This window comes from Panthera uncia (assembly GCF_023721935.1).
Source record: "Panthera uncia isolate 11264 chromosome A1 unlocalized genomic scaffold, Puncia_PCG_1.0 HiC_scaffold_16, whole genome shotgun sequence".
Classification (NCBI taxonomy): domain Eukaryota; kingdom Metazoa; phylum Chordata; class Mammalia; order Carnivora; family Felidae; genus Panthera; species Panthera uncia.
In genome coordinates this window covers 3,545,299-3,687,079 of record NW_026057576.1, presented here as the reverse complement: position 1 = coordinate 3,687,079, position 141,781 = coordinate 3,545,299, and the positions used below count along the sequence as shown (strand labels likewise).

Sequence of the window (141,781 nt, the reverse complement as noted above, 5' to 3'; positions counted from 1 at the left end):
GGCTCCCTCCGCCGCGCCCCCTGCCGGCCCCAGCGCCGCGCGCCCCTCACGACCGCGCCCCCCGCGTGCCGCCCGTCCCGCCGCCGCGAGCCCCGACAGCACCCCGGCGCCCCCTCCCGCCCTCCGCTCGCCCCCCACGGGCGCGCACGCGCGCGTGTCGCTGAGCAGGGCGCTCGCAGACCCCCCGCTCCCAGCCGGCTCCTCCAGGCTGCCCGCGAGGGCCGCCCTCCTGCTCCCCTCCGGCCCCCGGGCGCCCGCCTCGGGCATCCCGGGCCTGGGGCTCGCGCAACCACCCCTCTGCCCACCTGGGCTCCGGGCAGCCCGCTGCAACAGCCAGCGCATTTCCTAATTTAGGGCGTCCCCGCCGGGGGCATGGTCCCTTGCAGGGGGCTCGAGAGCCTTGCCGACCACCACTGGGGCTCCGGAAGCGGCGCCCTTTCCTCGTCGACACTCCTGCAAAGCAAGGGCCGGCCCCCGCCGCGAGGAGGCACCCCGCGGGAAGGGCGGAAGCCCGGTGCCGGCAGAAATGCCGCCGCGCACCGCCAGCTCCCTGCGTAGGGCGCCTTCGCAGCGAGCGCTGATCCATGACTTTTACGAAGCCGCTTTTACTCTGGTTTTCTCAGGCCTGGAGAGGTGCGCCCCACTGTGTTTCCATGGCCTCTAGGTATCCTGTGAGTGCTGATGTACCTCAATCGTGGATTTTCTGGTTGCGTCCACACAGACAGTTGCGCCCCTTTGTCTACACAGGAGAGTGAACTTGGTTTTAGCATTTTTGTGTCTGGAGAATGGTTTGGGTATCTGAAGACGTTAGGTGAATGTGCTCGGGAGGTAAATTCTCTCCTTCCTGCAAGGATCATTTTGGTGTGTTTTCTGATTTATTACTGTTTATTTATTTAGAGAGAAAGCGTGAGCAGCAGAGGGGTGGAGGGAGAAGGAAAGAGAAGCCCGAGCAGGCTCCTTGCCCAACGCGGAGCCCTTAGCCAGGCTGGATCTCAGGACTGGGAGATCAGGACCTGAGCCGAAATCGAGAGTCAGGTTTAACCAACTGAGCCACCCCGGTTGCCCCTAGTTTCTGATTTTTTTAAACGGCGTTATGCTGCCGTATTGGGAACCAGATGGAAACATAAAGATCCTGGAGAATTTAAGCATGTCTTTCATGTAACAAAATGAATAGTCCCGAGGCGGAAATGTTTCTAATGCTCAGATTACATTAAAGCAAACTTTTTCAAAAGTAGAAATGGAAGGGATAAGTCAGTGTCCAATAAGAGAAGTCCAACGAAAGGTTTCGTATCACCTCATAGGTGATAGTGACAACCATTTCTTTCAAAAACTTCACTCTCACAAGGATAAATAAGATTGATATAGGTTGCGCTATATTATTAAGGACATATGAATCATTTTCTATCTGTTTTGCAGGCAGCATAGTGAAAAGAATTGCGAACTGTTGCTCTAAAAATGTCCTTACTATCCAGCAAAGGTTGCAGGGTGTACGTCTGTGTCAAAGAATTCAAAAGTTATTAATTCATTTTCACTGCCCAAACTAATACGATCTCAGAGTCAGGACTTCTTTTCTGTTGCCTTAGAAAGAAATAACTGGCAACAGTTTGATGCTGTGGAGGGTGAGAACACAGAGGATTCGGAGCACTTGCCATAATTGTCCTGGCAGGAAAGCTAAATACGGCCAAAGCAGTGTATGGAAAAACCCCAGTCGTGTGTACAAGGGCATGACGGCTCCAGTTTGAGCACCGTATCAGTAAAAAATATTTTGAGCGACCCGGTACATGTATATTTATTTGTAAATTATATGCATTTGTGAAGATACAGTATGTTACATGCCTGAAGTTAACATACTACATTGGAAAACAAATAGAAATTTAAAAAGGAAAGATAAATGTACACAGGAGAAAAGTATCGGAATGAAGGAGGATCTCTGCACACCGGCTCCCCAATGGAACAACCATAGTGGTGCAAAGTTTTAAAAACAATCATTTAAAGTGTCTGGAAATTGTCCCAAGGGCATACAGGCAATGAAGGAGCATTTGTTCATGAAAATCTACTAAATCTTGGTAAGAAGAGCAAGAATGTGAGCATCTGGTCGACGCCATGGAAACTCTGCTCTGGAGGAATGTGGACAGAGAAGATGGCCTCTCTCCCCCAGTTCCTGGTCTAGGATATCGGCTTCTCCCTGGGAGGGGCAGGCCTCCACCCTTCTCAGCCCCAGTCCCCAAGCTGTGTGCAGACGTGGCTGAGGGGTGTGGGGCTTTCTACCTATCCAGCCACCACTGGGGGTTGGGGGGGGGGGAGGTGTGGAAGCTCTACGCCAGGTATAGCGGGGTAAGAATATTGGGCTTCTAATGACCCCACCATAGCTTACTCATAGGGTGGAGGTTCCTCCTTGGGAGAGGAAAACTGAAAATAAATAGCAAGGGCTACAGACCCCAATCAGTGCCCTGCCCATAGAGCACAAGGGTCACTGTGAAGGAAAAGGCTGCTGCCTGCCTCCAGCTCTGGGGCAGCGGGGCAGAGGTTCTGGGCAGTGGGAAACACAGGCTGTAACATGGCCCCACAGCTCTCCCTGAGAAGACAGATTTTATTTCGAAGAGGGTGTGGGGAAGCTCATACCTAAGGACCCAGTGGAGATCTTGGTAATGAGTATTTAAGAGGACGTTGGAAGCTCCGTGATAGCCAAAAGCTAAATGGTGGACCCGCTAGGAATTTAACAGAGAAACCCAGGAAAAAGAAAAGAGCTCCCCCCGCCGCCCCACCACCAGGGTGGAGGAAACCTCAGAGACTGGCCTCAAAGATTACTCCTGCAAAGGGACTGGGCTGTAATTGGATCCAACTGAGGAACAGTTTATGTCTAGGTGTTGTTGAAAATAACAGGGAAACCAGCCAGCAATTAGTGGCGGCTCAGAACTGAGTGTGATATGCACAGAGGCAAACAGCCGGAAGCTCAACAGGGACTTTGGGGACAGGAGTCTCAGAGGCTAAACTGACCAAGAAAGAAAAGAGGAAAGACTCAAATTCTTCAAGCCAGGAGTGAAAGAGGGACCATCAATATCAACCTTAGAGAAAAGGATTTTCAAGGAATACTGTGAACAACCCTGTACTGACAAATTATGTAATTTACATGATATATGCAAACAAATGCAAAAGAAGGAAACGTGTTCCCTTCCTTCAACCACGCACAAAAGTTAACTTAAAATGGGTCACAGGCCTCCTGCAGGAGCTTAAAGAAAAGACTCCTAGAAGAAAATATCAGAGTCAATCCTTGTAACTAACCTTGGGTGGGGCAGTCATAAGCAACAAATGAAAAAACCGGACAAATGTGTCTTATTTCATTTCAGATTTTCTTTATTTGATGCTTTCACTTCTAAAATTATCTTCTCTTTTTTCTCGTTCCTTAATTATTCACTATTATACCACAAAGTGATTCATTAAAATCTCTGTTGTGTCACCTAGCATGAGGGATTTTTTGAAAATTAACGGGTCTCTATTATGCCTCTCTGATAAAAATAAGATTTAACAGACCAAAAGAGAGCCTAAAGTCTTTGAAAGGTGATGAGTCCAAGTATTACCAGCACTTAAGTAAAAAAAGAAAAAAAAAATCTATGTAAGACTGAGTAAGAGAAAAATTCTTCTCCTAACGTGCAAGTAAAGGAAACAAATGGTAATTAGGGGAGAAAAGACAAACTACCTGGGCGATAGATTGTGAAGATACAATTAGTACATAATGGGAGTTAAGAGGGAGAAGAAGAATGGACCTAATGCAGGAGGAGACGTGGCAGTGGGGGAAAAAAATGAGAAAATTTCTCTTAAAATGAAGATATGGATATTTACTTAAAATTTCACCATGTTTAAGCAGAATTAAAGAGATGGTAATTTAAAAACTTGAATAGCAAAAACAAGCTTCTGATTATAAACTAAGTAAGCCACGTGGGTGTGAAGTATAGGATACAGAATACAGTCAATAGTATTGTAATAATGCTGGTTGGCAACAGATGGTAACTACGTTTATTGTGGTGAGCATTTCATAATGTATATAAATGACAAATCAATGTGTTGTGCGCCTGAAACTAATATAATACTGTATGTCAACTATACTTCAATAAAAAAAGAGAATTTACTGGGGCTCCTGGGTGGTCAGTTGGTTGGGCGTCAGACTCATGATCTCACTGTTTATGGGATCAAGTCCAACGGGGGGCAGAGAGAGAGAATCCCAAGCAGGCTCCCGGCTGTCAGCATGAAACCCACCAGGGTTCGATCTCATGACTGTGAGATAATGACCTGTTTAGAAATCAAGACTCAAATGCTTAATGGACCGAGCCACCCAACAGCCCCATTAAAAAAAAAAAAAAAATTACTGACAATATCTAGAAAGAAAAAATAAATGGTTAGTAAGGAGATGGAATCAGCTTTACTTTAGAATTTTTGTGTTAATATTAAATATTGGAAGATGAACACATTTTCAGTTTATGACTTAGTAGGATTTGACTTCGGCTAATACAACATTTATGCCAAACAGCAAAAGGGATATTTTCAAATGCGTGAAGACTCCCAAACTATACCACCATGTATTATCTCTAGAAATATTATTGACTTTTTAAGAAACCTATTATACATTGAGAGCGAGTAGTGAAAGGAATAAAAATATGATAAGGTTCTGTTTCTTATGGGAGAGCCTACAAAGACTGACTTGGTCCTTATGTTGACAGAAGAATGTAAGTTTTAAATATTTTATAGTGACAGAGTCATAGAATAAAGTTAGCTGTATAACTTCAAAATCCTAAATTGCCCAAAGTAAATTAGTCTTGGCTGTTTGAAGGACAAAATGAAGGAAATAAAGGAACAAAGAAAACATGAGACGTGTTTTGAATTTTAGAAGAGAAAGAAAATTTAAGAGAACCACACAAAGTATAATGACGATACGATGGACCCTGGATTTGCAAACTCACATTTTTTTCCCATCCTCTTCTCTCATAGAGACTCCGGGAAGCAGCAAACTGTGCTGGAGCTGGTGTCTCAATGCGGGTAGGTTGCTCTAATCACGTGTGTGCAGACATCCACGGAATCCGTGGTGTGGGGCTGAGTCAGCCACTTGAGGAAGGAATCCGGACTCAGGCTGCTTGTTCTGTCGTCGTGGATCATGACGGGGGATCTGAGTAATGGTGAAGTGATGCGTGATGGTATTCCATGATACTCACATGCTTTTGAATGCTCGTGGATCCTAAAAAGGGGGGGGATTTCTTTTCTTGGGGAAATTTGGAATGACCGGATCGTATGGTACTTCTTGTCTTTGGATCATCTGGCGTTTCTATTTTTAATTTTTTGAGGAAACTCTATACCGTTTTCCACAGTAGTTGCACCAGTCTACATTCCCATCAACAGTGCGCCAGGATTTCTCTTTCTCCAAGGCCTCGCCAACATTTACTATTTCTTGGCTTGTTCATTTCAGCCATCCTAACATGTGTAAAGTGATAGCCCATTGCCGTTTTGATTTGCGTTTCCCTGATGATTAGTGATGTTGAGCATGTTTTCATGTGTCTGTTGGTCTTTGGAAGAATGTTCAGTTCCACTGCCCATTTTTTAAGCAGATTGATTTCTTTTTTGTTTTTTGGTGTTGTGTTTTTAAAGCTCTTTATATATTTTGGATCTTAACCCCTTACTGGATAGATCATTTGCCAATATCTTCTCCCCTTCAGTAGGTTGCTATTTTGTTTTGTTGATGGTTTCCTTTGCTGTGCAAAAGCTCCTTATGTTGATGCAATTCCAATAGTTGAGTTTTTGCTTTTGTTTCCCTTGCCTCAGGAGACGTATCTGGAAACAGTTACTATGGCCAATGTCAGAGTAATTGCTGCCTGTGCTGTCTCCTAGGAGGTTTATGGATTTAGGTCTCACATTTAGGTCTTTAATGTAATTTGAGTTTATTTTTGTACTGAGCCATAAGGTGAAATTTGATAATGTACCCAAATGTTCACAGGCAGCTAAAAGGTAATGATAAGAATACTGTTTACAATGGTCAGTACACCTGGGATGATACTAGAAATTAGGAGTAAAAGGAAAGCAGAGATATCCAGTTAAATAATTTTCAACCAAAGGGGCAGTACTGTTGCTTTCTTGGGGGAGTATCTGGAAATAAGTGGGGACGTTTTGGTTGTTAGGCAGCCTGGAGCACTGGTGGCATTTAGGGTCCTTGTGCAATTAATATCCTGAAGTATATAGATGATTCTTCTGAATGAAGACTTGTCTTTTTCTGAATGCCAGTGGTGCCTCACTGAGAAACACTGTCCTATGAACTTGGGATTTTTAAAGAATGAAGCTAATAATGGAAATTAAATTAAATTAAATTAAATTAAATTAAATTAAATTGTAGGCTATTCATATAACAGTAAAGGACACAAATAGGCAATACATACACAGAGAAACATAAATGGTCGACAGCTGTAAGGAAAATATTCCATCATTTAATAAATAACAAAGTGATGATAAAAACAAGATATCTATTCTTCAGGTTGGCAAATATTTAAAAAAACATATAGCATTCAACGTTATAAAGGTTTTTGATAAATGACAATCTCATAAACTGCTAATGAGAGTTTTCTTTTGGCACAAGATTTTTGGAAGACAAATTAAACTATCCATCAGAAACTTTTAAGCACTATAGGCTCATTTGGAACAATGATTCTGCTACTACAAATTTTTCTTAAAATAACATTTAGACAGTGTTGCACAGAAGAACTTCGAGATTGTCATAATGTTGTGAGTTGTAGTGAAAATTAGTAAAGGACTGTAATTTCTAATCAATAAGGCATTGGTTAAATAAATTATTCTATAACTGTTCAGTGGAACATGAGTCAGTCATTAAAACTATGAGGTCAGTTTATGTTGACTTAAAAATGTGTCCATGATGTATTGTTGATAAAAAAGACAAAGGGGTACCAGGGTGGCTCCGTTGGTTAAGCATCCAACTCTTGGTTTTGGCTCAGGACATGATCCCAAGGTTCGTGAGTTTGAGCCTTGCATTGGGCTCTGTGCTGCCAGTGCAGAATCTGCTTGGGATTCTCTCTCTCTCTGCCCCTCCCCTGCTTTTCTCTCTCTCTTCCTCTCTCTCTCTCTCTCTCTCAATAAATAAATAAACTTAAAAAAAAAAGACAAATATTAAGCAGTCTTGTAGAATAATAACTTTTACGTAAAAAATAGGTATGCCTCTCTCAGTGAGTGCAAAGGTTGGAAGTTTGAAGAATATGCGACTAAATATTACCTTGGGTGTGTGAAGTCAAGCATTTCTCTTTTTTAGTCTCTGCTTTGCTTCCTGAATGTTAAATAAGGGGATAGGTTTCCAGTACTTTTGAAAAAGCAAATTACTAGTTAACAACTTCCTACTATTAAACCATTGTGTGAGATATAATTTGAATTTTTGGAATTCGATCTATACATTATTGGGAAATAAATCACTCTACTACATATTTTTAAACAATGTAAAACTTAAAAATGCAACTAAATTCAATAAAATTCACCAGACATAACATGAAGCACCAATATAATGTTAGCAGATATCCATCCCTCGAAGATGGATATGTGAAGCAATTATATTCATATAAATAATTGAACAAAATTGAATAATAATTGAAACAAAAGCTAAAATGACTCTCAGAAAGATATCATTAAAATTAAGATACTAATTCTATTTGTTCATGTATAAAAGGTTGCCTGCTTTTCTACCATTCAGGTGAAAAGATCATAACCTACTAATTATCTAACTATATATTTTTATATTTACATATGTGGGTGTATAGATATACGTGTCATTTTGATTCCATTATTCTTAGAATATATTTTTATATATAATACCTACTAACATATTTACTTTTTAAATCATTAAAATAAGTTAATCTTATAACGCATTTGGAAAATACAGACATAGAAACAAATTTCAATATCCACTAACCTAATACAACCACTGTTAGCATTTTCAGAGTTTCATTCTAGTCAGTTCATCTGCATAGACTTCTCCAGAGTACTAATGTTAGTGTGCATGTCTATTATTATGAAACCAATTTTCCAACCATTCAAGATAATTTAAAACAAAGAAATGTCTTTCCTTTTCCCACACTGATTAACACTGTATTATGTCAAGGTGTGAGTACCCTTCACCTTGGTATCCTGTGCCACCATTCATCTCAGAAAGCAATTCTACCAGAGCCTTGGATCAGCCAGGAAAAAAAGAAATGCATTGGCAGGGTTTAGGCAATAATTCCACCCTTCATTTGCATTGAAATTTCCATAACTACAAAGATCACAATTATAGGTAATTTCATCAGTAGCATTTCTTAACAATGCAAAGAGAAAACAATTGCTGAAGTGCCCACTACTGTCTGCATATGGGGTGGTGTGTGTTTCGTAGTCCATCATTGAGCTGACAATGAGCTTGACCTTACTCCCTCAACTTGGGATTCCCTGGGTAATTGTCACTGTGAGTAGGAACCGTGTTCGTCTATGATGGAAGAAGAGCTACCACATGAACCCATGTAAGAAATACTTGGTGGTCAACCAGGTCATGAACAACTGGCCAAATACCGTGTTTTGTTTCCGTGGGTCCCTTAGAGCAACAGCAAGATGATAAGGCCTTGTCAATACACATTCTCCGCTGTGTGAGTTTTGGTCAAGGCTCGGTTTGTTGTGGTCATGGCTGACTGGGGGCATCTGCACTGTGGCTCAGCACACCTTCTCCTGACGGTCACTGCCCAGGTGCCAGGAGCCATGTTTGGAATAGAGGTGGCAGCACAGATGCGAGGGACTGGACATCTGGGAGAGGTGGGATGTTGCTGGAATGGCGAAACTTCATTCTGAGCTGTACCGTGATCCTTTCAACGTGGGTTTTCTGCACTATTCAGGAAGAACTGATGGCCGCTGTCTACGTGACATTTACCTTCTAGGGTAAATAAAGTTTTCCGTTTCTTGAACCAAACCTAAAGTCAGAAAGGTGGCATTTTCATCAAGGGAAAAATGGGAGACCCGGTGCCTCAGAGTCTCTGAGCAGCGTCTTTGCTCCGTTTAATGGTCACTTGGAAAGTCCTTTCTCTGGGGCGCCTGGGTGGCGCAGTCGGTTAAGCGTCTGACTTCAGCCAGGTCACGATCTCGCGGTCCGTGAGTTCGAGCCCCGCGTCAGGCTCTGGGCTGATGGCTCGGAGCCTGGAGCCTGTTTCCGATTCTGTGTCTCCCTCTCTCTCTGCCCCTCCCCCGTTCATGCTCTGTCTTTCTCTGTCCCAAAAATAAATTAAAAACGTTGAAAAAAAAAAAAAGAAAGTCCTTTCTCTTAACATTCTTAGTATTTTATTCGTTTACTTTCCTAGGAATAAAGGGTAAAATTGCCAAGATATGTCTACTAGTTACAGGCCCAGGGTAGAACATCCTTTAAGTGAACCAGACTCCTACAGCTTACTTTTCCAACAGTAAACTCAGCCAAAGTTCATTCTTCCTATTTTATTGTTTGCTATCTCTTTCATTTTTCTATTCTGTATTGGCTGTAAGCTATGGCAAATTTTGCACATTACTGTTATTATCAAGTTATTAAATTAAATAATCATATTATCTAAGTAGACATCCAGAAGTGTAACACAGTGCATTGTGAAGCTGGGGCACGGATTGATAATATTGTGGATTTTGTCTTAAAATCTCGAATAATTTGGTTTTAAAATCAAACGTCTCTTTTAAATAAAATTTTAAATCAAACTTGAACGTTTTCAAGTGTAAATGAATGCAGCCATTTCCTTAAAAGGAATTTCAAATAAAACAAAATACAGAAAAGAGCACAGGGCATAAATGTAAAAACTCAGTGAGTTGTCACTTTGTGAATGTCCACATACCCAACATTCAGACCAAAAAAACAGAAATTTATCAGCACTCAAGTGAACTCATTCGTGCTCCCTCTCGGTCTGGCTCCCTCCTTCTTACTCAGTGCCAACCCCTGTCTTGATTTCTAACAAGAAAAAAAGTTTAGGTTCGCCTGTCTTGGGGACTTTAAATGAAATCCTGTGATGGACAAATGATAGATAGATAGGTGGATAGATAGATAGATAGCTGCTTAGAGATATAGATACAGAGATACACAGATTTGTGTGTGGCTTCCCCTGAACATTATTGTTTACGAACCTCATTTCTGTTGTTGCATTCAGCAGCAGTTCATTTTTGTTGCTTTGGGTCACAATTGAAGAGTTAGAACACAGTTTGTTTTACCGCTGATGGACTTTTGTCTTGTTTCCCCCTTTCGACTCCGTGAGTAGTCTGGTACACGACTGGTGGTACACCGTGGAAGCGTTCCTGTTGGATGTGTACTGAAGACTGGCATCGTCGGCTCACACAGGACGATGGCAGTTCCCGGGTGCTACACCAACTGTGTTATCAGCACCATGGTTACTGAGAACAAGTGAAGGTTGCTTGGCAGGTTCTTTTTTTGTGTTTTTTTACCGAATATGTCAGTCAGTGTCACAATTTCAGTGTCAGGCCTATAAATCAAGGGGTAATTAGAGAAGTCTGGCTCTTTCCCCCGGTCCCCTACACTGTGTTCCTTCCCTCCCTGAAGCACCACGTTTGAGAAGTAGCTACCGTAGGGCTTCCACTGTCTCCACATGCAGCCAGTAAGTGAGCATCACGGGTGTTAGAAATGGGTTTCGTTGATGAAAAGTGTGGCTTGTTGGTAAGCAGAATGGTTACGGAAATCGCGTTGACCAGTGAACTTCACAACGTTTAAGGTCTATAAATTGGCTAGGAACATGTTGAGCACACTTGCGTAAGCACACGAGGACACTAGAATGGTGAGAGTCAGATAGCCTAGAAGTGGAGCTTTGGATAGGGTGGCTAAGTGGTCTCATGTTCAGTCACTGATTTGGAAGATAATCCATGAGCTATGTGATGAGCACAGTTCTACAAAGGGAATATTGTCATATTTGTTTTGGGTGGAACTTTGTGGAAGGTGCTGTGGACTTGAGGTAACTTGCAGAACTGGCCATGGAACTGTTCCGTGTCTATTTTGTAACGAATGTATGTGTGACAGATTTCGATCTGAGATTTAGGTTTTAAATGAAGTCTGTGATACTTACCAGCCCTAACTATTGCTGGCGACTGATAACTTACCAAAAAGACTCTTGCTACGATCACTACTGAGGGTGGCCTTCACTACCTTCTTGATCTGGGAAAATGCTACTTCAAGCTACCCAAAAGACATATTATGAAAGAAGACTTGTAACAAAAACAACAAAGACCACTAATCAATGTTTCCAATGAAGATATTGGTAACGATGTCGTAAAGATTAGATAGTAAAATATACATTCCAAATTTATATGCAGTCAATCTAACCTAATCAGCATCACGCTAAACAAACTACGTAAAGAATCGATGTTTACAAAACCTTACCAGAAAGGTGAAGTTGCTTAGCATCACCTTATAGGTATCGGGTATTGGTTTCTGAGAATAAAAATCTAGACACATTATAGGAGTCATTTTTAGAATGTGACTTCAGCAAGTTTCATTCCGTGAAAATGAATTGTTTTTCAGATCATTATTTCCATAGAGGTTTCAGTTAAGTTCCAGCATCATCAGACTGTTTTGGTGTCTGTGACATTCTGAGATACAGCTGTGGGGAGCCAGGGGGGAATGTGCTGGGTTTTGGTAGAGTTATTTATAGATTAGAAATTAATTTATCTCCCAGTTAATCCTCCTGACAGCTGATTGACAAGGGAAGACAAGTTAGACACCGAGGAATGGAAGAGGGCCTTCTGAACAGGAAAGCTGTGGGCGCCGGGAAGGTGCACAGGGAGGGGAGAGACGGGAGAAAAGGCTAACAAGTGATTTTTTAAATCAACCCCAAGCACTACCTCTATTCTGGAACAATATTCTTTGGTGGTAGGAGTTGAACTGTTGCATTACAATTGTTGAGACATTGCACTAACATGACTGCACCAAGCCTTCAAGTTCTTTGTCGAGTTTCCCGCCCAAACTTGACTGACCCACTTGAACAGCTCACTAGAAAATACCAATTTCCCCTTTTTGTTTTACAAAATTTTAACTTATATAATGACGCTTTTAGTTTTAAGGTTGTAATCTCTCCTTATAAGTGTTACAGCCAATCATTTATTTATATTCTATACATTTAGCCCAGGTTTTGATTTAAGTTGATTTCCTATTGCGATTGCCATCTTAGTCTTTCATGGTTTAATTAACTGAGTAGATTTCAATATAATATATTTTAGTCTATCATTTCTAAAAATTAACTTTCATGATGTGTTAAGAATTAAATACTGTCAAGTTGCTGCAAAATTGTTACCATTTTAATAGAACTACACAAAACAGGAAGAAATTACCGAGATTTAATGTGCTTTTTGAAAATTTTAGTTATGAGATCCGTCAATGCTGACATCTTAATTTTGTTCTACTCTTCAAGTGATGCATTTATTTTTATGTAATTATGAGCTGTCAAAGGTCCCTTTCATAACAACAGATTTTATTTGCTTCACTGAACTTAATGAAATCCTTGTGCATGAGTGAATTTCACAGATATATTTAAATCCGGTACCTGAAAGTCTTGTTTCTAATGGTGTTTATTATTTTAAAACATGAAGGCTATTGAAGAAAAAACAAATAAAATCCTATGAACCACAGGTTAAAAGATATTGAAGAAGATATTTAGCAGATTTTGATGGCTTCGGTCGGTTGTATTCCTACATCGTTTCAATCTCTTGGATGGCTAATTTAATCTTAACGTTGCCAGACACGATTCTGTAACTTTCTTCGGAAACCCACTTGTCTCCCTTTCTCTGTGGTTTTGCTTTCCACGGTTTCAGTTACCCCCAGTCAAACTTGGTCCGGGAGCAGACAGTCCTCCTTCTGACTTATCATCACAAGGTCAATAGTAGTGTCACGATGCCTACATTATTCACCTCACTTCATCTCATCGCACGGGCATTTTATCATCTCACATCGTCACAAGAAGAAGAGTGAGTATGGTACAACAAGACATTTTGAGAAGGAGAGAGAGAGAGAGACCAGGTCCATGTTACTTTTACTACAGTGTATTGTTATAATTGCTCTATTGTATTATTATTGCTATTAATCTTTTACAATCCTCAATTTAAAAATTAAACTTCATCGTAGGCATGTACTGGAATAAACATAGTATATGTAGGGTTGGGTACTCTCCATGGTTTCAGGCATCCATTGGATGTCTTGGAGCGTATCCTCACGGATAAGGGGGGACTACACGATGTGCTGTCGTCAGAAAGGGTTTCCTTAGAACTAACAGCTTTGTTTTGATGACTACATCATTCCAAAAAAGGTATTTAGTCCATTCAATGGTTTCCCTAAATCAATCAGCCACATTAAACATTCTATGAGTTTTAGACCCATCTCCGGATTTGGAGGTTCTGAGGAAGAAAGAACTACCAGAAGCCTAGTCCTTATGCCACCTCCCTGGCACCCCATGTACTCTTCCTCTTTTTCTCTATTTCTGCCCTCCCTCTCTCTCCCCTCCTCTTCCTTCCCACCCACTCCCCTCTCCTTCTCTTCTCTTCCCTCCTCTTTCTTAACCTACCCTTTTCCTTCCTCCCTCCCATCAGTCATCACCCTATACTGATGACCCCTGCTCAGTTGATGAGACTTGTTTTGGCCACTCATGGTTAGGATATCACTTTTGATTGTTTTGGTCATCTTCCATTTCTAAATATATGCTATAATTATTATACCTATAGGTTTTTTTTAAGTTTATATACTTACTTTGAGGAGGTCAGAGAGAGAGAGAGAGAGAGAGAGAGAGAGAGAGAGAATCCCAAGCAAGTTGCTGACAGCACAGAGCCTACCTAACACAGGGCTCGATCTCATGAACTGTGAGATCGTGGCCTGAGCTGATATTGAGTCAGACACTCTCAGGTGCCCCTATACTTCTTATCTTGTTCAGAGTTCGTTTCATATCTAATGATACCTTTAAATTCTAATCCTGTGACTTGCTTCTGGTCACCTCCTTTAAGTCTGAGTGCAGCGCAGAAAAAAAGAGTATTGACTTTGGGCAGCGAAGCTGGATTTCAGTCCAGCTCCGCCACTAAAGTGTTGGGTCCTGTCCCTCTCTGGGCTTTGGTTCCCAATAAGGGGGTTGGACGAAGTTAACGTTCTTAACCTGGATGCTAAGAATTAGACCTCAGTATTCTCTGAAATTCTTAAATTTATAAAGAAAATTTCGTGTAAGTGTGCATTCGTTTGGACAGTGTCTAAACCTTTATAAGATTCTCAAAAAGTTTCCTTGATTACAGTAACTTCATATCTGTGGTGTCAGCTTATGTTTCAGACACATCATTCTAATAATCACTTATAAAAAGTATATTAAAGTCTTTGGAGACTCTGGACTGTGCTAGAAATTTAAGAAGCCGTGGCTTGGTACCCCGGGACAAACATACAAGAGGCCCTAAACTATCTTGTGAATGTATAAAAAACGTGATTAAATGTTCTCGGCCAGAAACGGCACCAAACATGTAGAAAACAAACAGTTGTCACTCCTATTATAAATTTACATATCTCGAAATTCATGACATAAATTAACTTGAATTAGAAGTCACAAGGTTTCTTAGCTCTGGGGTTTCAAGCTGTGACTTTCTGCAACATGTAAATTCAGTGAACCTAAAACTTCTTCACCATGAATAGTCATGAACAGATTTCAAGAATAGTGTCATAAGTTCCTATTGAAACTACAGTCTGAAAGGTTCATTAACTTTAGTGAAGAAATAAAATCTGAATTGGCTCAAACCCCTTATCTATATTTAAAATTTTTACCCTTGTGCTCTTTGCTGGTTTTTCAAATAATTCGAAATGCTTTGCAATAATCTGTAACAATAATTAGGACGTTTTTAGACGGGATAAAATAGATGTCTTATAGTCTTCACTCTCACTTCATTGGCTTCAACTTTAGTGATGAAAAAAGTCCTTCATAAACTTTCGTTACCATTTTCACCTTGGTTTTGTCCCTTTAATTAAGTACAGGTAAGCAAACAGTCAAGTTGTGCCGACTTTATGTCAGGAAATGTGCCACCTGGGAGAAGACAAACAAAGAGAAAGACATTCTGCCCAAGGGACTTCTTAAACCGAATTTAACAGCTCACTTTGGAGCATGAGGAAATGAGAAGTGGTGTCAGGTTTCCTACAAGGAGTTTTTAAGAGAATATCGGTGGGATTCTACGCGCTGAGAAAAAGTAGAGTAAGAAGCATATCGAGTATGATTAGGTTTAGTTACTGGATGGGTCAGATTTGGAGCAGATCACAGATTAAAGGTAAATGCGTGTTGTTCACTGGGACGTGGTCCTGAAACGGTTTGGTGTCACTCAGCTTGCTCTAGAAGACGCTGCGAGAATTGCACAAGCGTTTTGAGACCGAACTTGGACGCGCTTACTTTCTCTTTAAGAAAGATAGTTAGGGGCGCCTGGGTGGCTCGGTCGGTTAAGCGTCCGACTTCGGCTCAGGTCATGATCTCGCGGTCCGTGAGTTCGAGCCCCACGTCAGGCTCTGTACTGACAGCTCAGAGCCTGGAGCCTGTTTCAGATTCTGTGTCTCCCTCTCTCTGACCCTCCCCCGTTCATGCTCTGTCTCTCCCTGTCTCAAAAATAAATAAAAACGTTAAAAAAAAAATTAAAAAAAAAAAAAAAAAGAAAGATAGTTAAAAGATGGTGCGCTGGCAGTGACCCTGAAAACTTCTGAGTCAAAAAGACGCTGGAAAGTGTGGCGGGAACAGCCACACAGAGGGAAGTGATATTTGTGACGCACAACCTACGGAGAATGGTTATTTGCAAGAGACGGGATGACTCCTATAAAATGAGCTCAAAAACTTACAAGAGGCAAAACAGTACAACTGACAAAGGCCCATACAGACTGTGACAGATGGTTTTCAAAGGTGGCTGTCGTCCATCCCGTCCTTCCCTCTGTGTGTGTGTGTGTGTGTGTGGCTCTTTACCCATTTAGAGATGTTTTCTCGGTTTTTCCTGAATCCAGGCTGGTTCAATGAATTTCCTTGACCAATAAGATGCAACCGAAATCATGGTGAATAAGCAATTGGGAGAAAAGGAAATCCGAACATCCGAGACAATGAGACATGTTTAACCTTGCTTATTATAATCACAGATATGAAAAGACAATGTCATTTCACACACACCAGAGAGGCATGTTTAGAAAGCCTGACAATAGCAGACGACGGTGCAGGTGTCACTGTTGGGGTCAATAAAGCTTGGTACAGACACATTAGAGACCCCTTGCTGGAGCACCCAGACGCGTTGCATGTGAACATCTCCCAGACAGCTGACTCTGTTCTACGTGTACACTCTAGCCTAGTTTCCACGTAAGTCGGTGGAAACGTGTGAGAATGTGTAGCCTGGCAAAAGCTTATTAAAGCAAAAGATTGGAAATCAGCTAAATGTTTGCCGTCAGGAGAAAGAAAAATTTGTGATGAGTTTGTGTGAAGGAGCAAAGCAAGTTGCAGCATACTAGCTTATTATTTGTGGGAGGCTCTCACAGGTCGTGGGTTTGGTGCTAAGTGTTTCCACGAACCGTTTCATTTCAGGCGTCCCAACACCACCGTGAGCACGATCGTCCCCATCGTCCCCATCCTTCCTGTTTTCCGGAGAAGGGGAGTCGTTTCCCAAGACGTACAGCTGGTGAATGGGAGAGAGGAGATTTGAACTCAGCAGTCCATATTCTTAACGACTCCTTTAGGCTGCGTTTTGAAAATTGTTGAAGACCCCCAAGGAATTCTCCACTTGCAGACATCTGCCCCCAGAGGTGGGTGGATGAGGGCATGTGCCTGTCCTTCCCTTCGTGAGCTCCGGCTGGTGGGGAGCCTCTAGATTCAGGTGTCTTTGGGTGTCCATGCGTGAGAATAGAGGGGTGTCCAGGCAGGAGAACATTAGCTTGCTTGAGAAGAGAAAACACAGAGTTGTCGTATCAATTTTTCAAGGCTTGTAAATAAATTTTGCACACTCGGAAGAAAACATGGAGATGTTCTTATGTTAAAGGAATAGCACAGGATATTGTGTTGGAAAGGAGACAATCAGTGAAAGTGTGTATTTATTAAAGGTCTGGTGCATGATGGGGAGGCGCTCAATGAATAAATGTTCTCTTCTTTAATCTAAAATCTCTGTTCGCAGTATTATTGTTTATGTTAACACCTCAATAAAACCATGGGCTTTCATAGGAAAGCCCTTGAGGTCTGAATTTATGAATTTGTATGTGCTGATTTCAGCGCGTTCTAAGTATACAAGCAAAGACACAAGAAATAATAATGGATTTTGAGTAGCTGTGCAAAGTCAGCAGCCAGAAAGATGTCCAAGAGCCAGTAAAAGTTTATTAATAAGTAGGGGAAAGCGGAGGTCATTTGTTGGCTGAGACCAAGTCTGGTCTAGAAATAGTTTATAACTCCCCATCAGTAGTATACCCTTGAAAACGGTCATGAATTTCTGTCACCTTGATCGGGGAATACTTGTTCCTGTTCAAGATGATGGAGGACAGCATTGAATAAAACAAAGACCTCAGCCACCATGAAGCATAGTGACAGACAATAAACACATAAATATATAAAATATATGTCACGTCAATACTGGGAGAGACGGTGATAAGTGCCTTGATATGTAAAGCAGGAAAGGGGGTTATGATATGCAGATGGGCACCTAGGGTCGAGACCATAAATTCGGTAGGGAGGTCTCTTGGAGAAGCGGCCTTTTAGTAAAGACCTGCAGGAAAGATTATTGTGAAGAGAAAGACGAGCAAGAACAAGAGGGTGCCTGTTAGTTCTAGAAAGATCCAAGAGGCCAATTTACTTGAGCAAATCTAGGGAGGGTGTGGAAATGAAGGTGGCCACATCAAGTACCATTTGCTGGCCACCAAGAAGACATTGGCTTGTTCTCTATGTGTGATGACAAAACCATTGAGTGATACTGTGATGGACTGAATTGTGTCCCCCCCCAACACCCCCCACCACATTCGCATGTTGAAACCCTAACCTCCAAGGTGACCGTATTTGGAGATTTGGCCTTTAAGGAGGCAATTGTCTTAAGGGTGGAGCCCTAATCCAATCTAGCGGGTGTCCTCCTAAAATGAAGAGATGAGGACATATGACAGCCACGAGGCATGTGAGGAAAAGAGGAAAAGCCATGTGAGGACACAGGGAGCAGGAGGCCATCTGCAAGCTAACAAGGGAGGCCTCAGGAGATACCAAACGTGCCGACCACTTGTTCCTAGACTTCCAGCCTCCAGGACCGTGAGAATAAATTTCTGTTGTTCCCTCCACCCATTGAATAGATCGCAGTAACAGGGGCAATGTGGCAGATAGTCCAGGTGAAAAAAGAAAATAGTCCAGGTGAGAGGTGACAGTGGCTTGAGCCCTAAAGGGTCAGATTAACCCATCATGGAAGAAGCTGTATCCTGGAGTTTCCTGACTGGCTAGTTGTGGGACGATTTTATTTACTGGGATTGAAATCTGTGGATCTGAAAGATAGATGCCAGTTTCTTTGAAGAGCTTTTTCAGAAAAGCAAACTTTGAGGGTCAGGGTCAGGAATTTAGGTCTTTTTTTTTTTTTCTTAATGTTTATTTTTGAGAGAGAGACAGAGCACAAGTGGGGAGGGACAGACAGAGAGGGAGACACAGAATCCGAAGCAGGCTCCAGGCTCCGAGTGGTCAGCACAGAGCCTGGTGTGGGGCCCGAACTCACGGACCGTGAGGTCATGACCTGTGCCGAAGTAGGACACTTAACTGACTGAGCCACCCAGGCAACCCAGGAATTTAGGTCTTAGGGCAGTCTCTGTTCATAGATAGGACTTGGGTCTCCTTGATATGATACACTATATTATATATGCTACAATATATATTCCTCAGATATGATTATAGCCATCTAATATTTTTGTATATCTTTATATACTTTATATATGCACATATATATATATGTATGTATGTCTATATATAGGTCTCCCTAGAACTCCATTTTTGCATAGAATAGCTCCCAATGTTTAGTCTGATTAGACAGAGCTGGAAGGGGCAATAAGAGTTTCCTGAGAAATTCCCATCCACCATGCTGCAATGACTTTGAAGATTGTCCACACAAAATCCCTCCCCTTCAAGCTCTTCTCAGATCTAACCGCCTCTATGACATCATTTTGGATTCCTCTAGCCCTTCCTGAGGGCCTTCTGTCTGAGCTATTTATTAATTATTTGCATCGTATGATTTTGTTATTATATACCTTAATGTATATTTCACTAAGGGTTCGTCACTTTTGGTGTATTGTTTCTTTTGATGTGTTTACCTGGCTATGTTGTGAATTCACTGAGAGCAGTAACCATGCCCTTATTTTTCGTTCTTAAAAACATTGAGACCAGAAATGGTCAGAGCTTTGGTTGGATATTTTGGTTACGTGAAATAGACAAACACCTCTAAAATAAACCGTACAGATCATTCTTTGCTCTGAGGAATAATTTGTTTCAGCACTTTTCAGAAGCAATCTTTTAAAGAGAAACGATAAACATTAAACTAGAGATGTGTTTTACTGGAAAAGTTTTGTTGCTTTACAAAAGAAAATTACCCTTGAGAGAGGAAGAACTGTCCTGACCAACGTGAGCACAACATTCCTAGTAATTAGAGTATCCTCTTATTCTGGAAATAGGTTACAGAGTCAAACGAAAGATGACATGGCAAAATGGAGTGGTGGCTGGGGTCGTGGGGTCTGGGTCCGCACGCCCGGTGATGTTTACAGGAGTTGTAATTTCAATGACTTAGATTGTTCAATGACATCTTGCAATGATTTTTGTGTGATTCCAAACTGCACAATTCATGGTCATTTCCAAGACAAATTTTAGACATTTTTTGTCGCTCCCCGAGCATACGGAAATTTTGTCGTGCCTCTCTTAAAGAGAAACAGTGAATTAAGTTACTGAATGGTTAATTCCTTCACTTGGCAATTATTTATTGCATGTTGAAGTGGGCCAGATAGAGCGACGAACAGGCTGGAGAAGGTTCAGGCCTCAATGTCAACTCAATCATTTAGTAAAACTTACGTGGACACCCCTCTGCTTGATTGCTGATGTAGTGGAGACTGCACAGTGGAGTGATTTTATTGATGGGGGCTGCATTCTGGGTTATTAGCGGCTCAGTTGCAGGTGAAGTCTAAAATTAGACATTACTCACAGCCTGATCTCTCTCTCTCTCTCTCCCTCTAGGGGCTTCTCTTCCGCTTATGTGTGCTGTCTGCCACCCATTTGACTCAAAGCTCTGTGCTTGTCGGAGTCAGGCCTGGACCACCCACCAGTGCCCCATCAGAAGCTGGCACGTTAACGTGTGTACAGAATTTTAACTAATGAATGGGATGCAACGTATGATCCGGCGTGCCCCGTAATTTACAATTTGCTTTTTAGAGTGTACTTAGACATTTATTTTTCTCTCTTTCGTTTTAAAGTTCGGTCGTTTTCCTGAAGCAAAGTATGCCTTGAATCGTGCGTGCCATTTTCAACATGTATCCGTGGTCTGACCCATACGTGATTTAACTCGAGTATTAACACGCGCTTTTCTGTAGGTGCTGTTGCGGCTCCTTGCATGCGTTTTGCTATTTGGAAAGCTTTTTTAAAATCATGATTCGCACGAATAGGAGGAGGTCCTCAATTATACCTGGATTTGCATTACTTGTTTAATAGGATAAGCCCAGATGTGCTGAGATGGTTTAAACACTATGTATCCCAGATGTGCCTCTGTTAAATCACAAATTCAAGGTAATAAATATGCTGCTGTTGTATGTTCAGTTTCATTAAAATCTATCTCTAGGCAATTTATCTTTATTAATTTGTGATGTTTTTCATTGAAAATAGCCAGAATATTTTGGCCGGGAGATTCAGACTCCCTGCCGACTGCAGAATTGTACATCTGGAAACTCTTTTGAAAGCAGTCCTCATTCACCTTGCCACGGAAGAGCATGCCTCTTTCTTTGTATTTCTATCATTATTTATGACTGTCATTCTAATTCACATACATTATAAAAATTGTGAAAAACACAGTATACAGAAAACTTAACATCAGCTACAACCTCAGCATCACCAACGTTTTCATGTACTTATGGGGCCCCCCGGGGTGGCTCAGTCGGTTGAGCATCTGACTTCAGCTCAGGTCGTGATCTCATGGTTCATGAGTTCGGGCCCCACGTCGGGCTCTGTGCTGACAGCTCGGAGCCTGGAGCCTGCTTCGGATTCTGTGTCTCCCTCTCTCTCTGCCCCTCCCTGACTCACACTCTGTCTCTCTCTGTCTCTCAAAAATGAATACATGTTAAAAAAAATTAAATTATCTCTCTTAAAATTTTCCATTCAGCATTCCATCTAATCAAATGACCAATGTCATTGTGGAGACTGTTAAAAAGCATGTATTAAAGTGAAATCCGGGTACAGTAAAATCCTTTTATTCCCCACGTGTCTTGAGACATTTCTTTTTCCCTTAGTGCTCAGTGCTTGTGTATGTTATTTCCCTTTGCACTTGTCAAGGTTAAAATTATTGGACTCACACAGGGAATAATAACTTTGAGGTTCTCACTCTATAGTCTGTGCCTTAGAAAAGATGCAAAGTAATTGTCTTCATACAATTTTGGCTTGATCTTTGGGCAAGTTACTGTGTCCTAATAGAATCTTTGCCTTTCACAAAAGGTGGCCAACCCAACCACAGTTCTGTTGTCTCTTAAGACATACGTGTCTTCATTCAACTGTCAACACTGAATGGTATTGTGTGATTGAAATTTGCTAAGAGAGTAGAGCTCAAATGTTCTCTCTCACACACCCATAAAAGTGAGGTGATGGATGTGTTAATTAAATAGATTGAAGGAATCTTTTCACAATGTAGCTATACATCAAAATCACCACTATGTATACTTTAAATATTGTATAATTTTCTATGTCAATTATACCTCAAAGCTGAATTTAAGAAAAAAAAAAAAACTACAAAGTAGGCACCTTCCAAATATTTATTGGAAGACTGTTTTCTTTTTAAAAAATATTTTAAATTTTATTTTTGAGAGAGAGAGAGAGAGCGAGAGAGAGAGCACACAAGCAGGAGAGAGGGGCAGAGGAAGAGAGAGAATCCCAAGCAAACTCCACACTCAGGGGCTGGATCCCATCATGACCTGAGCCGAAATCAAGAGTCAGACGCTCAATAGACTGAGCCACCCAGGCGCTCCTTGGAAGAATGTTTTCTAACTGTATTTCTAATATTCAACAAATCTTGATTGCAAAAATGATACAGCCCATCTTAAGTGATAGATATGAGTCTTCAACTGGGAAAATGTCCCTCTTTGTGTTGGCTGCTAAAAGCTTAGCCCAGTATAACTTTCGGATCTCCATTGTCTGCTTGTATATTAGGAAAGAGGCTAAGCAAATGTCTTCAAAGTTTACCCCACCTTTGGGCCTCATTCTGTTGCATTTCCCATTCCTACGCTTATATTTCTTTCCTTTGGTTCATCATTTTGTGGTATTTTAAGCCTTTCATTGTAAACTCCTTGTAACCCATCTGCAATGAGATTTTTTTTTTTTCCAACGTTTTTTATTTATTTTTGGGACAGAGAGAGACAGAGCATGAACGGGGGAGGGGCAGAGAGAGAGGGAGACACAGAATCGGAAACAGGCTCCAGGCTCCGAGCCATCAGCCCAGAGCCCGATGCGGGGCTCGAACTCACGGACCGCGAGATCGTGACCTGGCTGAAGTCGGATGTTTAACCGACTGAGCCACCCAGGCGCCCCGTGCAATGAGATTTTTAAGAGAATAAATAAAATTAAGTAGTTTAAGTGCCGACCTCATGATTAAATTTTCTTTCTTTAAAAAAATTTTTGTCCTCTGAAATCTAATAACTCCATGGAATTTTGTGGGGAGTGCTCACTTTCTGTATTTGTATTTTCCGCATTTGTTTGGCAAGTATAGGATGTACTTGTTGAATGCTAGGAATTAAAGAAGGCTACGTGTATAATGGGTTTCAGTTTTGTAATTCCAATGACTATAACTTGAAATTTATAGTCCCGGCAGCCGTTTCACACACGACCACCACGACCGCCCACAGACAATAGAATCCGAGAGTTGGACCGGAGTTGTCTGATAGCAGAAGGGAAATCTGAATTGCAGAGCCTAAGTGACTCGACTAGGGTACATTGGTTGCCAGCAGGGTGAAAATGGAACTTAGGTCATTCGACTGAACTCACCTCCCCTTTATCTGTGCCCCTTACCATAACAATCAGTCGCCCCAGACATATTTTGTTAGCATGTATACGTGAATATGAAGGAACCCAGAATTCCCCATCCCCGATAGCTTGCAGTCTGCTATTAGAGAAGACAACAATCAGGTTAGCTGAAAAACAAAGCGTGGAATATTCACTGTATAGAAATGGTACTGAGTGCTACAGGTTCTCAAGAGGGTAGACCACATCCTGTTTGAGGGGTGGGAAAGGCCACCCCTCAAAGGTCAGGGGGGGTGGGCTAGGGCTACGGTGCTTTAAGTCTGTGCTTCTCAAACTTTAATGTGCATATGAGTTACTACCAAGAGTACTGCTTCCGGCTCCAGGGTAGGTCTGAAATTCAGCATTTCTCCCGTGCTCCCGGGTGATAGGATGCTGTGGTCCATGGCAAGACTCCAACTTCTAATCAGTAGTCAGGATGCCTGCTTCTTGATCTTTTAAGTGTTCTTAAACTAGGTTTCCCAGATCCTTGAGGCGCCCTGGGGTTGGGAGTAATTCTTATGCAAATAAATTACATTTTAATCTGCCTTAGTTCCTGGGGTTCTAAGGTTAAGATTTTACTTGAAAAAAAAAATGGGGTGGATTGCAAAAATCTCGCCTCTTGAGACCCCGTAGCTCGTGTGTAGCTCCTTAGCTCCGTGTCACTCCCATACAATGAGTATTCTATGTTCTGTTATTCAGCTAATTTGCTTTTTGTTTTCTTTCCGACCAGATTGAAAGCTTTCAGGGATCAGGGACTCCGGATTCCTTACTATTTATGAATAAATGTTTAGAAAATATTTCTGGGCTGGAGCGATTGCTATGGCATGGGAAATAGATAAAGGGGAGTGATTTCGGTCGGGTGACCTAAGTTCCATTTTGGAAACCAATTATTTTGATCACAGGAAGCCATCAAAAAGTTTTGAGAATATCATGGCCAGGTAGATATTCTAAAAAGAGCTCCACTAGTTAGGAGTAGGGTTTAAGACGGGAAGCCAGGAGACCAGGTAAGTTTCTTCCCTTGCAATGCGTTATTAAGGTCGTGGTGGCTTTGCTAGGAAGGTGAAAATGAGAATTGAAACAGAAGGTGGGATTGGAGGAATGTGGGTAGGACTGGGTACCTTATTGGATGTGAGTAGTCAAATGAAGATCAGGGGACTGAGCTCTCTCCAGGATTTGAGGTGAAAAGAAAAGTTTCAATTTTGTCGCACACTTGACCATAGTGGACACTTCTTTCCCTGTCTGCCTGCTTCCTCCATAAATCTTCTGGGAGCAGCCTGGTCCCGGACCCCCTCCTCTGCCCTCCACCTTGTTATCATGGCACAGATTTCCTTCCTTCCACTCTCCTTTTCCACCTTCCTTTTTAAAAATTTTATTTTACTTATTTATTCATTTATTTTTTTTTTTTAATTAGAGAGAGAGAGAGCGCATGGGGGAGGGGCAGAGAGAGAAGGAGAGACAGAGAGAGAGCATCTTAAGCCCCTACTCAGGGCTCAACCTCATGACCTTGAGATCACCTAAACTGAAATCAAGAGTCGGTCACTTAACCAGAGCCACCCAGGCACCCTGCTCCCACTTCCTTTTTCACAGCAATTAACATAATAGTGGTGTGTTTTCCTTTCTTTCTTCAACGCATGAGACTTCCTGGTGTTTTTTCCTGTTCTTTCTTCAACGCATGAGATTTCCTCCCTAATTAGGCTAAGCATTTCTCTGTCCGAGAACAGTTTTTCAGTTATTTTTGCAAACAGAAGGCCCGGCACCAGGTGCCTGAAAAAGGTTTTTGAATGAATAACCATAAAGAGGTACAGTATTTAATTCCTCATCTGCCTGAGTGCCGGTGCTCAGGAAACACACGTTGAAACATCAGTTGCTTCACACTTGCATGAAGACAGACCCTGAGACATCAGCAGAGTCTGATTTGGAGTCTGGAAGAACTGCCACTCACGAGTTATGTGACCTCAGATAAATTATTTAACTTCTCTAGGCTTCTGGGCTGCATAAAAGCTCCATAACTGTCCTTTTAAATGGAGGTAAATATTGCCATCTTCCTTTAAAGATGGCCTTCATCTTGCTGTGTGATGTTTTATGTGTTTCCAAACTGCAATACCAGGGGTAAAATGTGAGTAGATTTAGGTACTTAAGTGGACCTTGAAAACAACCACAGCACAGCAGCTATTTCAGAAGGGATATAATCATCCCCAACTGTTGACACTGGAGAGGAAAAATAAAGACCATTTATTTTTCAGCAGGACACTAAGGGTCCATCGAAACGTGTGCAAATCTTCTTGAGGAAAAGGGGAGACACATTTAATGCCACGACCATCCGAGTCCCTGAATTTGAACGTCATAGAGAGAATCTGGAATGAACTCAAGAGTAGGTGTCGTGAAAATCTGTAATAATAAAGATCTATTGAAACAACTCCCTATTAATATCTAGATACAGCTCTTTCCCAAATGTAGGACATAGAGTTGCATTATTCCAAGAAGACTTCCTCCCATAATAAAATATAATAATGGATATAGAAAGTATAAAATGCTTGCCTCTGAAACATAACTTTTGGACTCGGAGGATAGGACACATAGGATAGAATCATTTTGAAGCCCATAGTATTTGAAATCCCATTTATATTCATAATAGTCCGTACTTTTAAACTTTTAATAGGTCCTTTCATTTCTAAAGAGAAGGGTTCACACATGAACACCATCACACATTTTGTCAGTAGAGCTTCCGGAGAGCACTGAAAGAAAGAAATCAGGAGAATTTTTCCTATTTCTAGTTAATTGCCTTGGAGTTTGCTCCATTTTCCTCTTGCCTCTGCGTGTGCAATTATGGGATGAAACATTAAAATAGAAGAAGATCGGGATTAATCTCAGCTTTGTATAGAACACATGCCAAAACAGCATTGTTTGATGACCTTGGTCAGGGGCAGTGAGCCAGATTCCTTCCAATGCCTTAATTAATCCCTGATACTAAATTAAGTTCTTTTTTTTTTTTTTTTAATTTTTTTTTCAACGTTTTTTATTTATTTTTGGGACAGAGAGAGACAGAGCATGAACGGGGGAGAGGCAGAGAGAGAGGGAGACACAGAATCGGAAACAGGCTCCAGGCTCCGAGCCATCAGCCCAGAGCCCGACGCGGGGCTCGAACTCACGGACCGCGAGATCGTGACCTGGCTGAAGTCGGATGCTTAACCGACTGCGCCACCCAGGCGCCCCTAAATTAAGTTCTTAATATTCACCGGAGTGCAACTGATAACATTACAGCTTCTCCAAGTGCCTCCCAGGGAGTGACAGAGGCAGGGCTGCTGAAACATTTCAGACCTCTACCTTCTATATTTTTTTCAACGGTTCAGTTCTCATAAGGTTTCCAAAGTACAGTGTTTAATAAAAAGCTATTTTAAAACATCATATTGCAGGGACGCCTGGTCCGACTCTTGATTTCAGCTCAGGTCATGAGCCCAGGGTTGTGGGACGGGGCTCCAAGCTGAGTGCGGAGCCTGCTTAAGATTCGCAATCTCTCTCTCTCTCTCTCTCTCTCTCTCTCTCCCTCTGCCCTTCCCCCACTTGCGTGCACGTGAGCACGCACTCCCTCTCTCTAGAAATAAAATAAAATAAGATAAGGGTGCCTGGGTGACTCTGTCGGTTGAGCGTCTGACTCTTGTTTTTGGCTCAGGTCATGATCTCGCACTTGGTGAGTTGGAGCCCTGCGTCGGGTTCCGCACTAACGGCACGGAGCCTGCCTGAAATTCTCTCTCTCTCTCCATCTCTCTGCCCGCCCCCCTCTCAAAATAAAGAAACTTAAAAAAATACGAATAAGTAAATAAAATAAAGTATCTTATATTTTAGGCTATGGCATACTTCAAAATTTTGATGGTTCTACATCACCTACAAGAAAAATTCTAACGCACGGGGCCGTTCACAGTCTAACATCGCTATCTTCCTCATCTTACCCGAGGCCATCGCCCTGTGTGTTCTAAACTGGAATTTATACAATGAGTCCACTGTATACACACTGCTTCCAGGGTTTTTTTTTAACATCTGTTTTCTCTGCTTGGAAAACCACTCCTCCCCTGCTCTTCAAAGCTCTAGGAAAACCTTATGTTCTCTAGAGGGAGTTAGAGCCTAGAAGTCAATAGTAAAGTAGTTCATCCTCCTCTGTCCCCATCATGCTTTGAAAGCACCTCCACTCTGCCTCCTCCCGTGTTGCCATTTAATTATTTATAATTACCTCACCACTACATTTGGAGGCAGAAACCATGTTTCATTCATCTCTCGATTTCCAGTATTTTATACAGAGTGGGCACGTCGCAGGTGATTGATAAATGTTTCTTTAATCCATTACGGTTTCAAACGGGTACTTCTCAAGGTTTGCTGAATTTAAGTGCTTATACTATTCTCTTTACTATTACTATCACTCAACATATCCAAAACACCTACTGGGACTCAGTGACTATTTTAAGGTTTTACAACTCTCAAAACACCATATGACATGAGGTACTCTGATTTTCTGTAACACAGTTCTATCCATTTTATAATTACAGGTTCTTTTGTGAATCTCTCTTAAATGGCATCTCAAAATATTTTACTCCACTGTCAGAGAAGTTTAGATTTCACCACATTATTCTCTGATATGTATGTATGAGAGTAATTATCGGCCAAAGAACTTTCTCAGAAGTTCTGAGAATTTCCTCTACCCAAGACTGTTATGCCTTCGATCTCTCTCGCTTCATTCATACATCAGGTGGTCATTCTTTAACTTGTTTGAAAATCCTTTCCGCTATAGATTATTCAATTATCATACTGAAAATAATGACTTGGTTAGTTCCTTTATTCATCTGCAAACATTTGTTACAGATCTATGTATTATCCACTAGGATACAAAAATGAATCATTATGGTTCTCACCCTCTTGAACTTTGCCCTTGAGGACAGGGAGCAGCTTCTAGGTTTTGAATAGATTCAAGAGAAGGGAACACGTTTTTGCTTGAAGCTTTGCCTCCGTCCGAGAGTGATGCTTTCTGTTTCTAGCAGGGTCAGATGCAAACGTCAAGTTGAGGGAGGGCATTTATACTGTTTCATACGTTCCTCGATGCTCACTTTTTCTTTATTTGCTTATTTAAAACCATTTCATAAACATATAGCCACATCCGTTGCAAAACCATGGTGGGGTAGGTACAGTTAAAGAATATCTGTTCTAGGATATAAGTAGCCCCCCTCAAAGTAGAGCCCCCTCTACTCTTCGGTAGAATCAATTCCTCTCTTTTCCTTATACTTTCAGTAGAATGAGGGGCTTGGATTTTCTTAGTCCAAAAACTGTGCATCAACTGAAATTAGCCACACTCATTTTCACAGGAGCGCAAGAGGAATGTTAGCATAAAAAGGAAGTGGACCGGAAACGGGCTATCGGCTTGTAAATTTGCTCTTACCACAGGTTTGCTCTTACAATTTGTTTCTAATTATTCCCTAGAAATGAAACATGGTCAGCTCAAGCCAGGGAAGCTTTAGGAAACCCGATTCAAGATAATTATACCATGAACAACTAAAGATTTTTTCAAAATAGAATAATTATTTAATGCTAGGTAACATTATAGAATGACAACAGTAAGTTTAATTATTATTATTATTTTTAAGTTTATTTATTTATTTTTGAGAGAGACAGAGAGAGTGTGAGTAGGGGAGGGGCAGAGAGAGAGAGAAGACAGAGAATCCCAAGCAGGCTCCACGCAGCCAGAGCAGAGCCCAGCTTGGGGCCGGAACTCACGACACCGCGAGATCATGACCTGAGCCCAAACCAAGAGTTGGACGCTTAACCAACTGATCCACCCAGGCGCCCCGTAATTATTGCTTTTATCTGCTCTTTTATTTATCAGAGGTGTTTTAAATATAATGTTACTTCCAGACTAATCCTATTGCAACGTTTGGCGTGCATGTAGCTTATTGTCTTTGTCCTCAAAAACCCCTTAACTCTGGCCCCCTTCCCCTGCCTCCTTCCCTTTTAGTCTGCCATATCTTGGTAGGACACACACCTCAGAATTTGTTTCCCCTGAGTCTCTCTTCCTTTAATGTCCTGCAACTTATAAGTTTTTTTCCATCAAGCTGTTTAGAGACAGAGAGTGACTTTCAGAAGCATATTCTCAAATATGTCTGAGTTATTGGGAGGCTGGTTGTCCGGTGGTATGGGACACTGATCCCACACGCTCTGTGCAGCCAGATTTCCTCCAGTCTCCCTAGTGAGTCTCCCGGGTTGGAACACAACCTCTTGACTCCCACTACTAGAGTTCAGGAATTCCTGAACATTTTTGCCAAAATGGCGGCACAATCGTCTCTGGGAGAAGACTCTGTGGAAGCCCCGAGGAGCCACCTGAGAAAGAATTCAAGCCATGTCCATTGCTGAGGGTCATTGAGTTTGTGGGGGGTTGCCTGCCAAGAATCTGTTTGTGGGCCGGGAGGGTATGGCTGTAGGACCTTCCAGGAGAGAACCCAGCCAAGAATGACCCAGGCTTGTGAGACTGATGCCGTCCAGCTTCACTGGTGGGAGGAGTATGAAGTCTGACAGTGGTGGTGGTTGCTTGAACATGTCCCCGGGCCAGCTGAATGCGGGTCTGGGATTAGGGGGACGGTGAGGGCTGTTAAAAAATGGAAAGGACTGAAGTACTGACCTCAGGAGCTCGGAGGCACAGGATGCCTGCTCTGGGATGTGCGAGTGAGAAGGGGACAGGGCACTAGCCGCGGTCTGGCAGTCGCACACTGGCCATCCCACGGTTCCAGCCAAGGCAGGGTGCAGGCGGGGGAGCACCCGGAGCAGTAGCGGGAGGAGGATCCCAAGGACAAGTTCCAGGGCGGGTCGCCAAGGGGTGTCTGCGCCCACTCCCGTACATCTAGTGGTCATCTATATGTCCGGTGGCCACAGAGCCAGTCAGAGCCACGGTGGCCTCTGGCAAAGAATGTCAGGGTCCAAGGCAGGTGGGTGTGGGGGGCAGGCTGCTGCCACGGGGGCCACCACCCCCGCCGCGCCGGGTCACGGCAACTCCGGCAGGTGCGGCGCCCGGCCGGGCAGAACAGCAGAAGATGGTTTTGGTGGCCGCCCAGTTCTGAGAGAAGGCGGAACATCCCAGTAATTCCCAGAAATACTTCTGGAGGAGGGCGAGGGGTCAGACAATATCTGAAATCCTGAGCCGGCACATGCGCTGAAGCCAGGATGAATTGGCCTCTACTTAGATAAATAGCAATCAAGGAAGGGACGTCGTGGGATTCTTCACCGTGTTCATGTCTCCGTGTAGGGTCTGTGAGTTGTGCCCACGTGTCTAGTGCTCCATGAGCCATCTGGGCCTTCAGAGCTGACTTTCTGACCCTATACACCTTCACACCGCAAGAAACCCAGAGATCAAGAGAGGAGAGCCCTCACCAAGACAACTAGGAACGCCCATTTCTCCTTCCCTCCTAGTTTACCCCCCCCCGCCATTGTTATGGGATATGGTTACTATAGTGATGTGAGAGAGAAAAATGAGAGAGAACCGTGAGTGATGTTTCAATAAGATAGGGTTCGGCTGCGTTGATCCTGCGAGCTGAACTTGAGACATCATCTCACCTAATGCCTGTGATTCTGACGTGTGTCACGAATCAATAGCGCATCCCGAGCGTCTGCAGGTCAATCGGTCTCTGTCTTTGCTGTGGTTTCTCATCACCACTAAGGGAGGAGTGTCTGTAAGTGTCACACTGCAGGTGATGGCACTGATAGTGGCATGATGCCCATCTCGCGTCAGGTTCTAGAAATCCGGTGGTTCGCTAGACAGTAAAGCCCCCGTTCTCCTAGAGTTACATGCTAGTGGGTAGGAGACAGACAACTGAACGGGCGAGACCGTAATTTCAAAGCATGACAAATGCTAGGATGAAAACTAAACTGAGTGCAGGGATTGAGTGAACTTGGATTTCTGCCGAGAGCAGTGCCTTCTGGATAGAGACTGAGATTTCCGGATCTATGGTGAGGCAACGGAGTGAGTATGAATACGGTGGCCTCCAGACAGGGACACCTCCAGACAGGGACACCTGTCATTTAGAACATAGATTTACTATTCTACTCACATTTGTATGTGAAAGAAAAATCACGTAGTAGGCGGAAGTAATTAGTGAACCACTGACTGTTCTCTTAAGCGTCTGGATTTAAAGAGTGCTTTTGCATCTGGAAAATAGAAAGGAGGAAGGCAGAGTCCTTGACAAACATGAAATCTCTCTCGTTCCTCTAGAATTACTTAGCCCCCCAAAACCACATTCCTCACTTAACAGTTTTCTTGACCAGAGGCTGCCATGATTGTGCCAACGTTTATACCAAAATGTTGACAATAACTACCGATCGCTGTGTCTGTATTTCTAGGGTCTTTATAACCATTACCTTCAATACAGCAATCCATTTCATTATCTGTAAGGTTAAGGCTCAGAAAGCTTACGGAAGTTCCTTAAATTTACACTGCTAGGTAATAATGCAAATGGATTACAACTCAGATCACGTTGCAATCTGTCTATCCTTCCTGCCACCCTCATGGTACCTTTGCACCTCGGAACTTCACTAGCATCCTCAACATTTTTTCCCTATCAAGCTTTCTTCCTTTACCACAGGTAGGCAGGACTCGGTAAATTCCAGTTTGATTTGTGTGCCTGGGGACTGCATCAGGAACTCGTGTAGTTTAAAAAATCTGTAATTGCGCAATTCTTTCAGCTTTCCACCTGCTAAGCCATTTTGCTGAGAACATTTATAAGTTGAATTTGATCCTGTTCTCTATAGTGTGCATGTAGAGATATCACAAATTTTAGAACCGACCAAATTTAGCAACAGGAGGAAATCAAAGATGCAAAGTATTTGCATAATCCACACAAAACCACTCAGCTCGGATTGAAGATGAGTAAACTGAAGTCTATATACACTGGAAAGAAAAGTTTTATATTTCTGAAAACTGTGGGTAAAGCTTAGAATGTCTACACTGTATGACATTATATGTACCACTTTAAAAAGATGCCACACAGAGATGATTCGAAATTCAGTATGTGATCATACTTCTCATGTTCTCCTTGAATCTAAATTCTTAACATTTTAGGGAAAGATTCCAAAACCAACAGTGCATCCAGAGTGATGATAAGGTATTTGAGTTTTATGGTCAACACTTTTCCTCCAGTTTGCCGAACCACCGTGTTCAAGAGAACATGTCCATTTATTCTAAATTGATTTACTGCTAGATCTTTTGCCTGCCTGGGTTCTCGCAGTGAGTTGATGCTTCAAGACAAAGGAGAATTTTGAACAAATAACGATAGAATTATTCTGTCAACCCAGCTCTCTTCACGAACGTTCATCTGCTTACCTGCTTTGGGGTGGAGGTGATGTGACCACACTGACCCAAACTTAGAATTTAGCTTCAGGACCTGCTCAGGATGATGACATTTTAGATTTTTCACTTACTATTATAGAACCTTGTTACATTACTTCGTCCTAGTAAGTGGGGACAGGGGGATGATTTTGTTTAGTCATAGTCTGTGGGGTAATAAATTCACTTCTCTTCTTGGTAACAGATTTCCTCCTGCTGATAGAGGATAAATTATTTGAAACACACTCTTACATGTCCAGTCTTCCATTAGATCATGAATTCCTCAAGGAAAAGGACAGCATGTATTTCTTGTTTTTCCCTGTAGAGCATAGGATAATTGGTAACATTTTTATTGGTTGAGTTAATGAAATGGAATAGGACTACATCAACACATTTAGCAATGTATTTTTCCTTCTGAATACTTTGCCATTTTCAATGAATTATAACGCCATCCCTCCAGCCATTCAAACAGGACAAACAAGCAAGTCAACGGACAAAAAGCCAGTGTCACCAGCAAAACGCTGGAGTCATCCCAAGCCTTCATTTTTAGCTCATGCTTCACATCCAACCCAATGGTTATTAGGTGCAAATCGAATTGGTTCTACCCTCAGCATATATCGCAGAATTCCATCCCTTCCCTTCTTCCCTCCTGCTACTGTAAAGTTCCTTTCCCTCCTTTGCCAGGATTATTAAAATTGCTTCCTCACCAGTCGGTTCTGTTCTCGTCTCCTTGTGGTCTGCTCGTAACACAGTAGCCTGTGTGATCCTTGAAAATCGTAAGTCACATCACTGCCATCTTTGTATTTAAATCAGGACATTGGCTTCCCACCGTGTTCAGAGTGAAGCCGGGTCATTCCAATCGGGCTATAAGGCCCTGCATCAACCTTATGTCATATGGCCTCTCCAACCCCATGCCTGCCTTGCTTCCCTTGTTTATTGTGCCGTGGCCACACTGGCCGGCTTGCTGTTCCTTGATCATACCAGGCTCCCTCCCTCCCAGGGCCTTTGCACTTGCATTTCTTCTCCCTGAAAAGTGAGGGATATCCACGCAAGTCATCCCTCACTTCACTGAGGTCTTTCTCAAATGCAGTTTCCCAGGGAATTCTATCAAATATCCACGCTGCTCTCACCCAACTCTTCCCTGCTTGTGTTTTTTCTTTACCACTTAGTGCTATATATGCCCTTAGAGATTTACTTGTCTTTATTTTATGTTTCACTAGGAGCTTCCCTAGAAGTTCCATAAGGGAAAGGATTTTTACTGGTGTCTCCATCTGCTTGGTTTGTTTCCTTGTATAGGTTTTATCTGTTAGGAAAGATATAATACAGGCGTCTTCCTATTCTGGGCAGGATCTACATTATCCTAATTAACAACTCCAGGAAGGAGGAAGACAGTTTCCCCCAACTCTTCTGGTAGAAAGTATGAAGATTATTTTCTAGTGGCAATGTTCTGTGCCATGTGCCAATTGCAGGGGAAACTGGAGGAAAAATTAGCCATGTTTAAAGACAACATACATTCTCATATTGACATATTGTGTAAGGACAGAGTAGCTGGACACACAGTATTCCTTTAAGAATTTGTGAGCACAAGAGAATCTCAGTGCCTGGGCTGAATTGCTTGGAGACCTTACCATATAACTACACAAATAGGAGTGGCTGGCAAGGGAGGAATGCACCAAAAAGCAAAAGCCAGTCTAGGCACAACCAGAATATAAGACAATCCAAAAGAGTTCATTGCGTGGAGATCTCGACCCCAATGGTAAATATTTTTGCCTTGCTTTTTACAAGTAAAATAGGGTATTTCAAAGCTCCCGGTGGGTAGTATAATTTTTGTCCCAGCTGAGATTTTGTTTTTCAGTTTTTAAATGTGAACGTAGTTGGCACGTGTGACATTGGTTTCAGGTATGTAACAGTGATTCAACTTCTCTACACATTATGTTACGCTCACCATAAGTTTAGCTGCCATCTGTTCCCATACAACATTATTAAAATATCATTGGCTATATTCCCTAATGCTGTAACTTGTATTCCCAGGACTCCTTCATGCCGATAAGAGGTTTGTATCCAAAATATATAAAGAACTTGTACCACTCAACACCAAAACACAAACGATCTGATTTTAAAATTCAGGGCAGAAGACCTGAATAGACATTTTTCCAAAGAGGACATCTAGATGGCCAACGGACACATGAGAAGATGTTCAACCTCGCTAATCATCAAAGAAATGCAAATCCAAACCACAGTGAGATATCACTTTGCCCCTGTCAGAATGTCTAAACTTTAAAAGGCAAGAAATAACAATTGTTGCTGAGAATGAGGAGAAAAAGAAACTCTCACGTACTGTTGTTGGGAACTGTAAGTTGGTGCAGCCACTGTGGAAAACGGTGCGGAGGTTCCTCGAAAAAATTGAAAGAAGAAATGCCATGTGACCCAACAATTCTACGACTGGGTAGTTACCCAAGTGCAATTCGATTGCAGAATGTATATATACCCTCCTCTGTCTCCAGATGTAAAAACACAACGGCCTCTGTGGGGGAAGAGGGTTGGCAGAATTTAACATGATCATGGTTTTCAGATTGAATGTATGCAACATGTTGAGCGTCTTTGAGAGGGGTTTTAAAGCAAGAATCTCTTATGGTGCATAGGTTCTTGGGTTAGTAGATTTTAGATTGAGCTTTTCACAAAGGCATAAAAGGAAATCGGGATCTATGACTGGACGGAGTTATAAAATATATTCTATGTGGAAAGATTTCGTGTTTATGTTCATAGCCACTACACGTGATGCTGAGGCTTTTCCTGGGGACATAGAATCCTCCAGAATCCTGCTGTTGGCTAACTTCTAAGGCAGGTCCAGAGGCCAAGTAGATTGAGATCACGAGAGACCCATTGCACTTGGGCTACATGGAGACTATAGATAAGTGAGTCTGAGAAGCTGCAAGGTGATAAGCCAGACTAGAGTGAATGAAAGAGGGGAAACTGAGGTGTTCAATATAGACAACTCACAACTCACTGGAGAATTTGATATAGGAAAGGACAGAAGCTTGGGATGGTATCGCCAGAGGGGAATAAGAGGCCAAGGAAGATTTCTGCAAAGTTGGGAGGTAAGAGAGCAGGTCTGTATGCTGATGGGAATGATCCAGTAAAAACGGGTGCAGAAAAGATGGGGCACCTGGGTGGCTCAGTCAGTTGAGTGTCTGACTCTTGCCTTCAGATCAGGTCATGATCCCAGGGTCATGGGATCGAGCCCTGCATTGGGATCTGTGCTGAGTGTGGGGCCTGCTGAAGATTCTCTCTCTCAATCTCCCTCTGCCCCTCTCCCCTGCTCATGTGCATTGCATGTTCTCTCTCTCTAAAATAAAATAAAATAAAATAAAATAATGCAGAAGAGAATTTAATGGCTGCATATATTTCTTGAGAAAGTGAGAGGGCTAAGGATCCAGGGCTTAAGTGGAAAGACTGGGTTTCAAAAGGATCAGAGAAACTTCTCTCTTTGTATCCAGAGAAGGACTGAGCATATGTGTGCAGATATCGGGTGGAATGAGAACGGACCTTATGGTTTGGTTGGTTCGTTGGTTTCATTTCTTCAGTGGGGTCATCAGGTATGAGAGAGGATACAGCCTCTGTAGGAGTGTCTCTCAAGAAGCAGGTAACTAACCCAAGTCTCGATTTCCTAATCTGTGAAATGGAGATTCTACTAATGGTTGTCGTCAGGACTGCTAATCTGTGTAAAAAAGTTAGCTCAGTTCTTAGCACAGAATCATGCAACAAATGCTGATAATTTTTGTCTCTTATAAACAGGCAGCCTCATCTTCACCATCATTGAGGAGGAAGCTCTGTAACTTCACATCACAGTATAAACCAGGCCTGAGGAAGGGGCATGAGCATCGGTGTTGATCGTAGTGAAGCGAGTAACTGGGGAGGTTTGGCGGAAATCGGATCTGTTCAAACATATATGGTGTGAGGGTTGATAAAGCTAATAGTTATTAGGACACTATAATTTCAAGGACTCTTGGAATAGCATGTGCATAAAAACTGCAAAAAAACAACTGAAAAGGGACAGTATTATTCATTAAAACTTGAACTTAGAGGCGTAAAAAATTTAACATCTATTTTAAGCTATGAATGTATGTCGGCTTTGGTTGAGTCGGCATCTTTGAAAACTTTTTATAATCTGGAAAGTTACTCAGCAGAAAAGGAGCGTGTGTCATGAGCAAGACTTCATTCAAGTCAAACAGAGATTTATTTATTGCCTCTCACTTAGAAGGACTTCGTTGTGAGTATTTTGAAATGAACGTGTCAGAGCTGCAGTTACGATTGATTTGTTCGCATGATTAAGATTTCTCTGTTTGATGATCCTGAAACCTAAGATTTTTGGAGTTACTCTCATCAAAGCAGCTGTTCCGGCTTTGGATACAGGCTCAGTGTGAGAGTTGAAAACGAAAACTGTCTTATAGCCTCAATCAGTACGCGCTTCACCATTAAATTCCGTTGCTTCTGATGTTTGAAAAAAACACAGTCAGCCCTTTAAAAATGTTATTTTCATCTGTCAGATGGATGTCAAAAGTTTTGAATGCCACAATGAGGCAAAAATATTAATATCAAATATATTGATATTGATATATTGATATCAAATATCACAAACATCCTATAAACGTCTATGTTTATTTTTTTAAGGAACGCTGCTTTTCAGTTTCTCCCTCCCTCCCTCCCTCCCTCCCTTCCTTCCTTATTTCCTTCGTTTTTGTTTCTTTGTAAATGTTTATATTCTTTTATCTGTGCATGCCTTTCAACTCAGATCACCAGACTGCAGGACGTAGGAACCGAAGGAATATCTCTTTTTTCATCTGAATTTGGCAAAATAATTTAAATGGCAAAAATAATTTATAGATGGTAGCAATGATCTGACATGGCTATTCAGATAGGTGCAGAATGTGAAGCAACTCAGTGATTTTACGTTGAGATTTTCAAATTGTGTTTCTCTTAACAAAGTATTGAACATAAATGATCTTAAATGGCGCCATTTTACTGGTCTTTTCTGTCCCTTCCTGTCCTGGACAACGTCTTGGCCAACTTTGTCTCCCCCGTACTTATTTCAGGATACCTCATTTGAAATTCAAAATAGTATTTCAGCCTCCAATGAATACCATTGAAATCAGTGAGTACTGCCTGAGCCCTGCAGACGTCGCAGGGAAAATAAAAGCTGTGGGTGGACAATACCTCGGCCTCTTACCCATGTTATCCCTGGCCAACCCCTTCTCGTCAGTGTCAGTGGGGGAAATGGCTTCTCCCTGTGCCATCCATGTGCCCTTGATTCCTTGAGCTTCGGCCCTCTTTATTATTTCATCTTCTCCTTCTTTACAGCCTTTGTCACGCTATTTATATTCAAGAATTGAAAAACAGCTGTTGCTAATCTAATTCCTCACTTAGCTCTTAAAGTTAGCTAAGAGCTATTTTTCTCCCTGTCCTATAAATGGGAGTCTAAGAGTGTTCTTTTCGCGAGTCCACTGACACCCGCTTCAACCTTTGCTCATTCGCTGCAACCATCCCCATTCATGACCTTCTTCTAGCTGTTGAATTCAATGAGTTTTTCAGCCTTTCTCTGACACCCGTGGGAATAACCCCGTCAAAAACTGCTGACCTGAAGGTAAGAGAAGCTGATGAGACCGAGAAGAAAGGACTTCCAATTAAGATCCATCTTTTTCCTCTGAGAAATGGCCATCTACAAAAAACACGTGTGGGTTTGGTCCTGTCCGTCATCTCTGGGGTTATGTGTGCTATTTAAATGTTTGTACAACATCTCAACAGTCTGCTTTTCCTTCTGGGTCTTTTCTCCTTCTCCCAAGGTATGATTTACTTACCCCATTTCTGCCTTCTGCTCATGTGTGTGACTGTCATCAGGCTGCTGCACCAAGCATGGTCAAGTGCGGGCAGGTTACCTACAGTCTGTGCAAGAAAGAACAAGTTCCATGGACGCTGTCCATTTGTAGCTGGGGAAGGGTCTCCAAATTCCCCTTTTAACCTGGACGTGACCTGAATATCCGCATGAGCCCCTGGATGGAGCAGTAGCGTTTAAGGGTTCAAAAGCCAGACTCCAGGCTCTGGAACCAGACTGCCTGGGTGGATGGAACAGTTCTGCCCCTTGGAAACGTTACTTAACACTCTGTCCCTCAGTTTCCTAATCTGTAAAATGGAAATAGTTATAGTTATTATTTGTGTTAAAAGAGATAATCCATGTAAAGCATTTAGGAAGGAGCTTGATATTTCGTGAGCACTCAACAAGCTTTAGCTGATATTAGTATCAGAATTAAAATTGGATGGGGAGCCTGGGTGGCTCTGTCAGTCAAGCTTCCGACTCTTGATTTCAGCTCAGGTCAAGAATGGCCGGTCTGTGTTGACAGTGTGGAGTCTGCTTGGGAGTTTCTCTCTCCCTCTCTCTCTACTCCTCTCTCTCTCTCTCTCTCTCTCTCTCAAAATAAATAAATAAATGTTTAAAAAATTTTTTTAATGTTTATTGTTGAGAGACAAGGTGAGACAGAGCACGAGTCTGGGAGGGGCAGCAAGGGGGGGTGGGTAGTCACAGAATCTGAAGCAAGCTCCAGACTCTGAGCTGTCAACACAGAGCCCGACGCGGGGCTCAAACCCACAGACCGCGAGATCATGACCTGAGCGGAAGTTGGCTGCCCAACCAAATGAGCCACCCAGATGCCCCATAAATAAATAAATTTTTAAAAAATAAAATGAAATAAGAAAACTAGAATTGGGATGAGGATAATAATAGCATGAGAATTTGTATTAGAACTGTCACTGGGCTGCCTGTAAGCCCACCAGTGACACCCCATGTGTACATTTTGAAGATGAAGAAAGAAAGAAGAGACCAGAAATTACAGCAAAACTGGGTGAGGCCACAGTAAATGACAATTGTTCATGTGGAGGCTGCATTAATAGACATACTAAGTCAGGATATATCTGCCTTTAAATGATAAGTGGATGTTTTACAAATATCACATGTCTTCATAGTCAAGAAATTCCAATTAGCTTAAAAGGCAAAATCTCAGCCATAAACCTAATATCTTTTGGGTGCGATTCATGCTCTCCTCTGTTGAGTAACTTACCTGCTGACATTTAGAATAGTAAATTAATAGCTGTTTTTAAAAGCTGACAAAAAGATATTTCTATTCTACCTAGTTTGGAAAGGACCTGAGGTTATGTGTAGCCCCTTTAAAAATTCTATTTCCATAAACTATGCTAAGTTGTTAGTTTTCTATTAGGTAAGACATTGCTCTTTGTGTAAATGTGAAGGCATATTTTGCACTAAATCGTGGTGTGCAAAGTCTTAGCCATGACTCATTTTCCTCATTTACAAAGCAAGGGGGTATACTAATTACAAGATCTCTCACATCTCTTGCAGTGTTATTATCGGCTATGTGACTCTTGAGTATAAAGCAATTACACAGATATATCCTCAAGTTACTGTTGAGTTATTGTTGCCAGAGGGTGCTATAATCACATTGTGTAGGAAAAAAAATCATGGCTCAATCAAATGGAGATTTGCTGTTGGTTTTCAACTTCAATTCTAAGCAGATAGTGACTTCAAAAGGAATTTAAAGTGTCCCCGACATCGACATTGTTCTAGTCACAAAAACACTGATTGTGTTGGAGAGAACAAAAATCATACAGTGGTTTACAGTGGAAGGAAAGAGAGCTGTAGCAACTCAACTATTATCTGTGATTGGCTTCTGGGCCAGGTTATACAGTCTGGGCACACACCTAATTATTTCCAGATTCCTACTGAAGCGATGAAAGAAGTTTGGAGAGTAAAGAAACCCCCACAGTAGTGCTGGAAACTAGAGAGAGGGGGAAACTGGACGTTGGATTTGATCAAGTTTCTTCAACTTAAGATCTGGGTGGGGTCAGCGTGGAATAAAGGCAACCCAATTAACAATGCTATAGGAAGGGAAACTAACCAAGTAATCACGGGACCGCAAGTGAATTTCACAAATCCTCCTTCTGTGCATTGCTACTGCAACAAAAATATAAGCACTTGAAAATGAAAATAACATTCTCTAAAATAACAATTCGGTAGAGAGGAAGTTACTATAGTCATTGGTAATTTATAAGATCAAAGGAGAATAGTGCACGTAAAATTTTATAGGATAGAGCAAAATTGAAAATGAAGAAATGAAAAACCGTAATGAAAATGTATGGCTTAAACGGTTTTCACTATTTAGTAAGAAAAAGGAAAAAGGAAAAAACGCAAGAATTTAGCTTTTGTTTTCTCCTGCTGTCTTATCAGTAGCATTCGGAATAGTGAACGTTCTAGAAACAACTTTTCCTTAGTAAACAGGACACGGCACTCACCTGGTTATCTGCCTGGGTCCCCACCGTGCCTCCCATGCCCCTCTGCCATTCTTAATAGTGGAGGCTTGTCCTGAGCTCCAACCCGTTCTACACATCACACAATCTTGACGGTTTCATCTATTCCTATGGCTTTAGTGACCTCTGACATGTGAGTGGTGCTCACGGTTACATTCCAAAACACAGTCCTTTCGCTGAATATTTAAATGCTTATTTCTGTCACCTGCACTGTTAACCACCTTAACCCAAGTTTTTATCGTTTTTTGTTTAAAAAACCTCGGAAGAATTCTCTGGCATTTATTCCTGTCACCCTCTGATCGACTCTCCAAGATTAGTCAGAAGGAACTTTTAAAATATGCAAATATAATACGCCACTCCTCTGCTCAAAGCTCTTCAATATGTTCCCGTTGCTTTTCTGATAGAGATAAACATTTTAAGCATGGCCTATAATATCCTTTCTAATCTGGCCCCTGCTTATCTCCCCAAGCTTGTTATTGAGACCTTCTTCCCCTTGCCAGAACATCTCTTGGGGAATGTGCTCGTTGCTGGACTTAAACATTTTTGCAGCATATTCCTTCCTCTTTCAGTAAAGACACAGCAAAAAAGCTTATTAAAACCGATCCAGGGGCGCTGGATTGCTCAGTCGGATAAACGTCCCACTCTTGGTTTTGGCTCAGGTCACAGTCTCACTGGTTTTGTGAGTTTGAGCCCCACGTCGGGCTCTGCACTGACAGTGAGGAGGCTGCTTGGGATTCTCTGGCTTCCCCTCTCTCTGCCCCTCCCCCACCTGGGTTGTCTCTGTCTCTCTCAAAACAAATAAATGAACTTAAAAAAAATTATTTTGAAAACCTATCTAAAGTCTAAGGTGTTTGACAGACTTTTGTCCTATTTTTATGTGTCGTTCTATTTAATTTCTTATTCCGTGACTCCCAAAGCCAATCCTAGAGTTTGTACTCATGTACGTTTATATCTGCTGAATACTATGTTTCTCACCATACCTCTTGTTTTGCAAACAGTGTGTTACTTTAGCTACACATTACATCATATTGCTTGGGACCTTTATGTAGAGGACACTGTTGTTTCCCTGTGCCTCTCCTGTGCACCTTCTTGTGGCCACCCCTGACTCATCATCTAATGAGACGCTACATAATGCCATGGCCCTTACAGCATCCACGCTAAGTCAGTTTTTCTAAGTCCTTTCTATGACTTTTTATGGAGAAAAATTCAGCTAAGACAAATGAAATACTAAGGGATAAGATTTGTTGGATAGGTTTGAGCTTTGCAGAAGCACAAACATTGTAAAGTCTAAGGTTTGTTTTACTCCATCCCTGCAAGAACCGATTTTTGCCTCTTTGAAGATGATGTCGCACCATTAAAAATGCACATTCAGATTGAGCACGTCAGCCTTGAGAAATTGTCCTTCTGACGGGGAGGGCGGCCAGAGGGTATTTTAGGGACTTGTTCCTGGAAACTCACCCTGGAGTCTTTTTCTACAGTCCTCTCAACAGCTCCATGGGGCACTTATAGCTACAAATAACTTCTCTTCTTGACAAACCAAAAATGGAGTCTTCAACCACGTATCCTGTATATTGCATCGTGTGACTGAGTCCTAAGCCGTGTACGTGTAGGGTGAAGTTCCAAGAACGACTGGGGAGTTGTAAGCTGAATAATTACCAGAGTTAACATAAGGTGGGAATACCTTTAATTTCTAAAAGGTCAGAGTGAACACCTGGGATACTCAGGGGAGATATTAGAGTAATATTCTAAATCCGCCTGTATTTTTTTAATTTTAGAGATAAAGAGAGAAAGCAGGAGTGGGGGAGAGGGGTGAAGAGAGACAGAATTTTAAGCAGGCTCTGTGCTCAGCACAGAATCTGATGCAGGGCTTGATTCCATTACCCCGGGATCATGACCTGAGCTGAAGTCAAGAGTTAGACGCTCAACCAACGGAGCCACCCAAGAGCCTTCTAAACCTGCCTTTAAAAGCTTGATCAATGTCAAGCGATTAACTGGTGTAAATAATATCATTGCTTGCCACAATGAAGTCCAACATTCTGTAAAGAAATAAAGAATTTTGGGGCGCCTGGGTGGCGCAGTCGGTTAAGCGTCCGACTTCAGCCAGGTCACGATCTCGCGGTCCGTGAGTTCGAGCCCCGCGTCAGGCTCTGGGCTGATGGCTCGGAGCCTGGAGCCTGTTTCTGATTCTGTGTCTCCCTCTCTCTCTGCCCCTCCCCCGTTCATGCTCTGTCTCTCTCTGTCCCAAAAATAAATAAAAAACGTTGAAAAAAAAAATTAAAAAAAAAAAAAAAAGAATTTAGCATTTGTTAAGCAATAAACAAAATGTCTACTTTCCAAAAAGATTTAGACATTGCAAGAACAGGAACATGTCACCTATAAACAGGAAAGAAATAGTAGAAACAAATCCAGAAATAAAACATGTAACAATGTTGGCTACAAGGTCTTTAAATTAGTTCTTAAAATATGCTTTAGATTAAATGAAAACATGAATATAATACCCAGAGAAATAAAATATATAAAAAGAACCAAATGGAAATTCTAGAACTAAGAAACAATCTGAAATAAAAAAAAAAATTCACTGGATGCTATAAACGCCAGACTAGATTGCTATGGAAGAAACACTCATAAACTCAAAAATGATAGAAACTGTCCAAACTGAAACAATGAAAAGAGACAGGAAAATGAAACAAAATAAACAAGTAAAACTAGAGCCTCAGTGACCAGTGACCTGTGGGACAACGCAAAGCAATCTAACATGCATTTACTTAGAGACCTCAAGAGAGGAGTGGCCAAAGAAAGAGATGGAAGAAATAATGGCCAAAGTATTTTCCAAATTTGTAAAATAACAGAAGTCTGTAGATCCAGGAACCTCAATACGCACCAAGCAAAAAGAAGGCCACACCGTCATTGGCGCAAGTAGGTTGTTGTAAAATAGGCATGAAGGGAAAAATTTTCAGAGTTACAGTAAAAAAAGACCGTACCCCACACAGAGGCGTGAAACTAAGAGTGACGAGAAACTCCAGTCAGACACCACGCCCGGCAGGAGATAATACAGCGTCTGTCACGTGCTGAAAGGAAGAAGAAAGCCACATTCTGATTTTATACCCCATGAAAATATTTTTCTAAGCACGAAGGCAACAATACAAAAGAAGGAAATCTTGCCACTTGCAGCAATGTGGATAGAGCTAGAGGGTGTTAAGGTAAACAAAACGTGGCAGTGAGAGAAAGACAAATGCCATATGATCTCACTCGTATGTGGAATTTAAGAAACACAGCAAATGAACAAGGGGTAAAAATAGAAGGAGGCAAACCACGAACCAGATGAACTATGGGGAACAAACTGATGGTTTCCAGAGGGGAGGTGGGTGGGGGGATGGGTTACACAGGTGATGGGGATTAAGGAGTCCCTTGCTCTGCTGAGCACCCAGTGATGTATGGAGGTGTTGAATCGCTATGTTCTACTACATACTAACACTACAAACTAACTTCGACTTCAAACTACAAACTACAAACAAACTACAACTTCAGACTAACACTACATTGTATGTTAACTAACTGGAATTAAAAAAAAAAACACAAAAAGAATGAAGGCAACATAAGGATTTTCTCAATCAAAAACAGAATTATTAGCTGCCGATCTGTATTGCAAGAAATGTGAAAGAAACTTCTTTCGTTTTAAAGGAAATAATACAGTACGGTAACCTGGATGTACACAAAGAAATGGAAGAGTACAGGAAATGACTAAGTATGTAGGGAAATGTAAAAGACATTTTTCTCTCATTAAAAATGTCTTCAGAACATAGTTGATTTCTTTTTAAGTTTATTTATTAGTTTTGAGAGAGAGAGAGAGAGAGAGAGCACGAGCCGGGGCAAAGAGAGACAGGGAGAAGAGAACCCTACGCAGGCTCTGCACTGTCACCCCAGAGCCTGATGTGGGGCTCGAACACACAAACTGTGAGATCACGACCTGAGCGGAAACCGAGAGTCTGACACTTAACCGACGGAGCCACCCCCAAGTCCCAAGGTAGCTGATTGTTAATAAAAATGATAACACTACGTAGTGGAGTTTATAACGTGTGGAAACGAAAAGGGTGAGAACAGCGCAAAGGACAGGATGTGGGAAGAAGCATACTGCGGTCTGGTTCTTACCTTACGCAGTGATACAATACTATTGATAGACGGCGATAAGTTAGAGATCCATACTGTTATCTTTACAGCAACCAATGGAAAATAAAAATAAGAGGTATACTAAGCCAATAGTAGAAATCAAGTGAAATTATAAAAATATTCAATCCAAAAAAAAAAAAAAAAAAAAAGGGCAAGAAAAGGGGCACCTGGGTGGCCCAGTCGTTGAAGTGTCCAACTTCGGCTCAGGTCTAATCTCTCCGGTCATGGGTTCGACCCCGCGTCGGGCTGTGTCCTGACAACTCAGAGACGAGCCTGTTTCAGATTCTGTGTCTCCCCCCCTTTCTCTGCGCCTCCCCCAACTCTCTCTCTCTCTTTCACTCAAATAAACCTTAAAAAAAATTAGTAAAATAAGTCAAGAAAAAAGGAACAACAACAAAAAAGATAAGGCAAATGGAAAACAAAAAATAAGGCAGATTTAAACCCAAGTGTTTGCGTGTGTGTGTTTAAATATTCCAACATATCTATGTTTTTAAAAACCTTGTTTTTCTAAAGAAACAGATGGGTGAAAGCCAAGAACACTGATTAATATATATCATGCAAAGACAAATCATAAGAAAACTGGAGTGGCTATATTAAAATTTGAAAAAGTAGCATTCACAGCAAGGAAGACTGCCAGGCATAAAGAAAAACATTTGAAAAAGACAAAAAGGTCAATCCAAAAAGAAGACATAACTATTTAAAATGTGTATATAACTAATATAGAAAATAAAAAAATACTTGAAGAGCAAACATATGTAACTATAGAGAGGAATAAATACTTCTATCTCAGAAATTAATAAAACAAGAACACATATAATTAATAAACCATAAATTAATTGAACAAAGCTATCAACCAAGTTGATCAAATTGACATTTATGGATCACTGTATTCAAGAGAACCATAGTATACATTTTTTATAAATGCACATGGTTATGGACAATAGGCCATGAAACGAGTCTCAATAGTTAAAAGAAATTGAAATTATAGAGTATAATCTCTGATCACAATGGAATTATATTAAAAACAGAAAAGTACAGGATATCTAAAATGTCCAAATGTTTGAAAATTAAACAGCACCATTTAAAATAACATGTGGGTCAAAGCAGATATCAAAAGGGAAATGATAAAATATTTTGAACTGAATGATAATGAAAAAAGATAACTGGGGAAAACAATAAATTCCAATGTGTGTGATTCATGTAAAGCTTTACTTAGAAAGCAATTTATAGCTTTAAACTTGGAGGCGAATATTTTACAATATGACCCTAATGCACAAACCATAAAGGAAAAGTAATAAATCAGACTTTATCAAAATTATCAAAAGTAATCAAAATGTTTCTTCTTCTAAATGCACACTTAAGAAAATAAAAAGGGAAGGGGCGCCTGGGTAGCTCAGTAGGTTAAGCATCCAACTCTTGTTTTGGCTCATGTCATGATCTCCTAGTTCGTGAGTTCGAGCCCCATGTTGGGCTCTGCACTGACACCACTGGGACTAGGATGGGCCTGCTTGGGATTCTCTCTCTCTCCCTTTCTCTCTGCTCCTCCCCCACTTGAGCTCATGCTCTCTTTCTCAAAAAACAAGTAGATATAAAAATTTTTAGTATATGTGCTGCCGAAGCAAGCACTATAAACATTTTTGAAAAATTACAAGGAAAAGGGAAGCCATTGCTGGGAGAAAATATTTGTGATATAATATGGTAGGCTGAATCTTGGCCCCAAAGGATGTCCATGTCCTAATCCCCAGAACCTGTGTTCCCTTCAGTGGTTAAGAGGGCTTTGTGACGTAACTAAGTTAAAGATCTTGAGATGGGGAAGTTATCTCCGACTGAGTAAACTTGATGTGAACGCAAAAGTCCTCATGTGAGGGTAGGTGATGAGACGCTAGGAGAGATGTAAAGATGCTACACTGCTGGCTGTGAAGATCGAAGGAGGGTCCATGGCCAGGGGTGCAGGTACAGGTGGTCTCTAGATAACGGAAGAAGGCAAGGAGATGGCGTCCCTCCTAGAGCCTCTGGAAACGAACGGAGCCTTGCCAACACCTTGGTTTCAGCCTTGTAAGAAATTTCGGAATTCTGACTTTCGGGACTTTGTGTTGCCTCTGGGTTTTTGGTAATTTGTTACAGCAGCAATTGTAAATATTATATTTAATCTGACAAACACTTATATTCAGAATATAAAAAGTAGTTTCGCAGCTCAATTATAAGAAAACAAGCTAATTTAAAAATTGCCAAAAGAGTTGAGCAGACCTTACACGAAGGAGACATATGAAAGATATTCAACATCATTAGTCACCAATGAAATATCTAAAATGCCACCACACATCTACTAGGATGGGTACAATTTAAAATGCCGGCGCTAACACGTTTTGAATTGCACGTGGGACAACTGGGATACTTGTAAATTGCTGAGAAACGTATAAGGTATAACTGATTTGGAAAATGTATTAGAAGTTTCTTATAAAGTTAAACATACACTTACCATGTGACCCAACAATTCCACTCTTAGGTATTTACTAAATAAAAATAAAAATAGATGGCATACAAAGGCTGGCACATGAATATTCGTAGAAACTTTATTCATAACAGTCAAAATCTAGGAACAAGTCAAAATGTATATCAGATAGTAAACGGATTTTGAAAAATGTGGTTCATCTGGGCAGAGAAAAAGAACTCAGTGATAAAAGGAGCAAAGTGAGTGAAGGAGGAATCACGACATTAGACTGAGCGAAAGTGGGCACGATAGGGTGCATATCGCAGCATTTCATTCATATGAGATTCTAGAAAGACCAGTGGTTCCTGGGGCCAAGGATAAGGGGGGGAGGAAACTAATGCTAATCTGTCTGAAGAAGCTTTTGGGGGTGATGGAAATGTTCTGTATCTTGAGTGTGTTCGTGGTTACATAGATGCATACATTTGTCTAATCTCATCAAATTGTTCACTTGAAATGGGTCAGTTATATACGTATCATAGTTAATAAAGTTTATTAAAAGAAAAGAAAATCTAAATGGCTACAAGAAAAAAACCCACAAATCTCCCTCTCTCTCTTTCACCTTTCCAATTAGTTCTACTTGACAGTGCTTTAAATTTTTTTTTTTTACATTTATTTATTTTTGAGAGACAGAGTGAGACAGAGCACTAGCAGAGAAGGGGCAGAGAGAGAAGGACACAGAACCCGAAGCAGGCCCCAGGCTCTGGGCAAGTGTTCAGCACAGAGCCCGATGCGGGGCTCGAACTCAGGAACTGTGAGATCATGACCTGAGCCGAAGTCGGACACCCAACCGACTGAGCCACCCAGGCACCCCTATTTGACAGTGTTTTAGAACATTCCAGTCTTCCGCCCACTGTTCTGTGCTCACATATAGGTTGACCCTAAATTTCCTCTTTTGTTTTCATCCAAACTGCAGAATTTGGCAAATGTTCTCTGATTTTGCACCGTGGAGTTACGATCGTATCCTATTTTCAGTATGGATGGTGTTTTCTTCCCCATTTGACTCCTTTGTAATTTTTTTTTTATGTTTATTATTTTTGAGAGAGAGAGAGAGAGAGAGAGAGACCCACAGAGTGCGAGCAGGGGAGGGGCAGAGAGAGAGGAGGACACAGAATCTGAAGCAGGCTCCAGGCTCCGAGCCGTCAGCACAGAGCCTGACACGGGGCTCGAACTCACAGATCGCGAGATCATGACCTGAGCTGAGGTCAGACGCTTAACCCACTGAGCCACCCAGGTGTCCCTTGACTCCTTTTTGAGTCAAAAAGTGGTTTAGTGGTTTGTTCAGGTGGAAGATAAAGCAAATGAGTACCACGTTCCCATTTTCCCAGACAGTCCCAACAAAAATGAAAATTTTCCTCTTAAATCTTAGAATAACAGGTTTTGTTTAATTGTCCCTAACATTTAGCAAGATAATAATTTGATTTCATTGCATTTTATAATACCTTAGGCATTATATATGGATCCAAGCATAGCATGCATTGAAAACAAAATTATTATGTAAAATTATTATGTAAAACGACTGTGCCAAAGGAAGAAGAGATTACCTGAATTTAAATCTACCTTCATGTTCTTATGTGGATTCGGATTTCTCCTGTCATTTAATTCTTGTCTCTTTTCACACCATCGTAGCCACTTGGTGTTGGTCTTGCGCCTTGTCCGCTGTCCATCTGAATGTTGACGAAACTTTCCCGAAAAGGTTCTAAGAGTGTGACCTTTTAAGCACCTGTAAAGCCATATTTCTTGAATTTTAGGTTATTGACAAATATTTTTAAGATCACCCTAACTATCAAATCACCGGGCAATTATTTAGATTAATACATTAAAAAAGAATTTTTGTGTGTTTCTTGGATTCAAATCTACGGGCAGAACACACGGAAGAGTTACGCTGATGTATTAACCCTCTTGAAATAAAATGCTCAGGAAAATAATTCGCCATCTGGTTATCTCCTTCACTAAATTGGCAATGCTGATATTATTTTTAAAATCAGGAGAACAGCGTCACTGACTTATTTCACTCGAGAAGCTTTCAATACTCGAAATCTGGGATAAAATTGAACCCTTTCTTGATAGAAACGTTTACATTATTCACTACATTAACCACAGGCCTGTGAAGCTATAGGATGTCAACCATATGTTGAGGGGGCACGATGATGCCGTCGCGGCAGATTTGGGAAAGTACCTTCATTAAGATGTCCGACTCGTCCAGATGTAAGGTACAATTTTCACCTATTACCAGTTGACAGTCTTCCCGATTGGATTCGTTGGAACATTTTCTCCTGTCTAATTTCACCTGACACAAGATTCCGACAGTCTTAATTTAGGGCCCATTAGAACCACAGCAAGTGTTTCTGTTCCTATCAGCCCTAACAATTTCCCACACCAGCCAAAATGGCTCTTGATGTGTTTACGCAAAGGTGGCTTGGAGTAATGTATCACAGCACAGTGGAAGGGGGAGAGGAATTTGTTCTGAGAGAACATCAGTCAAACTAAATCAGGGGAGATATTATCTTGAAGAGGAGAATTGTCCTTAACTTCTATCGTGCTAAAGAATGATTCGTACACGGTAGCTTCTTTTACAAGTGTATTTCTTTAAAGATCTGGATGCACAACATGTTGTGCTTTGATTATGAGTTTTCAGGATTTGGAATCAAGAAGATTGTGGTTTAGTCTGTGCTCTGCCCATAATGGGTTGCACATTCTTTTTTTTTCTTTTTAATTATTTTAACGTTTATTTATTATTGAGACAGAGAGAGAGAGAGAATGAGGGGGGGGGGGGGGGCAGAGAGAGAGAGGGAGACACAGAATCCGAAGCCGGCTCCAGGCTCTGAGCTGTCAGCACAGAGCCCAATGCGGGGCTCAAACTCACAAACCACAAGATCATGACCTGAGCCAAAATCGGACGTTTAACCGATTGAGCCACCCAGGCGCCCCAGTGGGTGGCACATTCTTGGGAAATTTGTGTCACTCATATAAGTCTCAGTTTCCATATTATTAAAATATAACTTAGTGAAATCTTTTCTAAATGTCCAATAGAGTTTCTTGTGTTTTTTAAGCAAGATGGAAAGTCCTTTAGTAAAAGGTAGAAAACTAATATATAAAAATGAAAGGAATTGTAACAGCTGTATTTTTACTTTCTCAGCACAGGGCATTGATAAGGGCAATTCGATATACATAGTTTAATTATTTTATATTTTTAGCAGTAAAGTACACCTAATATTTTCAAGTTTTTCTTATTGGGGTAAAAGACACACAAGATCTACCCTCGTAGCAAAAATTCAAACGTACAGTATTGTTAACTGCAAGCACTGTGTTGAACAGATCTCTAGAATTTTTTCATCTTGTGCAATGGAAACTCTTTACCCATTGAACACGAATTCCCTATTTCTCCCTCTCCTCCCAGCTCCTGGCAACAGCCATTCTATTTTCTGTTTCTATGAGTTTGACCACTTTAGAGGCCAAACATGGGTGAAATCATACAGCATTTCTCTTTTGGTGATTGTCTTATTTCACTTAACATAATGCCTTCAAGGTTTATCCATGTTGTGGCATATGACAGGATTTCCTCATTTTTTCTTTTGTGGCTCAATACTATTCCGCCACAAGCATATATCACATTTTCTTTATCCATTCATCCATCAATGGACATTTAGGTTTTTTCCACCTCTTGACTGCAGAGAGAGGTGAACACCGGAGTGCAAATTGCTCTTCAAGATCAAACTTTTATTTCTTTGGAGTGTATACCCAGAAATGGAATTGCTGGATCACATGGTAGTTCTGTTTTAATTTTTTTGAGGAACGTCCATACTGTTTTCTAAACTATCTATACCATTTCATATTCCCACTAACAGCATATAAGTGTTCCCATTTCTTCATATCCACACTAAAACTTGTTATCTCTTGTCTTTTTCATAATAGGCATCTTAAAAGGTTTGAGGTGATGGGTGACCGGGTGGCTCAGTCGGTTAAGCATCTGGCTCTGGCTCAGATCACGATCTCACGGTTTGTGATTTGGAGTCCCTCATGGGGTGGGCTCGAACTCACGAACTGTGAGATCATGACCTGAGCTGGCACTTAGCCAACTGAGCCCCGCATCAGGCAGAAAGCTGTCAGTGCAGAGCTTGCTTGAGATCCTCTGTCTCCCTCTCTCTCTGCCTCTCTCTCTGTGAAATAAATAAAAATTTAAAAATAAAATAAAATAAAATAGGTAAATGAGTTGATTAAACATTTGTCCAGAGAAGACATATGAATGGCTCACAAGTATATGAAAAGATGCTCAACATCACCAATCATCAGGGACATGCAAATCAAAAATTTGCTATTAAATTGTAGGAGTTTTAAAAATACATATTAGGACATGAATTCCCTTTTCAGATATGTGGTTTACGGATATTTCCCCTCATTTCATAGGTTGCCCTTTCACATTGTTGATTGTTTTCTTTGCCGTGCAGAAGCTTTTTAGTTTGATGTCGTCCCATTTGTCTATTGTTGCTTTTATTGCCCTTGCTTTTGGTATCACAGCCAAGAAATCACTACCAGACCAATATTATGAAGATTTTCCTCTATGATTTCTTCTGGGAGTTTTATATTTTCAGGTCTCTAATCCATTTTGAGTTCATTTTCGTGTACAGTATAAGAAACATGTTTAATTTTATTCTTTTGCATGTGGGTATCCAGTTTTCCCAACATCATTTGTTTTTGTCATTGTGTAGCCTTGGCATCCTTGTCAAAGATAATTTGACCATACATGCGTAAGTTTTCTTCATTCTCTATTCTGTTTAATTGTTTTATATGTCTGTTTTTATGTCAGTATCATAATGTTTTGAGTACTGTAGCTTTGTAATATATTTTAAAACCAGGAAGTATGAAGCCCCCAGCTTTTTCTTATTCAATGTTGGTTTTGGTATATTCAGAGTCCTCTGTACTTCCATATAATTTGTAGAATTATTTTTCTATTTCTGTAAAAATTTCTATTGTGAATTGGATAAAAATTGCATTGACTCTATAGATTACTTTAGATGGTATGGACATTTTATTTTATTTTTATTTTATTAGTTTTTTTTAATGTTTATTTTTATTCTTGAGAGACAGAGAGAGAGAGAGAGAGAGAGTGAGAGAGACAGCAGAGCATGAACAGGGGAAGGGCAGAGAGAGAGGGAGACACAGAATCTGAAGCAGGCTCCAGGCTCCGAGCTGTCAGCACAGAGCCCGACATGGGGCTCAAACCCACGAACTGCAAGATCATGACCTGAGTCGAAGTCAGACGCTCAACCCACTGAGCCACCCAGGAACCCTGGGCCATTTTAAAAATATAAAGTACAGGGGCGCCTGGGTGGCTCAGTTGGTTGGGCGGCCGACTTCGGCTCGGGTCATGATCTCGCGGTCCATGAGTTCAAGCCCCGCGTCGGGCTCTGTGCTGACAGCTCAGAGCCTGAAGCCTGTTTCGGGTTCTGTGTCTCCCTCTCTCTGACCCTCCCCCGTTCACGCTCTGTCTCTCTCTGTCTCAAAAATAAATAAACGTTAAAAAAAAAGAAAAAAATTAAAAAAAACATATAAAGTATTCCAATCCATGAACATAGGATATCTTTCATTTATTTGTATTGTATTTAATTTCTTTCAGTAATGTTGTAGTTTCAGTGCACAAGTCCTTCATCTCCACTGTTGAACTCAGACCTGAGCATTTTATTCATTTTCTTTTGTAAATGGGACTGCTCTCTTCATTTCCTTGTTAGATTATTAGTTATTTTGTGTATACTATTACAGCTGATTTCTGCAGGTTGATTTTGTATTCTGTAACTTTACAATTTTTTTTGTTTTTGTTTTTAGTTCTAACCTTTTATTTTCTTGCTGAAATCTTTAGGGTTTTCTGCATATAAGATCATGCCATCTGCAAACAGATTTTTTTTTTTTTTTTTACTTACTTGAACCATCTTTGCATCCCAGAGATAATTCCCATCAGTCATGGTGTATGATTCATTTAATGGGCTGTTGAATTTGGTTTGCCAATATTTTGCGGGAATTTTTGCATTTACATTGAGGGATATTTGCCTGTAGTTTTCTTTTCTTGTTTTCCTTTGCTATCTCTGCTATCAAATTAAAGCTTGCCTCATAAAATGAATTTGGAAGTATTCCCTTCTCTTCAATTTTTTTGGAAGAGTTTGACAAGGACTAGTGTTAATTCTTCCTCAAATGTTTGACTGTATTCACCAGTGAAGCGATCTGGTCCTGAGCTTTTCCTCATTGAGAGATTTTTTTATTATTAATTAAATCTCTTTATTAGTTACAGGTCTATTTACATTTTTATTTCTAATGATTCAGTCTTGGTAGATTGTAGCTTTCCAGAAACTTGTCCATTTCTTCTAGGTTATCCAGTTCATTGGCATGTAATTGCCAATTAGTAGTCTATTAGTCTACTGTAATCTTTGAATTTCTGTGGTATCAGTTGTAATGTCTTCTCTTTAATTTCTGATTTTTTTAGTCTACCCTCTTTTTTCCTAAGGTCTGTCAAATTTGTTGATCTTTGCAGAAAGCCAACTCTTCATTTATTATTGTTTTTTTCTATTGTTTTTCTGTTTTTATTTCACTTATTTCTGCTCTAAGTTATGCCCTTTTTTGCCAACTTTGGCCTTCTTTTGTTGCTGTTCTTACTTCTTTGGGATATATAGTTGGGCTATTCAGTTGAGATCTTATTTTTTGAATGTGTACTTTATTGCTGTAAACTTCCCTCTTCCTATAATTTTTGATGCATCCTGTAGTTTTAGTGCACTTTGTTTTTATTTTCATGTGTCTCAAGATGTTTTCTAATTTCTCTTTTGGTTTATTCTTTGATTCATTGTTCAAGAAGGTATTATTTAATTTCCACATGTCTGTGAATTTTCCAGCTTTCTTTCAGCCAGTGATTTCTAGTTTCATTGTAGTCAGAAAGGATATTCAGTATGATTTTAACTTTCTTAAATTTGTTAGACTTGATTTGAGGCCTATTTGGTCGAGTTTGGAGAATGCACCGTGTGCATTTGAGAGGAGTGTACATTTTAGTATAGTTGGGTAGAATGTCCTGGTATTTCTACCGGGTATAGATTTCTACCAGGTATAGATTCCTTTGGTCTATAGTGTTTAGTCTTCTGTTTTCTTATTGATATTCTGTCTGGATCTTGTATCTATTATTGAAAATGGGGTATTCAACTTTCCCACTATTATGGTGTTGCTGTCTCTTCCTTCAGTTCTGTCAAAGTCTGCTTCATGTGTGTGTGCTCTGATGTTAGGTCAGTATATAATTGTTTTATCTTCTTAATGTACTGACCTTTTGGCCATTTTATATTCTCCTTCTTTGTGTCCTGTGACAGTTTTTAACTTAAATTCTATTTTGTCTGGGATAAGTATGGACACCCCTATTTTCTTTTGATTAACATTTGCATGGAATATAATTGTCTTTAAAAAAACATTTTTTTAATCTTTATTTATTTTTGAGAGAGAGACAGAGTGTGAGCAGGGGTGGAGCAGAGAGAGGGGGAGACACAGAATCCAAAGCAGGCTCCAGGTCCCGAGCTGTCAGCACACAGTACAGAGTCCAAGCCCGACGCAGGGCTTGAACTCACAAACCGTGAGATCATGACCTGAGCCAAAGTCAGATGCTCAGCTGACTGAGCCACCAGGTGTCCCATGGAATATAATTTTCTATCCTTTCACTGTTAAGCTGGGTGTGTCCTTGAATCTAAAATCTGTCTTTTACAGCTAGCTTATAGTTGGATCATTTTTTTAATCCATTCATCTACTCTTCTGATTTGGGAGTTTAATCTATTTACATTTAGAGTAATAACTGATAGGAAGGACTTACTATTACCATTTTCTTCATTGCTTTTTTTCTATCTTATAGCTTTTTTGTCCATCCTTTCCCCTCCTCCTGTCTTCCCGTGTGATTCTTTGATTTTTTTCGTAGTGACATGCTTTGATTACTTATTATTTCCTTTATTTGTATCTTCTACAGATATTTTCTTTGTGGTTACCTGGGGCCTTATGTATCTTGCACATATAACAATCTAGTCGAAGCTGATGACAACTTAACTTCAACCATGTACAAATAGTCCACACGTCGCTTCTCCTTCTCTCCACACTTTGTAACTGATGTCACAAATTACATCTTTTTGTTTTGCATATCCATTAGAATATTTTTATAGTTAAAGTTATTTTTTATACTTTTATCTTTTAACTTACATACCAGAATAAAAAAAAAAAAGGATGCATGCACCACCGTTACAGTATTTTGGTGCTCTATATTTGTCTATATATTTACCTTTAACTCCTTTTGTCATTTCTTGTAAGGCAGGTCTACTGGTGATGAGCTTTCTTAGCCTTTCTTTTTTTTTTTTCCCCCCAATCTGGGAAAACCTTTAATTATCCTTCATTTTGAAGGACATTATAGTATTGCTCAGCTCCAGAATCTCTGTTTGTTTCTTTTTTTATATTTTCTATCTCTTTGTTGATCTTTTTGTTTTATTAATGTATTATTTTCTTGAGCTCACAGAGTGCCTTTATGACAATTCTTTTGAGTTCTTTAGGTAATTTATATATCTCGCATTCTTTAGGATTAATTTCTGGAGTTTTATTTTGTTCTTTTTATGGGGGCTCCTTTCTTTGTTTCTTTATTGTTTTATAACTCGGTGTTGGAATATGCCCATTTGTAAAACCATCCAGCTCTCCCAGTCCTTAGGGATTGATTGCATACAGAGGAAGATGCTCATTAAACAGCCCCACTAGAGATTTTAGGGGCACCTAAAAACTTTTGGGGGAAGATGTGACTTCTCTAGGCCTGTACGAGGAATTTATCAAGTAGAGAGGCACAGCCAGTTTCTTCCTCAGGAGCCTATGATCTCTAGCTCTACCTGGTGTCTCTGGGTGACCCTGAAAGTTTCTGGTTCTACAGCAGTAAGGCCTAATTCTCTCTTGTTCTCACCAGCTGCCAGGCATCGAATGTGTGCTGACTTCCCATCAGTGCCCTAAGACAGGCAAACAGGTGCCAGTCCTTCAGGCAGCCATCAGAAAAACTGGAACACTGAACACACGTCCCACTTCTCGTCCCCCTTCCTGGGGGAGAAGATTTGAGTCGTGCCTCTTTTCCCACTCACGCCAAGCCGTGCCAGCTACAGCCAGCCACTCCGCATCCTTCTTTGTTTACAGCGGCCCCTCGTAGGCATACAAACTGAGCTAGATCCATCGGGGCTCCGAATGAAATAAGACAAATTAGACCCTCGGGTAGCCCTCTGGAGAACCAGAATGTTGGGTGCATGAATGCCCTACTCTTCTCCTGCTCCCCGAGGGAGAAGTAGCTAGTAGGGTTGTCCTCTCCCAGTGCTGTCCTCCGCTAGCTTGGGAGAGGAGCTGAAACAGGAAAAGGGAAATTGATCTTCTGATGCATTTCAGTGCAGCTCTTCTCAGCTTTGGGCTCCCTTGGTTTACTGCAACCGCTTACCTGGATTTGGGGATTATCTAAATGCCAACAGTTGGGTCCACATGTCTAGTTAAATCATTGTTTTTGTGGGGAAACCAGGGCTGGGACTTCCTATTCCATCGTGATGACCCCAATGTCTATTGTTAAGTTATTTCATTGCTAGGAAATTCTTCTATTAGTGTCATAAACTGTTATACCTCTCACCTGTGTTAGTAGAGTAGCTGTCCATGATTCGAACCGACCCAAATCAGGCTTCTATGAATATGACCTGTCTCTACCCATCTTTTGTTCTCAGGAGCTTCCATTTTTTAATACGATCACAATTGGTTGAGCCAGATGTGGCTCTCACTCCAAAATGCATCACTGAGCCAATTTCCTGGCCAACTTTCCTACTTGAGACCGGAGACGGTGTGAAGGAAATGTCTCTCAGGTGACTGAGGTCCTAAGACAAAACTTTGTAGTTATTAGAGTTTGTGTTTTCATCATGTGTAAAAAACCATCCTCAAGGAAGAAACAATGAAGTCAATCCACTGAGGGAAGCAGACATGAGGGACACAAACACAGTTTTTTTGTTTGTTTGTTTGTTTTTGAGAGAGAGAGAGTGCGAGTAGGGGAGGTGCAGAGAGAGAAGGGGACAGAGGATCCAAAGTAGGCTCCGCACTGACAGTGGAGAGCCTGATGTGGGGCTTGAACTCATGAACTGTGACATCATGACCTGAGCTGAAGTACAATGTTTAACCGACTGAGTCACCCAGGTACCTCCAAACCCAGTCTTAATGGTGCTTGGTGCCCCTTGAGCTATTTATCTGTGCCCCATATGCATTTTTACTCCTGGCGTTCAAGAAAAGTTTCATAGTCAAATTAGTTAAATCCGGGCTTTTACTTGCATCCCAAAGAGGCTTAACTAATGCAGTTTTCATTGAACTTAAAAAATATCCCATACCCCAATAGCAACTTGAACCTCATGTTTTTAACTATTATATTGCATTGTTATGTGGTCTTCATCTACATTGTTTATTTTCTTCTCTTCTTAAAAGAAGTACAGTCGAATAAAACATTTAATGCTTTTATTTGTTTGTTTGTGTCTACTCTAATCCACTGTAAACATTAAACCATTCTAACTATTCTATAACATGCCATCAAAAGGTTGCCTGGGGTTGTGTTGTTAAAATAGCTATTTGATAGGACTGTACAAACACAGCAAAGAAACAGTCTATGGCATTGTGTCTATAATTCCACACCCTTCATGTTCTTCTGTCTTCCTCTCAGCCTGTATTTTTGCCAGATAAATATCAATGTTTACAAGGATCGTGCCTACAATCCTTTCTTTTCCTCCTTAGTAATTTTCTCTATGAAAAAGTTAACAGATCATTCTAAAACTGTTCTTGATGGGTAAGCTGTCCTTACTGAAGATGCATTAGTCTAACTATGGCTCCGAAAGTAACCATAATAACTTTTAATCTTTATCATTTTGTCTCTTTGATGGTTCCCAAATGGTTCTAGAATATGTGAGACAACACATCTATTATGGTGGAATAATGGTGGCCCTAATAGTGCTGAGGCAAGGGCTCTTTGGCTGTGTCACTTTCTTATGAGAACATTAGTCGAGTCTATTTGGGTCCGGAAAAATGAGACAACATTTCAGCTTGAGGAAGTGACATGTTGTTGTTGCCAGACAGGCAGTTTATTATTCTTCTCTGAGCAGAATACCCAAAAGATGCTTTTATTTGTATTTCCAGATGTCTAATCATATCATCATAATGATGGACTATTTTAGAATACAATTACATAGGCAGCATCCTCAAGAATAAATAAAATGATAAGCTCCAGTGAATTATCAGAGTTTATGGGAAAAAAGTTTTTAAAGATACAAAGCAATCTATTTCCAACTTCTTATGAGAAACTGCTCTAAACTTGGGGAAATCATAGTCATTTTTAGAGTTTGCAGGGACATTGAGATCACTTGATCATAAGCCTACACAGAGATAGTTTAGAAAGGAAATTACAAGTACACAGCAGGGGGACCTAATATCCTCCAGAAGTTCAGGGAAGGCATTTTGGAGAAATAAACTGTAACCTGAGTCCTGCAGGATAAGAGAGGAGCAGGGGTGAGAGCAGATGGCTGAGGTTTCCTGGGCAAGGTGAATATTCTGGCAGGTGCGAGAGAAGGCGTTTGTTCGAGAAACAGAAAGACGTCAGGGTGGGCTAATCCTCCACAACTGTGTAGCCCTGGGGAAATTATTTAGCTTCAGTAAGCCTCAGGGCCTTCCATTTACAAATTAGCATAATGACAGCAGTGCCTGGCTGGCTCAGTCCTTAAAGCAAGTGACTCCTGATCGCTGAGCTCAGTTTGTGAATTTGAGCCCCACCATGAGCATGGAGCCTACTTTTAAAAACAAAAGACACCTTAAGAAAATTTAAGATACTAATAGTGCCTATATCCTGAAACTGTCGGGATTAATTGGAATTCTATTCGAAAGGTTTTCATCCCAGGGCCTTGCACGTACGGTTTCACTGAAGAGTAGCTTTGATGTGAAGAAATTGAAAGTTTTGTTTTTGTTTTTAACGTTTTATTTATTTTTGAGACAGAGAGAGACAGAGCATGAATGGGGGAGGGTCAGAGAGAGGGAGACACAGAATCCGAAACAGGCTCCAGGCTCTGAGCTGTCAGCACAGAGCCCGACACGGGGCTCGAACTCACGGACAGTGAGATCATGACCTGAGCTGAAGTCAGATGCTTAACCGACTGAGCCACCCAGGCGCCCCGAAATTGAAAGATTTTAAGTGAAGAATGAAATGATCAGAGTTTCAAAATCAGTCATTCTTCAGGATAGAAATGGATTTCTAGAGAACAGATTAAAAGTGACGAGATCAATTAGAATAACCTCAGAGCGATCCAGGTGAGAGGTGGTGATGGTGTGGGCCAAGGTAAGAACAACAGGGATAGAGAAGTGGATTAATGAAATCTGAGATATTAGATGTTAGTGCAACATAGGTGGAGTTTGGGGGTAAAGAGAGAGAGCAGTACGGGGTATCTCCCAGTCTTCTAGTTTCCTATGATTGCATGAGAAATGAACATAAATGGCAACTTGAAATAACATCTATGTATTATGTCACAGTTTCTGAATCAGGAGTCGTCAGAGCTTAGCTGGGTCCTCTGCTCAGAGTCTCCCAAGGCTGAGATCAAGTTGGCAGTTGGGGGGCACCTGGGTGGCTCTGTCGGTTGAGCGTCAGACTTCTGCTCGGGTCACGATCTTGCGGTTCTTGAGTTGGAGCCCCATGTCGAGCTTACAGTTGTCAGCACGGAGCCCGCTTGGGATCCTCTGTCTCCCCTCTCTGTCTCTCCCCTGCTTGCACTCTCTCAACAGTTAAACAAACAAACCAACACACAAAAGATGGCGGCTGTGACTGCCGTCTCCTTTAAAGGCTCTAACTGAAAAAGACTTCCCTTCCAAACCCTTTGGAACCTGTCTCTGGTGAGCCGATACTACAGTTCCCTAACTCCATTCATTTAATGTTGGCCGCACCTTTATCATGATCTGCACCATCCGTGGTGCTGCCTCCATGAACTTTGAACTCCAGCCAGCCTCTCAAAGGTGTTCTGTGCTTCAGCGTGCTAACACAAACCTGTCTCGGAGTATCAAGGAAACTGTAATTGATAATCGCATTTTCTTGCCACTTAAATCTACTATTGGGAGTTTTAGAGTCTGCCCCTGGAACAACACATCCTCCAACTATGTCTCCTTTTGAACACTTTAGGCAATTATCACTCCATTTCTGGAATGTGATCTCTTTGTGGTTGGTAACACCCCTGCTTTCCACACACTGCCGTGAGTGGGAAGGATGGTCAAGGGACCCCTGGGCGGAGTGAAAAGAGGAGTAGATTCGCCTATGGGAAGAATGTTTGTTCCTCGTCTGGGCAAGCCTGAAGAGCAACCTGGGAAAGTGTGATGTCAGGACGCTAGTTGCATTTTATTCAAAATCAACTGCGAATATTTATTCATAATACTGAAACACCGTGCGTGTGTAAGCCCGTTGTGCTTACTAAAATCAAAGCTCACACGTTGCATTTTATACATAAAAAAAGAAAGGAGGAAAATGAATAAGTTAAATGAAGCGTCTTTAAAAGTGACAAAAAATATAATTGTAGAATTCTGCAGTGGCATTTTAGAATTTTTCTCCTCGAGCGAAGAATGTTCTGTTGGAACTCTTGTTCTAATTGGATAAATTGCGTTCCTTGCTGGAATGGAAGGAAGTGGCGACAACCCTAAGCATGACCTCATGAGCCCTCAAATTATAGATGCCAGAGCCCCTCCCTGAAAGGAGTCTGCATGTATGGATTTCCTTGCAGTGCACGCCAACCAGAAAAACTCAGTATTGTTACCTAAGCGAGAAGCAATGTCATAGGTTTAACTCGCTCAGATTTTGGAGTTCTTTATGGCAGCTAGTATTAAGTGAACCTAAACGGAAGTGGGTACCTTCTGGAAATTATCACGAGGGTCATAGCCCACGTCCGTGTAAAGGACACAGTTGACATGATGGCACCGGAGCCGGTGATGTTCACACCGTTGCCCTGGATGCTGTCCACCCGTCCCTGGTCACAGATGGTGGGGGATCTTTGTTTGAGCTTATGTTGGAGGTGACAATCATGGCCATGGGCATGGTGCTTGTCTTGTGTGTCTCACAGGATGGTTGAGACATACCCTCTGTGTCCAGAAAGGAGCTGGCAGTGAAACACTGGCCTGGGGGTGACAATAAGTCGTGCTGCCACCTTCACTGGACTTGAGGGTCCTGTGGGAGAGGAGAGTATCAGGGAGCAGGGCACCAGGGCCGACTGATATGGTGGTACCAATGGAAGTGGTCTGGTGCATCTCACAGGGGTGGTGGGCAGGAAGCTAGCTGCTACCTACCCTTAGGCTTGCCCACAACCCCCAGTGGTGAGGGGGGTGTAGGTGGTGCCTGTCTCATGGGTCTCACAGGGTGGGTTGTAGCCCACCGGCATCTCAGTACCAGGCTACGTGACACCATCCCGGGCTACATGTTACCCTGCACCAAGTCAGCCGTGGTGACCTGCCATGGGCTGTTGTGTTGTAGGTGAGGCTAGATCGGACACAGGAAGGTCATGCACAGGCTGGACTTGACCTCCCTGGGCACTGTGATTGGAGGCACCTGGGTAGGCTGGGAGATAGGCTGCATGGTGATGGTGGGAATGGTGCGCCCACCAAGCCTCATCACCGTGGTCTGTGCAACCAGCACGGTGACAGCAGTGGGGGCTGATCCCCTGGCTTGAAGGGATGGCAATGGTGCCCAAGGTAGTGATGGGCCAGGGAGGCTCTGGTGCGGTGGCCCGCAGCTCTGCAAGGCTGGTGGGAATGCTGCCTGTCCCTCTGCCGAGGGTTGTGACATCTGGGACGCTTTTTGTGATCAACACGGTGACGGCTGGCTTGATGGTGGAGACAGTGACAGTCGTGACCAGGTGATCATCCCTCAACGGGCACGGAGCAGAGGATAGTGCCTGCCTGGCTGTCCAGGGACCCTCTTTAGCACCACCTGGGTCACTCCGTGCTTCTCATGGCCAGGGCATTTTGAACAGCAGCAGTGATTTCGGTGGGTGCTCCTGTTCCTGAAGTCATCACCTTGATGATGATGGTGGTGAAAAGGGACTTGATGTCAAGACTGCTGGTCCCGCCTGTGGCTGGTATGGGGATGGTCTCGATGATGGTGTTGTGTTGGGCTTGGCCTGCCGGGATGGCCAGGATGATGGGCTTAGTCCCAGCCCCACTGGCTCGCATGCCACTGATGATGGTGGTGGGCTTGCCATCTGCCGAGGTCCCCAGCTTCAGGACGGTCCCAGCTGACGGGGACCCTTTGATCCGGACTACCAACGTCACTTTGCCCAGATTGCAAGTCAGAGCGCCGCCTCCCGGGATAGAGATGGGGCTTTTCACCAGGGCGGTGGCGTTGATGACCCCACCCACCAGCGTGGTCGCTACCTGGCTTTGCCGGGCCATTATCATAGTCCCTCATGTGTGCACCTAAATGACAGGACGGGTGGACATGTGGACAGCAGAAGAGATGGACATCCTCACCTGGGCAGCTGCAGGTGTTTGAGTGGCTGGGTTGCTCACCATGACTGGTGAAGAGGCCACTTCAGTAGCCCAGAGAGTGGCGGGGCCAGGTGCCAGGTGTCAGAGCCATGGTTTTGATGATGGTGATGCTTGTGGGGACACTTGGCACTGTGAGTGCCAAGGAAGGAAGGCTTGCTGGCGGCAGCTGTGGTCGCTGGCCATTTGTGCCACCATCTCTCTCATTTTGGGGCTGCTGCTGATCACTGTTTCCTGGGCACTCTGTAGTGAAAACTGCTTTTTTTAAAAATATGAAATTGATTGTCAAATTGGTTTCCATACAACACCCAGTGCTCATCCCAACATGTGCCCTCCTCCGTACCCATCACCCACTTTCCCCTCCCTTCCACCCCCCATCAACCCTCAGTTTATTCTGTTTTTAAGAGTCTCTTATGGTTTGGCTCTCTCCCTCTCTAAATTTTTTTTCCTTCCCCTCCCCCCTGGTCTTCTGTTAAGTTTCTCAGGATGCGCATAAGACTGAAAACATATGGTATCTGTCTTTCTCTGTATGACGAATTTCAGCATCCTTTCTTAATGAAAACCCTCGAGAAAGTCGGGATAGAAGGAACATACTTAAACATCATAAAAGCCATTTACGAAAAGCCTACAGCTAATATCATCCTCAATGGGGAAAAACTGAGAGCTTTCTCCCTGAGATCAGGAGCACGACAGGGATGTTCACTCTCACTGCTGTTGTTTAACATAGTGTTGGAAGTGCTAACATCAGCAATCAGACAACAAAAGGAAATCAAAAGCATCAAAATTGGCAAAGATGAAGTCAAGCTTTCACTTTTTGCAGATGACATGATATTATACATGGAAAACCCTATAGACCCCACCAAGAGTCTGCTAGAACTGATACATGAATTCAGCAAAGTCGCAGGATACAAAATCAATGTACAGAAATCAGTTGCATTCTTATACACTAATAATGAAGCAACAGAAAGACAAATAAAGAAACTGATCCCATTCACAATTGCATCAAGAAGCATATAATACCTAGGAATAAACCCAACCAAAGATGTAAAAGATCTCTATGCTAAAAACTATAGAAAGCTTATGAAGGAAACTGAAGAAGACACAAAGAAACGGAAAAACATTCCGTGCTCATGGATTGAAAGAATAAATATTGTTAAAATGTCAATACTACCCAAAGCAGTCTACACATTCAATGCAATCCCAATCAAAATTGCACCAGCATTTTTCTTAAAGCTAGAACAAGCAATCCTAAAATTTGAATGGTACCACAAAAGACCCCAAATAGCCAAAGTAATATTGAAGAAGAAAACCAAAGCAGGAGGCATCACAATCCCAGACTTTAGCTTCTACTACAAAGCTGTAATCATCAAGACAGCATGGTATTGGCACAAAAACAGACACATAGACCAATGGAATAGAATAGAGACTCCAGAATTGGACCCACAAAAGTATGGCCAACTAATCTTTGACAAAGCAGGAAAGAATATCCAATGGAAAAAAGACAGTCTCTTTAACAAATGGTGCTGAGAGAACTGGACAGCAACATGCAGAAGGTTGAAACTAGACCACTTTCTCATACCATTCACAAAAACAAACTCAAAATGGATAAAGGGACCTGAATGTGAGACAGGAAACCATCAAAACCCTAGAGGAGAAAGCAGGAAAAAACCTCTCTGACTTCAGCCGCAGTAATTTCTTACTGGACACATCTCCAAAGGCAAGGGAATTAAAAGCAAAAATGAGCTATTGGGACCTCATGAAGATAAAAAGCTTCTGCACTGCAAAGGAAACAATCAACAAAACTAAAAGGCAACAGACGGAATGGGAAATGATATTTGCAAATGACATATCGGGCAAAGGGCTAGTACCCAAAATCTATAAAGAACTCACCAAACTCCACACCCGAAAGGCAAATAATCCAGTGAAGAAATGGGCAGAAAACATGAATAGACACTTCTCTAAAGAAGACATCTGGATGACCAACAGGCGCATGAAACGATGCTCAACGTCACTCATCATCAGGGAAATACAAATGAAAACCACACTGAGATACCATCTCACGCCGGTCAGAGTGGCTAAAATGAACAACTCAGGAGACTATAGATGCTGGCGAGGATGTGGAGGAACGGGAACCCTCTTGCACTGTTGGTGGGAATGCAAACTGGTGCAGCCGCTCTGGAAAACAATGTGGAGGTTCTTCAAAAAATTGAAAATACAACTACCCTATGACCCAGCAATAGCACTGCTAGGAATTGACCCAGGGGATACAGGAGTGCTGATGCATAGGGGCACGTGTACCCCAATGTTTATAGCAGCACTTTCAACAATAGCCAAATTATGGAAAGAGCCTAAATGTCCATCAACTGACAAATGGATAAAGAAGATGTGGCTTATATATACAATGGAATACTATTTGGCAGTGAGAAAGAATGAAATATGGCCTTTTGTAGCGATGTGGATGGAAATGGAGAGTGTTATGCTAAGTGAAAACTGCTTTTAATAAAGGGATGAGCAACTTCTACATTGTTAGATTGAGTGATTAGATGCGATTAGAGATTATTTCTTGTCTTCCAATAGATACACATAGACTTTCCCAGTTCTGTTTGTCAAGAAGGCCACATGCAGGGCTTTACAGAACCATCTGTGTCATAAATCAAGTGTCTGTGTGTGGGTTTATCTGGGGTCTCTCACTTCTGTCTCATTGGTCTGCCTATCTCTGCACCCAGTGCCAGACTCCTTATTTACCATAGTTTAAAAATAAATCTTGATGTCTGTTAGGGCACATCCCTTTTCTTCTCTTTTGGCTACTCTCGGTCCTTCACATTCCCACATAAGTTTTTGAACCAGCTGCCAATTTCATAAAAGAACCTAAAGGGATTTTGAACGATAGTTCATTGAATCTATAAATCAATATGGAGAGAATTCACATCTTTACAATATTGTCTCTTCCAATTTATGACCATGATATATCTTTTATTCTTCTACATCAGTTTTTTCTCTTGATGTTTTATAATTTTCTGTGTAGAAGCTTTCCACATTCAATTAGATTTATTTCACATTATTTAAAATATTTTTTAACATTTATTTATTTTTGAGAGACAGAGAGAGACAGAGCATGAGCAGGGAAGGGGCACAGAGAGAGGGAGACACAGAATCGGAAGCAGGCTCCAGGCTCTGAGCTGTCAGCACAGAGCCTGACGTGGGGCTTGAACCCATGAACTGTGAGATGATGACCTGAGCCGAAATCGGATGCTTAACCCACTGAGCCACCCAGGCGCCCCTATTTCAAATTATTTTTAAAAGTTAAAAAAAATTGTTTTGGATATTTAGAAAAAAATTAGTTTTTAATATTGGTCTTACATAAAATAAACTTACTGAACTCATATATTCCTCTTAGTAACTATTTATGGATAGTTTTGGATTTTGTGTGCATAATCATATTACCTACATAAGATGATTATATTCGTGCATTTCTTTTTTTTAAGTCTTTTCATTTATTTTGAGAGAGGAAGGGGGATGGTGCAGAGAGAGAGGGAGAGGATCCCAAGCAGGCTCTGAGCTATCAGTGTAGAGCCTGACATGGGGCTGGATCCCATGAACTGCAAGATCATGACCTGAACTGAAATCAAGAGTCAGATGCTTAACTGACTGAGCCACCCAGGCACACTCCTGCATTTCCAATCACTGTATCTGATTTCTTTTTCTTGCTTTACTGCATTGGCTAAGATCTCCAATACAATGGTGAATGGAAGGGGAGATAATGGGCATCCCAGTTTGTTTCCCAACCTCAAATAGAAGTATAAAGCATTCCACCATTGCGTATAACGTTTTCATAGTTATGTTCTTTCAGATGAAAGAAACTTCCTTCTATTTCTAGTTGCTAAGAGCTTTTAACAATCAATGTTGAATTTTTTTCAAATGTTTTTCTGCATAGACTGAGATCCTATGAATTTTATCCTTTATCTTATTCTATTTTATTCCACTTAATTTTCTTCTTTATAAAGTGCATTATTTGATTTTTTTTCCCCCAAGGAGAAGCCAACTTTGTGTTTCTAAAGTAAGTTCAGCTTGGTCACTCATATTACCCTTTATGTATAAATGGGTTCGGTTTGCAGATACTTTAAGAGTTTGGCATGTATGTTCATATAGGAGATCAGCCTAGTTTTTAACATTATAGTGTCCTGTTCCACTTTTGCAGCCAAGGTTTTGCAGCTTTCATAAAACGAGCTAGAATGGGTATGTTCCCTGCCTAGCCTCTGAAAGGATCTGTACAGAATTGGCCCTAATGTCTCCCTAAATGTACATCATTGCTGGAGCGTTCTGGACTGCTCTGACATCAATGGGCACTCTACCCCGGCATAGTTGGAAGATCAAAGATTTCAGTAAAGGGGCCTTGTTTACAGGAAATGGAACCCACTCTTGCTGCACCTGTGCCACTAGAAAACGGATCCTTGGCTAATTGAATTATATTGTTGTCTTCCTCTTAAAAGAAGCGTAAATTTATTGGATGCTTACTTTAAGTCAGGCCCTCTAAGAATTTTACCTCTACTATCTCACTGAATCCCTTAAGAAAACTAAAAGAGCCTGTGGTTTGCTGATGAGGAGGCCGAGGCACAGAGAGGCCAGAAAACTCCACGCAGGACAGAGCTGGGGAGCGGTGGAGGCAGGTTTCCTGGAATCAGAGCCTACACCCCTCATCGCTGGCTGATGCACCTTGCTTTGGCTTAGACTGTTGCTTTTTTTCTTCTCTATTGAATTGACTCCTCCGCTCACTTATTTCCCATTTTTCTAAATACTGTATCTAACACATGCCTTCCCAGTCAAATTTGCCTTGATTAATGCTTTGCCCAAATTCTGTGTTTCAATGTATGGTATTTTATTTCCACTCACTGCTGAATAGTTGTTAATTTTAATTTTGAGTTTTCCTCTGTCTTGAGTTATTTAGAAGAATGGTTTGACATTTTTTTTCCATGGAAAGTCTCTTTGGGGCTAGCCTTTGGTTGTGTACTGCCTGGTTTTGTAACATTGTAATCAGAACTTGGCTGTGTAATTTCTGCCTTGAGCACTTTTTCCTTTAGAATTTTTTAGTAACCTAACATCTGGCTAATCATTGCAAGTGTCCTGTGGTGTTTGAAAAGAATGTATTTTCTATTTGTTTGTTACACGACTCTCTCTACATATCTATCGCAGCAAGCTGAATATTCGTGATATTCGAATTCTTAATACTGTCATTTTTTCCCCCAGGTTATTTGCCATTTTCTGAGAGGGATTTTTCCTTCTCCCTCCTCGGGTCTAGTTTGCCAGCCTCTCTTTGTATGTTTAAAAATATTTGCTGTCTATATTTCAATGCTATGTTTAGTCCTTAATGTTTTTTTGACGTCGTGATGAAGTGTGCCTTTTATCAATATGAAACACTTGTCCTCTTCACGCTCAATATGTGACCTTTCTTCAATTTTGTCAAATATTCATTTTTGGGAAAGCCTGTCTGTTGACTGCTCCTCTCAGCCTGGATTTTCAGTGGGGCTTTATCTCACAGAGGTCTCCCAGACCTGTTAGGACATAAATCCTTTTCTAAAACCTTTCTCAGGCTCCTGCGGGGAAAGCAGGGGCATAGATCTGCAATCCCTCAAGCGTTGTGTTTTCTTTCCCTTTTTTTCTCTTTGTTTTTTCCACCCTGCCTATATTATGTTTTGCTAGGTATTAACTTCCAAATGTGGACAGGTCTATTCAGGCGAAGTCTGCACGGCTACATTCCACGGGCCCTTGGGCGACTTACCGGAACCTTCTCTTTCCTTCTGTTTCTTGTTGGCACCTCCTGGTGCACAGCCCCGGTTTTCTTCTCTTACCTCAAAGGAGTAATAATGGGAATTATTTGACTAGAAAGGGATAATAATAGAAATGATTATTCCTCCAGTAATGTTTCATACAACCCTCTATTCTAGCGCCCATAGTCTGTGCATTATTTTTTAACAGTGTCATCCATTAAATTCGAAGTCCTTAGTCACAGGAACCGGGCTGAACCACCTTTATGGTCTTTTACGAGTAGCGTGATGCCCGGCACACAGGACCTCAATAAATGGGACAGGTGAGGCACGTGTAGATAGACGAATGCGTTCATAAGCACCCAACATAGAAGGCCGCGGGAGACGTAAATATAATGAACCAGGCATCCTTGATCCTGCCCTCAGCCTCTCGAATCTGTTCTTCACATAACGACCAGAAAGATTCTTCTAAAACTGAAGTCTGATCTTACCACCTTTCTGTTCAACATCTGGTTTCAGGGACTCCCTATCTCACTCCAGGCGAAAGCTAGTGCATCCCTAAGGAATGCTTAACTGAACTAAATTAAAGCTTAGAACCAGCGTGGAATCATGGGAAGACAGTAACAATGGTCTGATTCCCTTTCAAAAATTCTGTAATTTTGTCATCTACACTTACAAACTTGAGTGTCTGTTAATATTTTAAATGCCTCTGACATTTTGACGCTATAGGACGGTATTTTGACCTTGTCCTGTGGTGCCCAACACAACGTGTTCTCATCTCCGTCCACTCCTTCCACAGCCCGCCCCGGCTATGCTGGCCTCCCTGATTTGCCTTGAGCAACCCGAGCAGACTGCAACCAACACGATTCTGCATTTGCTCGCCCTCTGCCCGGAGCGTACTCTTCCGGCCCGAGAGCCACATGGCTTGTTCTCTCGCCCTGTCCTAACCGCTGCTGGAATGTCACCTTTCCTGAGAATCCTATCCCAACACAGTGCGCCCGTGTCTCTCTGACCGCGTTGATTTCCTTACACTCCGTGGCGCCGCCCGACTCGGTAGGTACATGGTTGTTTATTTCCTCCTCCTGGAATGTGAGCTGCACGACAAAAAAAGACACCCATCTGGTTTTTCACTGCTGCATCCCAAGGGCTTAGTGAATGGTAGATGTAATTTTTGAATGAACCAATACAAGTATTTGCTTGGTTTTGGTGGCTACTGCTATATTGGCCATAGTCACGCGTACTGCGATCGTAGCCATACCCATGTCAGGAAGGAGCTGGGACACTGGTCGCTGGGTGTCAATACCGCTGGGGAGAATTCGGGCTTGCGTCCATGGCAGGGCAGGCTGGCAGCGACGTGCCCCTACCCGCACTCCCCATGAGCCATGGGCTTGGTCGTCCGTGGACAAGCGAGGACCATGGGCTTGAAACACAGACCCGAGAGAAGGATGCTGCGAAGCGTGCAGTCTCCGGTTTCGTGGCAAAAAGGTGTTAGGGGAGCAAGACCGACCTCGAATATGGTGTCCGCCCCATGTCCACTTCTCGCATTCATGTTGCCATGGGCAGTAAAGCACGTGAAAAGTTTTACTTGCGTTTCGTTCAAATGTAAGTCTGCTATTTCACAGGCCAGGACTTTGGTGACATGCATGCAGGGGTCCCCAGACGATCTTCCCCCCCCTCAGCTTGCAACCCCAGTATGGCCCCTGATGATTCCCAGTATAATTAAGGGAGTGAATTAAAGGATACGCATCGGGCATCCTCAATAAATGCTTAATTGGAATAGGTTAAAGCTTAGAGCCAAGTGTGGAATCATGGGAAGACAAGAAAAATGGTCTCATTCTGGTTGAAAAATCCTGTAGTTTTGTCTTCTACCCTTACAAACGTGAGCATCTGTTAATATTTTAAATATCTATGATATTTTGACTCTGTCAGATGGTATTTTGACACGTAGGCTGAATTTTCTAATGGACTACTAATCGATAAGAAAACTGGAATTAAATGATCAGTGAAGTAATAGAGAGCAAGTTGATCTTAAATCTCGTCCTGTATCTCACATTTGTTGAGAATTTACAGGATACCCGGGTACCACAAGGGTGTGCTTAATTAAGAGTATTAATTAATAATGATTTTTTTTTTAATTTTTTTTTCAACGTTTTTTATTTATTTTTGGGACAGAGAGAGACAGAGCATGAACGGGGGAGGGGCAGAGAGAGAGGGAGACGCAGAATCGGAAACAGGCTCCAGGCTCCGAGCCATCAGCCCAGAGCCTGACGCGGGGCTCGAACTCACGGACCGCGAGATCGTGACCTGGCTGAAGTCGGACGCTTAACCGACTGCGCCACCCAGGCGCCCCTAATTAATAATGATTTGATTGATTATTAACGAGGGGACTAAGGGTGTTCTTATTAACTCGGTGGAGTTGGTAATACTGCAGCAACCCTGAAAGTTACATGGTAATATTGTCTCCATTTCACCTTGAGGACAGAGAGTCAGAAAAAGGTTTGGCCAAGGGAGGAGCTGGAATGGCATCGTAAGTAACTGCAGCACAGAATCTGTTCTACCCTGGGGTTTCTCTTGCAATCGGTGGGCTGGCGGCCTCGAGAAGAGCTGAATTCCGTCATGCTTAACAGGCTTGAGAAAAAACGCAAAGGAACCCGTTGATTCAGGTTGTGAAAACGTTCTCAGGGTCTGGAGCTAACGGCGACTGGGAAGAATTCCAGAGATGGTGAGGAAAATGCAGGGAAGGCACAAATCTCTCAGAGCGCCTTTGAAAGGATGACCGTGAATTGATGTCCGTCCCTGAGTAATAATTTGATCCTTCAAGGGAGGCGACCGTATATACGAAACCATGATAAAGCCACATCTTTCTTGTCTTCCTGAAGTCGGTATAAACCAAAGTATTTTTCTTGTACATATTCTACTAAAAGTCTGTAATTAATCTTCAAAGTTGACTGTTGCAAAGAGTTTTAATTAGTCAGCATGCATGGTACGAATGTATCAGATTAATACCGGTGCAGCAGAGTCCCGCCTGGCCCTTGGGGAAAGGGTGAGATGTGGTTTGACCCAAACCACAGGAGAAATCGAGATGGAGAGGTTTACTGCTCACAGGTGCTGCAGGAAGTAGCCGGAGCCACCCGGGAAAGGTCAAGGCTGGTTCCAACAGAGAGAGAGACGCAGAGTGTGAGTGGGGGAGGAGCAGAGAGAGAGGGAGACCCAGAATCCGAAGCAGGCTCCAGGCTCTGAGCTGTCGACACAGAGCCCGACGCGGGGCCCGAACTCACGGACCGCGAGATCATGCCCTGAGCTGAAGTTGAGCATTTAACTTGGAGCCACCCAGGTGCCCCAAGAGTCCTAGCTCTTAAAAAATCTTACACTTCGAAAAGATACTTGCCTCATTTCTTAGTTACTATTTATGCATTTGGCTACTGTTACCTTTTGTAGCTTCTCCCAGGGACGTGTTTGGTATTTGTCATTACAGATGCCCCACTCGTCATTTACTTGTCCATTGTAATTGTGTTTATGAATGCAGTAGGCTCCCCATCTCAGTTGTGAATTGTTTTCCTGGAACTTAGTACCAAGGTTAGAAAGGATGGTGATCAAGGTGTGTTTGTCAAAGTAAATAAATAAATAAAAGACTCATAGGCAATATCTTTGTTGTTAACTCTGACCTACGTACTATTATTGTCTATTACTGTCTGTTATTGTCTATTATTACCTTGCTATTATTATCTATCTGTTGGCAGTATCTAATAAACCCCTTCACGACCCTTTATACAGTTCTCAGCACCAGCGAAAGAGAGTTTCAGGCACACAGCACCGAATGGTGAGTCCACAGTGTATGAAGCAGGCCATGCTCACCACAAATATCGTGACCGTTTGTCACCATACAACACTGTGAAAACACCGCTGACCACGTTCTCTGCGCAGTGCCCTTCAGCCCGGCGACGGACTCATTTCGTAACTGTACCTCCTGCTCTCTTTTGCCCGTTTTGCCCATCCCCCCCCACCCCCTCCCCTCTGGCAGCCATGGGTCTGTTGTCTGTCATTTGTAGCTCTGATTCATTCTTTACAGTAAGACTGAGGAAGGTGAATTGTTTGCGCAGGTTGAGTGCCTTGCTCAAGGTCGGGCAATGAATTTATGATGAGTCGGGATATGGACTGAAACCTCTTAACCTCACGCTTTCAAACACACCAGAAGATCTTGAAATAATTCTTCCCGTGGTCTTAAATGTCACTGATGGGAGATAGCTGTATGACACTGATTTTTTTTTTTTTTTAGTTGTTATTTAAATTCCAGTGAGTTAGGGGCGCCTGGGTGGCGCAGTCGGTTAAGCGTCCGACTTCAGCCAGGTCACGATCTCGCGGTCCGTGAGTTCGAGCCCCGCGTCAGGCTCTGGGCCGATGGCTCGGAGCCTGGAGCCTGTTTCCGATTCTGTGTCTCCCTCTCTCTCTGCCCCTCCCCCGTTCATGCTCTGTCTCTCTCTGTCCCAAAAATAAATTCCAGTGAGTTAACATAGAGGGTAGTATTTGTTTCAGGGATACAGTTTAGTGATACAGCACTTCTTACAACACTCAGTGACACTGAACTTTAATGTGCAGTCTGTGGCTTGTTCCAGGACCTCTCTGCTTGATACATCTCAAAGGCCTCCCAATATTTTTTTTCAGTTAAAAACATTTTTTATGTTTGTTTATTTTTAAGACAGAGAGACAGAGCGTGAGTGGGTGAAGGGCAGAGAGAGAGGGAGACACGGAATCCGAAGCAGGCTCCAGGCTCCGAGCTGTCAGCGCAGAGCCCGATGTGGGGACCGAACTCACGAATTGTGAGATCATGATCTGAGCTGAAGTTGAGCATTTAACCGATGGAGTCACCCAGGCACCCCAAAGGCATCCCAATAATTAACACCAGGAATAAAGTTTTGATGGCGATGTTAGTATTACTTATGTACTCTCTATGAACTAACTGGTGTCTCACAGAGATGTATTACATGTTGAATTGCATTTTTCTTTGTGAAAACAATGTGAGTGTTTTGAATTATTCAAACCATCTTCATGCTTTTTAAAACAAAATGTAATTCCATTTTTCTATTATTTTATTTCTTACAGAGATCAACAGTGTTCAAAATGGTTGATTAGCAAAATGTTTAGTAGACTATTTTAGGGTATTTACATAGGGTAACAAAAGCAAGGTTTTCCTCTCCAAAAGTGAGATAAGTATATAAATGCATTTATCACTTTGGGTGAACTCAGCATGGCCTTCCTTGAGCTTCGTGCTAGAACAAAACAAATGCGGTTGCTAGTTGATGAAGAAGAGTGATGTAGCAGAAAAACTAACTTCTATTTCTTCCCCTCCTTCTCTTTCTCTTCCTTCTGTTAATCAATCTATCATCTATGATCGATCTATTATCTATCTATCTATCTATCTATCTATTATCTATCTACCTATTATCTATCTATCTATCATTTATCTATCATCTATCTATCATCTATCTATATCTATCTATCTATCTATCTATCTCTCTATCTATCTATCATCTATCATCCATCCATCCTGCTAGCTTATCCTTCTTTTGGTATTTGTATTTCTTTCTGTCTTCCTTTCTTCCTTTCTGAAATTCATTTAAAAAACCTGTTGGTAACACTTCCAATTCTGACAAACTTCTGGTGTTTCACGTGAATAGAATGGTTTTAGGAAGTCCTACATCAAAAGAGAATATCCTGGGAACCCTTAGGTTAGCTTAAAGTAGACATAGGTACACTGCTTTAGAAGATGCTTGTCAAACAATTTTAAACAGTAAATTCTGAAACTACAAGAGGAAGATGGGGTATATAGAATTTTCCACACTTACCTGACCATGCAACTGTTTACGTTTCTCATAACACTCTTCAAAGGAACACCAACTGGGAAAATGTGTGTCTGTGAAATCAAGCTTAGTAATTACATGACACAAATGCTTTGAATTCTGACAAGTTTTTTATACTGCAATTTTCATTAATGATTGTTTCTTCTGGTATTTCTAACAAGCCTTGGTTTGCATTAATTTGAAATCATTCATTCTATCTGCTGCAGAATATAGACTATTTGACTTCATCAAATATTGTACCATTTATGTATTGAAAATATACTACTTTACTTGATTATTTGTGTCTTGAATTATATATTTTTAAACAACTCACCTTGAAATAATTATGGGTTCACAGGAAGTTACAAAAAAAACCTACAAGGATGCCTACACCCTGTTTCCCCAGTGCTAACATCTTGCACACCTACCGTATAGTAACAAGATAAGAAAATGGGCATTAGTATAATGCACAGAGCTTGTTCAAATTTTCCTGGTTCTAAGTACTCTCATTTGTGTGTGTGTGTGTGTGTACAAGTCTGTGCAATGTTATCCCTATGTATATTCACCACAATCAAGATAAAGAGTTGTTCTACCTTCACAAAGCGCTCTTTGCTACCCCCCATAGCCTGGTCCACCCCCTCCCCCCGTTTTCTTCCTAATCACTGCCAACTACTGTTGTCCATTTCCATAATTGGATATTTTGAGAATTTTACATAAATGCAACCATACAGTATGGAACCTTCTGAGATTGGCTTTTTTCACTCAGCACAATCCCCCTGAAATCCATCCACAACATGGGTATCAACACATTAATGCTCATTAATTTCTACGGTTGAGTAGTATTCCATGGTGTGGATGGACCATGGCTTATTTGATGATTTTTTGAAGGACATTTGGATTATTCCTAGTTTGGCCTTTTGTTTTTAATTTTTTAATGTTTATTTATTTTTGAGAGTGCGTGCATGTGCACAAGCAGTGGGGGGGGTGGGGGGGTGGGGGGTTGGGGTGTGGGTGAGAGCATCTGAAGCAGTCTCTGTGCTGAGAGCAGAGAGCTTGATCTGGGGCTTGAGCCCATTAACGGTTTCAAGATCATGACCTAAGCCGAAGTCAGATGCTCAACCAACTGAGCCACCCAGGCGCCGCTCTAGCTCGGTCTTTCAAGAATAAAGCTTATATAGGGGCACCTGGGTGGCTCAGTTTGTGGAGTGGTCGACTTCAGCTCAGGTCACGATCTAGTGGTTTGAGCCCAGAGTTGGCTCTGTGCTGACAGCTCAGAACCTGGAGCCTGCTTCTGATGCTGTGTCTCCCTCTCTCTCTCTGCCCCTCCCCACTTGTGCTCTGTCTCTCTGTCTCTCAAAAATAAATAAACGTTAAAAAATAAAAAAGAAAACAAATAAGAAAGCTTATATAAACACTCCCACACAGGTTTTTGTGTGAACGTAACTCTTCATTTACCTGTGATTAATGCCCAGAGTGTAACTGTGGGCTCGTAGGGTAGTTTATGGTTTTAAGAAGTTTCCAAACTGTTTTCCAGAGTGGCTGTACTATGCTATTTCCACCAGCAACCAGTGAGTGATCCAACTTCTCTGCATCTTCAGCAGCATTAGCTGTTACCGCTATTTTTTATTTTAACCATTCTGATCAGTGTGTCACAATATCTTATTTTGGTTTCCCGTTTCCCTAATGGCTAATGATGCTGAAAATCTTTTCTTGTACACGGTTGCCATCTTCTCTGGTGACCTCTATGTTTTGCTCAGTTTCTAATTGGATTCAGTTTTTTCAGTGTTGAGTTTTGAGAGTACTTTATAGACTTTACACTTTAGATGCAAGTTTTGTCAGATGTATAGTTTGTAAATATTATTTCTACCCGTTTTACGACTCATCCTCTTATCCTCTTTACAGAGTGTTTGGCAGAGCAAAAGTTTTAAATTTTGGTGATTTCCAATCAAATTGTATTTTAATTGCAACATTATTACTTTTAAAAACTTCACTTGATATAATGTACCCTTTTGATTTTGCCAAAAGTTACTCTTCCTTATTATAAAGCATTTTAAAAAGCACAATTTTTAAAACCCTATAAATTCTATTCAAATTAGCCATCATTAGCATTTTTGGGAATAGACTCAATCTCTCTGCATATATTCATATCCATGTGAAACAGAGAAGTAATTTACAAGAATGACTTTTTTAACTTTTTTAACTTTAAATGACTTTTTTAACTTTAAAAAAACATTAAGTTCATTTTTATTCAAATTCAAAAGACAGGCAACCGAAGTGAAAATATGAGATAGGTTGAGCTTTAGATAAATTTTCATTTGCATTAGGGAATTTGAGTGTAAAGGATCCTAAGTGACCCCTTTACAAATAAGAAAAAGGTCATGACCCTTGAACCACATGGGTTTGACTGTGGGTCCACTTACACATGCATTTTTTTATAGTGCACTACTGAAATGTATTTTCTCTTCCTTACGATTTTCTTTTTTTTTTTTAATGTTTGTTTCTTTTGAGAGAGAGAGAAAGAGAGTGCAAGCAGGAGAGGGGCAGAGAGGGAGGGAGAGAGACAATCCAAAGCAGGCTCTGTGCTGTCAGGGCAGAGTCGGACCCAGGGCTTGATCTCACAAACTGTGAGCTCATGAGCTGAGCAGAAATTAAGAGTTGGATGCTTAACCGACTGAGCCAACCAGGTGCCCCTCTTTCTTATGATTTTCTTAATAACATTCGCTTTTCCCTAGCTTACTTTATTGTAGGAATACAGTATATAAAACATAATATTCAGGGGCACCCGGATGCCTCAATCGGTTAAGCGTCCGACTTCGGCTCAGGTCGTGATCTCAGGGTTTGTGGGTTTGAGCCCCGCGTCGGGCTCTGTGCTGACAGCTCGGAGCCTGGAGCCTGCTTCCGATTCTGTGTCTCCCTCCCTCTCTGCCCCTCCCCTGCTCACGCTCTGTCTCTCTGACTCTCAAAAATAAATAAAGCGTTTAAAAAAATTGAAAACATGTGACATACAAAATGTGTTAATCGACTGTGTATGTTATTACTGAGGCTTCCTATCAACGGTAGGCTATTAGTAGTTCAGGTTTGGGGAGTCCAAAGTCTTATGCAGATCTTTGACTGCTTGGGGGTCAGCACCCCTCCCCCCTGTACTGTTCAAGGGTCAACTGTATTTTCTTTTATTATAGATTTCAATTTGACTATATCGATTGGCTCCATCCTATGAAGGTAATAATCACCCCTTTTGTATATCCTTCTGTTTCTTTCTCCCGAATTCCTATTTTTATTACTTTTGTACAACTGATAACACCTTTACAGTGGGTACATTCTGTGCTATAACCCTAACACCCACAGGGTGTCAGCTGGCTTCTCTTTTGGCGGTTCCACGGTAGGATCCTATTTTGTGAAAATGTTGCTCCCGTGACCCCCCACGGGCTGGATGCAGTCACTCCAGTCAAACGCCAGTGGCTGTGCCAGTTTTTCATCCCTGATCTTTACTTTCAGGGAATCTGTACGCTTCATGAGTGTGCACGAGAGAGCATGGCCCTCTCCTATAATGTGTGTCTTTCTCTCTGTCTTTTCCAGACCTCAGATCCTCACTCTGTGTCATGCTTTGAGGCCAAGGCTGTCCCTTGAGGAAAGGGAGATCATATTTCTTAAGTAATTCCTGCAGCATTTGTTAATTTTGGTAATTGAGTTACTCCCACCGCCCCATTCTTCCACAGCTCTTTCTTTGGTCGTGATGTGTAGGGGCATGTGTCTTGTATTCAGGGATGGGAAAAATTGTATCAAGAAAGCAGAGGTGGGAAACAGGTGGACGTAGCAAGTCTTCCACAGGCAAGCGTTTTGTTCATTCTCGTGAGGTCTTTTTTTTTTTTTCTCCCAAGCCAGGAATTTAGTTTACTAATTATGCTATTTTTATCTATTCTACCTCATTAGTTTATCCCTTCATTTATTTTCATGATGTCCTCCCTTGTATTTTCTTGAGGATTCCTTTGTTGGCTTTGTTTTCCCATTTTTTCGAGATGAGCATTTAATATGTTTATTTTCATTCTTTCATTTTTCCTGGTAAGTGTTCAGTGCTATGGCATCTCTCCTTGTTGCTTTAAATGTGTCCCGTAGATTTGGAAATACAATGCTGTGTTATGATTATTTTTAACAGATATTTTGTTATTTCAGTTTGTATTTCTTCTGTCGCCCAAGAGTTGTTTAATAGATTTTAAATACCCAGGGTAAAGTCTCATTTTCATTTTAGTTTTTATTAATACTTTCCAAATTTATTGCATTGTGGTGAGAACTGTTTCCTATAATATTTCTACATTATTCAACTTAACTAATGTTTTCCTTGTAGCCTAGAGACGATCCATTGTTGTGAATGTTTCAAGAGTATGGAACTTTCTCTTAAAGTTGAGTATATATCTATAAGGTCTCCTTGTTGATTACATTGTTTAAGTATTCTGTCTGCTTATATCTTTTTGTTCATTTTATCTGTCTTGGCCAAGAGTGGTCTTTGAATGTCTCCTCTTATTAGCGTGTCATGGGTCTATGACTCTTTGAATCTCTTGTACTTTTCGCATCGTAGGGTGCTTGCTATATTATTTAGGATACGAATATTTCTCAGTGCATAATCACCCTTGTGAATTACAGCTTTTAGCATTAAAAAGTGCCTTTCTTCATCACATGTAGTGCTTTTAGGCTTGCATTCTACTTTATGTGATATCCGGATTGCTGCTTCTATCTTCTTATTGTTTCTATACGCCTGGGATACCTTTGTGCGTCTATATTTACCATTTGGAATCTCTTTGTCTTAGGTCCTCTCTTGTTTACAGCATACACTTGGGTTTTGTCCTGCAAGCTAAGTGGAAAATTGACTTTATTCCTCTGAACCTTTGCCTCTGAGGGTCCCCCTGAAATCTTAATAACATCGCCTCTGTGAAGTTCCTGCAAAGTTCCCCTCAGGGTCTCTGGCATGTGGCATGTGGGCTCCGGGGACAGGGGACAAAGAACACTTACTCAGGAGTACTGTTGCTCTGTTTCCCTGAGCCTTGACCTGAGAGCTAAGGCTTGCACATGGGGCTGGGAGTGGCTGTGTGCTGAGATCCTTCTAAGGGCGATTAGCCCCTCCCTCAGTTGGACAAGGGAAACAGGCCTCTAATTTTGATCTTTTTATGCTTTTCTACTTGGTTCCTTCCTACCACAGAGCTGGGAATCCAGTGCGGGGAGGGTGGTATTCTTCATCCCTCCCTCCTTCCCTCCCTCCCTCCATTTCTGTCTCTTTTTCTCCTCCTCTCCACCATCCCTTAGGATTGAAAGTCATCAGGCTGAACATTTTTTTTTCTCCCGGAAACCCTATCTTTCCTTAGCCCGAGGGCAGCAACCCCAGGGTCTTAGCCCGAGGGCAGCAACCCCAGGGTCTAGACCTCAGAGGAGAAAGAAGTATCTTTTTGGTATACCGGGAGAAACTCTCTCACCAGGTTGCTCTAGGCATGCATTCTTTAAATGCTCAAGTAATTTGAAAACTCTTTTGACAAAGCCTGGTCTGCAACTCAGTTGCCCTGCTGACGACTCAAGCAAAGATCTAATTTGACAGTTAAAGCCGAAAAATGACTTCCTGGATGTAGAAGCCGGTATCTGCTCTTTCCCGAAGCACCGAAACACTTTATTTCAAAGGACGGTGAGCTTCGCCAGCGCTTGGAAATGTGTAGAAAAAACGGTGCAATTATCTCCGTGGCAGGTGTAGTCGAGGGGCGCTGTGGACACTCTCCGTCCCGCTGCGGCTACTTAAATCGTTTGTGCACCAGTAGGTCCCTTTTTACCCTGTCACAGTGTTTGGGATCGCCACCATTTTTGTCCAGTGTTCAGAGAGGTCCCGGTTTCCAGGAAAAATTGTTAAAATGTGAGTCGGCTAAGCGCTGCGGTGAGAGATTGGTGGCTACCTGCACTAGTGAATGGCTTTGTGTCGGCCGCTGATTCATCCGGAAGAAGTGAAGGTACGGCCGCTGTTGCATCATCTCTAATGCGAAGAGACGACGTGGGGTTGTGGAGGCTCTCCTCGAAAGATGAGGAAAACGGGATTGATTGTGTGAATCACATCTGGCATCAAAGTCAAGGCTCAAATGCGTCATTCGGAGTCTTCCTTTTTGAAGCTCAACTTGGCATCCGTACCCGGGGATCGGGTGGAACTCTTATGTCTAGTGCATGGATGAGAGTGAAGCGACAGCGTGTTTTCCAACCAACGCTCCTGGCTTTTCACAAGCTCTGCATATGCAAATCTCTAATGATACTGTACCTACAGATGATGCAAGTTTAGGAAGAGAATCAGGAAAACCACTTAATGATTTCCACTTTACTTTTTTTTTTTAATATGAAATTTATTGCCAAATCGGTTTCCATACGGCCCCCGGGGCTCATCCCAACAGGTGCCCTCCTCCATGCCCATCGCCCACCCTCCCCTCCCTCCCACCCCCCATCAATCCTCATTTTGTTCTCAGTTTTTAAGAGTCTCTTATGGTTTGGCTCCCTCCCTCTCGAATTTACTTTTTTAATGTTTATTTATTTTTGAGAGACAGAGACAGAGCGTGAGCGGGAGAGGGGCAGAGAGAGAGGGAGACACAGAATCCGAAGCAGGCTCCAGGCTCCGTGCTGTCAGCGCAGAGCCTGATGCGGGGCTCAATCTCACGAACTGTGAGATCGTGACCTGAGCTGAAATCAAGAGTCAGCCGCTTAACCGACTGAGCCATGCAGGTGCCCCTGAACCAGATCTTTAGATTGGGCAAAACAGCAATTGTTTTAAGCAGCTATCTGAGAGGTCATCAGGGTATGGACATCGTGATCACAGGACTCAAAGTTCTGGAATTTCTGAAGATGAAATAAGCAGACAATCAACGCACAGCCCCACATAGTTTAGCTTGTTAACACCCATAGAAAGAACTTTTTCCCCCCCTCTTTTCTTTGACTCCTAGAACTGCCCCTTCCTTTGCCTCATTAAAACCACTTACTTTTACCCTACAAGCGGGAGCCCTACCTGGGTAGCTTCCTGCACCCACACCCCCCGGATTATAACTCTTTAATCCCAAACACACCCTGTCTTGCATCTCCTCGGGCTTTATCCTCAGGCCGATGGGACAACGTGACTGGGGGTGATTCAGTAACTTGTCCCAGTTCAGATGTCAACCCCCAATCCCACGACTGGGGCAACACTACTTTGGCAGGGTTTTTAAAGCACCATTAATTCAGTCACTAACTTAAAGTTGGAGGGTTCAGACAAAGGCTGTATTGTTTCAAGGTAAAATATATTTCAAAAAATCAATGTGTTTCGTTCCCCCCAACATACAGAGTTCGTTAAATTATTTGTGAGAACTCACAGGGACAGATTTCTAAGGCAACCAGTGACTGCATTAGAGGAGTTAGGCATTTGAAACAATAACCATTTACTTTTGATGCCCAGTCATTCAGAAATGATAGGAGGTGATACTGAGTGGCACATTCTGGGCGAGTGGTTCCTTTCCATGTATTCATTCATGGGAGCTCTATTGCTAGCTGTAGTTTCCAGATGAGAAAACTGGGGTTCAAAGGAGGGCAAATGATTCGGGAAAAATCGTAATTGAGGAGGTGGAACCCAAAGTCATCTCATTCTAAAAACACTCGTGCTTAAATATTGGTTGTCTGGACTCTCTTCCACTCATCGTCCAGAGTGATCTTGCAAAACAATGAAAATATGACCCTATGATTTCACTGGTACCTTACCCTTCAAAGGCTTCCCATTTCCCTTGAAATTCCCAGCCCTTTTACTGAGCTATGTCTGTTCTCCTCTTCAGCCTCCCGAAGGCGCCCCTCCCCTCATCCTACCCTCTAGCCATGTTGTATTTTTTAGTTATTTCAAATTCTTTCCTCCCTCTTCCTAGAATATTCCACATTCTTCAATCGTTTTTACTCTTTACTTGACCAACTCCTATTTATGTGACCCGTCTCAGCTAACTCTTTATTCACTCCTGGGTCCTTTTTGAAATCTACACTTGTTTTGAAAGTCTCACACAATACTTATACTCCTCTCTCATGATATATAATACATATATATGCATATGATATATAATATATATATATATCTCCCCCTTCAATATATAATACATAACAATATAATAATCTATAATGGTATATATTATAATGATTAGGCTTGTTTAATAATTGTGTTCTTCATGATACTGAAGATTCATTTTGGGCAGGGTCAATGTCTATCTTGTGGTCACTGATTTCTGCATGCCTGCTATGGCACCAGACTATATAAATATGTCTTGAGTGGTTTAATCAGATATTAGTCTGATATCAGTGTTAATTAGCGTTGAATATTTAGATGCAGGTAAGGATCAAATATACCAAATAAATGTGAACCTCAACATGAATGTGCTAAAGTAAGACTATCCCATTCGATTCTGCCTTCTTAGTGCCCACCACGATAACAATGAACAGTAATGGATGCTAGATTCAATATTTTTGGAGGAATTTATGAACATGTAAATGGTCAAGCATAACTTAGCCAACATGTACATAAATATTTTCTTGGGCAAACTGGTAATGATCATTAGAATCCTAGAATCTTTGCAGCTAAAGACAAAATGAGAGAAGAGATGTAAAAGTATAATTAAAATGCTTGAAAGATGTAAAATAATAATTGTTTATGGGAAAATACAGAGAGCCATATTAAATATTAGATAACATTTGCCCAATAAAACTGTGTTTTATCTGCTATATCAATTGCTATCGCAAAAATATCTGGAGAGAATAAATTTCATCTCTTTTCATATTCAAGTTTATATTCTTGCTGGTTCAGCTTCTTATTTTATGGTCTTTCCTGGGAGTATTTACTTGAGATGGTACAGATTATATTTAAAGTTTGAGTTGCACTAGTAATTTCTACATACTGGTATTATTAAATAATCTTTATGAATATTAGCTTTCCTTAAAATCAGGGGAGGATTGATTGAACTTGTCTGAGAAGAGCTTGGGTAGAGCACTGAAAGAAGCAGAAGTCATTGTAGGCAGAATATTGAAGACAAAAAACCGAACTCTGCTATTGAGTTGAAGCCACCGTAGCTCACTGTGTGTGCAATATTTTTATATCTACATCATACTACCTTTGATTAAAGCTTTTGCATATTCATATGTTTGATTCCTTTTATTATCTGGTAATGTAGTACCTACATACAATGGAATATCATTTACCCTTTCAGTGGAAGGGTAATAAAAAGGAAGGCAACTCTCACACATGCCGCAACAAGGATGAACCTTGAGTACATTATGGAAGTGAAATAAACCAGCCACAAAAATACAAATACGTTATGGTTCCAGTTACGGAAGATAGCCGGAGGAGTCAAATTCACGGAATCAGAGAGTAGAATGGTAGTTGTCAGGGGCTTCTGGGGAGGAGGAATGGGGAGGTTTTATTTATTTATTTTTTTACTGGCTCTAGAGTTTTGGTTTCCTAAGATAAAAACATTCCGGAGATGGGTTGCACAGCAATGTGAATACCTATGACAGTATCGCGCTGTGTACTATAGAAAATGGCTAAGGTGGTACATTTTATGCTCTGTATTTTTTTTTTTTTTTTTTTTTTGGCATAAGATATACAAGGTAAGTAAAAAGTAGGCTGGATATTTTTAAGCTCTCTGTAAGAGATGCAAAGATAGCCCATAATCGCCATTTAGAATTATTTAACATACGTGGTTTCCTTTGGAGCAAATTATTTTTACGGTTTCCTTTGTGATCACGCTGTCGAGATGAGATGTACGTTTCTTCAAGTGTGTATTGCAAATACTGATTTTTCCAATCTGGACTTTTGCTTTACCAACTCTATAGGACCTCGAAATGTGATAAAACCAAGCCTTATTGATACTTTACGTAAAGGAAGAATCGGCCTAAGAAGAACTCTGTTCCCAACTTGTTCTTCTTTTAATGAATCCCCGTAAGGTATCTTCATGACGAGGAGGAAAGGGTCTTGTTGTAGGGATGCTGATGTAGAGAGCAGAAGGTGACAGGTAATCTTAATCCTCGTGTTAACTACCTGCCTCTGCCCCCTGCCACCGGCCTCTTTCTCCCCCATGGCCTCTTCATGTTCCCAAAGTTACAAGATCAGTACCATTTTAGGATCTTTGTCTCGCACATAGCTATATACTTAGAGAGCCGTGGAGATTTTTCAGTTTGATGCTATTATGAGCACTTTGGCACCACATACACTTCTGTGTATATTTTTGCTTAAGGAAAAATCCCCAGTCTGGGCAAAGGATATACGTGCAACGTTCAGATTCTTACTGCCTCTTTCCTCCTAAGAAGGATTTATGTTTCCGTAAGTATATACGAATTAGGTCCATTGTCCCACAAGCACCTCAACTAAAGGTATTATTAATCTCGAAACATTTGGCAATCCTAGATGTATAAATGACATCTCCTTATTGTTTCAACTTGAATGTCTTTGTCTAATGATGACTGACAATTGATGCTTACTTTCCTATTTTTCTTTAGGGCGTTCATACTTTTCTTATTGATTTGTAAGAAGTGTTTGCGACTCAAATGTGCCGCCCCTCTGTCAGAAGTCTTGCACACATTTCTCTGGAGTTCCATTTGTCCTACAGCTTTCTCATGGGATTGTCTGTCAAACAGAAATTTACATTTTTATGTGCTTAGTTCTATCAATCACTTCCCTTGTGGAGTCTTACCTTGGTGTCATGCTGAGAAAGATTTTTCTTAATCAAAGATGGCTGTGCCCCTATAGTTTCCTATTTTTTTTTCCTATACTAAAATACTTGTATATTTTCTTTTGATACTATTTTTAAAAATAACTTGGTGCTGTTAGGGAACCAGGCTGGAACGCTGGTGGAGAAACTAAGCAGCACTCGGAGATTTTAGTGGATCAGAGATTTATTTAACACCGGTGGGCTCAGAGGAGATGGTTTCTCCAAAGATCTGAGGACAGGATGCAAGAGGGAAGGGTGATTTATAGTTGTTAGCCTCCATGTTTGGGGGGGGCAGTTTTGCGCACGGGACAATCAGGGCAAGAAGAACCCGGAAGAGGGGTCTCCAAGCCAGAGACTAGAGCTTGTTTTAGTCCCATCGGCCATCTTTGGCGCAGTATTTTATTTATTCCTCCAACAGTGCTACAAAGTGAAGCTTGGATACACATGGCACAACCAGTTTCTCCTATTGCAGGTGGATTTTGTTCCCAGTGGATCCAGTTTCTGAGTTTCAAATGTCAGGATTGTCCTGGGCTTGTTCGAGAAAAATCCGTCCACCTACTTTTCATGGCTGCAGCGGTGGGTGTGAAGACAGAGAGGCAGGGGCTAATTTCCACGTCTCTAGTATATAGGAAATTGTTCTGCCTCCAGAGCTTCTCCACGTTTTGTCTCACTTTTATATTTAATTGATTGCAGTGGGATTTTGGAAGCCCAGATCCATGGGTTCATCCAGTACCCTTTCCTTCTTTCACATTGTGCTGTGGATGACTGTTCAGCAAATCATTCTTGTAGTACCTACCGGGTCCCTCTTCCACCGGCTTTCAGGAATAGCTCCCTTTACCAGCAAGCGTGAGTGAGGTAGAGAGAGCACAAAAATTTCGTCCACTGGCCTCTGTTACCTGAAGGCTCTTCCTTAGGCCACTAGGTACGTGTCAAACCAGAAGCCTGCCCCTCAGGCCATTGCTTCATTGTACTCAAATGAGCCTCTTCCACTTAAAATCTGCATAGAATCAGCTGTCTCTGAGCTGGGCCTGGGGCACAAGAGTAGGAGGGCGCAGAGCTTTATAAGAGCCATTTCTTAGATGACTACAGTGTTGATCTCAGTAGACATACCCTACTGGTTTTCAAAGCTAGATGTTTCAGGGGGTTCATGTCTCAGGCACACATCTTAAAAGTTTGGGTGCCCAGTGTGGGGTTTAAACCCTTCACTCATCAGGGGGAAGCTCTAGGTTTTGAATTCCTTCCCAGTTGTAGGTTGCCATGTCAGGAGTGGGGTCTATGTGGAGAGATTGTGTCCCAGTGATGTGGTTTTCTTCTAGTTTGTTGAAGTTATAGTCATTGCTTAGCTGGCCTCTAGTTTTGTTTTGTTTTGTTTTGTTTTTCCCTCAAAGGAAATTGTTCCGTATGTAGCTGTAGACTTAATATGTCCACGGGAGGAGGTGAGTTTGGGATCTTCCTGTGTCGCCATCTTGACCCAACACCTCCACCCATTCACTTTGTGTCTTTGGGGATTTATCTACAAAATTTTAATAAAGGAATTATAGAATATTTTACTCTTAGTGTTTGGCTTCTTCCCACTTAGCATAATGTTTTTGAGAGTTATCCGCATTATTATGTATATCAATACTTCATTCCTTTTTGTGGCTGAATAATATTTCTTTGTGTGTATCGTAATTTGTTTATCCATTTCTCCATTCATGCACATTTAGGTTCTTTACACCTTTTGGCGATTGTAAATAGTTTGCTACGGTCTCTGCATTTTTTCAAGATACAGTTCCCTTAAAAACTTTGGGGACCTCCCGTGTGTCACTGTAATACACTGCATTAGACAAAATATGTAGCCAAATTGCTTTTTAAAAAAAATTTTTAAGGATTATTTATTTTTGAGAGAGAGACAGAGTACTAGTGGGAGAGGGGCAGAGAGAGAGGGAGACACAGACTCTGAAGCAGGCTCCAGGCTCTGAGCTGTCAACACAGAGCCCGACGCGGGGCTCGAACTCACGAACCACGAGATCATGACCTGAACCGAAGTTGACGCTTAACTGACTGAGCCACCCAGGTGCCCTGACATAGCCAAATTTCCTTATGAAAGAAGACCTTATTTGCCTTTAGCCACAAGTGATATTAATTTGGGACAATAAATGTAAGATTCTTAGGAGCCATCTTGAAAAGCCAAATTGAGGGGCGCCTGGGTGGCTCAGTGGGTTAAACGGCCGACTTCGGCTCAGGTCATGATCTCGTGGTCCGTGAGTTTGAGCCCCGTGTCGGGCTGTGTGCTGACAGCTCAGAGCCTGGAGCCTGTTTCAGATTCTGTGTCTCCCTCTTTCTCTGACCCTCCCCTGTTCATGCTCTGTCTCTCTCTGTCTCAAAAATAAATAAATGTTAAAAAAAAAATTAAAAAAAAAAAGAAAAGCCAAATTGATATGCAGCATATTCGTGTTCTGCCAGTATATAACCTGGACCCCTGTTTTAAAGCTTTCTGTAGCTCTTTCCTTCACCTTCTCATCCACAATTCCCTTAAGATCCTTTGGGCTTTTGTCTACTGCTTGGTCCCAAGACATTACCATACAGCTTTGGTGTTTTATGGCAACACCCTAATTCTAGATACCAAATTCTGTCCCAGAATCTACTACTATGTAACAAACTACCCCAAAATTTAATGGATTAAGATGTTAATCACATTACTACATCTAATGATTTTGAGAGTCAGAAATTCAGAGAGAGCTTAGGTGATTATCCTCCTCTACAAGGGACAAGTTGAAGTCACCTGGTGGCATTCAGCTGTTGGCCAATCTGTTCTTAGTGGTTGGACTTGTGCAACCATAACCACTTTCTAATCCTGATGTTTTCAGTTCCCCCAAAAGAAAAGGCATTCCTATTCCCTTCTGCTTCCAGCTGCTGGGCACCACTAATTTACTTCCTATAATATGGATTTATCCATTCTGGACATTTCATATACAGTCAGACCTTCATTTGTGGGCATAACTTGTTCCAGAAACATGCTTGTACTCCAAAGTACTTGTATATCAAAGAGAATTTCAAGAACCACTGGCTCAGTTATGATCACGTACGTTCCTGTACGATCATGTACGGTCTGAGTACATTCAGCATCACATACCGCTCATATTGCAATACATCACTTGTTTATTCTGTTAAAATTTATTAGAGACATTTTCTTGTCTTGCAGAACACTCCCAGAAGAAGTTACCAGCAATCCAAGGTTTTACCGTATAGGGAAGGATACCATTATGGTTTACTTCCATAATTTCAATCCCTTCACATGTATTGAGGCTCGTTTTATAGTCCAGCTGTTACTAACCCCAAATTTGGCTACCCATCCCTCAATATTGAGGCCAATACTCAAGAGGTGAGTTTTGATTGAAAAGGCATAGGAGCTTTATTCAGGAGGCTGGCCACTTGGGGAGAAGGCAGACTATTGTCCAAAAGCCATTTCTGCCTAGCCCAGAGATATGAAGGGGTTTAATCAGTTGAGGGAGTTCAGTGGCCTGTGACATTTCTTGATTACAGGCAGACTCAATGATGCCAGCTACGAAGTTATCTCAGTGCTCTGGGGTTTTGCAAGAAGTCCTAGTTCCTTGGTGCCTGGGGTGGGGCAGCGCATAGAAGATTTGGTTCCTAGGTAACTGGGGGAGGCTGTGAAAGATAGTCTGGTTCTTTGGGACCCAGGAGAGGTTGTGTGAGAGAGCCTGGTGACTAGCAGAAGTGCTCTGTTCTCTCTAGGAAAGAATGCATGATCTATAGGTATACAAAGAAAGGTTTAATTCATCGATCACATAGGCTCAGAGTGCTCGCTAAAGTATAAAGACTACTAGGTTGGCAAGAGGGGCCAAGGCAGTGGCTTCAATTCCCCACTGTCAATCTCATCATTCCATATCTGTGGAATTAGGGACAAAGGTCCATCTTCTGTGTCCACTGTCTGCTGATCAGGGACAATGTAGGGAGTTTGGAACGGAAGGACTCTTACACAGTTGGAGACTCTTGTTTCCAGCTTTTCCACCGAAGGGGGCATGTCCAAGCTAGTATGAATAGTGCCAACTCCTGCTTGACAAGATGCAAAAAATCAAACAACAACCAACGAGAACAAGAAACATAGCAATGCTTAATATTGTATACTTCCATTTGGATGGTATTGAATTTAGCCAATTGCTAAAGGTATCTACAGTTAGGGCATCTATAGCTATGATGTGTTTACCTAAATCTTTCATTACTTCAGTTATATTTTTTGAGTAATTTGGGACATATACACAGCACTGTTTTACGGGATATGCAAGTTCTGTGAAATGGGCAGAAGACATGAATAGACACTTTTCCAAAGAAGAATCCAGATGGCCAACAGACACATGAAAGTTGCTCAACATGACTCATCATCAGGGAAATACAAATCAAAGCCACACTGAGATATCACCTCACACCAGTCAGAGTGGCTAAAATGAACAAGCCAGCTTGATAATAAATTATATTAAAAAAAGTTTCAAGTTCCCAAAGATTTAAAAAAAAAAATTTAATGTTTATTTATTTTTGAGAGAGAGGGAGAGAGAGAGAGAGAGAAAGCTCAAGCTGTGGAGGGGCAGAGAGGAAGGGAGACACAGAATCTGAAGCAGGTTCCAGGCTCCACACTCCACTCTGTCGGCATGGAGCCCGATGCAGGGCTTGAACCCACAGACCGTGAGATCATGACCTGAGCTGAAACTACGAGTTGGACACTTAACCGACTGAGCCACCCCGGGCGCCCCTCAAAGATGTTAAAAGTGGTCCCAGCGATTACTCGTGAGAACTCTATGAGACAAAATTAATCATTGTAAGCCATCTTTTGCCAGCAAAATTACAACAGAAATAACATGAGCTTATTTGACCTTTCGCAAACCTTGGTAGAATAAAGATGTTTATATTTAGAGTGAATCACTCTAAAAACACATCTGATTTAATGAACCCAACCAACTCAAATTAGCTTTGATACCAAATATGCTACACCTGTGTCCCCCGAAAGTCGATCAATTTGTTCCCCGAAGTCAGTTTTCCGGAGGGCTCCTGTGGGGAAATCTCAAGTGGGCAGTTTCAATCCAGGGGAGCACCTGGGCCCCTCATGCTGATTTGGGAGGCCTTCGGTTTGAACCTCCTCAGGAGGGGGCCTAAGGGCTTGACGTGCTTGGAGCTCCTTGACATAGAGGAGAGGAGGAGCTTGTGGTGCCTGAGGACCCAGGGCGGCACTGGAGCTGGTTATGGGAGCTTCGGCCTTGGCCTTGCGGGAACCAGCGGAGGGGGAGGGGAGGCAGAGCTGGCAGGGTGTTGCCAGCAAGAGTGGAGGTGGATTTAAAAAGTTCGAACGACACCCTTCCCTTATCTCTGTCTCCTGCCTCTCCCTCCTGCAGAACAGGTTTTTTTCTCGGACTGTTTTTAGGTCTTTGCACCATGTAATTTTGGCAGAGACAGAGAAAGAGAGAGTGCCGGCTGGGGAGGGGCAGAGAGAAAGGGAGACAGAGGATCTGTAGCGGGCTGTGCACCAAGAGTGGAGCCCGATGTGGGGCTCGAACTCAGGAACCACGAGACCATGACCTGAGCCGAAGGTGGATGCTTAACCGACTGAGGCACCCAGGCGCCCAAAACGTGTCCTTTTTCAAAAGTTTATTTATTTATTTATTGAGAGAGTGGGGGAGGGGCAGAGAGAGATGGAGATGGAGAATCCCAGGCAGACTCTTCGATTTCGGCACAGAGCTCGACATGGGCTCAGTCTTACAAACTGAACTGTAAGACCATGATCTGGGCTGAAATCAAGGGTTGGCCGCTTAGCTGACTGAGCCACCCAGGTGCCCCTATTTAAAATATGTCCTAACGGGCTTTCTTTGGGAACAGAAGGAGTACTCCCCATCTTCCTAGGTGAAAGTTCAGGAAGAACCCAGGAGAAACAAAATTATAACAAGATGAATCTTTTACCCTTTGTTCTTCCCCCAAATTGAGGGGTTCATTGATCTACATAGGCCAGGCTGTGTTACAAGAAAAACGCCATCCTTTTCTTAGTTGTGAGCTTCTGGTTATATTCTTTCCGTTTATTCAAAATACGACCCAGTGGGCTGTTGGAGAGACAGAGGTAGAACCTCCCATTGTACAAAAATTTAACACAACACCACCCACCCCCACCAAAACAGATCTGTTCCAGATTCCAAATAGAGTGACCATTATTCAGGTCCCCTTTAGTTTCTCCCCAAAGCCATGCCTTTCTAATGGGAAAAAGTAAGAGCAACAAAACAAAAGCACCCAGTGCTTTACAAATGAGAAACATGCAGGGGCGCGTTGGGCACTCTGAGGGACTTACCCCGTCCGGAAGCTCATGGGCTTTCCCAAGTCCTCCTTTCCTTGTCACCGAAACCAAGATGCCAGACTGGCAGTCGGTGTAGGTAGCTTAGGAATCATCAGGGAGATTCTCTGAGACCAAAACAGTGTTGGCAGCTGCAGGACGGGTCAGTCCTCCCAGGCTCCCTTCCAGGGCCAACCAGCATGGAGCAGTGGGTCTCCCTTGACCATCAGAATGACTAGTCCTGGAAGCAAAGAGTCAGCCCTGGCACGCTGCAGGTCCCGCGGTTTTGCCCATCCAAGCACGGCGTGGTAGCTCTCCTGGCTCATCTGCCAAATTTGTTACCAAAACCCAAGTTCAGCTCACTCTGAAGGCCAATTCTCAAGAGCCAAGTTTTGACGAGAAAGGAACATGAGCTTGATTCAGGAGACCAGCCATCTGAGAAGGCAGACTCTTATTCCCAGGTCAACTCCACCATTCCTGTCTGGCCCAGGGACTTTTTTTTTTTTTTTTAATGTTTATTTATTTATTTTGAGAGAGAGCGAGAGAGAGAGAGCATTCGGGTACATGAGCGGGAGAAGGCAGAGAGAGAGAGGGAGAGGGAGAGAATCCTAAGCAGGCTCTGCACTGTCAACACACAGCCCAGTGCAGGGCTTGAACTCATGACGGTGAGATCATGACCTGAGCCGAAACCAAGAGTCGGGTGCTTCATTGACTGAACCACCCAGGTGCCCCTGGCCCAGAGACTCTTAAAGCCACTTAATCAGTTATGGAAGTGCTGTGGTCTTCGACCTTTCTTGCTTTCGTGCAGACTCAAGGATGCCAGCTACAGAGTTATCTCAGTGCTTGGAGGTTGTGCAAGAGGTTCTGGTTTCTTGGTGCCCAAGGGAGGTTGTGCAAGAAAGCCCGATGATGTGCAAAAGTGCTCTGGTCTCTCTAGGACAGAATGCATCATCTGTAGTTATGCAAAGAAAGGTTTAGTTCATTGATCAGGCGGTCCAAGAAAAGTTTGTACACTACTGGGTTGGCCAGAGGGGCTGAGGAGGCTTCATAACATATGGCGTATCCTGGAGAATGTTCCATGTGCCCTTGAGAAGAATTCGTGTTCCGGTGCTTGTTGTTGGGGGCGTGCTCTACCTTGAGACTAGTTGCTTTACAGTGTCGATTGAAGTATTCTACTTCCTATTTGGAATTTAGTCTAGTTGCTCTATTCATTATTGTAAGTGCTATGTTAAAGTCTCCCATATTATTGCTGAATTGTCCATTTCTCTCGTCAATCTGTCAGGTTTTTCTCCATGTATTTTGTATCTTATTGTGGGTTTCATTTGCATTTCTCTAATGGCTAACGATATGGAGCGTCATTTTCACATTTTATCCATATTTTTCAAATTACCCAAGAGTAACATGGATTCCTTTCGTAATCAGAAAAAAAAATATTTTGTAAAAATAGATCCAGTGACTTCTCTAATAACGGCTACAGTTTTAGAGTTGCAAATACAATTCTGACATGTTATCTGCCCAATAGCAAGTACCTAATAGTATTTGACAAAGTAAGTTTTACTTCTATTATTTTATTTCAAACATGTTAAATTTATCCTCCCTTAGAAGTACGTAAATTTTAAATGGCTAACTTATATGAGGTTGGAAACATTAAATATGATTACCTATATGAACCATTGTTTCAAAAATAATACGTATTAGGTAAGTTCAGCAAGAGAACTGAAACACTCAACATAAAAAGGATTTAAATATTTTTTACCCAAATCATATGCTGAGTTTATCTGACAGTTTTCTCAAAAAGGTATAGTGAAATCTGGCACAGGATACTCCAGAAATTTGAATTCTACACTCAGTGATGAGAAAAAGCAAAGATTTTATACTTTGTATGTTTATTTGACCATGCAAAAAGTAATTTTTAGCATTAAAGTTTTTGAAGAAATGCTTCCAAAATTTTAATTTTTCTTCCAAAAATATCCCAGGAAGATAGGCCCCTCCCCACAATTTCCTTTGTTTATGAGGAGCTTTTGTCACTTTAAACAATACTTTTATTTATATTCAATTGAAAATTACTATTAATCATGATGACATTTAACACATTTATTTTAGGGTCATTAAGTGATATCTGTCAGTAGACATCTATCCCCAAGCAAATGACAGTTTCTCAGTATCTAAGGGTCAAGAAATAAACATAATTAACTTGTGATTCAGGGCATGTAGATGATTGAGTTATAGACGAGCTTTTAAAAGGTTAAAACATGCCTCTTGATTTTAGACATGTATGTAATGCAGGAATAACAAATGTATGAAGTAAAGAACTTTGAAATAAATTAAATGTAAAGATAATTCGAGTAGAAAATAAGCTTGATTTACAGTTTGCCACTCTTTGATTGGGGATATTTATGAGAACCTTTTCAAGTAAATACGAAATAAATTTAATGCCCTCCTAATTTTGTCACAGTGTTTATATTTTTATCCATTTCACTTTTAATTTATGAATCCCTAGTAAGTAGCTTAGTTAGCAGTTGGAACAGATATTTCTAGACTGGAGTGTCTTCAATTTGGATTGTGACCAGAAGTAAGCTTATGTTTGGTTGGAATGAAGACAGTGTTCCCCAACACTTCGCTGCCTGTTCTGGGACGATATGAAAGTGTTAGAATTGAAAACGTGTTTCTTGTACAACAATTTTCTTTCGTTAATATCATGAACAAATTGTTTGAAATATAAAGACTATCTTTAGCGGAGTAATATGCTTGTTTTTTGAGGTACAATAGAGGAATTCAAAGAAATGAATGTATATAATTTATCAGGAAGTAAAGGAGTTTGTTTTATGCCAGGAGAGTGGTTGAAGTCATACACTTTGGTGACCAACAGAATGGATCCAAGTTCTAGGCCTGCCATTTGCTGTGTCACCTTGATGTCGCCTACTCTTCACGACTTCAGCTTCAGTAATCACAGCTCGTAGGGTTAAGAGAGGACATATTTGAAAATTCTTTTTCTTTTTCTTTTTTTAATGTTTATTTTGGACAGAGAGAGAGAGAAAGAGAGAGAGAGCTCCTGAGGGTCAGAGCAAGAGGGAGACACAGAATCTTAAGCAGGCTCCAGGCTCTGAGCCATCAGCACAGAGCCCGATGCGGGGCTCGAACCCACAAATCGTGACCCGAAGTCGGATGCCTAACTGACTGAGCTACCCAGGCACCCCTGCAAATTATTTAATGTAGAGCCAGGCATAGGGAAAGTGCCTAATGTATATACTATATTATTATATAACAGATATTATGATGTTATATTAACATGTGTAATTTAAATAAGTAATGAATCTTTAAATAAATACATATATATAATGTATGTCATGTATGTAATATATACACAGTAGCTCTTAAAAATCAATTCTAGGTGAGCACTTCTAGAGTATGAACCTGCTTTGACGTCAGCAGAATGCAGGCTCTGTAGTTCAGCAGCTGTTACCTTATTCACCGCTGCTGTCATCAGTTACGTCGACAGATCTTTCCGAATATTGGCAAAACAATTTGAGCTTCGTGCATTGTCTCAGAATGCTGTGGACTGAACGTTTGTGCCCCACCCTCCAGATTCATACACTGACATTCATCCCTGATGTGATGGTATGAGGAGGTGGGACCAGGAGGCGATTAGGTCATGAGGCTGGACCCCTCATGGATGGGATTAATGCCCTTATAAAAGGAACCCCAGAGAGCTCTCTCTCACCCCTCTTCTGCCACATGAAGATATGTGAAGAGGTTGGCTATCTTCATTTTCCAAATTGTTGATGCTTCCTTGTACCTGAAGGATCGTAGGCAAACTCTTCTGCCGTTACTTCAGGGTTCTTTGCAAATGTTGTCCTGATATTACATGGCGCTTTATAAGTCTTCCCTCATATAAACCTTGTAATCTAACTGGACTGCCATGTTTATGGTTTCATAGCCTAAGCCCAGATTTGCTTTCTGGTACAGCTTTGTACATTCTGCTCCCTTCATTTAGAGTTTCTTCTTACATGTGATCGTTCCTTATGTGTATGGACCCTTCTTTCTGTGTAGCCAAACCTGCTTTCCACACCTGGAAGCTTTCCCATTGTCATCTCTGCAATAGATATTTTTCCCAAACTTAAACTATAAAACAAGTCAGAGGGGCAAAGAAACAACACTCATCATTTTTAATTAATTAATTTATTTTAAAGTTTACTTTTATTTATCTTGAGAAAGATACAGAGGGCCAGCAGGGGAGGGGCAGAGAGAGGAGACAGAATCCCAAGCAGACTCCATGCTCCAAAGAGCCCATTGTGGGGCTAGAACTCACAAACTATGAGATTATGACCTGAGTCAAAATCAAGAGTCAGACACTTAACCGACTGAGTCACCCAGGTGGTCACAACACCCATCATTTTAATTTTAATTTTTTAATGTTTATTTATTTTTTAGAGAGAGAGAGAGAGAGAATATTAAGCAGGCTTCATGCTCAGTGCAGATAAAACACAAGTGTTTTAAAAGAATGCCTCTCAAGTTTTAGATTTAGAAAGGCTTGCTACAACACAGATCGCTGAGCACCACCCCAGAATTTGATTTCTTAGGATTGGGGTGGGGCCCCAGAACCACATCTTAAGTGATGCTGGAGCTGCTGATCTGGGGTCCTGCTCGGATAGCATCCCTCACACGTGACCCTGAGTCATGTAAATAATTCTAGAGAACATACTCGACACAGTGCTAGTGATCATACCTACAATGAGATTGAAACAAAGCTCCATAGTAAACAACATTAGACGTCAATACAAAGTAACCAAATAGAAAGAGATTTCAATAGTATATTCTAAAATAATGAAATGAGCCAAATACCTTTTCTTTATTTTTTGAGAGAGAGAGAGAGAGAGAGAGAGAGAGAGAGAATGTGCATGCACACGTGGGGAAAGAGGCAGAGAGAAAGGGAGAGAGAGAATCCCAAGCAGGCTCAGCCCAGTAAGCTCAGAGCCCGACCCATGAATCTTGAGATCATGATCCAAGCCAAAATCAAGAGTCGGGCACTTAAGTCAGCCACCCAGCCGCCCCTGAGCCAAATATCTTAAAGAAGGACAGCTAATTACACAGAATTGTTCTCATTACCTACAAAATGAAATATCGTAGGTGTCTTTAATACTTATAATAAGAATGATAGGGTAGCCCTGAGTTTTTAACAATGTTAACAGATGAAGTCACTTTTATCATAATGACAGGACAATAGGTTACACAATCCAGGCAAAAGGGTCAGAGTCAAAGTTTTAAAAGTGGATCTTTTCAGGGACAGGTGCCCGAGTGGCTCAGTCTGTCAAGGGTCCAACTTCCTCTCAGGTCATGATCTCACGGTTTGTGGGTTGGAGCCCTGCAGAGAGCTCTAGCTTTGACGGTGCAGAGCCTGCTTGGGACTCCCTCTCTCCCTCTCTCTCTCTGTCCCTCCCCTGTTTATGCATTCTTTCCCTCTCAAAATAAATACATAAGCTGAAAAAAAAAAGTAGATCCTTTCAGGGCAAGACCAGATTATTAAAAAATAAAAATAAAATAGGAAGAGACACGGGGCCGATCAGATTAAATGAGGCTCGGATGAATCGTCTCAGTTTATGCATAGTTCCCATGTGCAGACAAGAATCAATCAATGGCCCAGAGCTGTCGAAAACATTCCTTCTAAATTTCATAAGATTATTGAACTCTTAGGGTAGTAGGGAATGAATTATCATCGTATTAACTATAACCACAGAAAACTGTAAGAATAAGAGAACATCAAGAATATATATCCAAATGAAGCGACAACTTTCAATCAATGGTCAAAGCACTTCTGTGACCTTTTTGAATAGAGTAGTAGTAAGTTTTATTTTTGGGACACATCTCCAGATACACACTGCTCACTTCCGTGAAGAAGACCATAAGCACACTACCTAATGGTCAAATGTCATCTCATATCCTTGGAACCGTGGGGGCTTGTGGGTAGTTTGTGGGAGCAGAAATAAACCCTATGGTCTGATTTATTACCAATCGCTTCTCTCCGTTCTTTATCAATAAAAACATTCTTGGTGGGCCTAGTGCCGTATATATACATACGTGTATGTACCTATGTATATACATGCAATATATATGCAATTTTTTTCCTCATGTGCATGCTCAATGACAATAGCCACATATTGTCAAATGATACATACGCAACTAAGAAACGAATGTACACAATGAGAGGAAGAGCAAAGGCAGAGGGAGGAGAGATAAGCAGCTGTTGGAAGGCTTAGGGGAGAGGAATGGGCAGGTCGCTGCAAGGCTGGTCCTTAGCTAACTAACCCTAGTAGGCCAAGTCTATCTGAGCTCTCTCTCCATTAAAGTCCTGTTTAGGTCCTCAGTACTTCTGTGCTGACACTCTCCTGCCTTCTACAAAGTCATCTCATGCCGGGTTTGGGTGACCGTGAATGTACGATGTCTGTCTGGCTCATGGGTTTTAGTGCATTGTTGAACACAGAAGGAACACATGAAGCATCTTGTCAACTTCTCAGTTGCTGATAAGCAGGCCCTCTTGAAGCCGTACTTCTCAGTCTCCCAGTTACAACTCAGAATAGGATATGTGAGTTTTGAGAAAAATCTGAGAAAAACGAAACACAGTAGCAAGCCTGGGGTCATTCACCTCTTAGGTCTCCCCAGTTCAGATTTCATCTTCAATCCTTTATCTTCATTCTGTGCCTCCTCTTTAGCCCACGATTCTGGTACTAACTAGTAGATCTGGGTTGTATTTCATTTGACGGAAGACCCCGGAGGTGAATAAATTTAATTAGAATTACCATCGGACGCTCACACACCGTCATGCTTCAGATCAAGATAAACAGAAGCTTTGCCAGAGGAACATCTAAATCTGCTGCAATGATTGTCAGCTGCCTTCGCGAAGTCTTTCTTGGCAGAACGATGGCTTCAACAGCAATGCCATTAACCTCATAATAGTCGCCTCCCCGCTTGTGGGAAGGTGCCCTGTGAGAAAGCCTCTTCCAAGAATATTAGGGTAAGAACATCAGAATAAAGAACATGTGGGGCCGGGGGATGCAGGGATGCAAAATTAGCCCAGATTCTGTCAGGCCTCCATATATGAGGGAGTAATGGCTGAGATTAAGCTGCAAATGGGGTGCCTGGGTGATTCAGTCAGTTAAGCGTCTGACTCTCGATCTCAGCTCAGGGCATGATCCCAGGGTCATGAGACTGAGCCCTGTGTTGGGTTCTGTGCTGGGTGTGGAGTCTGCTTGGGATTCTCTCCCCCCCCCCCCCCCCCTCCTCCACTTGTGCTCTCTCTCTCTCTTTCTCTCTCTCTCTCTCCCTCTGCCCCTCCTCCACTTGTGCTCTTTCTCTCTCTCTGTCCAAAACAAAACAAAACAAAACAAAACACACCTACGATTGACTTGTGGTGTTGTTGACAGTGATATCCTATCCAAAGTCCACAGAGCACCAGTAGCTTTTCATTGCTACTGCATTTTAACACTAAATGAGGGATACTTCATGGAGCTAGTGGGGAGGTTATAAACTATGGAGTGAAATACCTGTCCTCTAAAAGAATAAGGAAAAATGTAACATAATTCTTTCAGAGAAGAGAAAGTGTCATGGAGAAAAAAATGGGATTTGGAGTCAGGTATGAGTGAGTTTGAATCCTAGCTCTATTTTCTTTTACCGGGAGTCTTTACCTCCTTCTGGGAGTCTTTACCTCCTTCATTACGCGAGTGAGAAGGCTTGGACAGCTGAGGAGGGGTTTCAATGCCCTTTTTCATTCAAAACATCATTCTGAAAAAGATCATGGAGAATATCCCTGAATTTTCTTTCTAGTTTCTATAATCCCTTCACAACAAAAAAAAACATAAAAGGAAATAAACAAAACATCCAGTTAGAGAAATCCATGATTCCATGCAATCAAGATTCCATGATGCACAGGGAATCTCATTGATGTCCAAAAAGTTGTAACATTTATATAAGGGTGATACTCAAGGATAGAAAAGTCCAGGTTGGGGGGGTGGGGTGGGCAGCATGTCTCTGAAAAGCACAAAGACAGCAAGGAACAGCACACGTTGGGGACATAGTGCATCTATCAGTAGTAAGGTCTAGAAAATCATCTAGATTTGGTATCCCAGTATGGAGTCTTTCTGATGTCCAGGAATACATGTTTCTTTTGTTTGCTAGTGACAGAACTTAGATTTGAGATGGTTTACACGAAAAGGGAATTAACTGGTTCACAAACCTGGAAGTCCAAGACTGATTTCATGTATGGCTGGTTCTATAGAATCAAATCATGCTATTAGATTGTCTTCCTCTTTTGACTATGTGAGGGTCTATTCATGGCCTAACAGTTCTCTTTTCACTTAATGTACAAGTTTATCCTTATACTAATTCCACACTCTTTTTTAAAGCACTTTTATTTAAATTAAAAAAATTAATTCCAGTATCATTAATATACTGTGTCATATGAGTTTCAGGTGTACAATATAGTGATTCAACAATTCCATACATTACCCTGTGCTCATCACAAGTTCCCTCCTTAGTCCCCATCATCTATTTTGCCCATCCCCCCCCACACTTTCTCTCTGGAAACCATCATCTTAACTATAGTTGAGTCTGGTTTTTGACTTGTCTCCCCGCCCCCCCTTTGTTTTGCTTGTTTTGTTTCTTAAATTCTACCTATGAGTGAAATCATATGGTATTTGTCTTTCTCTGACTGATTTGTTTCGCTCAGCATAATACTATACTCTCCAGCTCCATCCATGTCACTGCAAATGGCAATATTTCATTCTTTTTTCATGGCTGAGCAATATTCCATTGTAGATGCATGCTACATCTCTTTTGGCTATTACAGTTTTGTAGTAAATTTGGAAATCAGGTAACAAAAATTCTTCAATATTGTTACCTTTTATGTGTATTTATTTTTGAGACAGAGAGAGAGAGGGAGAGAGAAGATGAGTGGAGGAGGGACACAAAGAGGGGGGATAGAAGATTCGAAGGATGTTCTGCGTTGACAACAGAGAGCCTGATGCAGGGCTTGAACTCAGGAATTGTGAGATCATGACCTGAGCTGAAGTCTGACGCTTAACCGAGTGAGCCACTCAGGTGCCCCAATATGGTTACTTTTTTTTTTAATATGAAATTTATTGTCAAATTGGTTTCCATACAACACCCAGTGCTCATCCCAACAGGTGCCCTCCTTATTGTTATTTTTTAAAATAATGTTTTGGATATTTTTGGTCTTCCACATTGCCATATACATTGTAGGGCCAGCGTATCAATCTCTACAAAGAATTTGCTAGGATTTTGATACCTATTACGCTGAACTTGTAGGTCAATTTGAGAAGGGCTGTCCTCTTAATAAACTTGAGATTTTCAATAAATCTCAATGTTCTACTTCTCAGTTTATTCAGATTTCTTGAATTCCTCTCAGAGAAATACCTACAGAAAGCCAGTGAGCCAGCTATTTGAATGTATCCATGAAGAATACAAGTTTGTGGGCCTTGCCTGTTTGCTCCAGATTCAGGCTGAGTGAAGGAAAAGTGGTTTTTTTTTGGCCTTTCTAAAAACAGGTTTCAGTAAAGCAAAGACAGAGGACCAGGGGAGGCTAATCTTGCCAAATGCAGACTCTGAAGAAGGTGTCAGTAATGTTTCAGAAAAGGGTACCAGCAGATGGGACGGAGTCAGAGAGAGGTGGGCATAAGCTGAAAAGAAAAGCATTGGGATTTAAGAGTAGATTAAAATATCCCTTTCTGGAAATAGTTAAGTGGTTTCCAGAGAGGAATTTTGTTAAGAAGCAGTTTTCCTTCTGTCCATCCTTTCTGAGATTCTCTTTACTTGTCATCTCCCTCAAACAGGGATGTTGGGGTCCGGGATCTTGGGCATATCTCAGTACTGTAGCAACAGCTTCTGACCTCATAACACCTTAAAAAGTAAATCAAAAATTCTGAATAATAAATTTTTTGCAACATCTAAGTATATTGGAGAGTGTAAGCACAAAGAGTGTTCTCTCCCAAATACAATGTATTGTACAAGAACATGAGCTTGAAGTGACCTTAGACAACACACTCTGTGCTGGGAGGGGATTTCAGAAATGTCACGGGGAATGGTGAATAAACCCAGGTCAGTAACAGGAACCTGTCGAACCATTCGTCCCCACAGCTCCAAACTAGATGTGACCAGACAATGTGGGAAACTTTACTCACTTTTCTGAATTTAAACAACTTTCCTTCATAAACGTCCAGTAAGTTTGGGAATCCAATTATTGGTCTGTGATTTGTTTTTCCTCTTTCCCTGGACACCTATAAAATGTTCTTCAAATATACTTTTCTGAAGTAGAGTGAAAGACACATGAGAATTTATTATACCATTCGTTTCATTCAGTCTCTCTTCTAAGGTACATACAGAATACAACATGTGAGCCTGGATTAGTTGCTGATTTTCAACCAGAAAAATCATGGAAGCAAACCTGGAAATTGTCAAGTGAAAAAAGGCAGGTGCAAACTTTTTTTGGATACTATGATCTCATTGTATATGAGATATAATTATGTAGGTATATGTGTGTGTGTGTGTGTGTGTGTATGCAGTATATATACACTGTATTCATATATAGTACTATATATATATATATATGCACACATTTTTAATATAAATCTATATGAATAGAAAAGCACCTGGAAAGATATATATTAAAGTTTAATTTCTGGGTACAGTGGACTGAATGTCTGTGTCCCCTAAATTCATATGTTGAAACCTTAACCCCCAATGTGATGCATTAGGGGGTGGGGCCTTAAGGAGGTAACTGGATCACAAAGGTAGAGCCCTCACAAATAGGATTAGTGCTCTTATAAAAGGGGCCCCAGGGGGTACTCTCACCCCTTTCTGCCATGTGAAGACATGAGGAGAAGTCCTTCATCTATAACCCTCAGGACAGCCCTCACCCGAACCGGACCACGTTGGTACCATGATATTGGACTTCCAGCCCCCAGAACCACGGGAAATGAATTTCTGTTGTTGATAAGCCATACGGTTTATGCTATTTTGTTATAGCAGCCTAAGCCAAGACCCCAGATGTTAGGCTATAATTCTATTTTATTTCTCTCAAAAGTTTCTTCTAACTAAAAATACCTATATTTGTTACAAAAATACTTTTTAAAATAGTAAAAGCAAAGCAATTTTATAAAATAAAATACAGCAGTATTTTTTAAAAGAAATATATGAAATGTATAATTCAAGAGAAGTGATGATAATTCCAAACTTGTAGTCTGATAATATTATTTCAAATGCACATGGCAAATTGACAGAGTAGAAAGGAGAAATCTATAAATACACAGTCACAGTGGGAGATTTTGACATATCTCTCTAATTTGTTTTTTTAAGCAATTAATCTAGCACTAGAGCAAAATATTTAAACAGACAAACTAAAATGCCCAAATGTATGAAATTATACAGAAGTCTTCATCTAATAATTAGGAAATATGTACTCCTTTTTAGACATGCTTTAGGCATTTATGAAAATTGGCCACAGACTTCAACTTTGTCCACAAAGCAAGTCTAAACGTTTCTCAGAAGTGGTGTCATTTCAACCATGTTCTCTGACCACACTGCTATTAAGTCAAACCAGAGAACAGAATCTTGGAATCTTTAAAAAAATTGAAATAGGAGAATCTGTTATATTGAAATATTTTTCGCATACCTCACAAAATACCTCATAGAGCATATCTTGGAGATTCCTGAAGAACAGTTCAAGGGAAATTTATAGTTTTAAATACTTACATCAGAAAAGAGGAAATAACTGGGGCACCGGGATGGCTCGGTCAGTTGAGTGGCTGACTCTTGATTTTGACTTAGGTCATGATCTCATGGTTCATGAGATTGAGCCCCATGCCAGACTCTGTGCTGACAGTGTGGAGCCTGTTTGGGATTCTCTCTCTCTCTCTCTCTCCCTCTCTGCCCCTCCCCTGCTCATGTGCACACACACACTCTCTCTCTGAAAATGAATAAAAACATTAAAAAAAAGGAAAAGAGGAAATAACTGACGATTCAGGAGCTAAGCACACAGTTGAAGAAGCCGGAGAAAAATAAAGAGGAAGAAATAACATAAAAAGGTAAAAGCAGACATTAATGGAATAGAACTCAAATAATTAAGTATAAAGAAAGAGCAAAGCCAGAAATCGGTTCTTTCGGGGGCAAAAAAGATAGGCAAACTAGGGTGTGATTTTGCAAGAATGGGAAAAGCACAAAATAAATATCAGTGAAAGTGTGAAAGAAGAGACACAGTTGCAGCTGTAGCAGAGATTAGAACTGTAAGAGACCACTATGAACAAATTCATGGCTAAGTTAGATGAAATAGGCACATTTTTTAGAAAAAATTGATGTAAAAAACAGTAGAGGAGCGCCTGGGTGGCTCAGTGCCCTTAAGCACCGAACTCTTGCTTCGGGCTCAGGTAACGGCATCACGGTTTGTGAGATGGAGTCCTGGGTCCCGCTCTGTGTTGACGGCGAGGAGCCTGCTTGGGATTCTGTCGCCCTCTCTCTGTCCTTCTCCGGCTCATGCTCGATCTCTCTTTCTCTCTCTCTCTCTCAAAATAAATAAATAAATTTTTTTAAAAAAGAAAAAAACGATAGAAAACTTCAATAGAAAGAACTATATCTAGGGGCGCCTGGGTGGCTCAGTCGGTTGAGCAACTGACTTCGGCTCAGGTCATGACCTCATGGTTCCTGAGCTCGAGCCCCGCATCGGGCTCCGTGCTGACAGCTCGGAGCCTGGAGCTGCTTTGGATTCTGTGTCTCCTTCTCTCTCTGCCCCTCCCCTGCTTGTGCTCTGTCTCCCACTCAAAAATAAATAAACATTAAAAAAAAAAAAAGAAGGAACTATATCTATGAAATAAATTGAGTAGTTAAAAATCTACCCTTACGGCAACACCAAGCCCCATTGTTTTACTACAGAATTCTACTAAACTTTCAAGGAACAAATAATTGCATTTTTTTAATGTTTATTTTTGGGGGGGGGAGGGGCAGAGAGAGAAGGAGACCCAGAATCCGACGCAGGCTCCAGGCCCTGAGCTGTCAGCACAGAGCCCGACGCGGGGCTCGAACCCACGAACTGTGAAATCATGACGTGAGCCAAAGTCGGAAGCTTAACCCTCCGAGCCAGGCGCCCCAATAATCATATTTTCTAATTGAAGTATAGTTGACACAGAACGTCACATTAGTTTCAGGTGTACAACATAGTGATTTGACAGGTGTATACGTTAAGCTGTGCTCAGCAGAAATGCACCCGGGCTGTCACCACGTAATGCCGTAACAACGGCATGGACTGTGTTTGCTCTGCTGCAGCTTTCGGTCGCGTGACTTACTCCTTTCATAACTAGAAGCCTGTACCTCCCACTCCCCTTCACCCGTTTGGCCCATTCCCGGACCCCTTTCCCCTCTGGCAACCGTTAGTTTGCTCTGTCTGCTTATGGGTCTGTTAATAACTGCACTCTTAAACAAACTTTTCCAGGGAACAGAAGACGAGGCAGCTCTTTCTATCATTTTATATGACTGCTATAACCTTGATACCAAAAGCTGAAAATGATAATACAAGGAAGGAAACTTCCAGCCCACGCTTAGCTCTTGATAGATGCCCTGAACTTCACAAAATACCAGTAAGTCAAATCTTGTAACGCATGCGATAAAACATTCTATGAAATGTCGTTCGGATTTGGCTTTTTATTTATATCCAATTCAGGAATCACTGGGCACCAGCTGGGGCCAGTCTCTGTTCCATGAGCAAGAAACAGGATAGTAGATACTGTTTACATGCTTTCCCCCCTCGGGAACACGATTCTTGAGTTGCGTCTTACAAATTACAACCGAATAGTTAATCTTCTCTTGTTTTACACTTTGTTTTTCATGCTTCCTGCTATTTCTTCATAAATACATTTCCTTTCTCATTTTTCCCCATTGATTTAAAAGTTAACCGTCTTGGTTTCTATTATAGCAGTTTGTGATTTTCAGCTATTTACTTGCATGCACATATCTCCGTATCTATACCTACATATGTATTATTTCACATCACTATTAGGTTTGCAATTCCCCATATAAAAAAAGGAAATTATCATGACAGCATCCATTCTCCTCCCCTACATTTTTTATTTTTTTTGCTAGATTTTAAGTTTGCACTGTTATTATCACTTTTCACATAATATCTTTATCAGAAAGTATCTTGGTATTTGCCATACTTGAACCAATTATTTACCCTTAATTCTTCATGGTTCCTTTCCTCCGCCATCTTGGTCCTTCTGTATGAGGACCTGGTCCTAAGATGACATCCCCTTATTGATTTCTATGAAAAAATTCCACAAGAACCAAACATTCTGTGGGGCATTTAACTGAGATTTATAGGTGCTATGGAATCTCATACCAGCTTTTCATCGGTTTGCTGACTGTACCCCACTCGTTCCACTGACTTCCAACGTTGATACTCCCCATACATGACCCTCACAGCCACATGCAGACCCTAGGAAACTTTGTCCAGTTAACCTGCTTGTTCCTCAGAAAACAATCATGCCTATCTGGTCCTGCCTTTCCCAGAAATCCTCATGGACCAGTTGCCTACTTAGGGTTGACTGGTAGGGCAGTATGGGAGGTGGGTGCATGGCCGTAGAGAGTTTGAAACCAATGACAAAAGTCATTCTGCTTTTTGTTGTCACTCACACCGGCACTTCTAAACGAACTCGTTGACAAAAATAAGATATCCCTGCTGGGGCTGACCATTCCCCCTTCCCTGTTGTTGGCAAGTCGTCGGTAGGTACTTTTACTCACCCAGTTACACAGATGGGGTAACTGCGACTTACGCAGGATACTGACTTCCAGGTCTTACAGATTGTAAGGGAAAGTATTGGTATTTGTACCAGATATAGCTTACTTCAAAGTTCTTAACAGATATGCTATTGGGTGTGCTTTTGGATGACAATCCTGGGTCGCTTAGTGAAAGCAAGCCTTGGCTTTTCTCTATCCCTTAATGAAGTGCCATTGAGACATTACCAGTGAAAAGCCCTGCAATCTGATCACACCTCTAATGGATTTTCACAGTCAATGATAGTGCATCTGTATAATTCCCTAGGAAGGCTAGTTTCAACTCATTATTGTCAAGGACTATTGATCAATTAGCACCAATTCAATCTAAATTGTAGCAGAGGAACTCAAGCCTTCCCGAATTCATAATGGACTATGTATGTTTCTTGCTAAGACATGACAGAAAAGCAGGGCATAGCTGGTTCTCCACAAGAAGAAGTCAATTTTGAAATCTGAGCAAAGCCTTAACACATAGCAGCTGTCAATATTATAAGAGAAAGCAAGCTATTTGCCACATAACAATCTATAATCTTTGTTTTGAAAGCAAAACATTCATTCCATTTGGAATGATCCACCAAATTTTCCACAAATAAAACAGGAGCATCTTAGAAAGAGAAACTTTTTTATATGTTATGTGCCAAAACCGTGGTCACATGAGATTGATTCTGTTTTATACTGGTAGCACTAAATATGAATTTAGTAAATTTATGACACTTAAGTTTTGCAAAACAAAATTGTTCCAGAGCACAGGCATAAGCTGCTTAAATAAAACTTTTCCTTTACAGATTTCACTAAGAGCTGTCATCTTCCTTACCCGTTAAGAATCATTGAAATGAATCAATGTCTTACGTTTGAATGAATGGATGCTTATCTAATTCCTAATTATGTTTCCACCTATCTCATAACATGGACGACCACTTTGTAGTAGAAAGTGCAGAGACTTTTGATTCCCGGGGATGTAATTCACATCCTCCCCTTGTCCATGAAAAAAGGTAGGTAACTATGCTCATCTCTCAACTGAACAGAAGACAGATGGAACTCCCAGGAAGAAATGGCATAAAAATTAAATATGATTTCCACATATTCCGTGTCTTAGACTTACACCTGCGTCAGTTAGTTTCCTAAAGATGCTATAACAAAGTACCACAAGATGAGGTGCTCAGACAACAGGAATTTCACTTTCTCTCAGTTCTGGGGACTAAACAAGGCATCGGCAGGCTGTGCTCCCTCCGATGGCTCTAGGGATGGGTCCTTCCTTGCCTCTTCCCAGCTTCCTGGGGCTCCTGGCTATCTTTGACTTGTCCTTGGCTTGACTTGTAGCTGCATCATGCTGATCTCTGCCTCTGTCTTCCTCTGGCATTCTTTCCTGTGTGTTTGTGTCTTCTGCGTCTTCTCTCTCTTTTAAATCGATTTTATTTATTTTGAGAGAGACAGAGAGAGTGCGAGTGGGGGAGGGGCAGAGAGGGAGGGAGAGGGAGAATATCAAGCAGGCTCTGCGTTGTCAGTGCAGAGCCCGACTTGGGGCTTGATGCCAAGAACTGTGAGATCATGACCTGAGCAGAAATCAAGAGTCAGATGCTTGGCCGCCTGAGCCACCTACGTGTCCCTACGTGTGCCATTTAACACTGTGCTCCCATCAGATCCCTTTCCTTCCATTTCTTAATATGAATATGAAGAGGGTGCTTATTACGTAGGTCACCAAGTCATGGTACTCCAGGGGTGATATTAACCATAGACCACAATGTAATAATATATAAAATTTATGTAACCTATGTGTACATTTTTTAAAATAGAAATTGATTTTTATTTATTTTTTTAAAAATTTTTTTTTAACGTTTATTTATTTTTGAGACAGAGAGAGACAGAGCATGAACGGGGTAGGAGCAGAGAGAGAGGGAGACACAGAATCTGAAACAGGCTCCAGGCTCTGAGCAGTCAGCACAGAGCCCGACGCGGGGCTTGAACTCACATACCGTGAGATCGTGACCTGAGCTGAAATCGGACGCTTAACCGACTGAGCCACCCAGGCGCCCCTAGAAATTGATTTTTAAATGTATATGGATAGTTCCATACGTATACTTCTCAGCTTTTTTTTATTGCAAGTTAATTAGGACCTTTTATTTCAAGAGCTTCACTGGTCTCCCCTACAGGAAAACCACATTGACCTATCGGTTCCCTACTGAGGGACGATTGGATTGTTCCTTTTCTTCCTGCTCTTCCTGTCGATTCCGTAGCAAACATCCTAATACTTTCTTCATTTCAATGAGTGTGGTTGTTTCTAGACCTGCAGTTGCTGAAGTATTAGGTAGTCACATCTTTAACTTTATGGGTATTACTAACTTGCTTTCCGAACTAGATGTCCCAAGTTATAGTCTCACCAGAATTGTATGACAGTTCCCAGTTCCATTCTTGTCAACAGTTGGTACTCTCAGACTGGCTTTATCAATCAGACGATTATACAGTAGTCTCTCTTTGGTCTTTGATTAGAACAGGGTTGAACCGCTTTTCATCTATTTATTGACAATTTGGTTTTCATATTCTGTGGATTACCAGTTATGTCCTTCTAAAATATATATATAATTTGGGCTATCTTGTCTTGCCCTCACTTGCAGGAGGTTAATAAAATACATGTATTCTGTGTGATATTTCTGTGTTGGCTCTGTGTTTGGCAAATGTCTTTTTCCAGTCTGTGGTCCATCTTTTCTGGTCCCCACCATAGTTTATGAGTCTTGATGTCTTACGGGGTAAGTATCTTCTTACTTATTTGGACTTCTCCTTTCAGCACTGACCTACTCTTGATTTGTCCGTGGGGACTAGAAGCCTGTCCCTGTAAGAAGTGGCTCAGTGCCTCCAAATCCTTCCAAGCAGAAGCTTTGCTATGGCTGACTGGGTGGGGATGAAAGCCCAGTGCTGCCATCTGGTGACTGGGCTGAATAGAGCACCCTCCTTACTCCGGTTTTGACTGAGATGTTCTTCTGGGTCTCAATCTGGTTGCCAAACTCTGACTTCTGTCTTCTTACTGATCCTTTATTTCTCCCGAACTTTTCTTGGGAGCAAATGAGTTTCAGCATCACCTCGAATTTGGGCCTAATCTTAAGTCTTTGCACAACTTGAGGGCAGGGGAAGCTGACGGAGAGGGGTCAGTTGCATAGACAATATGTAATTGGACAATACAGATAATCTCTACATGACTGAGGATTTCATACACATCATTTCTGTCCGTGTAACTGAAAGGACATAAAACTTAATTAAACACAGTATTATAGTTAACTCTGGCTGCTGCAGAATCCCGGCACTTGCCTCACTTTTTTCTCCTGGCAACATTAAATAACTTTGTTCTTAAAATAGACCAATTATCCCCCAAAGGATGCTAAATTAAAAACAAGTCATTCTTTCCTGTTTTAATTATCCTAGGACGTGTATTTTGAGGAATAATCCTTCATGCATTTAGTCTCATCCACGCTGAATTCTTGGTCAGAGGGGATATGCCTACATAATACAGCATTTTGTAAGAAAAAAGCTAGGAAGTGACTGAGTTTAATTTTATTGTTTTGGTCTATTTGTAATAGCTAACACGTGAATGAAAGCTTTTGCGGTTTTGCAAATATAAAGCTCAGAGATGTTTATCGATGTCTGTTTTACTGTCCAGTACTGTCCCACTGTTGACAATCAACAGATGAAGAAAATGAAGGAATTTGGAGGTAACAAGTCACTGTTTTGCCTTGCATTGGAAAAGCCTAACAAAAATTAATGAGTAGTGTGGTTTATTCAATTTATTTAAGGTTTATAGCATGATTTTCATTAGAGTGCCCTTTTTGATATTTTTAAGCTTATTTATTTATTCTGAAAGAAAGAGCGTGAGTGGGGAAGGGGCAGGGAAAGAGGGAGAGAGAGAGAGAGAGTCCCAAGCAGGTTCTACACTCTCAGCTCTGAGTCCGACTTGGGCCTCGAACCCACAAACCATGAGATGACGACCTGAGCCAAAATCAAGAGTCAGGTGCTTAACTGACTGAGCCACCCAGGTGATCCCCCTGTTATGATCTTTAAACTGAGATCGGTTCCCCCAGAAGTTCGGTGTTACTAGAACTTCTAAAAATTTTGAAACCTCTTGCTGCATATCCTTCCTCTGTACCTTGTGTCTGCGTAGATAAGCGGTAATCACATGGCCTAATTTGAATTAACTTCTGAAAAGGAACCAATAATCAGAAAGTGCCATAAATGGATTGATTTTATTGATTAATAAATTAAGTGATTTAATTATTCTCTTATTCATTCAGCAAGCATTCATTGAACTATTATTACGACATCTGGTATATTTGCTACATACGGGAGGACTGAAAATAAAAAAAAATAGTAGCCAGGTGGATAGATGCATGTGTATCTACCACCATCCAAACCTATTAGATCACCCAGTTTGGATTGAATGAGTCTGCATGGCCACCAACATTTATATTTAATTATTGCATGACAGTAAGTGTGAGACATGCATAATAACAGATGGCTAACGAATTATTTCAGCTGCCCCGGTGTACAATTACGTATTCTAATTATATCACAGCAAACTTTGCTTTTCCACATTCATTTTTGTTAGATCGAAGAGTAAATTTATAAAGAAGACCGGGCTTTTAATTTTTTTTTTTAACGTTTATTTACTTTTGAGACAGAGAGAGACAGGATGAACGGGGGAGGGTCAGAGAGAGAGAGGGAGACACAGAATCTGAAACAGGGTCTCCGGCTCTGAGCTGTCAGCACAGAGCCCGACGCGGGGCTCGAAGTCACCGACTATGAGATCGTCACCTGAGCCGAAGTCAGACGCTTAACCGACTGAGCCACCCAGGCGTCCCGAAGACCGGGCTTTTAGACTGTGCTTTTAGCTTGGTGGCTTCGATGCATTTATTTTTCCCATAGAAACACCCATGGAACCAGGTAAGGGATGCGGGGGTCCAATAGCACTGGGAACATCAAGCGGTCCTCTGGATCCGTGCAGGACAACTCCCAGGAAAGCAGCACATTTAAGTGTCCGACGAGGGAAAGAGTGGCATCATGAGTCCTGAGATGGACAATGGACACTAGGTGGGGATGACCATGGCGGGGAGCACCGGTTGCGGGAAACCACGTGGCTACACTTTCATTCACCAGTTCTAGCTAAAAATCAACTCAGGGTCTCTCAAATCACCTAGAAAGAACTTAATCTTTGATGAGGCAATCGTCAGGCCACAGAAAGAGGAAATCCTATCATGCTCGTAGAGCGACATTAAGGAAATACCAGAAAGATATCAAAAATGTATCTAGAAGTTGTGGGCACAACTCGTTCTTTAGTAAGTAGAAAGGCAATCCATCACGGTACACAATGAGATTCCGAATGCCTGAGTCTGTTGAGAGAAGCAGACAAGCTGTGTGTGTGTGGAAGGGGTGGAGGGCAGCTTATTTGAAGGCACAAGATAGCTTAACCTATATCGAAAAACTACCTGCCAAAGTTTGAGAGAAGAAAGACGTTCAGAAAAGGGGTCCCTGTCTCTCAGGGGTTATTTGCTGATTGCCAATTATGGAAATATACACATGAAAGACCGCCAGTGCTTTAGACAATTCTCGGGGCTGGGGCGGGAGGCTGAAACTGGAAGCCCGAGTCCGCCAATATGATGACCGGGGACCCTGTCGAAACCTCCAGGCTTTTGAACGGAGGTGCTGAGAATTGCACCTTACAAATAAAAGTAACAGGGTAAAGCAGTCCTCATGGGAGCTGCACCCCTGCTTCACGTGGGTCACCGCGTCTGACAAGGGATCCTACGTCGCCACAACTCCAGTCCCTGGAAGAGGCCCAGGTCAACTCTCTCCGAGAACCGTAAATTCTAAAAAGTAAAATATGAATTAGAGTGTAAACTTTGAAGGATAAAATAAATTAAGAACTCATTTGACAGTTAAGAGTAGTTTAGATAGATGAGAAATGTAGATAGGTTGATAAGTGATATAGATGATAGATAGATAGATAGATAGATAGGGAAATACCTAGGGCAGAGTAAATGACCTGTAGAATACAGTGAGGAAGTTCAAAATATGTCCAGAAGTGAAAGAAATAATTGAATAGAGACAATAGGGGCGCCTGGGTGGCTCGGTCGGTTGAGCGTCCGACTTCGGCTCAGGTCACGATCTCACGGCTCGTGGGTTCGAGCCCCGCGTCGGGCTCTGTGCTCACAGCTCAGGGCCTGGAGCCTGCTTCGGATTCTGTGTCGCCCTCTCTCTCTGCCCCTGTCCTGCTCATGCTCTGTCTCTCTCTCTCTGTCAAAAATAAATAAACATTAAAAAAATTAAAAAAAAAAGAAATGATATTCGAAGCTATTATGTCTGAGAATTGTATAAAACTGAAGGACCACCAGCCATGGACTAAAAGGGGTCTACAAACAGTGTGTTAAGTACAAAACGAGTCACGTCTTGGTACATCATAACAAAACTCCAGAAAAACAAAGACAAAAAGAAAATGTCAAACTCAAGAAAACACACATTTTCCATTAACGAGATTTTTAGACATCCACCTGATTTTTTTGGCAACAGCTTTATGGAAATATATTCACATGCCATATAAGTTACCCTTTCAAATATGTAATCCAATGCTTTAAAAATGTATAATCCCAGGTGTCAACCATCAACCCAACTTTTGAGTGTTTTCATTCACAAACACAAACTTGTCAGCCTTCGGCTTCCAGCCCGATCCCCCTTCTCAACTGCAGCCCTAGGCAACGATTTTCTGTCTCTGTATTTTCCTCCTCTGGAAATTTCGTATCGATTGAACCATACAACACGTGTTCTACTGTTGTCTTCTTTCACTTAGCAAATTGTTTCCAAACCTCATCCACACGGGAGCATGTATCATTATTTAAATTTTTTGTGACCCAATAATATTCCACTGTATGTATATTCAGGCATACCTTGGAGATATCGGCAGTCTGGTTCCAGACCACTGCAATAAGGCAAATATCACAACCAAGTGAGTCAAATAAAGTTTTTGATTGCCTAGTGCATATTAAAGTTGTGTTTATATCATGATGCAGCCTATTACGTTGCAATAGTACTATTTCTAAGAAAATTACCTGCATACCTTAATTAAAAAATACTTCATTGAAGGGGTGCCTGGGTGGCTCAGTCTGTTGAGCGTCTGACTCTTGGTTTCAGCTCAGGTCATGATCTCACAGCTTTGTGGGTTCAAGCCCCACATCAGGCTCTGGGCTGGCAGATCTCTGCTTGGGATTCTCTCTCTCTCTCTCTCTCTCTCTCTGTCCCTCCCCCACTTGCACTGTCTCTGTCTCTTTCAAAATAAATTTTAAAAAATTAAAAAAAAATACTTCATCACTAAAAAGTGCTAACCATTATCTGAGCTTTCAGTGAGTTTCATCTTTTTTGCTGGCGGAGGGCAGCTGACTGGCCAGGGTAGTGGTTGGTGAAGGCTGGAGTGGCCTTCTGAGCAGAGTGGTTCTCTGCTCAGCCGTGAGAAGCAGTCCTCACCCCATCGCGTCCTATCACGAGATCGTGGCAACGCCATCCACCTTCAGACCCCACTTCTAGTCCTGGTTCTCTCGCTGTTCCCACCACATCCGCAGCGACTGCCTCCACTGACGCCCCGAACCCTTTAAAGTCATCTGTGAGTTTTTGAAATCAACATCTTCCGAACTCATGTGAGCGTTGATATTTTGACCTCTCCCTGTGAATCAAAGATTTTTGAATGGCTTCTAGAATGGTGAATCCTGGGTGCGTAGATGGCTCAGTCGGTTCAGCATCTGACCCTTGGTTTCAGCTCGGGTCATGATCTCATGGTTTGTGCGTTGGAACCCGCATCGAGCTGTGCGCTCGTGGCATGGAGCCTGCTTGGGATTCTGTCTCTCCTTCTCTCTGTTCCTCCCCCACTTGTGTCTGCTCTCTCTCAAAGTAAATAAATAAACTCAAAAAAATTTTTTTTCGAATGGTGAATCCTTTCCAGAAGAAGTTCAATTTACTTTCCTCAGATCCATCAGAATCACTATGGGAGGTATGGCCTTATGAATGTATTACTTAAAAACTAAGACTTGAAAGTTAAAATTGCCCCTTGATCCATGGGCTGCAGAACGGACGTTGTGTCTGCAGGCATAAAGAACAACACTAATCTCATTGTTCATCTCCGTCAGGGCTCCTGGCTGACCAAGTGTGTTGTCAATGAGCAAATATATTTTGAAAGGAATCCTTTGTTTCTCGGTGGTAGGTCTCCACAGTGGGTTTAAAATATTCAGTAAACCTTGCTGTAAACAGATGTGCCGCGATCCAGGCTTTCTCGCTCCTCTTTTTGAACACAGGCAGAGAAAATTGAACATAGTTCTTACGGGCCCTAGGGTTTTGGGAATGGCCAGTGAGCACTGGCTTTACCTAGTCACCAGCTGTGTTAGCCCCTAACAAGAGAATCAGCCTGTCCTTTGAAGCTTTGAAGCCAGCAAGACTCCTCTCTACCTATGAAAGTCCTAGATGGCACATGAAATCTCTATAAGGGAAGCCCTGTGTCAAGGTGCTAAAGATGAAAATATGGGACCTCACGTTTCAGAAGATAGAGAGAAAAGTAATAATGTATGCTCTGAGTTCTATTTTTTTAATTTTTAAATTATATTTAAATCCAAGTTAGTTAACATATAGTGTAATAATGATTTCAGGCATAGAATTTAGTGATTTGTCACTTACATATGACACCCAGTGCTCTTCCCAAGAGGAACCCTCCTTAGTGCCCATCATTTAGCCCATATTCCCACCCACCTCCCCTCCAGCAACTCTCAGTTTGTTCTCTGTACTGAAGAGTCTCTTATGGTTTCTCTCCTTTTCTGTTTTATCTTATTTTTCTTTCCTTTCCCCTATGTTCAATTGTTTTGCTTCTTAAATTCCACATATGAGTGAAATCATATATTTATCTTTCTCTGACATATTTCACTTAGCATAATATACTCTAATTCCATCCACGTTGTTGCAAAAGTTTCATTCTTCGTCACCGCCAAGTAGTATTCCATTGTGTGTGTGTATATATATATATCACATCTTCTTTATCCATTCATCAGTCGATGGACATTTGGGCTCTTTCCATAATTTGGCTATTGTTGATAGCACTGCTGTCGACATTGGGGTGCATGTGCCCCTTCGAATCAGCATTTTTGTATCCTTTAAATACCTACTAGTGTAATTGCTGTCATAGGGTAGTTCTATTTTTAATTTTTTGAGGAACTTTCATACTTTTTTTCCAGAGTAGCTGCACCAGTTTGCATTCCCGCCAACAGTGCAAAAGGATTCCTCTTTCTCTGTATCCTCACCAACATCTGTTGTTTCCTGAGTTGTTAATTTTAGCCACTCTGACCAGTGTGAGGTGATATTTCATTGTGTTTTGATTTGCATTTCCCTGATGAGGAGTGATATTGAGCATCTTTTCATGTGTCTGTTAGTCATCTGGATGTCTTCTTTGGAAAAGTTGTCGATTCATGTCTTTTGCCCAATTCTTCACCGGATTATTTGGTTTTTGGGTGTTGAGTTTGATAAGTTCCTTACAGATTTTCTATCTATATAAAATCTTTATCTGATATGTCATTTGCAAATATCATCGCCCATTCAGTTGGTTGCCTTTTAGATTTGCTGATTGTTTCCTTTGTTGTGCAGAAGCTTTTTGTCTTGATGAGGTCCCAACAGTTCATTTTTGCTTTTGTTTCTCTTGCCTCCAGAATCGTTCCTAGTAAGAAGTTGTTGAGGCCGAGGTCAAAGAGGTTGTTGCCTGCTTTCTCCTCTAGGATTTTGATGGTTTCCTATCTTACATTTAGGTCTTTCATCCATTTGAGCTTATTTTTGTGTATGGTGTCAGAAAGTGGTCCAGATTCATTTTTATAGGCTGAAAAATAGTCTCTAAAAGAGCACTGAGGAGTGCCTGGGTGGCTCAGTCTGTCAGTCCGACATTGACTCAGGTCATGATCTCGCAGTTCATGGGTTCGAGCCCCACATCTTGCTCTGTGCTGACAGCTTGGAGCCTGGAGCCTGCTTTGGATTCTGTCTCCCTCTCTCTCTGCTCCTCCCCTGCTTTCTCTCTCTCTCTCTCTCCCTCTCTGTCTCTCTCAAGAATAAATAAACATAAAAAGAAAAGAGCACTGAGATCATAGGAAAAGAGGGGAAAGAGGAACATGGAGGGGGTAGAATCAAGGCACTGGAGCTTGGGTCAGTTATGAGATAGTTATTACCATCATTTTTTAATTTTTAGTTAACAGCTAAAACAAAGAAAATAGGATGGGCATAAAGGAACTGTTCGAAATTCCACATCTCTGCATAATTTACCTTAACCATGTAAGTGCTTGGAAAACTACTAACAATGATTCTGGGTAGTTGGGGAAGAAAGACACGGGCCACTGCATCGTAACTATCTGTCTCCCTGTCTGCAGCAGGTGTTCAATGGGAAGTCCTGAACGGTTGCTGCTGGTTGTCATGCGTAGCTCAGAACAGAACAGCTTGTGTGAGCTGTGAGCCCAGAAGCTGCAGCCTGAAAATAGGCCACAGTCGTCAAATTCCTGGTGAGCATTGCGAAGAGACTCTGTGAGCAGTGCCGTTGCAGGGGGGGGAGGGGGTGGAATAGGTGACTTTTCTATTTGTAACCTAGGAGCAAATTACACTGTATGTCATTTTGCATAATCAAAATACAATACCTTGTCAATTACTTATTGATGCACCAATAGTGAAAGATATGGGTTAGGGTAGGGTAGCACTCTAGGATGAAAGTAAAAAAAAAAAAAAAAATCTGTAAAATATTTCAAAAAAGAGCCCTTTATGGAAGAGGGAAAAAATTAGTATAAAGACGAACAACAGAAGGAAAGGAAAAACTCCTTGGTTTAGCACTAAAACATTATATGCCTAAAACAGGATGTTCAGAGAAATCCTAAATTAATATATATGAGAATGTTTTCTGTAAAACTATTGTTTTCAACCTAACAAAGAAGGAAATTTGGACCTAATTCAAAGGATATTTTACCAACACATCATTAAAAATGTGAAGGATCAGCTCTTTTTAAAAAAGTGTTTATTTGTTTCGAGAGAGAGAGAGGGGTGGAGAGAGAGGGAGGGAGAGAGAGAGAGAGAGAGCGAGAGAGGGAAAGCAGGGGAGGCGCAGAGAGAGGGAGGGAGAATCCTAAGCAGGCTCCACATTGTCAGCCCGGAGCCCGACTCGGGGCTCGATCTCACGAACCCATCAGATCATGACCTGAGCCGAAATCAAGAGTTGGACGCTTAACCGACTGAGCCACCCAAGCGCTCCATGAAGCATTCGCTCTTGAAATTATTTCTTTCTTTGGGTAAAATAGAAAACCGTAATATAATTTTCATAGCCAGTACACAGCGAAACGGTTTATTTTTCATCCTGCTTCGCGGGGAAGAGGCCTGACACTATTTGGCTCTGAGGTAGCCTGTGATCTTCTAGATTCTCTAGACAAGACATCATTTCCTTTCATCTATGAAATTGCTCCGGAGGTAAAACATACTAGTACAGCAGTAAGTTTTGACATGATGATTACATCTACGGCGATTACCTCTCCCATTTGGATAGTGGTTTTTACCTTCTGCTAAGTAACTTGTCATTCTCTAACTCATTCTGTCTTATGACGACGGCACCTAATATTTTGGAAACTTGCCGTCCTTTGCCACTAAACCAAAGATATTTCCCTGATGCTTTGCTTTTGTTTCCTCTGAGCCAGTTACTTACTTTTTAAAACCTGTTTTTCTTCGCCCTCTCCCACTTGTAACGTTTTATTCTTCCGGCACAGTTCTTAATGCAGCGGTGAGCCCTGCTGTTCACGGTCCGCGGGCAACTGGGAATTAAAGGGACATCACAACGTGACAAGGCTTCGGACAAGGGTAACATTGACCGCTCTGCCAGGCTGCCAGCCCTTTGATGCTGTAGCATTTTGGCTTGAGCCCTTGGGTGCCTAGCTCCGTGGTAGCCTTGCCTCCCTCCCTTTTTGTCCCCAAGCTTCATCAGGCACTTGGCCCCATCATGCTGTCTGCAAACCATGTAGATACTAGGGGTTGATGCCTACATTTCCAATGCCTCAGCTGCCTCCTACCTGAGAATTTGATTTTCACCATTTTTCATACCGAACAACCCCCCCGATTCTTTTCTTTTCCCTTCTGTCGGACCTCTGAAAAGATGTCTCTTGAAAGACCTTTCTGTCAGTTTGTGTCTTAGGAATATTTTCTATGCCTTTAGGTAAAACCTTCTCGGTTCTCTTTTCGACACTGCAGACCAGACGCTTACGTCTACGTTGTGAATTTGCCATTACAATTTCTACACTGGAAATATTTTTGTCACTTCAAAAATAAGTATCGGTCCTTTTTTATGTGTAAAGTACTGTGATTCCATTATATTTAAAACAAAGCTGGGGTGCCTGGGGGCGGCTCAGATCAGGATCTCACAGTTTGGGAGTTTGAACCCTGCATGGGGCTTTCTGCTGTTAGCACAGAGCCCTTTTCACATCCTCTGTCTCCCTTATCCCCCGCTCCCCGCTCTGCCCCTCTCCTGCTCACGCTGTCTTCCTCGCTCGCAAAAATAATAAATAAACAGTAAAAAAATAAAACAAACCTAAGAAAGATAGAATAGACCTTTCTGTTAGGCTCACCTTATCTGAGAGAAAGAATCATGAAATGAACTTGCTGCTCGTGCTCTGTGGTGGGTGGTCTTCGTGTTTTCCTACAGGGCACAGGGATGATCTAAGTAGGGGGGAGAGGTGTCCACAGTGCTGCCTGTCACTTTGCCACTAGATTGTAGACGACGGGCTGGGACTGCACATCGACTCTGCTCCTTGCCGTTTACATTTACAACCATCTTTGGCCTTCGTTCTACTTACTTCATACGATGCTCTTATAATGGCACTAAAATTAGAAATATGTTTCCTGTGAGTAGTTCAGTGGCCTTTCCTAAACTCTCATCACGTGCTAGGCAATGAAATAGGCTTGTCTCGCCATTTTATAGATGAGGAAACAGAAGTTCGGGAAATTAACGTGAAAGTCCGAAAGCCAGTAAGGCCAAGAGTGGAGTCAAGTCAAAACTAAGTCTGCATGAACTATAAACTTCCAGGGGGCACCTGGCGAGTTGCATCATCTCTCTAAAACAGGCGAGGGGAAGGTCCTTCAAGCTACACAAGGCATTATCCGGAGGGCTGCTGATTCACTGCTTCTTCCTGTGTCTAGTTGGAAAAGCACATAGAGGGGCCTCCACAGTCAGGGTGGACTCTTCCCAGGAATTCCTGCTCTGGACTAGCTGTCTGACATGCACGGGGTGGGCAGGGTGCGGTGAAAACCCACTTAAAGAGCTACTGGTTTGGGGGCGCCTGGGGGGCTCAGTGGGTTAAGCAACTGACTTGGGCTCGGGTCATGATCTCACGGTCTGGCCACGTCGGGCTCTGTGCTGATGGCTCAGAGCCTGGAGCCTGCATCGGATTCTGTGTCTCCCTCTCTCTCTGCCCCTCCCCTGCTCTCGCTCTGTCTCTCTCTGTCTCAAAACTAAACAAATATTAAAAAATTAAAAAAAAAAAAAAGAGCTCCTGGTCTTAATCTTTCTGGTACTCTGCCAGCAGCTATTTCATAGTAATAATGTGGATTAGATGGCTGACAATTCATCTGTTTTCGAATGTGAATCCTCTTAAAGGAGGGCAAGGGAATAAATTAATCTACAAAGTGGACGGGAGAACAATATCTACTGTATATTACTCATCATATCCAGATAATTAAGTCAAGGTTCAAAGTGAGAGTGACATTTGAGAACATCTACATTGCAGTTGTGGTATAAGCCCTTCATTTCCACTTAAAATATTAGAAATGGGTATCATGTCTGACACCTCTTAGGGTTTCCACGGTGCTTTAAAACCACGGCAGCGAAAACAAAAGCAATTAGCTGAATGACTGTGAGTCTATTGTTTGGTTTTCTTTAGATCCAGAGCTTGAAAATGAGCAGCTCCTGGGGGCCAGGTTTAAGGGTGCCCTACATATTCACGGGTCTTTCTCCCAGAAACTCCCCCATATTCTCATGGTGAAAAACCCCCTCCTGTACCTGGCAGGGTGAGAAGGAAAAGCCACCATATTGATCTAGGCCTGGAGTGTTCTCCATCACAAAGGCTTACTCTCCTAGGGAAAGAACTTTCTAGGAGCCTTATCTGACCAGGTGGGAGGTGATTAGTCAGCTCCAGCCCCCTCTAGACTTCCTGTTTTACCTAAAAAGCTGCGAAGCACTTCTGAAGCTCACAGCCCAGGGACTCGGGACCATTAAAAGGCTGAGATTTAATTGAAAGATAGGAAATGCTTCATTTCCACCACATCTTACCCCTGGATGAACAGGGCTCCAGTATATTAGAGTGGATTATGGTTTAAAGAACTGCAAGACACAAACTCTACTTGAGTAGGAGTTCTTAGGAAAACCCCAAGACATGAGGGGGGTGGGGAACAAGAGTGCTAGAGGACAGACACTGAAGCTTCTGGCACCTGCGGCTGGAGTGAACATTAAACACACCCTAGCTCTTAGCCAAATTAACATAAAATCTCACATTAAAGACTTGTTTACCTCATTTCTTATTACCCGACACATCATTTCATCTTCCAACAACAACAACACCAACAACAAAAATGGCAAGGTAAGCTAAAAAACAAAAATAAAAACAAAAGCACCTCAAAAGACAAGAAACACACTCTGAAAAGCCAAAGAAAGCATCAGAACCAGACTCAGGTGTGACACAGCTTTTGGAATCTTCAGAGAGAGAATTTCAATTAACTCTGATTAATACCCTAATTGTTCGAATGGAAAAAGTGGACAACACACAAGGGCAGATGGGCAACGTAAGCAGAGACAAAAACTACTGGAAAGAATCCAAAGGAAATACTAGAAATCATAAACACTGAAAAAGAAAAGAATACCTGGATTGAATACAACCAAGGAAAGAATCAGCGAGCTTGAAGACATTTCAATAGAAAATTACCAAACTAAAATGCAAAGATGAAAACAAAATTTAAAAAAGATAGAGTATCTGAGGATTATGGGGCAATTAGAAAAGAAGCAGTATATGCATTATTGCAATATCAGAGAGAAAATAAGGAAAAGAATAGAAGGAATTTTTAAAGTAATAATAGCTAAGAATTTCCAAAACCAATGACTGACACCAAACCCCAGATCCAGAAGACTTAGGGTATGCCGAGATAAATACCAAAAGTGGACACTCAGGCATACCACATTTGAACTGCAGAAAAGCAAAGACAAAGAAAAGCTTGAAAGAACCCAGAGGAAAATAACAGCTTATGTATAAGGCAACAACGATAAGAATTATATTAGACTTCAGATTAAAAAGCATGCAAGTGGGAAGTGGCTGAAATAGTTAAAGTGCTGGAAGTGGAAGAACACCAACCCAAAATTCTTTATCCCGTGAAATTATTCTTCAGAAGTGAAGAAAAAACAAAGATTCTATCAGACAAACAAAAATCAAGGGAATTTTGTGAATGGCAGATCAACACAGAAACTTGGACCTACAGAAAGAAAGGAACAAGGATGGAGAAGGAATAGATGAAAGTAAAATTTCTTTCTTTCTTTCTTTCTTTCTTTCTTTCTTTCTCTCTCTTTCTTCCTTCCTTCCTTCTTTTCTTTCTTTCCTTCTTTTCTTTCTTTCATTCTTTCTCTTTCTTTCTTCCTTCCTTCTTTTCTCTCTCTCTTCTTTCTTTCTTTTCTTTCTTTCTTTCTCTCTCTTTCTTCCTTCCTTCTTTTCTTTCTTTCTTTCTTTCTTTCTCTCTCTCTCTTTCTTTCTTTCTTCCTTCCTTTTCTTTCTTTCTTCCTTCCTTCTTTTCTTTCTTTCTTTCTTTCTTTCTCTTCCTTACTTCTTTCTTTTCTTTCTTTCTTTCTTTCTTTCTATGTTTATTTATTTTTGAGAGAGAAAGAGAAAGAGACAGAGTGTGAGCAGGGAACGGGCAGAGAAAGAGGGAGACACAGAATCCAAAGCAGGCTCCAGGCTCCAAGCTGTCAGCATAGAGCTCAATGCAGGGTTCAAATTCATAGACTGCAAGATCATGACCTGACTCCAAGTTGACGCTCAATGGATGGAGCCACCCAGGCACCCCTAATTTATTTTTCTCAATTAATTGAGTAGATCACTTTGGTTTTTAAATTAACGGTATAGCAATTTATTGGGTGCATATGGCCTATGAATAAGTAAAATGAACGACAGCAGTGACACAAGGAGGACTTGAGGATACTTGATTATAAGCCACCTGCACTATCCCTGAAAGTGGTATACTGTTACATGAAAAGTAGACTTAGATTCATAATACATTTTACAATTCTAAGGAATTAAAAAAAACAGAAGTATAAGTGCTGTACTAAGTGAAGTGAGAAAATGGAATAATGTATAATGCTCAGTTTATATCAGAAAACGTAGAAAGAGAAGGGAAGGGAGAAAAATGAAGAAACAAAGAACAAGAACAGTGAATAGAAAAACAATTACCAACATGGTAGATGTTAACCCATCTTTATCAATAATCACGCTAATTTAAAAAAATAGAGACCGTTGGAGTGGAGAAAAAAAAAAAGAAAGGCCCAACTGTGTTTCCTATAACAAACTCTAAACATCAAGACACAGATAAAAGTAAAAGGGTGTACAAAATATATCATGCTAACTCTAGTCAAAAGAAAGCTGGAGCAGCTACATTAATTTCAGACAAAGCCAACTTTAGAACAAAGAAAACTATTAGTCATGAAAAAGAGCATTCTGTATTGATAAAGGAGGCAATGTTCCAAGAAGACATAACAATCCTTGATGTGAACACACCTAACAGCAAAACATCAAAATATGTGAGGCCTGAACTGACAGAATTGCATGAAAAAGTAGACATATCTAGGGGTGCCTGGGTGGCTCAGTCGGTTAAGCGTCTGACTTCAGCTCAGGTCACGATCTCGCGGTCCGTGAGTTCAAGCCCGGCGTCGGGCTCTGGGCTGATGGCTCAGAGCCTGGAGCCTGCTTCCGATTCTGTGTCTCCTTCTCTCTCTGCCCCTCCCCCATTCATGCTCTGTCTCTCTCTGTCTCAAAAATAAATAAACATTAAAAAAAAAAGTAGACATATCTAGAGACTCTGTACAAAGATGGCGACATAAGAGGCTCCCGAATTTTCCTCCTCCCATGCACATATCAGTTGTACAGCTACACACAGAACAGTTCCCTCTGAGAGAAATTCAGAAACTAGATGGGTGACTCCTGCATAACAACTGAGAAAATACCCACATGGAAATGAGTAGGAAAGGCTGGAACACATTCTCACTCTAAATTCCACCCCTGATAGAGGGCCATACAATTGGGAGGGATCCCCCGACTCTCAGCTTCTCCCTGAGAATGAAAGGTTTGGGTCACACAGCTGAATTTTCGGGCTACCACCTGGGGGATGGTCCCCCAAATCACTTAGCTCTGAAAGCCAAGAGGGCTTGTGTCGATGAATTGTACAGGACTCTAGCACACAAAGAAGCAGATGACACTCACACATGATACTCACTGTGGCTCTCCCCACCAGCGTTCAGTGCAGAGGAACAAGCAAAAACACCCATTTCTCAGTTTCTTCCTGGAAGGGGTTTAAATTGCATACTTTCCCAGATGCTGCTTGATTTCAAACTACAGTACAAAGCTATAGAAATCAAAACAGTATGGGGTTGGCATAAAATAGAATGAAACTGAGATCCTAGAAACAAATCCACACATATATGGTCAATGAACTTTTCTTAACAAAAGATTTCTTTATTTTTGAAAGAGAGAAAGCATGAGTGGAGAAGAGGCAGAGAGGGAGAGATTGAGAATCCCAAGCAGGCTCCACACTATCAGTGTGGACCACTGGGCTTGAACCCACAAACTGTGAGATCGTGCTTGAGCCGAAGTCACGCTTAACCAACGGAACCACTCAGGTGCCCCATGGTCAATTAACTTTTGACAAAGGAGCCAAAATATATAATGGGGAAAGGAGGTTTCTTCAATAAATGGTTACGGGAAAACTTGATATCCACATGCAAAGAAATGAAACTGTACCTTTACTTATACCACACACAAAATCAACTCAAAGTGGATTAAAGACTTGAATCTAAAATCTGAAATCAGAAACATAGAAAACATAGGGAAAACAGGCCTTGACACTGGCCTGGACACTTTTTTTTTTTTTTTTTTTTTTTTAGATTTAACATCAAAAGCACAGGTTAAAAAAAAGCAAAAAGAAACATGTGGAACTGTGTCAAACTGAAATGTTTCTGCACAGCAAAGAAATCCATCAACAGAAAACAAACAAACACCTACCAAGTGGGAGAAATTTGCAAATCAGATATTCAGTAAAGAGTTAATACCCAAGATATATCAGGTTATTCCTATAACTCAATAGCAAAACACCAAATAATCCAATTAAAAAATGGACATTTTCTGAAAGAAGACATACGGAAGGCCAACACATACATGAAAAGGTGTTCAGTATCACTAATCATCAGGTTTTGGTCACAAATCAAAATCACAATGAGGTATCACCTCACACTTGTTAGGATATCCAGTATCAAAAAGATAAAAGACTGAAAAATGCTGGGGAAGATGTGGAAAGAAGGGAATTCTTGAGCGTTGTTGGTCATGGTGTAAACCGGGAGGTCCACCATGGAAAACAGTATGGAGGATTCAAGAAACTAAATATAAAAATGTACAATTAAGAAAAAAAAAAAGAAGTGAAAAATAGAATTACCTACTTCTGGGTATATGTCCAGAGGAAATGAAATCACCATCTTGGAGAGATACCTGTACTCCCATGTCGATTGCAGCACCCTAATAGCATTTATAATAGCCAAAGTATGAAGCAACTGAAATATCTGTTAATAGGTGAATGGATGAAGAAAATGTCAAAGACGCACACACACACACACACACACACACACTCACACACGCACACCCTGAAACATTAGTCAGCCTTTAAAAAGGAAGGAAATCTTGTCATTTGTGACATGGATTATCCTTGAGGGCATTATGCTAATTGAAATGAGACAAGCAGAGAAAAGATAAATACTGTATGGTATCACTTATAGGTGGAAGCTTTAAAAAAAGTTGAACTCATAGAAACAGTGTGTAGAATGGTGGTTGCCCGGGGTGGGTATTGAGGGAAATGGGGAGAGGTTAGTAAAGGATCCCAACTTCCAGTTATAAGATGAATCAGATCTGAGGGTTTAATGACTAACATGGTGGCTATAGTTGCTAATACTGCATGTGTAAATGAAATTTGTTAAGAGAGCAGAACCTCAGTGTTCTTACCACTTAAAAAGGTAATATGGGATGAATGATTCTTTTCGTGATGTGATGTATCACACTGATTGTTTTGCAGGTATTGAATCAGCCCTGCACCCCAGGTATAAATCCCACTTGGTCACGGTGAATAAAGCAACCTACGTCTTAGAAGAAACAATCCTAAAATTTGTATGGAACGAGAAAAGACCCTGAATAGTCAAAGCAATCCTGAGAGGGAAAACTAAAGCTGGAGGGATCACAATCCTGGACTTCAAGCTGTATTGCAAAGCTGTGACCATCAAGACAGTATGGTGCTGGCACAAAAATGGACACATAGATCAATGGAGCAGAATAGAGAACCCAGAAATGGACTCCACAAATGTATAGCCAACTAATCTTCAACGAAGCAGGAAAGAATATCCAATGGGAAAAAGACAGTCTCTTCAGCAAATGGTGTTGGGAAAACTGGACAGCGACATGCAGAAGAATGAACCTGGGCTGCTTTCTCACACCATACACAGAAATAAACTCCAAATGGACGAAAGACCTGAACAAAAGACAGGAAGCCATCAAAATCCTGGAAGACAAAACAGGAAACAACCTCTTTGACCTGGCTGCATCAAGTTCTTACTTGCTATGTCTCTGGAGAGGGAGACACAGAATCCGAAGCAGGCTTCAGGCTCTGAGCTGTCAGCACAGAGCCGAAGTGGGGGCTCGAACTCACGGACAGTGAGATTATGACCTGAGCCTAAGTCCAACGTTCAACCGACTGAGTCACCTAGGCACCGCTAGAGCAGTTTAATTCTATAGCAACCAGAAGAAAATAAATAACAACAACAACAACAAAAAACAGAGCCACAAGCAATGAAATTAGAAAACAACAACAACAACAAGAAATCAATGGAGGAAATAAAATTCAAATTATTTGAAAAGATTGATGAATTCATAAAGCTCTATTTAGGGTAACCAAGAAAAAAAAAGAAAGGATAAACTACGAATATCAGAAATGAAAGCAAGACCATTACTATTGATCATTAAAAGGATAATAAAGGGATATTGTAAGCGACTAATATGCCCCAAATGTCATAACATATATGAAATGAACCAATTCCTTGTAAAACACAAATTACCAAAAAATACAAGGAGAAATAGATAATCAGAATAGGTGTCTATTACAGGAATTGAATAAAAAAATTAATAACCTTCTAAAAAAGAAAACAACAGACTCAGATGGTTTTACTGGTGAATTCCACTAAACATTTATTGAATAAATGAGACCAATTCTCCAAAATTTCTTCCAGAAAATGGAAGCAGAGAGAATACTTCCATACTCCTTTTATAAGATCAGCATTACTGTAATATAAAACTAGATAAAGGCAACAGAAAAAAGGAAACCTGCTGACCAATATCTCTCATAAACTGATATTTAGAAAAATCCTCACTTAAATATTAGTAAATTGAACCAAACAATGTGTAAGAAGAATTATGCACAATGACCAAGAGAGATTTATTCCAGTTACACAAGGCAGATTTAGTATTTGAAAATCAATTAATGTAACCCGTTGTATCAACAGACTAAGAGGAAAACTCATATGATGATAGCGATTGTTGTATAAATAGCATTTAAAAGATCATCAATTATTCATAAAAACTTTGAGCAAACTGGGAAGAGAGGGTAATTCTCTCTATTTGATAAGGCACACCTACAAAATAATTCTACAGCTAATATCATACTTAATGATGAGAAACAAGGTGTTTTCCTCTTAAAATAGGGAATATGGCCAAGCTGTCTCCTCTCTTCACTCGAATTCAACATCATACTGGGACTCTTAGTAATTTCTATAGGGCAAGAAAAGGAAACACAAAGTACATTGACTGGGAAGGAAGAAATAAAACCGTGATTGCTTGCAGATGACGTGATTATTTATGTAGAAGATCCTAAAAAGTCAGCAACAAAAAACACGTGGAAGTGATAAGCAACTAAAGCAAGCTGACACGATACAATAGTAATATACGAAAGTCAATTGCTTTCTTATATGCCAGCAATGAAAAAATGGACCTTGAAATTAAAACAATAACACCTTTTGCAAAACAAAACAAAAAAAAAACAAAAAATTGAAATGTTGTAAATTTCAAACAACAACAACAGCAACAACGTGTTTCTAAAGGTTACATGGAAAGTAGAAGACCCATATTAGCCAGCACAGCAGCACTTTGAGTTATTATAGAGCTGTAGAAATCAAGACACAATGATGCTTGTCAAAAAATAGACATATAGATCAGTGGAATAAAATACAAACTCCAAAACACACTCATGCAAATACGGTGAACTAATCTTAGACAAACAAGAAGGGAATTTAATTGAGAAAGGATCGTCTTTTCAACAAATAATGCTGTAACAATGGCATCTCCATCTATAAAAAGAAAAAGAAAGAAAAGAAAAAAGAATGAAAGAAAGAAAAAGAATCTAGGCAGAGACATTACATCTTTTATGAAAATTAAATTAAAATGGATCATATAGACCTAAACGTAAAATGCAAAAGTATAAAACTTCCAGAAGGGTTTGTGATGAGTTATTAAATATAACACCAAAACCACTTATCCATGAAGGAAAAAAAAAAAGACCTCATAAATTGAGCTGTATTAAAATTTAAAACTCCTGCTTTGTGGGAAACAACTGTTAAGAGAAGGGAGAGAAAAGCAACAGACTGGGAGGAGATATTTGTAAAACACATATCTAATAAAGGACTTGCATCTAATTATACAAAGAGCTCTTAAAACTCCAGTATAAGAAAATAGAGAGCCCGGTTAAAAATTGGCCAAAAGATCTGGGCAGACATCTCACCGAAGAAGTAATAGAGATAGCAAATAGGCAGATGTAAAGATGCTTAACACCATTATTTATTGGGGAATGAGCGATTAAAACAACAAGATACCAGTACGCAACAAGTAGATTGACTGAAATCCAGAAAACTGGCGATACCAAATATTGGCTAGGATATAGGGCAACAGTAACTCCAATTCATTGCAAGTGGGAACCCAAAATGGTACAACCACTTTGGAAGAGAATCTGGCAGCTCTTACAAATCCAAACATAGTCTAATCACATGATCCAGAAATGGCACTCCTAGTGTTTACTTGACTGATTTAAAAACTTATGCCCGCACACAAAAAGCTGTATGTAAATGTTTATAAAGCTTTATTTGTAATAACCGAAGGCTGGAAGCAACAAAGATGGCCTTAAACAGATGAATGGAAAAACAAACGGATACATTAATACCATGGAATATTACTATATACACCCAATAATGGATTTTTCGCTGATAAAAAGAAATGAGCTATCAAGCCACGAAAAGACAGAAGAAATTTCAGGGTGTGTAGGTAAGTAAGAGAATTCAGTCTAAAAAAAAAAATGAAGGCAATTCAGGCAAGAGTCCTAAAATACATTGGACATTTGTGGCAGAGATAGGCAGGTCGATGTATGAGGTAGACACAAAGTGAGGTGACTTGTGCTTCACATTCATATCCGTCAGAGATCATGTTTCAAGGGAGATATGGAAAGTGGTTGGACGGGAAGACTTATGCAGTAATTGTCAGCTACCCCAGTGGGTATAGAGTGGGTCCATGGCTGGCATGGTGGCAGAGATCGATGCCTGGGCTTCCCTTCACCTGGGTTAATCTAGCTGGTACTGCAAATGGAATTTTGATGTTCCAGAAAGAGAATGAAACTGAGTCCCCATGTGGTATCATGCATAAAGAGAACATTTGGTGGCAAATTCACTTTAACGTAGCCTTCCGCTATGGAAAGAGAAGTGATCTAGGCTTCTCAGGACTAATACATATTCTAAATATGAATTTTCTTTTCCTTCCCACCTTACAGTGCCTTTGATATAATACCACTTCCCAAAGGTTCAGAGAGAGTCTGATTTATAGACATGAGATCACTCATAACATCGTTCAGGACTAAGGGACCCACTCATTGCATAACATTTGTGACACTGAGTGTATAACTATTAGATCTCACATTCCTACCACATATTTTACCATCTACAAGCTGCCTGTCTGACAGAGCATAGAAATGGAAATTTCATGATTCAGCTAATGTGATTGCTTGGAGCAAAGCCTCTGTATGTTTAGGATGCTATCCTCTAAGTGTGTTATGGAATTTAAAATAACTTCCATTGTATAATAATGAAATCAATAGGTAGGGCACAGGGATCCAAAAACTGAGGACTAGAAGTTGGACTAACTCTGCTAACTCATTATTTTCATTGACTCATTGGAATATTTGTGCTTTCCTCCTTACAACTTGAGGCTGTGTTGGTCCAGAGGTCCTTGTTCCCAGAAGAAGGATACCTCAATCCAAGAACCCAGAAAGGATCGAGTTAAAGTTAAAGCTACTTGTGACCATCTCATCTTTGGCTCCTTCTAAAATTGGGCAAACAGGCAAAGAATGAAGTTATTATACTAATAGGGGTAATTGACTTTGGCATCATTATGAAGTAGTCACAGCTACATACGAGTAAGGAGGAATCAGTCTTTGAGAAGGCGACTCATGGGATCGACTGGGATGTCACTTGGTGTTCCATGTCCAATCCACGGTGAAGAGATAATTACAGCAACCACATTCTGGTAAGATGACGGTAACAGAGGCTCAAATCCCTTATCGATGAAAGTCTGAGTCACCTACGAGTCAAGACATCTGGTCCAGCAGAAATTCTAGGTAAGGGGTGCCTAGGTGGCTCAGTCAGTTAAGCGTCCAACTCTTGATTTTGGCTCAGTCCATGATCTCAGGCTCATGAGATCAAGCCCATGTCAGGCTCTGCATTGATGGCATGGAGCCTGCTTGGGATTCTCTCTCTTTCTCTCTCTCTTTCTTTCTGCCCTTCCACTGCTCATGCATGTGCACTTTCTCTCTCTCTCTCTCTCTCTCTCTCTCTCTCTCTGAGTGTAAATTAATAAACATTAAAAAAAAAAAAGAAATGCTATGTAAGACTATGCAGAATCTAGAATAGGTGGTAGAGAAGTTACATAATATTAATAATTTTGACCTTGAGACCAACTTAAGACATGGGCTATCCATTGTCCCACTAACCATTCTCCTATAAGATTTTTCCCCCCAATTAATATTAACAATCAGAATTTGGGAGAAGCTGTGACGTGAGGGCATATGCTCAGGGCAAGTAACAAATGGGTCTAAGCATGAAAGGAGTGGACAGTAGCAGAAAGTGTCAGCGTCTGTCATGTTCCACCCAGGTCCCTTTGGTCCCTTCCACAGTTTCTATGGTCCTGTTCTCTAGTTTCTGTGTGTTTCACTTTTAATAGTTCACACCTACAAACTTGTGTATAGGGATACCTTTAGGTTGTCGAAGCTGCTTTATCTGATGCCTCAAAAGCCAGAAGTGACTGGAAGTTCAAGTCCCTTTCAGGAACCTGTTGATGCAGCCTGGCATATGAGGATGAGAACCCAGCTCCTGCGCCTTCAGAGAGGATAACTCCATTGTAAAATGTTCTCTGGGCCTTCCCCTGGTTTCTCTTCCCTTCCTTTCCTGCCTTTCCCATTCCCTACCAACTACAAAGTGTCTTGTAGGAGCACTTCCTTTAGAAATCACTTGCATAAGAATCCTGTTTGACACAGGATTTACTTCTTGGGAATCTGACCTAAAGATGATGAGAACTTTTCTTAACCTATATGGGGACTGATTATACATTTGGGGGATAATAAAATTATATCCACACTTACATCCACAAGAATAAATTTCGAGTAGATTAAAGAGCTAACAATAACATTAAAAATATAGGAAAATATGTTCTATGCTCTTGAGATAGCAGGCTTTTCCAAACCTGGCATGAAACCAATATAAAAAAAAATAAGGAATATAATGATGAACTAATGTAAGATCCTCTAATGAACAGAAGATGTTCTATGTTAAAAAGGTGAAAGACAGAATGAGAAAATATTTACAACATAGATAATGCAGAGTGATATAAATTATATATAAAAGGCCATAAAGATAAAAGAGCTAAACCAAATAACCCAAAGAAAAAAAATGAGAAGAAAGAATATGTAAAAGAAATTCACAGATGGGATGTACTTAACCACATTAGTAAAAAAATGCAAATTGAAACTAAGTATAATTCGTGGAATAAATTGGAATAGGGTATTGGAAAAAAGTTATGGTTGGCAAGAGTATGTGAAAATGGGTACTTACACCCACCTCTGGATAGTGAGAATTTTGCCAATATCTACTGATATTTTAAATGTGCAAGCCTATATATTACAGGAACACCTTTTTGTAAGAATTTATCCTGCAGAAGTACTTGCAAGATTGAAAAGACAGAAAAGCACACACACACGTTTTGTAAGATCACTCGGAACTTAATTAAATGCAGAATCGAACAACTATCCAGAGATAATTTGAAGGTTCATTAGCAGAGGAAACACTGCAAAATGGTGGAGGTCAAAAGAATGCTGTGATTTACACGAGTCGGGATTGAAAGGACTTTGACGAATGGGTAAAAATCGAGCACATTTCAGAAAAATGTGTAGCGTTTGGCTACATTCGTATGACACCTCCATCAACAACAAACCTCTTTGTGTCTGTGTGTGTATGTGTGTGTCTGTGTGCTCACCCATTTACAGCAAGTTTACCGACTTGTGTCTGAGTTGAGGGATGTCTTGTATCCTTGATCACTGATCTGTGTTCCATAACTCATCTATAATCACTATGCATATTTGTGATAGGCAATGTCCATTAAGTTGTAATTGTAGGAGGTAAGAATATGGGTTTGGGTAGTCAATTCTATCAGGATGACAGCTCCACCATCGGACTGTGTTGACCTTGGACAAGTTCTTCAACTCCCCAAGCTTCAATTACCTCATTTGCTAAAAGTGGATAACAGCAATACCTGTACCTCTTTCGTGAGGCAAAATAAATAAGAAATACGATAAGAGCTGCCTGCAAATTGCCTACCAAAGTCAGCCCTTACTTATCATCCCCACAGGGAGGCATTCCCCCAGATTCAGTGGCTAACGGAGAGGAATTTTGAATGAAGTCTTATGGTTATCAAACATTTCTCAGGGAAAAACTTCTGTTTGCAGAATATCTTCTCTCAGTAGCGTACAAAACGTCAGAGCGGTTTAAGTCAAAAGTCCCAAAAATGTCCAAAGCACAACTGGCCCTCCATTACTGTCTTTTTTCATCTCCCATCTTTTCTTTAACAAATCTCTTCAATCTTATCATAGGAGCACAAGGTTTGTGTTTGTTTGTTTGTTGTTTTTTGAAGAATGAAAAATTTGGAATTCAATGCCGTGTGAAAAGAAATAAGTAAATGTTGAAGCAAAGGGCCATAAAATCAAGTAATAAACTAAAAGCACAAAGTAAAACATCACCAGCAGGAAAACGAAACTGGATATCCGGAGAAGTCAGTGGTTTTGAATCACGTAAGTTGTGTAGAACCTCTTCATGACAGCAGTTCAGGATTTAAGGGTAGTTACTGAAATTGCGTTGCTGCGGACTCCTTTCACAAAGGTACGGTCTTCATATTATTTTCAGCAACCACGTAATCTGGTTAAGTACTGCAGAAGGCAAAATAAAGATAAAAAAAAAAAAGAATAGCACTGATTTGAGAAAGACCGGTGAGCCCTTGGCCATGAGCTTTGCTCCTTTACTTACTTTCTTCATCTCCTAACGAGGTTATAATGCCTCCATTTAGAGGATTTCTGTGAAGAGTACAGATGAAATAAACAGTGACCACAGAAGTGGCTGGAACACAATAAGCACTCAACAAAGGGTAGCTAATGATCTTGGGAATTGTGTTGCTATTTTTTTTTTTAAGTTTATTTGTTTACTTATTTTGAGACAGAGACAGAGAGAGAGAGACAGCACACACACAAGTGGGGGAGGGGCAGAGAAGCGAGAGGGATCGAGAGAATCCCAAGCAGGCTTCCTGCTTTCGGTGCAGAGCCTAACACGGGGCTCGATCCCAAGGACCGTGAGATCATGACCGGAGCCAAGATCAAGAGGCTGAGGCCTGATTGAGCCACCCAGGTGTTCTTTATTAAGAGCAACTATATTCATGCAATACTTTCTTGAAAACAAACACACGGATTCATTTCTCCTAACCTCCACCTCTTTAAATTTGATCATTTTTCTGACTCCTGAAGAAACTCCTGGACCATTATTTCATCATCCAGTGTCTTCCTTATCTTTCCATACTTGTAGCACCTGAAAGAATGTGTAAAGTATCTGTTATATGTTAAGTCAAGTCATTGGTCAACACGTTGTGTGGGTTCTTCTCTGGTCCTCCGGGGCTTACATTTTCCTAGATAGGTTAGGACCCAACTCCTATATTCCTGTTATACTTCAAACACGGCCTTACCACGTACCAACTACATCCTAAATTTTTCATGATGAAGAATGAGAATGTGTGGAAGTGATTTTAGCGAGTGATGTTAGGCAGACAGGTGGGTATTCCTGGTACAAGTTCAAGGTGGTCAGTGAACATGGGTTAAATGAGTGGAAGGGTGGTTGGTTGGAGCAGATAACCTTTAAGAGGATAAGAACTGGCCAGGGGCACCTGGGTGGCTCAGTCGGTTGAGCATCTGACTCTCGATTTCAGCTCAGGCCATGATCTCACGGCCTGTGGGTTTGGGCCCTGTGTCGGGCTCTGCACTGACAGTGGAACTTGCTTGGGATTCTCTCTCTCTCTGTCTCTGTTCTTCCCTCGCTCATGCATGTGCTCTCTCTCTCAAAATAAATAAAAACATAAAAAAAAAAAAAAGAACTGGCCAAATGAAACAAGCTGTAATGTGACCTCGTTTTCAGTTAGGTCGTCATTAACTACGAAATGCTCTAATTCATTAATAAGAAATGCCAATTTAAAATTCGGATGCAAAAAAAACATGCTATCATTTAAACTGATTTGTTTTGTTACACTTCATGTGTGCCTTCCTTTTAATTGATAACTCTTACCCAAACGGAAAAAACAAATACATTAATTCCCTGTTTTTTTTTATAAACAATTATGAGGAATATAATTAACAGGAGGAAAGGAGACGTCTTATCAAATACACAGAAAAAATTAACCTGTAGGAGGATTAAAACAGAATCCTGAAGCTGTGCTATGCCTTCATCAAGGCTTCTGCAGAAGTTTTTCTAAAGAAAGTAATTAACGTATAACAAATTGATGATAAAAGTCTTTCTGGGCGAAAGATATATTTCCAGGAGGCCTAAACTTTGTTTCAATTCTCCCTCCACCGCCTTTTCTTTTCACGACCCTTCAGGCCCAAATTACCCGATGTATGAAATGGTTTTCCAGGCTGGAAATTAAGATTTTGGAAGACAGTAAAAAAAAGGTTCAGAACGGTGAAAATTCCTTTTGGAGGGAATTCTATGGTTAATGTTGGAATGTGGTGTCATCTTTGTACTCAGATACAACACGGTTTCTTTCCTGGCCGTTAATGTGCTGATTTTTCTCTTTTTATTCTTCCTTGGTGGCTTGCCCCGTGCTGTCATTTGGCTCCTGATTTTGTGCTCTGGGAAGCACTAACAGGCAGATGAAACTCACATTCCGCTGGCTAGGATGCAGGTTTCACACTGGGTTGAGCAAGAACGTGTAACACAAGAGAGCACAAAACATGAGCCCCAGCAAGAAATAACCCGCCTCTCACGCGCCTGAGAAGCACACAGTGGGGAGGACGGACGCCATGATGATTAAGTTGCACAGCCCAACTTTTCTCCAGAGTGAAGATTCCTCTGGAAACTTGTGGTTGGAAACAGTTGTATTTCCTAAAGCTGAAGTGTTTGCTTCGTGAAGAAAATAGCTGAGAAAGTAGGAAACCAAAGAGCATCTACAAAGCTATTTCTATCTGATTAATGCCAACTAAAAAGGAAAGCTTTGATTTTGTTACCAAGGAGAGAAGGAAAGCCCGGAAATGCCGAAATTGTCCCAGTCAGCAGCATCTCAAAGAGAAGAGCCATTGTCCAAGGCGCCTGGAATGTTCATCGCTCATCTTTATGTGTCTGTGTTTAGAAGTGCATGCATAGTTCCCTCCCCTTGGCTACATTTATAATTATACGTAGCAGGGTCTGTAAACCATGAAGTTTCTAAAATATCTCACTATAATCTTTTTTTACCAGCTCCTTCACACTCCCGTTTCTAAACAATACAATTATGCCTTTTGCAGTAAAAAACAGCCTTGTAAGTTACCTGCCAATTAAAAATCAAACAAACTGAATAGTGTCTTCCCAAACAAGTATCCTCCTGATGGTTTAAGTGGAAATGGTCATAAGCCGTATGTAATTGCGCAGACTGGACCACATTCAGCATTTGAAAAGCATAATATAAAACATGATGCCATTTTCTATCTTTTTTCCTCAGTGAAAAGATAACACAAAGGTTCACTACTGCTTTTGAAGTTATTTAGGTATATTAACTAAGTCCTTTTTTTCTTCTAAGAGAAGAAAAGGAGTCAAATGTCATTCAATGCTGTAATAATGTAACAGCAAACGGAAAAACAAAACAACAGTGAGTTTAGAGATTCATCCTCCCTTCTAGAATCTAATACTCACTCGTCATCACTATGGATGATAAAATCCAATCTGGGCTGTAACACCAGAAACATGGCCAGCACTCCTGTCTCTGAGGTAGTTGGTCAGACTCTAAAAAATGAAGAGGGGCTCCAATCCCATTTCCTGGACTCTCTACTTTCCCTGTTATCTTGATGCAACGCTATTGTTCTATCCTTAGTGTTCTCGTGAGTCCAAACCTGATTCAGAAAAGGTCTTAAAACCAATATTCCCTAAAGTGTGAATGACCAAGGAGAGCAAAGGAAAACCACGCCCAGCCTTGTGCAGAAAGGCTTGTTTTGCTTTGTTTTCAAACATTTCCCGGAGAAGAAAGATAAAGAAAGGAGCTTTGCCCAAAAGTAGTTTAAAGAACCGCAGTTTCTTGAGAACACAGAAAACAACAAGGGTTGGAGTGGGTCTGGAGAAATTGGAACCCTTGCATCTTGTTCGCGGGAACGTAAAATGGTGTTGCTGCTTTGGAAAACAGGATGAGGCTTCCTTGCAAAGTTAAAAAGAGACCCACCACTTGATCTAGCGTTTGCACTGCTGCGTTTATAAACACAAGTTCTGGGAGCGAGAACTCGAACAATTAAAAAGTATATATAAAAAGGAAAAGCAGTTGTGTTAGTCAATCTATAATGGAAACCAACCATTAGAAAACGAAGAATTTGGAAAGGTTATTAGGGAAATAAATGTTATGTCAATTTCAAACAAAATACAAAGTGAAAAGTATAGAAGGATGGCTTTGTGTATGCGGCACAATCTGACGTAATGTTTCTTTCCCCTTTTCACGGATGATGCAATATTACTTCTTAAAGTGCAACCCCCAGATCAGCGGCATCCGCATACCTCGAAACCTTGACAGAAATTCAAATTTCCGGGTTTTTGCTCACATCCACTGAGAGGCCAAGCAGTCTACATTTTATGAAGCCCTTCAGGTTATTCTGATATACACTGAAGTTCTGGAACCACAGACATACAAGGCACATGATAGGCTGCTTAGGTAAATACGTCTAAATTCCAAATCCTGGGCACACCTACTAACTGTGACCTTGGAGCATTTATTTACATCAAAGGATGTTGATATTCTCCTCCATAAAATGAAAATAGTAATAAAGACTATTGTCAGGGTTAAATGAGACATTGAATCGGTGATAGAATATCAAATGGGACCTTCCCTATTGTCTCAATAAATGGCTACACGAGTTGCTAATATGTCCAAATGGGAATTTCTAAAATGCAGCAGAAATGATCCAACCATCATCAGGTGACTAAAGCCTCTAAGAGAGAAGATTTGAAAATGTGAAAGACAACGTGTAGGGGAATTTTCAGGAATAGAGAAATTGCAGGGTGTTCTAAGGCTTTCTCTTCCTTTCCCTTTCGGTGAAAAGAGTAGCCACTCCCCTACCTGTAAGGCAAGAGAGAGAGAGAGAGAGCCAAAACAAACAAACAAACAAACAAACAAACAAACACCTTCTAGAGATTGAAGATCTTTAAAAGAAGCTATTTAATCACAGGCATACTAAGCTGTAGGTCCATTCGGACACAGCCATGTGAGCAGAACAAGGCAAAAGAATTCTTGTGAGCATGTGCTCTTTGTCCCCAGGATTTGGAAACATAGGTATAAACGCTGATGTGCTACTTTCCATGCTGGACATTTTGAAGTCTGCACTTTGGTTGGAACAGCCCCAAATCACAGAACAAGGAAGAGGAGTCAGCATCTGGGCCAACCTCACTTCCTCTGGTCTGCCAGGCAAAGCTACCTATGTTTTCTATGGGTCAGTTAGACATTAGAAGGTAGGCATCTTGGAAGGACCCTGTCTAGTAAGGCTGCCTGCTCGAAGAGTAAGAGACTCTGAGGGTTGACCGCGAGGCATCAGCCAAATAGCATACCACCCACGTCAGAGAAGAGCACAGCACAGAGACCTCTGCCCACAGAGATTCCAAAGAACCCACCCATGCATTCCCTGGGAGAGCCAGCATTTGGACAGCTGCCATAGAAGACACAGTGGCCAGCCACTGTCTGCTGAGTCAGAACTACAAGAAGCAGCAGCTAAGGGTAAGATCTTTATCCTTCCCCCACCTTTCTTTTTTCAAAACCCATTTCAGTACCCTAACTTTGAAGGGGTCAGAAGATGGACGGGGGAGGGAAAAAATGGGGAAGCAAGATGAAAATAGAAGTATCTTTTTTTTTTTTTTAACCACAGTTGGGCCCTCAGTTCCTGGTAGGAACATAGTCGACTTTGGTATGAGATCAGGGTCACATTTGAGGCTGAAGTGGACTATTAAAAGTCCTGAAAAGGACAGTATGCTTGTTCCACAAATAAAGCATCTAAGAAAGTGTCTACCATGCCAATACATGTAATTTTTTCCTTTTCTTTCCTTTTCTTCTCCACCCCCCCCGCCCCATCTTGGTAAGAAGGTTGCATGGGATAGGGGATCAGACATGACCTTTGGTATTTTTCAGTTAGTGGCTCAAAGCCACTTGTAAGAAATTTTACCATTAACCAATTCTGAAGAATTACACTTGAGCAACGAACACTTTTCAGAAAGATTTTTGACTCATAGAAAAATATTATAGAAAATCTTATCTTCCTCATGCCAGAGAGATGGAATTAAGATGAGATTCAGCCAGGGTTGAAAATACTTGAACACTAGTGGGAAGGATGATATCTTGATAATGGATATCTTTGCATTTGTTCATAGGTTAAATTATTTTGAAATTAATAATTTAATTACTTAATTAGATGAACTTTCTTTCCGTGGAAATCCGTGAGTAATTTTTAAATATCAGTAGAATTGTGACACATTTAGTGTTACCTAAGAAAATTCTCATTATTAAGTTGACAAGTCCCAGCTCTCCTAATGTTGACCTGAAGACAGTCAATCCACATTTTCAGCAAAGTTACCTGGAAATATGGAACACAGAACAGGGAAGCCTGGATCCAGACTAAGGAGTGAAGATGCTTAAGTTGACTCGATCCTCAAGGGGGAAAGGTCATTGACCTCTTTTCACTCTAACCTAGAGTTGACTCGAGTCTGGAGTTCAAACAATTCATTCTTGACCTAAAAAGGCTCACTCTGAGGTTATACCTGCTTACTTTTCCTCATTCTTCACCTAATCCTGGCATAAGATGCCTTCTAATGACTATATTACTGAAATCATTTGTTGAAATTTCATAAAAAATCATGTATAAAACAATTATAATGCTTACAAGTATTTGTACTTTGTACATTGTACATTGGAAAACTGGCATTATTTTCCTATTTGCTTTTTGCCCTAATTAGCTAAATAATACTTGGAGGATGACAGAATGTCAAGATCAATAGATCCCTATACAGTACTTTCGGATGGTTATTTTTGTGGTATAATTAGCATATCTGATGACTTAATCAAAATGGCACCTTGGTCCTGCAGGGAGACAGAAAACCAGAAATACGAATTGTTGTAGGACACACAACTAGATTTCTTCTCTGGATGGCAGTTACTATGTGCCAGCTACTACTATGTTCTAAACGCTACATATAGGGAGCTTTCCATCGTAACTGAGTTTTGCTTTATAGGGCAGGATTTTTTTTTAAGTTTATTTATTTTGAGCGGGGGTAGGGGCAGAGAGGGAAAGAGAGAATCCCAAGCAGGCTCCCCACTGTCAGCACAGAGCCTGATGAGGGGCAGGAACTCACAAACCGTGAGATCATGAGCAGAGTTGAAACCAAGAGTCAGAAGCTTAACCGACTGAGCCACCCAGGCGCCCCTAGGGTAGGGTGTTATTATTGGACATATCCAGAATTACAAAATTATGGATGCAGTTTAATGCTGTTCACTATTTCCTCTTCCCAATGCTCACACCAAGAATGCTATTGGTTTTAATCTAGATCTTTCTTTATTAATGAACAGTGACTAGTGGTATGCCAGGGCAGAGAGTCCATTTTTATGACTTCTGTGATGTCAACTCAATCTGTGGTAATCACTGCAATTTATGGCACTTTAATTTCCGCACTCTGCAAGGACAATGAAATAAATCTTGAGAATCAAAGCGCCATGATCATCATGCAGTTCCTATATTTCATATAATCCCTGATGAGACTGCATATGGGACACACTATATACCAATGCCCGGATGCGTATAAGCAACAATCACAATATTTTTAATTTTTTTTACCAATCTATAATTAATGGAAATCATTCTTTATTTGGCCTTAACAAATCGAATTGTGCTCTTCGTCAATCTTCAGAGGCTATTAAAATTTCCCTTGTGATACAGTGGTGAGAAGGAAACGCTTTTGAACATTTCTAGCTGGAAACTGGGAATTCTAGGACAGAAGAAAACTTTGAAAAGCATTGATTACTCAGGGGCCATTTTCTTTAGGGAAGAGATAAGCAATGGGCGAGAATCGAATTACAACCCAGTCCAGTCCTTAAATTCTACAAAACACACTCATTACTCACAGCTAGTATCTTCTCTGTTGACCAGAGGGCTTGGGTCCTTACAGATCATAGACCCAGTAAAAGCCTCCAGATTCTTGGATAGCAGTTAGGGTTTCAAGGTTGCCATTCTGAGAACACTCTGAAGAAAGCCTCATGCCCTTTGCTGCTTCTAAACTTGGTTCTGCACTTGGATTTCTGTTTAGAATGCTCTCAGTTCTTTTTTTTCCTTCCTGGCAAATGTCTAGTCTTCAAAAATCACATTTTTTCGTGTGTCATTATGAAAGAAATAGGTGTTCATTTTAGAAAATTTGAACCTATGAAATGGTATAAAATGGGGAAAAAAAAGTCTGCCTTACGCTGGACCACTCACACATAGCCTGAGACATACTTCTTTAGTAGGTATCATTCCAGATGTTTACTGGTGGAGATATGTGTGTGTGCTTGTGTTTGTGAGGCTATGCGTTTAAATTAACAGTTGGAATGATTATTTACTGTCTGTTACCCATTGGGACTTGTACAGTTTAATTTTCTATCATATACTTATCCTACTTTGTTGGATATTCTTTCATACATGATTGGGATAATAGCTTATCATATGACACAGGGTCGTGTATTTAAACAGAATCCTCTAGTCCGGGAGATTCAGGTTGGTCTTAATTTGCTCTACTTGAATAAAGCGGATATGAATTTTCTTTGCGCTTGTGTCTTTTTTTATTAGGTATCTCTGAATTTTTACCCTGGGAAAGTTCTTCAAATAAGAAATAGAGGTCAAGAGCTTATATTTCTTGAAACTTTTGCTACTTAAAGCCAAAGTGCCAATAAAAAAGATATATTTTAGGCACTATTGTCAGCAGAGGACGACCTGGAGATCTCTTT

The 141,781-nt window shown here is 41.3% G+C and overlaps 1 long non-coding RNA gene and 1 pseudogene across 1 annotated transcript; both read right to left on the bottom strand.

The window, feature by feature from the left end:
• Window positions 1-26,467: 26,467 nt before the first annotated feature.
• LOC125933656 (uncharacterized) lies at window positions 26,468-41,738 on the bottom strand. Its single transcript, XR_007461048.1, has 5 exons — window positions 40,954-41,738; window positions 34,937-38,538; window positions 32,851-32,917; window positions 31,328-31,424; window positions 26,468-28,269 (listed from the first exon to the last, which is right to left on the bottom strand). It is a non-coding gene; the product is annotated as an uncharacterized LOC125933656 (long non-coding RNA).
• A 20,383-nt stretch (window positions 41,739-62,121) lies between these two features.
• On the bottom strand, window positions 62,122-71,549 carry LOC125934213 (host cell factor 1-like; annotated as a pseudogene).
• Between the last annotated feature and the right edge of the window lie 70,232 nt (window positions 71,550-141,781).